The 133591-nt window shown below is 61.5% G+C and overlaps 9 protein-coding genes across 76 annotated transcripts in view; 5 read left to right on the top strand and 4 right to left on the bottom strand.

The window, feature by feature from the left end:
• The window catches only part of LOC102939981 (von Willebrand factor A domain-containing protein 5A), a 19380-nt gene extending 14920 nt beyond the window's left edge, over positions 1-4460 (top strand). Inside the window, exons 10-13 of one of the 4 annotated variants that reach the window (XM_037915459.2) lie at positions 42-121; positions 730-844; positions 925-1137; positions 3954-4460. In XM_037915459.2, coding sequence (XP_037771387.1) covers positions 42-121; positions 730-844; positions 925-1137; positions 3954-3980 — 435 coding nt within the window. In that variant the 3' untranslated portion in view covers positions 3981-4460. Of the gene's footprint in view, positions 1-41; positions 126-729; positions 845-924; positions 1138-3953 lie in introns of those variants that run through there. The other 3 variants (XR_006285339.1, XR_006285340.1, XM_037915460.2) reach the window with 3 other exon arrangements.
• The window catches only part of LOC122462647 (von Willebrand factor A domain-containing protein 5A-like), a 59982-nt gene extending 50962 nt beyond the window's left edge, over positions 1-9020 (top strand). Inside the window, 6 exon segments of the mRNA XM_043526755.1 lie at positions 4471-4574; positions 4883-5091; positions 5994-6128; positions 7416-7552; positions 8133-8259; positions 8654-9020. Coding sequence (XP_043382690.1) covers positions 4471-4574; positions 4883-5091; positions 5994-6128; positions 7416-7552; positions 8133-8259; positions 8654-8733 — 792 coding nt within the window. The 3' untranslated portion in view covers positions 8734-9020.
• A 5542-nt stretch (positions 9021-14562) lies between these two features.
• On the top strand, positions 14563-32818 carry LOC102933306 (von Willebrand factor A domain-containing protein 5A-like). 11 transcript variants are annotated; one of them, XM_043526749.1, is made up of 19 exons: positions 14578-14849; positions 14941-14999; positions 15489-15549; positions 15736-15938; positions 16214-16436; positions 22337-22509; positions 23205-23319; positions 23719-23891; positions 25227-25315; positions 25676-25820; positions 26912-26991; positions 27258-27375; positions 27569-27730; positions 28057-28160; positions 29074-29282; positions 29838-30170; positions 30603-30739; positions 31433-31559; positions 31996-32743. In XM_043526749.1, the coding sequence occupies exons 1-19, from the start codon at positions 14834-14836 to the stop codon at positions 32073-32075; spliced, it is 2607 nt and encodes an 868-aa protein (XP_043382684.1). In that variant the 5' UTR covers positions 14578-14833; the 3' UTR covers positions 32076-32743. The 11 variants fall into 11 exon arrangements, 8 of the variants coding, with proteins under 8 accessions (XP_037771392.1, XP_043382688.1, XP_043382686.1 ...); XM_043526748.1 differs by having other exon boundaries at positions 14579-14849; positions 27258-27372; positions 27566-27730; XR_006285336.1 differs by lacking the exons at positions 31433-31559; positions 31996-32743 and having other exon boundaries at positions 14573-14849; positions 27258-27372; positions 27566-27730; positions 29905-30008; positions 30603-30712.
• A 5247-nt stretch (positions 32819-38065) lies between these two features.
• NDRG2 (NDRG family member 2) lies at positions 38066-53193 on the top strand. 4 transcript variants are annotated; one of them, XM_037915829.2, is made up of 16 exons: positions 38105-38248; positions 42196-42281; positions 43099-43204; positions 43449-43569; positions 43721-43783; positions 45956-46016; positions 46342-46428; positions 46724-46780; positions 47434-47537; positions 47859-47903; positions 48294-48345; positions 50024-50071; positions 50262-50297; positions 50634-50685; positions 50861-50894; positions 51246-53193. In XM_037915829.2, exons 2-16 carry the CDS (start codon positions 42204-42206, stop codon positions 51469-51471), a joined length of 1170 nt encoding a protein of 389 aa, XP_037771757.1. In that variant the 5' UTR covers positions 38105-38248; positions 42196-42203; the 3' UTR covers positions 51472-53193. The 4 variants fall into 4 exon arrangements, with proteins under 4 accessions (XP_037771756.1, XP_037771757.1, XP_043382716.1 ...); XM_037915828.2 differs by lacking the exon at positions 50861-50894 and having other exon boundaries at positions 38066-38248; XM_043526781.1 differs by lacking the exon at positions 42196-42281 and having other exon boundaries at positions 38154-38248.
• A 5792-nt stretch (positions 53194-58985) lies between these two features.
• On the bottom strand, positions 58986-63649 carry LOC119567931 (zinc finger protein 497). The gene is made up of 4 exons (XM_043527026.1): positions 63376-63649; positions 62911-63012; positions 62594-62695; positions 58986-61374 (listed from the first exon to the last, which is right to left on the bottom strand). Exons 3-4 carry the CDS (start codon positions 62643-62645, stop codon positions 59198-59200), a joined length of 2229 nt encoding a protein of 742 aa, XP_043382961.1. The 5' UTR covers positions 62646-62695; positions 62911-63012; positions 63376-63649; the 3' UTR covers positions 58986-59197.
• Positions 63650-65510: 1861 nt separating this feature from the next.
• LOC114022679 (zinc finger protein 239) lies at positions 65511-70865 on the top strand. Of its 12 annotated transcripts, none has more exons than XM_037915776.2 (5): positions 65511-65529; positions 67157-67322; positions 68796-68852; positions 69102-69198; positions 69513-70865. In XM_037915776.2, the coding sequence occupies exons 3-5, from the start codon at positions 68850-68852 to the stop codon at positions 70529-70531; spliced, it is 1119 nt and encodes a 372-aa protein (XP_037771704.1). In that variant the 5' UTR covers positions 65511-65529; positions 67157-67322; positions 68796-68849; the 3' UTR covers positions 70532-70865. The 12 variants fall into 12 exon arrangements, with proteins under 12 accessions (XP_037771704.1, XP_037771703.1, XP_037771706.1 ...); XM_037915775.2 differs by lacking the exon at positions 65511-65529 and adding an exon at positions 65545-65776; XM_037915778.2 differs by lacking the exons at positions 65511-65529; positions 69102-69198 and adding an exon at positions 65545-65776 and having other exon boundaries at positions 69467-70865.
• A 2668-nt stretch (positions 70866-73533) lies between these two features.
• LOC102932855 (hornerin) lies at positions 73534-86230 on the bottom strand. Of its 36 annotated transcripts, XM_043527075.1 has the most exons (9): positions 85991-86211; positions 85460-85558; positions 84545-84630; positions 83505-83623; positions 82400-82640; positions 80000-80160; positions 78565-78640; positions 78173-78265; positions 73534-77479 (listed from the first exon to the last, which is right to left on the bottom strand). In XM_043527075.1, the coding sequence occupies exons 6-9, from the start codon at positions 80021-80023 to the stop codon at positions 73836-73838; spliced, it is 3837 nt and encodes a 1278-aa protein (XP_043383010.1). In that variant the 5' UTR covers positions 80024-80160; positions 82400-82640; positions 83505-83623; positions 84545-84630; positions 85460-85558; positions 85991-86211; the 3' UTR covers positions 73534-73835. The 36 variants fall into 36 exon arrangements, 33 of the variants coding, with proteins under 33 accessions (XP_043383010.1, XP_043383014.1, XP_043383000.1 ...); XM_043527079.1 differs by lacking the exon at positions 83505-83623 and having other exon boundaries at positions 84545-84937; XM_043527065.1 differs by having other exon boundaries at positions 83379-84630.
• Positions 86231-89058: 2828 nt separating this feature from the next.
• Positions 89059-104474, bottom strand: ZNF219 (zinc finger protein 219). 2 transcript variants are annotated; one of them, XM_043527363.1, is made up of 5 exons: positions 104292-104474; positions 95626-95726; positions 92904-94398; positions 91947-92078; positions 89059-90705 (listed from the first exon to the last, which is right to left on the bottom strand). In XM_043527363.1, the coding sequence occupies exons 2-5, from the start codon at positions 95629-95631 to the stop codon at positions 90011-90013; spliced, it is 2328 nt and encodes a 775-aa protein (XP_043383298.1). In that variant the 5' UTR covers positions 95632-95726; positions 104292-104474; the 3' UTR covers positions 89059-90010. The 2 variants fall into 2 exon arrangements, with proteins under 2 accessions (XP_043383298.1, XP_043383300.1); XM_043527365.1 differs by lacking the exon at positions 104292-104474 and adding an exon at positions 104047-104111.
• A 2570-nt stretch (positions 104475-107044) lies between these two features.
• ARHGEF40 (Rho guanine nucleotide exchange factor 40) lies at positions 107045-133012 on the bottom strand. Of its 5 annotated transcripts, XM_043527166.1 has the most exons (23): positions 132892-132968; positions 129666-129863; positions 126497-128885; positions 125290-125407; positions 124717-124822; positions 124133-124210; positions 123585-123701; positions 123258-123356; positions 122635-122762; positions 122018-122144; positions 121481-121609; positions 119372-119524; positions 118100-118869; positions 117465-117705; positions 117102-117188; positions 113755-113988; positions 113300-113470; positions 111727-111904; positions 110904-111008; positions 110393-110623; positions 109911-110014; positions 108643-108697; positions 107045-108364 (listed from the first exon to the last, which is right to left on the bottom strand). In XM_043527166.1, the coding sequence occupies exons 1-22, from the start codon at positions 132910-132912 to the stop codon at positions 108656-108658; spliced, it is 5826 nt and encodes a 1941-aa protein (XP_043383101.1). In that variant the 5' UTR covers positions 132913-132968; the 3' UTR covers positions 107045-108364; positions 108643-108655. The 5 variants fall into 5 exon arrangements, with proteins under 5 accessions (XP_043383101.1, XP_043383100.1, XP_037771954.1 ...); XM_043527165.1 differs by lacking the exon at positions 108643-108697 and having other exon boundaries at positions 132892-133012; XM_037916026.2 differs by lacking the exons at positions 108643-108697; positions 132892-132968 and adding an exon at positions 132365-132769.
• Positions 133013-133591: the final 579 nt, after the last annotated feature.

Below are 133591 nucleotides of genomic sequence, written 5' to 3'. Positions count from 1 at the left end.
ATTTTGGGTCCCCGGCTCTGACAGCGTCTCTCCCCCTCCAGCTGTTCGTGTTCACGGACGGGGAGGTAGTGAACACCCAGGAGGTTATCACCGAGGTGCAGCATCACCGGGGGACGCACAGGTAATGGGGGCACCTGCCCTCCAGCATCCCTCCCACCGTGCTCCCCAGCCTTGCCTCCCAGCACCTCCCCACCCTGCCCCCTAGATTCCCCCCAACCTTGTCAGGTGTGCGGAGTGGCTCCCAGCTAAGAGTGCCAACCTCAGGTCAGACTGTCAGAAGCCAGGGCAGATGCCCCAAACCCTAACCTAACCCTTACCCCGCACCCCCCAATCCTGCCCCCCAGCCCTGCCGGCATGGACACCCTCAGCAGCCCCAAACTCTCTCCCCCGAGCCTGGGAACCTCCAGCACCCCCCAGCCCTGCCCTCCATTATCTCCTCAAAGCTGCCTGCTGACCTGGAGACCCCCCAGCAACCTCAGACTCTCTCCCTCCGGCCCTGCCAGCATAGAGAACCTTTGACCCATCGTCTCCCCAATCCTGCCCCCCAGCCCTACCAGCCAAAAAAACCCCAACACCAGCATCTGCCCATCTGTTCATCTCACCCTGCCCCCAGCCCTACTGGCCTCTCTCCCAACTGCCCCTCAGCACTGAATCGGCCCCCCCAGCTCTGCCCCTCCCCCTCCTGTCTCTGACACACACCTCTCCCCCCCGGACACTGCCCCCCTGCAGGTGCTTCTCCTTCGGCATTGGGGAAGGGGCCTCCACGGCTCTGGTCAAAGGCATCGCCCGGGCAGCAGGGGGCAGCGCCGAGTTCATCACGGGCCAGGACCGTATGCAGCCCAAGGTGAGAACCCAGGAGTCCGGGCTCCCAGCCACCCTGCTCAAACCCACCAGTCCCCACGCCCACCTCCAGGCCGGGGATAGGACCCTGGTGTCCTGGCCCCACCCTGGGTGTGCTGGTCTCTCCCCCAGGCGCTGCAGTCTCTGAAGCAGGCCCTGCAGCCGGCCGTGACCCAGATCTCGCTGAGCTGGGATCTGCCCCCTGGGATGGAGGCGGAGCTGCTGGGCCGGGGCCCTGAGGTGATCTTCCCTGGGCAGCGGTGCCTCATCTACGCCCGGCTCCGCGGACAGCCCCAGGTGAGAGAGCGAGCCTCCCCCCGGGACGCCCCCAGGGCTCAGGATCAGTGACTGAGCCAGGAACCTCCCACCCCCTCCTGGGTGGTAACTCTAAAAGAAGGAGTGAGAGATAAAGAGGCATCCTTTAAAAAGTGGAAGTTAAATCCTAGTGAGGAGAACAGAAAGGAGCATAAAGTCCTGCAAGTGAAGTGTAAAAATATCATTAAGAAAGCCAGAAAAGAATTTGAAGACCAGCTAGCCAAAGACTCCAAAAGTAACAGCAAAAAAAATTTTTAAGAACATCAAAAGCAGGAAGCCTGCTAAACAGCCAGTGGGGCAACCGGACGACCGAAGTGCTCAAGGAGCACTCAAGGACGATAAGGCCATTGCGGAAAAACTAAATGAATTTTTTGCGTCGGTCTTCACGGTGGAGGATGTGAGGGAAATTCCCAAACCTGAGCCATTCTTTTTAGATGACAAATCTGAGGAACTGTCCCAGCTTGAGGTGTCATTAGAGGAGGTTTTGGAACAGACTGATAAACTAAACATGACTGGAGAAGAGCTAACGTGACACCAATTTTTAAAAAGGGCTCCAGAGGTGATCCCGGCAATTACAGGCCAATAAGGCTGACTTCAGCATCGGGCAAACTGGTTGAAATTAGAGTAAAGAACAAAATTGTCAGACACATAGATGAACAGAATTTGTTGGGGAAGAGTCCACATGGTTTTTGTGACAGGAAATCATGCCTCACCAATCTACTCCAATTCTTTGAGGGGGTCAACAAGCATGTGGACAAAGGGGATCCAGTGAATATAGTGCACTTGGACTTTCAGAAAGCCTTTGACAAGGTCCCTCACCAAAGACTCTGAAGCAAAGTAAGCTGTCACGGGATAAGAGGGAAGGTCCTCTCATGGATCAGTAACTTGTTAAAAGACAGGAAACAAAGGGTAGGAATAAATGGTGAGCTTTCAGAATGGAGAGAGGTAGATAGGGGTGTGTACTGGGACCAGTCCTATTTGACATATTCATGAATGATCTGGGAAAAGGGGTAAACAGTGAGGTGACAAAATTTGCAGATGATACAAAAGTACTCAAGACAGTCAAGTCCTAGGCAGACTGCGAAGAGCTACAGAAGGATCTCATAACATAGGCAGCGAGTTATATGGGCCTGTGGTGCCCGTGGTCCACCCATATTCAGGAACATGGACGCGGCTCCACCAATGTTTGGGCTTATATTTAATCCATAGGACGGACCGGGGCAACCACCCCGGGCCCCGCGCTTTGTGGGGCCCACGCTTCAGGGGGACGCGAGGTCCAGGGCAGCCTGTGGGGTCAGCAGGGTTCCTGGCTCCAGCAGCAGCAAGTGACCCAGCCCCACCCCCACTCCACCCCTTTCCCAAAGCACACGCCCCTGCCCTGCCTCCCCCGAGCGACGCCGGGAGCCGGCTGGACAGAGCGCTGGAGAGTGGGCCGGGGCCGGGTCGCTTGCTGCTGCCAGAGCCAGGCCCCCTGCTAATCCCCCAGGCCACCCTGGACCCCACGTCCCCCTGAAGCACGGGGACCCACGGGGAAGTTGCCCCGGTCCATCCTATGGACTGGACAGCTCTGCTTGGACCCGTTCTGGGCACCACCAAAAATGATACAAACCTGACTGAGCAAAAAAATGGCTGATGAAATTCCATGTTGATAAATGCAAAGTAATGCACGTTGGAAAACATCATCCCAACTCTACATCTAAAATGGTGAGGTCTAAATTAGCTGTTACCACTCGAGAAAGAGATCTTGGAGACATTTTTCAGAGTAACAGCCGTGTTAGTCTGTATTCGCAAAAAGGGAAGGAGTACTTGTGGCACCTTAGAGACTAACACATTTATTAGAGCATAAGCTCTAATGCATCGGATGCATCCGATGAAGTGAGCTGTAGCTCACGAAAGCTTATGCTCAAATAAATTGGTTAGTCTCTAAGGTGCCACAAGTCCTCCTTTTCGTGGAGACATTGTGGATAATTCTCTGAAAACATCCACTCAATGTGCAGCGGCAGCAAAAAAGCAAACACAGTGTTGGGTATCATTAGGAAAGGGCTAGATAATAAGACAGAAAATATCACATTGCCTCTGTATAAATCCCTGATACGCCCACATCTTGAATACTGCGTGCAGAGCTAGTCGCCCCAACTCAAACAAGATATATTGGAATTGGAAAAGTTTCAGAAAAGGGCAACAAAAATGATTAAGGGTATGGAGCGGCTTCTGTATGAGGAGAGATTAATAAGACTGGGACCTTTCAGCTTGGCAAAGAGATGACTAAGGGGGGGATATGACAGAGGTCTATAAAATCATGACTGGTGTGGAGAAAGTAAATAAGGAAGTGTTACTCCTCATAACACACGAACTAGGGGGTCACCAAATGAAATTAATAGGCAGCAGGTTTAAACGGTTGGAAGAAGGATACTGAGCTAGATGGACCTTTGGTCTGACCCCGTGTGGATGCTCTTACGTTCTCAATGATGGCCATTGGGCTGGTGGTCTCTGTACTACTCCAGCCCCATCGATCTCAGTGGAGATTGTTAACTCTGGTCCCTAATGATGGCCATTGGGCTTCAGGTCTCTTTGCTACCCCAACCTCATTGATCTCAGTGGGGATTGTTGGCTCTGAACCCGAATGATGGCCATTTTTCTGGGGGTCTCTGTGCCACCCCAGCCCCATTGATTTCAGTGAGGGTTGTTAACTCTGATCCCTAATTATGGCAGTTGGGCTGGGGCGCGTCTCTGTGCTATCCCAGGCCCATCAATCTCAGTGGGGATTGTTAACTCTAACAATAGCCATTGGGCTGCAGGTCTCTGCACTAGCCTGGCTGCATTGATCTCAGGGCAGGTCTACACTACAAATTTACACTGGCGGAGCTGCGACACTGTAGCATGTCTGGTGAAGATGCTCTAAGCCAACGGGAGAAGCTCTCCCACCAACACGGCGCTGTCTACACGGGGGGCTACGGTCAGTGTAACTACGTCGCTCAGGGCGCTGGAGCTCAGGGGTGTGGATTTTTCACACCTCTGAGTGACATAGGTATACTGCAGTATGTAGCGTAGACACGACCTCCGTGGGGATCGATAACTGTGTCCCCTACCAGTGACCACTGGGCTGGAGGTTTCTGTGCTACCCCAGCCCCACTGATCTCAAAGGGGGTCGCTAACTCCTGATCCTAATGATGGCTGTTGGCTGACTAGGCAACCCCCAACTGCTGTGAATCAAGCGTATTTTCCCCCTTTGTTCTGTAACCTGGGTCTGGGAGGGTCCCCAGGCCTCTTCTCCCCCCTCGCACTCCACCTCTGACCCCTTTTCTCTGCCCGCAGCCCCCAGACACTGCCGTGGGGGGCGTCACCCTGCAGTACCGCGTCCAGGACCAGACCTACAAGGAGATGCTGCAATTCCCCCTGCAGCCACAAGATGGAGACAGGTGACAGCAACACTCCCATGGTCCACATCCTCACCAAGCCACCAGGTCCTGCCCCCCACATCCCAACCACCAACAGAATAGAGAAGGGATGGGACCTGTCCCAGGTCACAGAAGGAAGCAGAAGTCCTGGCTCCCAGCCTCCCTGCTGTGACCACTAGACCCCACTCCCTCCTATAGCCAGAGATCGAACCCAGGAGTCCTGGCTCCCCCCCACAATACACTATCCCACTAGCCCCTACTCCCCTCCCCACGGTGGCAGGAACCCAGGTGTCCAGGGCTCACCCCGCGACTCTCTGTCCCCGGCACAGGCTGCCCGTTCACCGGCTGGCAGCCAAATGGCTGCTGCTGGAGCTGGAGGGGGCCATGGACACCGGCTCGGAGGGGGACCAGCACCGGGCGCTGGCGACCAGCCTGGCCTCAGGGGTCATCTGCTCCCTCACGGCCTACGTGGGGGTGGACACGGAGCGGGGGCAGCCGGTGCAGGGGCCGCTGGTGAGACGGGACATCCCACTGGCAGGTAACCCCGGACGGGTCGGGGATCCCAGCACTGAGGAGGGATCAGCATGTGGGGGGGGCGGGCTCGGGTGGGAGGAGGAACCAACCTGGCACTGTTGGGGGAACCTGGCACCAGGGCGAGGGAAGGGGGAGGGAATTATGGGAAGGATCCCAGAACAGGGGGATCCCAGTGTGAGAGGAGGGACCCTGAAGCTTGGGGAGGGGGGCATCACAGTTATGGGCTAATGTCCCTTTGCTCTTGTCCCTGCCCCAGCTCCCGTGGGGCTGTGCTGCCCCCCAGGGTGACCCCAGTGCCCCCGTTCCCAGGGCAGGAGGGAGCGGCAGGCGCTGGCTGGGTGGGACGGGGACAGCCCGTGGGGCCTGACCCATCCAGCCGGGAGAGTGGGGCCTGTGGGACGGACAGACAGACAGATGGACCCAGAACCAGAGACCCAAACAGACTGGGGCAGAGACCGAGAATCAGACAGTCGGACCCAGACAGAGACACAGAGGCAGGGACCAGAGGGGCGGGCACATTGCTGTCATGAGCCGGATTGGCTAGCGGGGGCCTCTCGCCGCCCCCCCCCCAGCATCCTGCCCTCATTCATGGGGTGCAGCACCCACCCCCGCGTCCTCTGGGGCTGGATGAGGGGTCCCAGCTGGGGGGAAGCTGCAGGGGAGGGGCTGGATTCAGGGGGTCCCAGCCTGTGGGGAAGGGGCTAGGGGGGATCCTGACTCTGAGGGAGCTGGGGGGAGAGGAGGATGGGGCTCGGTGTAGGGGGTCCCAGCTGGGGGGCATGGGGGAGGGGTCCCAGTGCTGCGTTCGCTCTGGGTGCCGTGGGTGGGGGGATTTCTCTTCTTTCTCTTAGCTTGTCTCTGTCTGCATGTCTGTCTGTCCCACTCTGTCCGTCCGTCCCCCCCCAGGCTTTGGGGCTGCAACCCCCCTGCAGAAGATGTGTTATTCTGCCCCTGGGCCCATGGCCTGGGCCCAAGGGCCCTCCGATGTGTCCATGGACTGTGCCATGGTCTGCGACTTTGAGGAAAGCTTAGATGTGCCAGGTGAGAGCCGCTGCCCCCCCCCCATCCCCTCCGGAGCACTCTCCCCCAGAGTTCCCCAGGGCCAGTACTGGCTGTCTCCTCCCCCAGCACCGTGCCTCCTGACTCCCTCCCCATCCCAAAGCTCAGCCGGGGGAGCCCCCGATGCGAGGGCAGGAAGTCCTGCATACACGACACCCTGCCGGAGACTGCCTCCCAGAAAGGTGAGGGGGGCAGGGGCTGGGAGTCAGGACTCGAGGCGGGCGGCAAACGCCAGGGTGACACTTCCTTGGGTCCGAGACAGACGTGCCCTGATGGTCCCGGAGCTGGGCAAGTGTTTAACAGCGACATCCGATCTGAAGGAACTTCCTGGGCAAAACACCGGTGTGACGCTGCGGGAGGGGGAGTCCGCAGCTGGGTTTTTTAAGTGTCGTGACGCAAATTATCTTGCAACAAAATGAAAAAAAAAAATAAGGAAACTTCCAGGCAAAAAACTCTGTGAAACTGGAATTTGGGGTGTGAGTTTGTATCAATGAGCTGGGAGCGGGGGGGCAACTGGGCAGCGAAGGGGGTAATCAGTTGCTTTTTAGGCACAGAAATGTCGCTGAGCAGTTTTCTCTGAAATGGATACGCAGCTAAATTCCCAGACAAAAATACCTTGTGACGCTGGGCCCAGGCTTGAATGTTTGTACAGGTGAGTTCAGGGGCACAGATCGTGGTTGGCACGGTCTGGTTTCTAAACGAAGAAGCCCACGAAAGGCAGAATTTTAAAGTTAAGGCTACCCTTAAAACCGGAATTGGAAGAGTCTGGAAATACAAAGTTGCAGTAGCCGAGGTAACCTTAACTGTGTCCCATAACCCTGGCCCAGGTATGGCTATAAGATCGTATAGACTCTGTAACATCCCATCTCTCCTATACCCTTAGACGCTTCTGTGTCTCCCCGAACATAGGTCTGTATTGCAGGCTATAGTGTGGGATGGTCCCGGGGTCAGATTGTGTTTGAGAAATACCCTGGGGTTGTGAGATTAATGACTGGGGCGGAGACATTCATGGGGACCAAGGAAGTTTGGTTCCTAACTCCAACTGCAAATTAATTGTCATCCCATGGGTGCAGGAAGGGGCAGAGTTAAGGGTGCCGAGGAGCAGATAAAGGATTGGGCAGAGTTAAGGATGTCCATGGAGGGGCAGAGTTAAGGATGCACAGAGGGTCACAGTTAAGCTTGTTGGCTGTCCCTCAGCCTGGACAGGCCACATTGCTGTTCTGTATCCATAACCCTGTGCAAGAGCCATCTCCCCATGTCTCTCCCTAGAGTGGGCACCAGAGGAGTCTCCCCTGCTGAGGCTGGTGTCTCTGCAGAATGCCGACGGATCATGGGACCTGGACCCCCAGCTGGCCGCTGCGCTGGGGGTGAGCGAGACCGATGCCAGGGGGAGGATGCCCAGTCAGGTGAGTGTGGGGGGCGGAGGAGAGGGGAGAGATGGAGGGGCAGGTGCCATGAGTTGGGCCTGTTCTCTGCTCCTAGATGAGACTGTGTGTGACCCAGACTGAGGGTGGGGTCTAAGAGCGACTGGATCCAATGACCCCTGAACCTGGAGCCCAGTGGGGAAGACAGGCCCACAGAGGGGAGTTAGAAACCCCCTTACAGGGGATCGGCGCATTGGATCGAGGGAGCCCAGGGCTGCGGGGGGGACATGGGGAGGCCGAGGCTGGGTCCTTTCTGAGGCTGTCTCCCTACCCCCGGGAATGCCACTGGGCATCTGAGTAGGGGGTCCACGGTGCTAGAGCCGGGGGGCTGGGAATCCTCTGAGCCTGGGGAAGGGGCGGGCGTGCTGGATTGGGGGGTCCCCAGGGCAGGGGATGGGGGGAGCACTGGGGAAGTGCAGGGGGGTACCCGGGGGGATGGGTCCCTAGAGTGGGGGGATGGGGCAGCGTTAGGGAGCGGGAGGATGGGGGCAGAGCTCGGAGGGACAGGGGGGTCCCCAGACTGGGCGCTGTCTCAGGCTGTATCTCTTCCCCCCCCCACCAGGACGTGCCCCCCGGCGTCTGGGCCACGGTGCTGGCCGTGGTCTGGCTGCACGGCCAGGCTGCGGGGCAGTGCGACGAGTGGGAGCTGCTGGAGGCCAAGGCTGTGGGCTGGGTGCGGGGCCAAGCAGGTGAGAGGGGAGTGGGCGTTTGGGAGCAGGGCCCAGGGCCTCAACCAGAGAGCCCCTGCCCCACAGCCCAGCCCAGCCCGAGACCCCCATGTCCCACAGCCCAGCGCCCCACACGAGATCCTCCAGGCCCCAAGCCCACAGCACCAATGCTACTCCATGGGACCCCACAGTCCTGCCAACCACAGCCCTGAGATCCTGCACCCCATTGGTCCCAGGGTCCCCTGCCCCCTGGCATCCTAACAGCCTCTGGCTCCCCAGCCAGACCCCCAGAAGCCTCCATTCCCAGGATAGACAGGCTCCCAGCCCCCTGCTCCCCGTCCCATTCCCCCCGGGCTGTGAGCTCTCTGCTCTTTGTCCCCCAGACTGTCTCCCCCTGACCCTCTTCTCATTGCAGGGACCCGGCTGAGCGAATGCCTGGAAGCCGCCAACACCCTGCTGGGCTGCAGCGTTGGGCCTGCCGTCTTCGGCCTCTGAGCCCCCACCCCTCCTCCTGCCCTCCGCACCCTTCCCCCCAGCTACCCTGGGCCTCCAGCCCAGCTGAGCCCCCACCCCCATACCCCTGCCCCAAGCTACCCTGGGCCTCCAGCCATGCAGAGCCCCCCCAGGGATCCTAAATTAAGAGCAGCCAATTGGTTTGCATAAGTTTAACGAAAACTGTTTACACTGACCCTGTAACTTACACCAGACCGACAGGCCCTTAGTGCTGCGGGCGGAGCCTGTCTCTGCCAGCCCCTCGCTGGAATAAAGCAGTTCCCCGGGTTTGTCTGTCTGCCTGGCTTTGCCTGGGGTCCCGGGGCTCTGCACTCCCCACGGCTGCCCAGGGCACTGGGTTCCCAGGAGGGTCAGGGACGGCCTGCCCTAGCGGGTGGATTAGCGCTCCCAGCGCCGGCTTTCTGATGGGGCAGAGCAGCTGGACCCAGACACCGGGGCGGCTGGCTAGGGCCGGGAGGAGCCCTGGAGAGCGGGGAGCACGTGGGGTGCAGGTGACAGATGCAGGGCATGGGCCAGGGGCAGGGTTTAGCAGGTTGTTTTAGCTGTGGGTCTGTGTGGATCCCTGACGCCCCCAACTGGTCTCTGCTCCTGCAGGAGAAGGAGCAGCCAGGCCTGGAAAATCAGCCCCTGCTCGGCCACCGCTGGGCGCGTGATTCCCATTCAGATACCTGGGAACTGGGCATCCAACGCCCCTGCAGCTCGGGAACCTCCGGCCCTGCCTGGAGCGAGGCCACAGCGGTGTTGTAATGGGACAGGGAAGCAGCAAACGCTCTCCCCACTGCTCACATGCCCCCCCCCGCCCCCTCCCGCTGCTGACGCCGACAGCAACGTGGGCTCCGGCAGCCAAGTCTCCTGCGCTGAGCCCCAGCGGCCGTGGGGCCAGGCCCTGATGCTGCCAGCCCAGGGCATTGAAATTGGAAGGAACAATTCTAGAGCAAAAAGACGGGGGGAGATTTTCCAGGCCCAGATGGCAGCTGGGTGCCCAGCTCCCCCGGGCAGTCTAGAGGGATGGGGGTTGTCATCCTGATGTGTAACAGCTATAAACCCAGGGGAGCTGGCACCCAGCTGGGGCCTAGGGGTGGGCCAAACCCCCCCCCGAGCCCAGGAGCTGGGTGGGAGCAGGTGGAATCCAGGCTCGTTGTAGGTGACCAGGCAGAAAGCTCCATTAAGGTGAAGTTCAAGGTGAGGGGCAGTTCCCGTCCCTGTGGGGTAAAAAATATCCCATGGCTGGTGCCGGGATCCCCACAGCATGTGTTGCAAACCCCAGAGACTCTCCGTCTCCATGACACTGAAAAGAAATACAAACCCATTCAGCCAGGAAACGCAGAGCATGGCCCCCAAATGCCCTTAACTCTGCCCAGGGCCAGCACAGGATCTTACGATTCAGACAGAGGTGCCCAACTCCCACTTCCGGCTCTGATGTCCGACGTTCGGGCTTCCACGGCATTTCCCAACCCTGCTCAGCTGCTGTTGAGTCCTGCGAGCTCCTGCTGCACCTGCATGTTCAGTGTCAGGGTCCCTACAGCCCTGCCCATGACCCCCGGCCCTGCGCCTCTGGCGGGAGGCTCCAAGCAGCTGTCGCAAGGCCAGATCCAGTGGCTGTGCTCTTAGCTCCAGCTGCTCCTTACGGCTTTTACCCCAGGGCTTTGAGCAGTCGCCCTGGTTCAGTTCCCCACCCTGCCGGATGGGGAGAGAGGCCGGGAGCATGTTTCTCTCACCAGGCTGCAGCACCCGAACCCAGAGCTAACCCAGGGGAGGCTCCAGCCAGAGCTGCTGTTCTCTAGATCAATAACTCACTAGACAGGGGAGCTGGGGGTCCTGCTCTTTGCCCCGTGGGGAGATCTGCAGGCACCAGACGCCAGAGTCACTCGCTCGTCACTCAACAGCTCCCCTTGCCTGTTCCTCACGGCAGCTCCGGGGTGACACCCGCAGTGCGGTCAGTGCACTCTCTTGCAGGGGGGAGCCCAGGTTCAAATCCCGTCTCCCTGGTAGGTGGAAGGGGATCGACCCGGGTCTCCCACAGCCAGGTGGGCGAGGAGTCATGCGGATCTACCCCCTCCTCCCCTGGCTTTCCTGGCATGGTGCCTAACTCCAGCATGGCATTCTGGCTGCGGTGCCTGAGCAGAGAGGTGCCTAAATCCCAGAGGAGGTAGGGCTTAGCACAGATCCCATCTGCCAGTTTTGATGGGGGATGTGGGACCTGGCTTTGTCTGCCAGCCATCTCTGCTCTCCCCCACAGTGGGGCACCGTCCCAGGCAGAGCCTCTCCCCAGCCCCCTGGCACGCACCCTCCCCTCCCCAGTCCCACTAACAAGGTGTTTTGGCCAAACGCCAGCAAATCAAACCTCCAGAACCAGCCTTTAGCTCGCCCCTGGGCCGCGGGTTTCAGGGCAACCTCCCGGGGGCCCCTGGTGACTTTGCTTCTGGCAGCCTCCCAGACCCAGCCAGCTCTGCTCCCCTCCGATGCGCTGGCCCCAGGGCGACCTCCAGGACCCACCCCCCTCCTCCGTGGAGTCCCTGCCCATCCACAGGTGTAGACCACACCTGCTGATTAGCTCGTTTGGGCTCACGTGGGGCACTGGGCCTCCTCTGCTCATGGGCCCAGCTCCCCCAGGGCAGATCCGAGGAGCTCTCTGCTCTGTGCCCAGCATTGGGGCATTTCCTCTCCCTAGTCTGGCAACCCCACCGGGGCTCCGGGAGAGACAGGGCGGGAAGGAGGGTGCGACCACCTCTGGGGGCCAGGACAGGGCCTGTCCCATGTCCCAGATTCATGGCTCCATAGGCTCTAGGGCCAGGAGGAGTGTCCATCCCGTCCAGCCTCCCGCAGGACACAGGATTGTGCATCGAGTCCACCACAGACTGGCACCCTGCATTGCTTATGGGGGCCACGCTGTACAGCCACATCACCACCTGCCGCTAGGGCGCCTCCTCCTGGCCGCAATAGGCATTGTTCCTTCCAGGTGCTGCACCCTCTTCTGGGGTCTCACTTCCCACTGTCCCCGCTCACTCCGCAGCCCCTCTCCCCAGGAGCTGCAGCTGCCTCGGGGTGACTCGGCCCTCCAGCCAGGTCCTAGTGTCCTTCTCTTCCGGGGTATCAAAGGCTTTCGGGGCAAAATGTCCCAGGCAATCCGCTCCCTGGTCTGGGCCCCTGCCCCAGGGAATGGCAGGGGAACTGGGCCGCCCTCTGCTCCGGGTCCCAGCTCAGACCCTCCGCTCAGCAGCCCAGCTCTGTGCTGTCCTGTAGCTTGCTGCTTTCCCCTGAGCCTTTCCGGCTCCCCCATCTGGGTTTGCCAGCCCAGACTCCCTCCTCCCAGGCAGTAACCGCAGACTCCACTCCATAGCCCCAAACATGTCTCCCTTGGCCCCGGGACTAGGGACTGCAGAGCATGTCCCTGCAGCCTGTCCGCTCGCAGCTCCTGGGCTTTCCACAGGCCCCTGCTGTTCCAGCCAGCTGAGCCGTGAGAGCCGGGAATTGCCCAGAGTATGACTAACAAGGCCAGAGTCTGCAGAGAGCCTGAGCCCATCGCTCCGAGAGGCGGGAGCTGCTTCCTGAGTCCCAGTGGGGTGATGAGTCTCACTGAGGGGACGGGGACGGGGACAGGGAGCGTGTCCCAATGATTCTGAAATGAAAAGTATCAGGAATAGCAAATAAAATAAAAACCTCTTGTACCCCCTGGGTTTTGGTTCAATATCTGTCTGACAAGTGACAGCCGGGGGGCAATGAGGCCAGGGCAGCCCGGAGACTGACTCTGATTTTTAGTATAATCAGAGTTTGGGGGGATGCTCCAGCTGTGTTTGGTGCCCACCCAGGGCTGGGTTTAGGGGTCCCCTGGGGTGTGTGTCTGGCAGGTCAGACTCTCCTTGGGGAAGGCAGCACAGCTGGAGCCGACAGCGGGCCTGCCAGTGAAATGGCCCTGGAGGGCAGCAAAGGGGCAGGCAGGAGACAGCCCCAATTCAAGAGGGGGGGGCAGTTTGCAGAGGCGCCCTAGCACAATTGCAGGCTGTGTGGAGGGAAGGGGTTGCAGACGGTCCCTGGCTCCCAGTGGGGAGGGACGGGGACTTTGCAGACAGTTCCTGATTTAGAGTAGCTGGGAGTGAGGAGTTTGCAGACTCTCCTTCGCTGGGTGGGGCAGAGTTAAAGTGGGGAAAAGTTACTTTCGATTTTCCAGCCTCTATATTCCTCCCTTGAGGTGAGGTCCATCATGGCCCCCCTAGTTCTGCCCCTGGGTCTAGGGTCCCTCAGTCCTCTCTGGGTCCTGCCCCCGTCCCCCGTGTCCAGGGGTCCCCCGCTCACCCCCAGGTCTGGACCTATCCCCCTGACTCAGGGCTTTGCCCCTGCAGAGTCTCCCCTCCCTGGATGTGGGGGCCCTGCATGCCAGGGCAGGGTTGGGGGGGTTGGAGGGAAGTGACCCCTAAACCTTTGTGGCTCTGCCCTGTCCAACCCCTGGTTCCCCCACCCCTTTCTGTTCCTTTTTGTACTTCTCCCTGCATGGATCTCCCAGTGCTTATACCCATGGCACCTGGCCGGGTCTGTCCTGCTCCCCACTGGCTCTTGGGGGCCACTGGGGGCCTGTTCCCTGCTCAGACCTCACCCGCTGGCAAGTGACTCAGCCTCGGGCGCTCTGCCAGAAGCAGCTGCAGCAGCAAGAGCCGCAGCCAGTGAATTGCTGTAGCTTTCACGCCAACTCCCTTTCTCCAGCCAGGGAACTAGGTGTCAGAGTTAAATCCCAGCAACAAACAAGCAGCTTCCCTTCCCCGCCAGAGCCTTTCCCAGGGCCTCCGCCATTTCCCAGCCTATGGTGCTTACCCCAGAGCAGGAGACGAGGAGCCTGGACCCCGGCTGTGAATACCTGCCCCAGGGGGGAGCAGCAGCATCGCAGGCCCTGCTCTGGCTCCGGCCCGGGACTGAGGGTAGCAGGCAGATGAGGTCGCACTGAAAGGAAGGTGCATGTTTCTGGGCGCGGGTAACTAGCCATTGGCACAGCTCACCCAAGGGCAGGGTTGATCCTCCATGGCAGCCAGCGTTTGAAGCAGGATGGGGGTTTGTGCCTCAGTTTCCCCAGAAGTTCATTCCAGGCCTTGCCAGGTGTGCGGGTTACCCGGGTGATCCCAACATTCCCGTCCAGCCTCGGAGCTGGGAATTCTTCACCTGGCTGAGCGGCAGCGAGATGAAACGTGGCCCCGAGAGCGGGGTCTGAAGCCTCTCTTGGTTATGCAGCTCTGGAGTTCCTCATGCCCCCCCCCGTCCCGCACCCTCAGATCCCCGCTCCTCCACAGAGACTCCCCGTGCATTCAGAGCCAGGTTCCTGCTGCTGGAAAACCCAGCCCACTGCCGGCCTTTCACCCCCGCCAGGCCCAGGCTGGCTGGCTCCGGGACCGGGAACAGGAGCCCCCAGCTGTGCCCCCAGTGAAAATAAATAGCAGCACACACACACCCCCACTGCTTGGAATGGCTGCTCTGCAAACCTCCTCTGTTCTCTGCAGGGTGACACCCCAGTTGGGTGAACCCCCCAGTGGCCCACCCAGGTTCCCAACAGCCTGGCACTGCTTCAGGGCTTCCCCAGGGGCTGGGGATAGAAGCCAGGAGTCCTGGCTCCCTGACCCCTTCCCCCGACTAACCCCCCAGCGTGGCACTGGGAGCGGGGCCCAGAATGGGGGAGGGGTGGGAGTTTGGATCGGAACCAGAGCAGGAAATTCAGCACATTGTTGGGTCAGAGCTGCCTCCAGATCCCACCAGCCCATCCCCCCACACCATGCCTGTCCAACCCCCCCCCCCCCCCCCCCGCCAGTCCGTCTGTCCATCCTCACCCCCTGCTCTGACTCCCCTTCCTTCCATCCATCTGTCCTCACCCCCACGCCTGTCCGACACCCCTTTCTGTCCATCCTTAGCCCCCCCGTCCAACCCCACACACCTTTCCTTCTGTCCGTCCATGCTCACTCCCCACATGCACTGTTCTTCCCACACACCCTTCTTCCTTCCGTCTGTCCGTCCATCCAGCACCATACACTCCCTTGGGAGGGGGTGTGTCCACCCGCACTGGGCAAGCGGGGGTTAACCACAGAGGCCCTGCCCCTGCCTCGGCATGCTAGAGGTGGCAGGTGTGGATAAAAGGGAGCGGGTGGTGGAGGACAGGGTGTGCACTCTTCGGTCCTGGAGAGGTGACCTCCAGCCGTGTGTCTCCCCAACTAGGCTCCAGGGCACCGCCCAGCTCCGCAGACGCCAAGCCGCTGACTGGGGAGGACGCAGGGGTAGGAAGTGATCCAGGGACTAGACTGGGAGCCGAGACCTGAATCCTGACCCGGGAGATTGCCAGCTCCATGGGGCGGGGACCCAGTGGGAGCAGGGTGGGCCCAGGTTCTCGTGCCCCGTGCTGGCATGTGGTCATTGCTGCCAGAGACCCTGATTGTGTTTGTCTGGCCCAGCTGAGAGCCCTGATGATGGGGTGTATGCACCACCACACTCTCCCACATTTTGCCGTCCATCCCCCGGCTCCCAGCTGTACCCCGATCCCGACCTGTCCCTCCCTGCCTTGCCTGGCACCGTGTGCAGGGAAGGGGGTCCTGAGAGAAGCCGTCACTCTGATCTCTGAGCTAGGCTACTGAGAGCCTGTGGGACTCCCTGCCACAGGACATGGCTAAGCAGGGGCTGGGGTCTCGGAACTGTCGCTGGCGGGGGGCCCCCTCTGCCTGTCAGTTTCCACGGGAACCCCGTATCTCACCCACCCTTTCCCCGCACAGATCCCCGATCCCGGAGCCGAGATGACGAGCTGCGGCCTCCTGACCCGCTTCAACAAGCCGGGTGAGTCAGGGCTGTGGGGATGGTGCCGGAAGGGGGAGGGTGGCCCCATGGAGGTTTGTGGGGGGTCCGTGGCTGAGGTGGCCCCACCCCGTGTGAGCGTGGGGAATCACAGGGCCTGTGGCTGACATCCCCCTCCCCTGGTGCCCATGGTGGGGATCCCCTGGCTGACATCCCCCTCCCTCCCAGTGCCCCTGCGCAGCAGCTCGGTGACGGTGCTGATCCGAGGCTTCGTGGCTGACGTGGGCTGTGAGCTACTCTACAGGAACGAGGAGCCAGGGCCCGTGGAGGCCGTGTTCATATTCCCCGTGGACACTGAGGCGGCCGTCTATGCCTTCCAGGCCCGCCTGGGGGGCACCTGCATCCAGGCCAAGCTCCAAGAGAAGAAACAGGTACCAGGGGGCAAGGGACCCTGTGGGGGAGAGATGGTACCAGGGGGGCAAGGCTGGGGGGAGCTCGGGGTGACCCCGTCTCTCCCGGCAGGCATGGGAGCTGTACGGGGCCGTGCTGGCCGTGGGGGCAGGGGTGGGATGTCGAGGGTCTCGGGGGATCTCAGGGTGACCCTGTCTCTCCGGCAGGCATGGGAGCAGTATGGGGACGTGCTGGCTGGGGGGCAGGGGGCTGTTGGGGGCAGCAGGATCTCGGGATGACCCTGTCTGTCTGACAGGCTCAGGAGCTGTACGGGGATGCGCTGGCCGGGGGGCAGAGCTCATTCCTGCTGCAGCAGGAGGGGGCCGGGGGCGACGTGTTCAGCTGCTCCCTGGGGAACCTGCCCCCCGGGGAGGAGGCGGCGCTGACCCTGCGCTACATCTGCGAGCTGTCGCTGGAGCCCGATGGGGCCACCCGCTACGTGCTGCCGGCCGTGCTGCGTCCCCGCTACACGCCCCACAGTGAGTCACACAGATTCCCCTGCGCCCCCCATGCACCCCACAATTAGACCCATGGCCACTTCACAGATCCTGCTGCACCCCCAGGGTACAATCTGGATTGCTGAATCGCCGTTCCCCCTTAATCCTCCAGCCCAGGGAGTCTTTTACACGGCTTTGCTGTGTGAACGCCCGGCCCCTCCAGGCTCTGCTCACACACAGCCACCAGTGTGCAAACACACACCCAGCTGAGTTGCATGAAGCTCTCCCTGCCATCCCAGAACCACACCCAGGGCAACACCTGCAAATTCTCCAGCCCCAGCCTCGCACCCCAGAGACGTGCGTCTTGTGCTGTCCAGTCCGGTCACTGCGCAGCACGAGTTCATCGATTAGTTTGTCAGGCCGTCCCGGGGTAACGATCCTTCACCAGCCCTGCTGGGCTCAGTGACATTCCCCAGACACTCCAGTCCAACGCCCTGGTTTAGATCAAACACTAACGCGAGTTTAATAGCTAGAGAAGGAAGGGTTGTAAGTGATCCCAAGTTATGAGGCATGAAGGTCGGAACTGGTTACATAAGAAATAAAAGTTAAATGTGCATTCTCCGTCCTGAACCCTTACCAGGCTAAGGGAAGGTTTGAAGCAGCTGCCAGTTCTGAGTGCACAGGCTGGACTCCCTTCCCAGCCTGGCACCGAGCTCCCCAGGTCGGTCTGTCAAGCTTTCAGGAAAGAAGAAAGGCGGAGGAGAGGTGCCCAAGGCCCAGTTTTCCCCCTTTTTATATCTTGACACTTCTTACTGGAAAAGTCCTGGCTGGGCTACATGGCTAGGCAGCTCCAGGGCATAGGTGAGCGAGCAATTGTCCTTCAGGTGGGTCGTAAATCTCTCGTTTACAGCTCCCCACTGGCAAATAGCCGGGGATGGTTGCATAGCACCTGGCTGGGTGTTGGTCACCCAGCCTCTGAGGTGCTTGTCTGTGGACATTTCTCAGTTTTACAGTGTGGTGCAGTTACAAACATAGACCAGAATCTCATAAGGCCGTGTGCACACCTTTTAACAGGACCGTACTATTCAGCAGACTTGTTCCAGATTTGTCGTCCTCTTGTACAAGTGGTGACCGTGCTAGTGCAGACGGTCATGGCTTCCCACTTCAAAAACCGTCGGCGTGTCAGTCACCCCAAGGCAGGGTGCGTTAAGGCCCGTTTGAGTTTAGACAGCATAATTCCCAAGTGTGTTTCTGATGTTCCACAACTTTGCACAAGCATATGTGGTTATCTCCTTTAACGCTTTAGGGACCAGTCTAGCAATCTCATGAGGTAGCGTATGTCTTTCCTGGCTGGCTGGAAAACACCATTTTCTGTTCTTGCATCACTGATATCACTTCTGTCGCTTCAACTGGTGTTATCTCCAGGTGGATATTACTTACATTCTGGAAAGTATTACCTTGGCATTTGGCCATCCAATCAATGAGGTGGTGTGCCTCAGTTTCCCTTTCTACACAGCAGATCATGTTTGCCATGGCTTCTCCGCCGTGATGGGTTTTAAGTCTGCTTGCATGCATTATCTGTGAAACAGCATTACCGTGAGGCTTCTTGAAATAAGCTGTGTTCTTGTTTGCCACGTCCATCATTTCCAAGCACTGTGCCTATTGGAGCTTTTAACGGGGTTAAACATTAACACCAAGTTTCTCCTTGTAAAAGGGCGTTTGCACATATCGCTGTCACATCACGCCTTTTGTTTATGTAGTCTGTCCCTGAGGTGGGTTTGCGTCATACTCATTGTGTCATTTAACTCTTTAACCAAACCTTTGCCTTCAATGAGTTACTGGCTCTTTCTTCACCTTAGGGTTCCCTTCGGTATCCGTTCTTAATCCAGCCCTGTCTGTGGGCCTGGGGTGTCTCAGGGGCTGGTGAGGCAGCGATGCAGGGGGCTCCCCCACATGGGCAGGCCCCCACTGGAGCTGTGTCCCAAACCCATGGCGATGCATCTGTAAGAAGGCCACCCTCCCCCTTGGGGTTACCGTGTTCCCCTCGCCTTCAGAGCCATCCTTCCCCAGCCCCCTTTTCTGTAACTAGTACTATTCTCTCAGCTGCTTCCTTGGTGCTGTCCCTCGGGAGGGAAACCACCCCCACCCTGTCAGCCAGGTTGTTGCGTCTTCACTGACCCCTTTTCCCCAAGCCGAGTTTACATCCTGTCTTAAAGAGAGACCATCACTTTCCAGAAGTACTTCCAGACTGGTCGCCTGGAGAATACAACCGGCCATCTACTCTAGGGTCTGGAGTGGGAGCCTGTCTGTCACCACCACACCCCACATCCCCAAGGAGCTGGCTGTGAGACCGCTTTCCTCAGCTGCACGGGCCACCCTCTGACTCTGTTGCTGGAGTGGACAGGGGCTGAGTCTGCATTTCCCCCACAAGCAACCAGTGTGAGGACAGTCATGTGCTAACAACGCTACTTCCCCACGAGGCTGGCCAGGAGCAGCCAGCTGCTTACAGGGGCTGTCCATTTTCTACAAAAATCCTCTCTCCATTTTCCTTTCCTGGGACCCCCTCTAAGATCCCTTCCCTGGTGCCCTCTAGAGCTAGATTTATGGTTTGCTCAGCTACAAAACTCTGCCAGTCGCCACCTGGAACAGTGTCCTCTGTTATAGGCATTCCCTCCTGCTCCCTGGGATCAGAGGACATGTTGCCTTCTGCTGTGGTACAGAAGCTGGTCTCAACCCCTCCCATGTCTGGAAGCATGCTGCTCCCCTCTGCTGCAGAGCAGAGAGCCTTCCTCTGTTTCCGTTAGCAGTCTCTGGGGCTTTCCCATTTCCCTCTGGGGTTCCAGCGCAGTATTCCTTCCTGTGGCGGCAGCTTGCCACACTAACAACCTCAGCTGTGCAGAAAACATCATTCCCCACAAGCAGGTCGACAGGGATATCGTCCACTGTTCCCACCTTCAATTCACTTTCGGAGCCACCAGATTCTGTGTGCACCTTGGCTAAAGGCCCAGGAGTCCTGACTCCTCCAACTGGTAAAATCTCTTCCATTTGACCTGGCCACATGTCACCTTCTTGCATGACAATCTGTTTAGCCACAGTCATCTGTGCACCTGTATCTTCCTATCCCAGGTGTTCCCTGTTACTAATTCCAAGTCTCAGTATGTCCTGTCTGGCTCTGCAGAGCCAAATCCCACAAAACCAATGTGGTACGCTTCAGGCTCCTCAGAGGTTTCTGTGCTGAGCACAGCGGTACTAACACGGGCAGCCCGGGGGGCTGTCTGTCCCTCCGCGCAGAGCAATGGGTTCTCCGGGTGCAGTGGAATTACCATGGCAGGTGCTCCTCTGTTTTTACAGGAGGTTTGGGGAGGAGATTAGAAGAATGTATTTGGGGGAGGTGGGTGCCCAGCCTCCCAGTCCCCCTCCTTTTTCCCAGAGATAAAATGGGATCCCCCCTTCGCCCCAGCTTTAAACCTCTTTTTCTGTGACTTGGTAGACATCTGAGCATGCTCAAAGATGTCATCCAAAGTGACCATTTCTGTCACAGACGCCTGTCACAGATGCTGCTTCGCATCGTTAGCCCAGAGACTCCGAAAACATCCTTGGCCAATGAGATCTAGCAGTTGTCCAAAATCTGCCCCACCTTCACCCTGTAAACGTACTCCCAATTACTCACACCAGCATTCCTTTGAAGACCTCTACATTTTGTCCTACACATCTCAGGAGTAAATTGAAACTCTTTCAAAACAGTGTCCATAAACGTAGACTATGCCAAAGCATCCAGAAATGGCATTGCATTGGGTACAGCCCAGGCTTTACCAGGCAGTTCTGCATGCAGTGTGAGGATTCCCTTGCCCTCTGGAATCCCATGGGCATCACCCAGCTTTTCAGCAGTGGTGAAATTTCCTCCATACAGTCTGTTTCTATGTATACAGGCCCACAGCTGGTCCCAGTCCGAAACATTTGGAGTTAAAGGAAGCTGCTGGTGACACTGGGATTTCCTTCTGTTGGTCTAATGTTTCCAGCTGGGGTTTTCCCTCTTTGCCTGGCAGCTCCAAGCTCTCTGATGTGCTGCTATGTCCGGGGCCGCAGTTATTTCTTTCTCCTTCGACACGGGCTGGTGAGCCTCAACCTTCAGCTTCAAGGTTCACTGGTATTCTTTCTCCTTTCCTGCTACCCGCAGTTTGCACAGCGCTAACTTTGCAACTGGATCACGCTGGCTCATTTGTCTACCTTTCTGTGTCTATTTCCCTTTCCCGAAGTAAGCGAAGAGAAAATAAAAAAACTTGGACCTGTTCACACTTGAGCCCACTTAAAATCATCTCATGTGTGCTCCAAGTGCAGACTTCACTCAGCAACAAGCTGTGCATATAACCCTGCTCGCACTGTGCCACTGTGGCATTCCTGGATTGCTGAATCGCTGTTCCCCCTTAATCCTCCAGCCCAGGGAGTCTTTTACACGGCTTTGCTGTGTGAACGCCCGGCCCCTCCAGGCTCTGCTCACACACAGCCACCAGTGTGCAAACACACACCCAGCTGAGTCGCATGAAGCTCTCCCTGCCACGCCGGAACCACACCCAGGGCAACATCTGCAAATTCTCCAGCCCCAGCCTCGCACCCCAGAGACGTGCGTCTTGTGCTGTCCAGTCCGGTCACTGCGCAGCACAAGTTCATCGATTAGTTTGTCAGGCCGTCCCGGGGTAACGATCCTTCACCAGCCCTGCTGGGCTCAGTGACATTCCCCAGACACTCCAGTCCAACGCCCTGGTTTAGATCAAACACTAACGCGAGTTTAATAGCTAGAGAAGGAAGGGTTGTAAGTGATCCCAAGTTATGGGGCACGAAGGTCGGAACTGGTTACATGAGAAATAAAAGTTAAATGTGCATTCTCCGTCCTGAACCCTTACCATGTTAAGAAAGGTTTGAAGCAGGCAGTTTTTCTCACCCTACAGCAGTGGTTCTCAAACGTTTGTACTGGTGACCCCTTTCAAATAGCAAGCCTCTGAGTGCGGCCCCCCCTTATAAATTAAAAACACCTTTTTATATATTTAACACCATTATAAATGCTGGATGTAAAGCGGGGTTTGGGGTGGAGGCTGACAGCTCTCAAGCCTCTATGTAATCACCTCACGACCCCCTGAGGGGTCCCGACCCCCAGTTTGAGAACCCCTGCCCTACAGGATGCTGCAGGCAGCTGCCAGTTCTGAGTGCACAGGCTGGACTCCCTTCCCAGCCTGGCACCGAGCTCCCCAGTTCAAAGTCTGCTGAGTGTTCGCATTGCCGTCAGGAACGAAGTGGGAGGAGAGGTGCCTGGGGGCCGGTTTCCCCCCTTTTTATATCCTGGCGCTTCTTACTGGAAAAGTCCTGGCCGGGCTACATGGCTAGGCAGCTCCAGGGCATACGTGAGCTGCCAACTGTCCTTCGGGTGAGTTGTAAATCTCTTGTTTACAGCTTCCCCCGCTGGCTAATGTAGCGCCCTGTACATCTAGCCCCCCATAACCCTGCTATGCACCCCACAGTGAAACACATAGCCCTGCATAACTCCTTGCCTCCCATAGTCCCCCACACCCCCAGCTACATGCCCCACGGTGAGACCCATAGCCTCCCCATCCCTGCTTTACCCTACATGGTGACACCCATGACCCCCTGAACCCCCACTATGCACCCCATGGTGAGTGACCCCACAGCCTGTAATCCAATGAGACGCCATAGCCCCTGCTACATACCCTCCAGGGAAAGACCCACATGGATCCTCATAACCCCTTAACACTCCATAGGTCACTGCTATGTCCCCCACGGTAAGTGCCCCGCAATCCTTATCCCAGAGTATGTGACTCCCCTGGGCCCTCCCCCAATATCCCACATCTCCCCATGCCCACGAATATCCCATGACCCCCATCCTCCCCCACTCTCCCAGCCCCCGGCTCTCACCCCGTGTCTCTCTGCAGGGTGGGACAGGGCGGATGTCACCCAGGCGGTCCCGCGGGTGCCCCAGGGGGAACTGCCCTACACCCTGAGTCTGAGCGCCACACTGCAGTCGCCCCACGGCATCGACCGTGTGCTCTCCAACTGCTCCCTCACCCCCCTGAGCTACACGGCTGGGAACCGGACCAGCGCCCAGGTAAGGGCTTGCCCAGATGCATGGGTCCTGACCAGCCCTGCTGGGAGGGTCAGTGGGGGGCAGCTCTGAGTGAGGGGGTGATGGGGGGCTCTCAGCTGAGGGATGGATGGCAGGGGACAGGGCTGGGGGGGATTTGGGGTGAGGCTGGGTGGGGCAGGTCCCAGGGGACCATCTGGGCATGGGTCCTGTGGGGACATATACAGCTGTGGGAGCTCTGGGGTGGGGCAGGGGGTGGGTCCCAGAAGATGTGGGGGAGGGATGAGCTACACAAACGGATCCGGGGAATTCCCCGAGTTCTCTGGGGAAAATCTTGAGGGGCTGAGACCAGCCCATGGGGTGAAATCCTGGGCATTCGATGTGCCCTGGTCCCCTTCACTTTCTGGGAGTTTTCCTCTCCTTCATTTTCAGTGGAATAAAATGGGGGGGGGGAAATGTCACCCTCAAATTGGAAAGATTTAGCACCCCCCAAAATTCAGAGTTTTGTAGTGTTTTCCCCAGGTGTTTTTCCCTCTCTCCCTCCCACCTAACCCAGGGGGCCCAGCCCAAGTTCCCGGGGGGGGGTGTGCAGCCCACGTTCCCGGGTCACCCCCTCCCCACTGGCTCCATGGAGGGGCACTGAGCCAGGAGCGAGAGCCAGCGGGACCCTCCCCCCCAGGAACTGAAGGGAGGGGACTGTGTGTCTGTCACCCCCCCAGGTGTCACTGGCCCAGGCCCCACCATGGGACCGGGACGTGGAGCTGCTGGTGTATTATGCGGAGCCGCACAAACCCAGCGCGGTGCTGGAGGCCGGGTTGCCTGAAGCAGAGCCAGGTGGGGGGTGGGGGTCCCACACCCTGCTTCCCCTGGGTGCGGAGGGACTGTGGGGTGGAGATTAGGGGTGGGCGTTGAAGGAGCTCAGGATAGAGTGTGTGAAGGGGATTGGGGACAGGATCAGGGGGTGGGCACTGGGGTGTGGGGGTCCAGAACAGAGGCTCTTGGAAGGGCTGGGGGTAGGAGGGTGGGGTGCTTTGGAGGAGTCAGGCAGTGGGGTGCCCGGCAGATCTGGGGGGCATGAGGAAGAACGTGGGATGGAAGGGCAGGCACTGGGAGCTGGAGATTGGGGGTGGGGGGGATCTAGGGGAAAGAGCTGTGGGGGGAGAGACAGAGGAGTGTCTCACAGGGCTCGACCCCATGTCTGCCCCATTTGGGGCTGGCCCCATCTCCCTGCAGGCTCCCTGATGGGCAACCCGGCCGTGATGGTGACCCTGCTGCCCAGCCTGCCCGAGGCGGTGCCAGGCCAGAGCCCAGCCGGAGAGTTCATCTTCCTGCTGGACCGCTCCGGCAGCATGCGGTGCCCCATGGATGGCCAAGACCGCTCCCCAAAGCGCATCGACAGCGCCAAGGTACGGCCAGTACTCCTCAGGGAATTCCGTGCCAAAAAATTAAAAATTCTGCACACAGTGTTTTAAAATTCTGCAACAATCTGCATTTTTGCCAAAATAACAGCATATAAATATGCCAGTTTCAATTATTTTGGTAATTTATTTCAAAATATCTGTCAGAAAGTATGTCTGTAACAATACAGACAACAAAAAGATTTTGGTAAAAAAAATTTTTGACAAATATATTCCTTACTGGGCATATTAACACAGAACTTTGAGTAATTCATTTAAACTACAATACAGAACCGTATTTCCTGCCACCCTCAGAAGCAGTGCAAAGGCTTGGGGGAGTCAGGGGTAACAGAGGATCTGAGGGAGAGGGAAGGAGCCTGGAGTGAATCGGGAGGGTTGTTGGGTGTGGATGGGAGGAAGTATGGAACAGGTTTTTTGTGGGGAGTGGCAGATTTTTAGGGAGTTGGGGAACCTCCCCCATGTAGATCCTGGCTGATCCCAAGCCTCTCCCATTCAGTCAGCCACATCTGCCTCTGTTCCCCCACACACACACCCATCCCCATGTGTTCCTGCATCTCCTCTACCCTCGTTCCCATGTAGCCTTGCACCCGCACTCCCATTCAGCTCCTGGCTCAATGGTGTCACCCCACTAGATCCTGAGCCTGTGCCCCAGTCTGTCCCACCCAGCAGCCCCATGTGCCCCACTCTGTCTGTCGTAACCTGGCTCTGCTAGCAGGTTGCTGTGATGAACTTCTTCTCCTGCGGGAATTCTGAAGCACCAGGCACGCACCGAAATTTTTTTCCCCACAGAAAATACATTCTGCCCCAGAAGTGCTGCAGTTACGCTGTTTGCCCACAACAGCCGACTGCGTTCATGCTGCTGGCTGTTCTGGCACCACTGTGGCCTTTGGTGGGTGAAAGGCGGAACTGCAGAACTTCTCAGGCAGAAATGTATTTTCTGCAGGAAATAAATTCTGCAGGACACATGAGTTCTGCGCTTGCGCACTGGTGCAGAATTCCATCAGGAGTAAGCCTGGCAGGAGGCCATGCTAGAAGGGTCCCATGGGGCAGAGCGCAGGGGAGCAGCCCAGGCTGGCTGGGCCGAGAGGGCCTGAGCTGGGAGAAGAGCAGCCTAGGCTGGCTGGGCCCATGAGGCAGAGCCGTGCAGGGGAGCAGACTAGGCTGGCTGGACCCGTGGGGCAGAACAGGGGGAGAGCAGGGGGCAGAGCCGGGGGGGAGAAGCCCAGGCTGGCTGGGCCCAGGGGGCAGAGCTGGGGGAGGGAGGGGGCAGCTCAGGCTGGCTGGACATGGGTGGTGACTCTGTCCATCTCTCTCCATCCCCAGGAGACCCTGGTCCTGCTGTTGAAGAGTTTGCCCCTGGGCTGTTATTTCAACATCTATGGCTTTGGATCTTGTTTTGAGTCCTTCTACCCGTGAGTCAAAGGGGCAGGGCAGGGCAGGAAAGGGGCTGGTTGGGTTAGGGGGCAGGGCTGGCTGGGGACAGGGCTGGCTAGGGTCAGAGTCAGGGTGTCTGTGGGCTGGGGGCAGGGCTGGCAGGGACAGGTCTGGTGGGAGACAGGGCTGGCTGGGATTGGGGTGTCCCTGGGCTGCGGGCAGGGCAGGCTGGGGTTGGGGTGTCTGTGGGCTGGGGCCAGGGCTGGTCAGGACAGGTCTGGTGGGGGGCAGGCCTGGCTGGGGTTGGGGTGTCCCTGGGTTGGGAGCAGGGCAGGCTGGGGTAGGGGTGTCTCTGGCTCCAGCTGTCCCGGCCCCTGACCGCTCAGCGCCCCCCACAGGCAGAGTGTGGGATACACCCAACAGACCATGGCCGAGTCCCTGCAGCGCGTCCAGCAGCTCCAGGCCGACCTGGGGGGCACCAAGATCTTGGAGCCTCTACAAGCCATTTACCGCAGCCCCTGCCAGGATGGGCACCCACGCCAGGTACTGGGGGCAGTAGCAAGGTGTCCCGGGGGCTCAGAGAGGGGCTGGGGGAGCCGAGGGGGATTCTGGGGGCCTCTCAGAAGGGAATGGGGCTGGGGAGGATAAACTCAGAGACTTTCATACCAGAAAGAACCATCCTGATCATCTCATCTGGCCCCTGGCCCCCCACAAGACAGCCCTTGACCCCCCAGAAGAAAGCCACAACCCCTGGGGCTGAGTGACCAACACCCCCAAACCCTGAGTTACAAAAGTCAGGTCCCAGAGCCCCCCTAGTTATTCCAGTTCAAACCAGCAAGTGCCCCGGCTTCCGAGGGAGGTGAACCCCCCAGAATCTCTGCCAATCTGACACTGGGGAAAATCTCTTCCCCACCCCACACATGGGGGTCAGTGAGCTCTGAGGATGGGGGCAAGACCCCCCAGCCAGCCCTGGGAAGGATTCTCTGCCCCTCAGCTCGCTTGAGGAGGCTGTTCCTGAATTTCCCAGTGGGGAGACCCTCAAGAGGGGCAAGGTGCTCTGGAGGCAGCTGACAGGGAGCAATGGGGGGTGCTTGGAGAGGGGCTGGGAGCTTGGGGGCAGCTGATGGGGGCTTTGGGGGTGGCTCAGAGTAGGACTGGGGCCAACCAGGGGCCGGTGTCCCTGGGGTGTGAGCAGGGCATGGCAGGCAAAAGCCGGTCAGGGTACCTCTGTGTAGAGCGGGGGGGCAGCCCTGGGTGCTGTGCTCAGCTCTGGGGGGCGTCCTGCAGCCAGGGAGCAGGGAGGGCACGTGGTGGGGGTCAGAAGTATCCAAGAAAGGTGCCCACAGCAGTCAGGCAGGTTAGTGTCTCCAGGGGCTGATGAAAAGGTGACAGGTGGGGGGTTGGGGATCACAGTTAGAGACAGGGTAGAAGGTCAGGGTCCCTGTCTGTCAGGCCCCCCAGGGGAGATGTCTGGGAGGAGAGGAAGGGGGGCTGAAGGGGTCTTATGGGGCTGGGGGTCTCTGGGAGGGGGGGGTCAGTGGGGATTCTCTGGGAGCTGCCCCCATTCCCAGGGGGAGAGGGGTCTCCGGGGAAATTTGGGGTCCCCGGCTCTGACAGCGTCTCTCCCCTGCCAGCTCTTTGTGTTCACGGACGGGGAGGTGACGAACACCCGGGACATCATTGCCGAGGTGCAGCGTCACCAGGGGGGACACAGGTAACGGGAGCACCTGCCCCCCCAGTGCCCTCCCAACCCTGCCCCCCCAGTCCTGACCCCCAACCCTGATCCCCAGCCTCCTTCCATGGGGACCCCTGCCCCTATCATCTCCCCAACTCTGCTTTCCTGCCCTGCTAGTATGGGGAGATCCCCCAGCCCATTCCCTTCAGCCCTACTGGCCCCTCTCCAACTGCACTGCCCCCACCCCAGCACTGGCTGGGCCCCCCAGCTCTGCCGCTCTCTCTCCTATCTCTGCCCCCCTGCAGATGCTTCTCCTTCGGTATCGGGGCCGGGGCCTCCACAGCTCTGGTCAAAGGCATTGCCCGGGCAGCAGGGGGCAGCGCCGAGTTCATCACCGGGCAAGACCGGATGCAGCCCAAGGTGAGAACCCAGAAGTCCAGGCTCCCCCGGCTTTAACACAGCAGACCCCACCCACTCCCAGAGCTGGGAGAGAACCCAGGAGTCCGGACTCCGAGCCCCCGTGCTCTAACTCACTAGCCCCAACTCCCCTTCCAGACCGGGGATAGGACCCAGGCGTCCTGGCCCCACCCTGGTGTATGGGTCTCTCCCTCAGGCACTGCAGTCTCTGAAGCGGGCCCTGCAGCCGGCCGTGACCGGGATCTCGCTGAGCTGGGATCTGCCCCCCAGGATGGAGGCGGAGTTGCTAGGCCGGGGCCCTGAGGTGATCTTCCCTGGGCAGAGGTGCCTCATCTATGCCCAGCTCCGTGGGCAGCCCCAGGTGAGAGAGCAAGGCCCCTGCCCGGGGCGCCCCCATGGCTTGGGATCAGTGACTGATTCAGGAACACCCCCCAACCCCTGGGCGATAACTCTAACCCCTGACAATGGCCACTGAGCTGGAGGTCTCTATGCTACCCCACCCCATTGATCTCAAACAGGGATGTTAACCCTGGCCCCTAATGGTGGTCATTTGGCTGACTAGGCAGCCCAACATCTGATGTTCATCAGGTGTATTTACCCCCTTTGTTCTGTAACCGGAGTCTGGGGGTCCCTGGGCATCTTCTCCCCCCTCACACTGCCCCTTTGACCCCCTTTCTTTGCCTGCAGCCCCCAGACACTGCCGTGGGGTGCGTTACCCTGCAGTACCACATTCAGGACCAGACCTACAAGGAGATGCTGCAGTTCCCCCTGCAGCCACAAGATGGAGACAGGTGACAGCAACACTCCCCCCGGCCCCCATCCCCCACTAGGCAGCTGGCTCCTGCCCCCCGCCGCCACCCCATGTTCCCACCCCCAACAGGACAGAGATGGGATGGGACCTGCCCCAGGCCACAGAGGCACGTAGGAGTCCTGGCTCCCAGTCCCCTTCATAGAATTATAGGCTGCTTAGAATCATAGAATATCAGGGTTGGAAGGGACCTCAGGAGGTCATCTAGTCCAACCCCCTGCTCGAAGCAGGACCAATTCCCAATTAAATCATCCCAGCCAGGGCTTTGTCAAGCCTGACCTTAAAAACTTCTAAGGAAGGAGATTCCACCACCTCCCTAGGTAACGCGTTCCAGTGTTTCACCACCCTCCTAGTGAAAAAGTTTTTCCTAATATCCAAACTAAACCTCCCCCACTGCAACTTGAGACCATTACTCCTTGTTCTGTCATCAGCTACCACTGAGAACAGTCTAGAGCCATCCTCTTTGGAACCCCCTTTCAGGTAGTTGAAAGCAGCTATCGAATCCCACCTCATTCTTCTCTTCCGCAAACTAAACAATCCCAGTTCCCTCAGCTTCTCCTCATAAGTCATGTGTTCCAGACCCCTAATCATTTTTGTTACCCTCTGCTGGACGCTTTTCAATTTTTCCACATCCTTGTAGTGTGGGGCCCAAAACTGGACACAGTACTCCAGATGAGGCCTCACCAATGCCGAATAGAGGGGAACGATCACGTCCCTCGATCTGCTGGCAATGCAGATCACTAGGTCCCACTCCCCTCCTATAGCCAGAGATAGAACCCAGGAGTCCTGGCTCCCAACCCCCACACACACACCATCCCACTAGCCCCTGCTCCCCACCGTGCGGCTGGAACGCAGGCGTCCAGGGCTCACCCCGCGACTCTCTGTCCCCGGCACAGGCTGCCCGTTCACCGGCTGGCAGCCAAGTCACTGCTGCTGGAGCTGGAGGAGGCCGTGGGGGCCGGGTCAGAGGAGGACCGGCGCCGGGCGCTGGAGACCAGCCTGAGCTCGGGGGTCGTCTGCTCCCTCACGGCCTACGTGGGGGTGGACACAGAGTGGAGGCAGCCAGTGCAGAGGCCGCTGGTGAGACGGGACATCCCGCTGGCAGGTAACCCCGGAGGGGTCGGGGATCCCAGCACCGGGTGCGGGGCGGGGTGGGGGGGAGGCTCAGGTGGGTGGGGGAACCTGGCACCGGGGGGGACAGGGAATTCCAGCACAGGGGGATCCCAGTGCAAGAGGGGGATCTGGAAGCATGGAGGGGCATCATGTTTCTGGGCGAATGTCCCTTTGCCCCTCTCCCTGCCCCAGCTCCCATGGGGCTGTGCCGCCCCCTCCCTGCCCCACAGAGTCCTGCCCTCATCCATGGGGTGCAGCACCCACCCCTGCATCCCCTGGGGCTGGAGGAAGGTTCCTTCCTGGGGGGAAGCTGTGGGGGATAGGCTGGATCTGTGGGGTCACAGTCCGGCGGGGGAGGGACTCAGAGGTAGCTGGGGGGAGAGGAGGATGGGGCTGGGTGCGGGGAGGGGGTCCCAGCTGGGGGGCAGGGAGGAGGGGTCCCAGCGGTGCATTGGCTCTGGGTGCCGGGGGGCGGGCGGGTTCTTCCCTCCCTGAGCTTCTCTCTGTCTGTCTCCGTGTCCGTCTGTCCATCTGTCTGCCCCCCCAGCCTTCAAGGCTGCGGCCAGGATGCCGTACACGCAGTGTCTCTCGCTGATGGCATGTGGATCCCACAGGCCCGTGCCCAGATGCGCCTCCCATGAGTTCAGCGCCCTGATGTCTGCGTCCCCCCTCGAGGCCAGAGAGGACCACCCCTCCATGGAGCTGTTCGAGGACAAATGTATGGCATGCACCGTCAGGAGCGGCCCCCGCACACTTGCTCCCCGAGCCCAGAACTGTCCGCCTCCTCCCCCACCCATAGCTGAGCCAGGAAAGCCCCCAGTGAAAGGGCAACTGCGGAAAGTCCTGGGAACACGCCTCGCCCGGTGCCGCGGCAAGCCAGGTGAGGGGGGCAGGGGCTGGGAGTCAGGACGCTGGGAGGGCGGCAAACGCCAGGATGACGCTTCCTCGCGGCCGAGAAAGACGTGCCCTGACGGTCCCGGAGCTGGGCAAGTGTTTAACAGCGACATCCGAGCCCAGGGAACTTCCTGGGCAAAACACCGGTGTGACGCTGCGGGAGGGGGAGTCCACAGCTGGGTTTTTTAAGTGTCGTGATGCAAATTATCTTGCAACAAAATGAAAAAAGATAAGGAAACTCCCAGGCACAAAACTCTGTGAAGCTGGAAGTTGGGGTGTGAGTTTGTATCAATGAGCTAAAGTTCTTTGGGGGGGGCAAACCGGATGGGCGGCATGAGTGGGGGAGAATCAACCTGGACAGGCCATGTCACTCTTCTGTAACCATGTCCCAGCCCCATCTCCCCACGTCTCTCCCTAGAGCGGGCACCAGAGGAGTCTCCCCTGCTGAGGCTGGTGTCTCTGCAGAATGCTGACGGCTCGTGGGACCTGGACCCCCGGCTGGCCGCCGCGCTGGGGGTGAGCGAGACCGATGCCAGGGGGAGGATGCCCAGTCAGGTGAGTGTGGGAGGCGAGGGACAGGGGAGAGATGGGGGGCAGGTGCCATGAGTTGAGCCTGTTCTCTGCTCCTAGATGAGACAGGGTGACCCAGACTGAGGGGGTGGGTCTGAGGGCAACTGGATCAAATGACTTGAACCTGGAGCCCAGTCGGCGAGACGGACCCAGAGTGGGGGTCTGGGACCCCACTTACAGGGGGTCGGAGCATTGGATCAAGAGGCCCCAGGGCTGGGGGAGGCATGGGGGGCCCCAGGCCAGGCCCACTCTGAGGCTGTCTCCCTACCCCCGGGCATGGCACTGGGCATCTGGGTAGGGGGTCCTCGGTGCTACAGCAGGGGGGCTGGGAACCCTCTGATTCTGGGGAGCGGGCGGGAGCACTGGATTGGGGGGTCCCCAGGGTGAGGGCATGGGGGGCAGCGCTGGGAGGCAGGGGGTCCCCACGGTGGGGGAATGGGGCGGCGCTGGGAGGGCATGGGGATCCCCAGGGCAGGGGGATGGGGGAGCTCTGGGCGGGGCAGGGGAGGCCCCAGGGTGGGCAGCTGGGGGGAGCGCTGGGGGGGCAGGGGACTCCCCAGGACAGGAGGATGGGAGGAGCACTGGGGGAGCAGGGGAGTCCCCAGGGAGGGGGGAGGGGGGCAGCGTTTCCCCAGGCTGGGTGCTGTCTCAGGCTGTCTCTTCCCCCTCTCCCCCAAGGACGTGCCTCCCAGCATCTGGGCCACGGTGCTGGCCGTGGTCTGGCTGCACGGCCGGGCCATGGGGCAACGCGACGAGTGGGAGCTGCTGGAGGCCAAGGCTGTGGGTTGGGTGCGGGGCCAAGCAGGTGAGAGGGGAGTGGGGGATCAGGAGCAGGGCCCAGGGTCTCGACTGGAAAGACTCTGCCTCATGGGAACCCCACAGCCCAGCCCTCCCCCAAGATCCCCTGCCACAAGGGCTCACAGCCCTAACCCTGCCTCACAGGGCCCCCATCCCTGAGAGCCCTGCCCCCCAGGTTCTACAGCCCAGCCCCCAAAAGCCCAGCCCCAACCTCTGCCTCTGGGCCCCCCAGTCTGGCCCCCCCCAGAGCCCTCCAGTCCCATGACAGTCTCCCAGCTTCCTGCTCGCTGTCACAGTCCTGGCTCCCTCCCTGGGCCCCCATGCACCCCTCTAGGTCCCTGACCCTCATGCCAGTCCCCCATTCTGTGAAGTCTCTGCCCTTTGCCCAGACCCTCCCTGTTGCCCAGGCTGGTGTCTCCCCCTTGACCCCTCTCTCGTTTCAGGGCCCTGGCTGAGTGAGTGCCTGGAAGCTGCCAACGCCCTGCTGGGCTTAAACATTGGCCCTGCCGTCTTCAAGCTCTGAGCTCCCCCTGCCCCGGGATCCCTGTACCCGCCCCCCAAGCTACCCTGGGCCTCCGACCTGGAGCTTAGAGGCCAGCAGGGGCCACTGGGTGCAGCCCCACCTGGCCAGCCTGTGCCTAGCCCAGAGCTAACCCCCAACTGGGAAGCCACCGCTACCACCAATTCGGATGCATCTGCCTCCTGCTAGCTGAAGAGGAGAACTAAGCTCCACCCCACTCTGGCTGGAGCCTTTATTTTTATTTAGCATCGAGTTAGTGATGTTCTCTTACACCACCGTGGGTTCGTCGCTGGTGGCCAGTTACAAGCCCAATGGAGGGAAAGTCCCCTCTGCTACTTGGTTCAGATTTAGAGCCTCTACGTACATCGCGGTCGCTTTTTCGCAGCATCACCCGTCGGCACGTCTTTCTCCTGATCTTGTGACATAAGAGTCGCTCTTTGGTCATTTACTTATGTCAAGCATTTCTTACGCCTAGGGCGTCATCTGGCGAAGCTGGGACATCACATCTCACTGCTGTGGACAGTGGGTTTCAGCCCTGCTTTTACTTAGATACCTCATGTCCACTTATCCCTTCTAAATCCCAATCGGTCCCCTGCGTCTCCAACCGTACAGCCTGTCACAAAGTGTGGGGGAGTCCGGGCCCTGCACCCCTCTTCCTGGGATTCACTGGGACTCTCAGCCAGCCAGTAAAACAGAAGGTTTATTGGACAATAGGAACATAGTCTAAAACAGAGCTGATGGGCACAACCAGGACCCCTCAGTCAAGTCCTTCTGGGGGCAGGGAGCTTAGACCCCAGCCCTGGGGTTCCCTGCATTCCACCACCCAGCACAAAACTGAAACTCTCTCCAGCCCCTCCTCTTCTGGGCTTTGTCCCTTTCCCCGGCCAGGAGGTCTCCTGATTCCTTTGTTCTCCAACCCTTTAGCTCTCACCTTGCAGCGGGGAAGGGCCCAGGCCATCAGTGGCCAGGAAACAGGGTGACGGCCATTCTCGGTGTCCAAACCCCTGCACACACCTGCCCTCTAGGACTCTGCAATGATCATACACCCTTATCCCACTACCTAGATACTTAAGAACTGCATAGGGGAAACTGAGGCACCCCCACAATATTCAGAGAAAACATTAAGAACAGTCCCGCTTCATCACACAGCCTACCTCTGATCATGATACAGATCTGAGTTCATCATAACATCACCCGCTGCAGCACTGATCCCACGGCTCCGTATCCCCCACGCCGCTCCCAGCCACTGTGGGGGCAACACCACCACCGTTTGTTTTTTCCAAATGACCGAGGGGTCCCTGTATAGCCCCACTGAGGCGGTCGCGTCTTGGTGCCAGGCGAGGGATCCCTGTATAACCAGCCCCCCCATCCCCCCTCCCCTCCGAGGCAGCCGCTTCTCAGAGCTGGGCAAACAGTTCCTATGTAACCAGCCCTCTTGCCCCACCCCAGAGGTGGCCTCATCTCAGAACTGGGTGAGGCGTCCCTGTATAACCTGCAACACCCGCCCCAGGCAGCCGAGTCTCCCCTCGCGGCCTCACTGACCCTGCCCTGGGTTTCAGTTTTCTGATGCTAAATGGGGAGGAATTTCTCTGCCAGTCTCTGGCCGCCAGCTGGCCCCATTGAATCAATTTTCAGGTCCGTTCTGTGCCAGAACTAGGCTCTGATCCAGCCCCAGGGCGGGGCCTGGCAGACTGGGGGGAGGATGCGGCACAGGGCCTGTGCCCTCTAGGGGGTGCCAGCTCCCATCCAGCCCCAGGGCGGGGCCCGGCTGGCTCAGGGGAGTCCAGGTCCCCTCCGCCAGCCTTGCTTGGCCTCACCCCTCCCCAATAGGTTAATCCAGCCACTGTTGTCCCCCCCGCAAGTGCCAGGGGGGCACTGGGGCAGGGAGGGGCCCATGGGGCAGAGGGACCTGCCTCCCCTCCCCGCACATTGGCAGCCCAGGCACGCAGCGAGCCACATAAAGGAGCATTGATGCTCCCCCCCCACCTTGGCACCGCCAGCCCCATTCACATTGTTCCCATCCCTCGAGCGGCCCCGCGCAGGGAGAGAGACGCCGCTGGGGGCTGCGGGCCAAGGGCTGGACCTCAGCGTCCCTTGGGTGTAGCGACAAAGCTCACCCACCCAGCAGGGTGTCAGACACACCCAGATGGCCCTGAGCTTCCCCGCTCCCCACTAGTGCCCCTCACTCCCAACCCACAGCCCCCTGCTAGCCCAGCCCTGCCCCCCCACTCCCAACCCGCCCCCCCCAACTCCCAACCCTGCTAGCCCAGCCCTGCCCCTCCACTCCCAGCCCTGCTAGCCCAGCCCTGCCCCCCCCCCCCACTCCCAACCCGCAGCCCCCTGTTAGCCCAATCCGGGGCTCCCTCCTCCCTCCAGCTCTACCAGTGCCCCTCAGTCCTGACCAGCAGCCCCCAGCTAGCCTACCCTGGGCTACCCCCCCGACACACACACTCACGTATCCTGCGTGGGAATATTTCATTTCCCCAGCAGGGGTCAGTGTTCATTCCAGCCCCACACCGCCGTCCCGACCACTCCCACTAGGGGCGCTGTTCTACTGGCCGTGCAACAGCAGCTAATCTCCCCTGGGTTGGTGTCTTCCGGGCCAGCTCATAATTCATTTAATTAAATAGAATAAATCAGCAGCAAAGCAGCCGCAAGTGTTGACTCGAGTCCCAGGCTATTCAGGGAGGGGCCGAGACAGTGAACTGGGGATAGAACCCAGGTGTCCTGGCTCCTTCCCCACAACCCATTCGAGCTCACTGCCCTCCCAGTCCTGGCTCCTGGCCCCCCTGTTCTAACCAGTGGACTCCACTCCTTTGGGGGGGCAGCTAGGATACAGGAGGGGAAGGGAGTTCTGGACCCGAAAGGGTTAATTGTGCCTCCTGGGGGGTCCTCCCACGCGCCCCTCTCCCCCCAGCTCCGGCCCCTTTAAATCGCTGTGGCCTGGCTCACATGCTCAGCCAAGTGCCCTATTTTTAGAGCCGGTTCTTGTCTCCAATCCGACCCCCCTCGGCTTGTTTTGCAGCTTCCCCTGCCAGCAACTCGGAGCCCTGGCCAAGGAATCCAGGCGCCTCCTGCCTCCTCCCCGCTGCCCCACGTACAGGGCTCTGCCGGTGCCCCTCACTCCCGACCCACAGCCCTCCCACGCCAGTGCCCCTCAGACTCTGCTAGCCCAGCCCTGGGCTTCCCCAGCTCTGCCGGTGCCCCTCACTCCTGACTCGTAGCCCTCTCACACTGGTGCCCCTCACTCCTTCCCCTCCACCCCCCAGCTCCGCTGGTGCCCCTCACTCCCGACTCGCAGCCCTCTCACACTGGTGCCCCTCACTCCTTCCCCTCCACCCCCCAGCTCTGCCGGTGCCCCTCCCTCCTGACTTGCAGCCCTCTCACTTTGGTGCCCCTCCCTCCTGACCCGCAGCCCCCCTCCGCTAGCCCAGCCCTGGGCTCTACACACACACACAGGAATGCAAAGGCCTAGATTGCACAGCGGCCACTGGGACAGAGTTTGTATTTTTGTAGGTCCTACTCAAACTGTGTCTTCAGTGTCTCTCTCCACAGGGCAAAGGGTTAATAATCCAGGCGCCCCATCCAGGCTGAGCTGCAATTTGGGGGGCGGGGGTGCAAGGGGGGCTGGTGTTTTTAAAGTGGCTCCGGGCCCATGACTCTGTGTTCACAAAGGGAACACAATGTTCAGGCCCATAGTCTGGGGCGGGGGAAGGGAGCACTGAAGGCTGGAACTAAGCGGAAGGGGGAGGGGAAGGGACAAGAGGGGGTTGGGGGGTGGGCGCTGAGGGGCTGGGTCAGAAAGAGGCTCTCAGTGCTGGGATGGGGGGTGACACTTTTCTCTCCTGGTGGGGCAGCCGTCCCATCCTTCCCCACTGTCCCCGCATTGGCCTCTGGCCTTTCCCCACCCCCCACCCCCGGCACTAGGGGGGCTAGGACGTGATCAGGGCTGGACCTCCCCAGTTCAATCCCCCCCAGTGCAGTTTCCCTTCCCGTCCCCCAACAACTCCCGCTGCACCCCCCCTTCCCATCCACCCTGGGACCCCTTCAGCCATCCGCGTGGAAGGTTCAATCCAGCCACAGTTCAGACGGGAAACCCACTCTCCCCCCTGCCCCCCTCCCGCAATGAGCCTGGAGGTGGCCGGGGACTCGCCCTCAGCAGTGCGGGACCCAGGACCCTGAGCCATGCGGGCTGGTGGCGGGGAGGTTCTGGTGGCCGGTCGGGGCGAAAGATCCGGCAATTCCCCATGCAAGCTTTGGGTGCCTGCCCTGTTGGGGGGGAGGGGGGGGCAGGGACCATCCCTCCATGGGGGGGGCAGATGCTGAGAGCAGGAGGGGTGATTAGGCAGCCTGTAACATCGCCAGGGAGTCGTGTCCCCCCCTCGCCCCCCACCGGGGTTCCAAGATACTGGGTCAAACTGGGCTGGCCAGAGCCGAGCAGCCAACGGGGAAGGGCCCAGCCTTCCCGGGGGGGTTGGACGGGGACTGGCCTCCGGAGGCCCCAGACACCCGCTGGGGAGTGTTTCGCATGTAGGAACTGGGGTGTCCTGTGGCCCCATCGGAATAACTGCACCTGGTGCCGGCTCAAAAACCACCCTGTGATGACGGACGCCTGCTCCATGGGTGACGCTGGGCCCCAGCCTCGAAGCAAAACCCTGCTCAGTCCACCTGGCTCGCCGGGAGGGGTGGCGCAGCCAGGAAAAGCCCCACTGGAGGCTGCGAGACGAGGGGCCCTGCCCAGAGCGGGACCCCAGGAGCTGGGGGGGGGGAGGCCCTGACTCCCCTGAGCGGCCCCTGGCAGGGGAACAGGCTCAGCTGCCCTGAGCTGAGACAGGAGGGGCGGATAAATGGAGGGGGGCTGGCTGGGTGCAGGAATGTGGGTGCAGCAGGGGAGGGTGGAGAGCTGGCCATGGGGGTGTGGGGGGTGGCCCGGGGGGACAGCTGGCTGAGTGGAGGCTGTGGGGGGATGGGGGTGGGCATGGGGATAGGAGGGTGGATGAGTGGGGGAAGGGGGTGAGTGGATGGATGGAGAAGGATGGATGGATGGATGGATGTGGGGGAGGGAGATGGATGGATGGATGGATGGATGGATGCAGGGGAAGGGTGGACGGATAGATGGATGCGGGGAGATGGATGGACGGATGGATGGACAGATGGGTGGTGGCGAAGGGCACATCTGACCGGCTGCCAGGAGGGGCTGCCCACGGTGGGTCCCTCAGACAGTGCCCCACACACCGGTCCCACAGGGACCCTGGTCCAGGACTGAGTGGGTGATGGGAGCCAGCCGCACTCACGACAGCCCCGCTGCACACCCCAGGGGCCTGTCCCTCCCCTCACATGCCGCCCAGCCTGGTTCCGCTCCCCCGCAATCTGGCCCATCTGCTCCAGCAGAACAGCTAGTGGGTTTGGGGGGGCTGGGAGCCAGGACACCTGGGTTCTAACCCCAGGTTGGGGTGGGGGCAGAACTCCTGGGTTCTATCCACTGTTTTTTGGCGGGGGGAGGGGAGCAGCAGGGGGCTGGGAGCTACAGCCTGGTTTGTGGTGGTTGGGGGGCACACAGAGCTGGTGAGGGGCACACGCCCTGGCCCGTGGCTGAGGAGCTGGGAGGAGCCGGCTGTGCTGGTTGGTGCAGGGCAGGGCTAGGCTCAGACCGGTCCAACCGGATGGACGGGGGACCCAGGAATATGGCACGGAATAGGCGGGAGAGCGGCTGCCATGGGGTCCTTCCCCCACAGGGGGCCCAGCCCCAATCTGGCCGGGTGGGGTGGGACTCCCGAGGATGGGAGCCCATCCCCCTCCCCCCACTCTGCCCCCTTCCCCATCCCCTCCCAGTCCCCTCACTCTGCCCACTCCCTCCCCCCCATACCCTCCCCCCATACTGACCCCTCCCCCTCCTCCCACTCTCCCCCATCCCCTCCCCCTCCCCCACTCTCTGCCCTCTCCCTGTCTCCTCCCCCACTCTGACCCCTCCCCACTTCCCCTCCCCCTATGCCAGCGCTGTAGCAGGGAAGTCCCCCCCGCCCCCGCCCCGGGCCTGGGATTGGCAGCCCCGAGCTGGGGGGCGGGGCCTGTGGAGGGGGGGGTGTTGTTTGTATCCAGAGTCAGTCAAAGGCAAGTGAAGGTGGACAGACGGTCGGACGGAGGCGCAGGCGGAGCCGGACACACGGACAGAGCAGGTACGGGGGGTGGAAAGGGTCTGATGGGGGGTTCTGGGGTGGGGGATCCGGGGGGGGAGCAGATAGGCCTGGAGGGGGGCTGATGTTCGGGCGGGGGCCAGTCTGGGTTGGGGGGGGGTCTCAGTCAGGGGAGGGGTCCCCAGGGAGCAGTGGGGTGTCGTGGGGCCGTGGCTGAGATGGGGGGATCGGGGCAGTGGGAGGGGCTGAGAATGGGGGCGGGGGTTGGTAGGACTTGGCGAGGTGGGGGGAGCTGAGGGGGGTGATCACTAAGGAGGGGGGCCGGGGCGCAGCTCCGTGTGTCCGGCTACCCGGCCCGATTCCCAGCTCTTCCTCCGAGCGGCGACACGCGAAATGTCAAGCGGAAAAACCCGCCATGGCGAAGGGGCCGGACGCCTGGGTTCTCTCCCTCGCTCTGGGAGGCGGCGCTGGTGGGTTAGAGCAGTGGGGGCTGGGAGGAGCCAGGACTCCTGGGTTCTCTCCCCGGCTCTGAGCAGGATAGGGGCGAGGTTTCTGTGGGGGGTTCTGGGGGACGGGGTCATGGGCCCATCCCAGCGTCCTTAGGGCAGGGCTGTTTCCTCGGGGGTCCTGACAAGGCTGAGCCACTCACGGGGGGCCACTAGTCTCAGGCCCTGGCTGGCCCCTCTTGAGCCCAGCCCTGTGCCCCCCTCGCCTCATCTCCCCTGGGGCTGGAATAGAGTCATGGGTCACCGTCACCCAGCCCCATGGTGCCAGACACACACACACACACACCCGTGGGGCCGCCTGGCTGCCTCTGAGAACAGGGGCTGGGAGCCAGGACTCCTGGGTTCTATCCCTGGCTCCGGGAGGGGAGTGGGGTGTAGTAGTTAGAGCAGGGGAGGTGGGGCTGGGAACCAGGACTGCTGGGCTCTGGGAGGGGAGTGGGGTGTAGTGGGTAGAGCTTCCCACCCCCACCCATCAGTCTGTCCAGCCAGCTCCCCAGCCATTCAGAGCCAGCCATCCTTCCCCTGAACTGTCCATCCGTCTGTCCACCTCTGTCCCTCCCCTGCCAAGATCTGTCCACAAGGGATGCAGGTTTGGCTCCCCCCAGCCAGTAGCTGGTCTCTCCCCTCCTCCTGAAGATGACCCCAGAGCCAGCCCAACCCAGCTACCCCAAGCCCCCCAGAAGCATGGAGGAAGACCTGCCCCAGGACCAGGAGAGCTAGGCTTAGGGGATTATGGGATGGGACCCTCCCAGCCCATAGGGCAGCCCACAGACAGACTGTGCTGGTCTGTCTGTTTCCCTTGCTCCCCACCCAGGGCCCCACATGTCCTGGGGCTGGCAACACCCCACACCCTGCGGTCCTGGTCCAGGAGGGGAGGGGGCCGGGGTCCAGGGAATGGACCAGGCACTGAGGGGCTAAGGGGGCATTGGCTGCTGGCACCTTGGTAGGGACCCAGCCTGGACAATCACTGACCCGCCCCTTCCTGGCCCCCCGTCCTTCTGCCTAACCCCCCAGTTCCCCTACACCCTGCTCCCTGTGACATCCTGCCTGGCACCCACCCTGGCTCCCCATGACTCTTCCAACTCCCCTACGTCTATGACCCCCCAACCTGTCCCTGTTGCCCCATAACTCCCCTCCCAACTCCCCCGCCCCACCTGGCAACCACCCTCATAACCTCCCCCCTGACCCCCATAACCTGTCCCCAACCTTGTGTCCCAGATCCCCAGGATCGGTGCTGTGCCTCCAGCTTTAGAGCAGCCCCTTGCGGGACCCCCAAGAGGTCCCATTTTCCCTTCAGGGGAGGCCACACAACCTCCCCAGCCCGCTGGGGCTCCAACCCCCCCTGCCGCACCCGGTGAGCAGAGCCAGACTCCTGGGAGAGCCACGCAGGATTGGGTTGGTTAGTCACCGGGACGCGGCCCAAGAAGCCCTGAGGGCGGCAGGGAGACGCGGCGTCAGGTCGGCCTGCGGCCAAGGCACCCCGTGTTCCAGCTGCATCTGAGTGTCTGACCCCCTCGACCCTTCCCGGGTGGGCAGCCCCCACTCGCCCCCCAGCTCCCACTTTTCCAGCCCTTTCTGCTTCAGCTGGGGGGTCTTTGCTCAGCTCCCCTGCTGAGATGGGGGAGGGGGAATCTAGGCTCACTGGAGCTGGCATCCGGGCGCCTTGTTCACTTGGGTCAGTTCCAGCTGGTTCCTTAACGATGCCTCCTTCCCCCCAGGCAGGGAGGTGTCCCCCACGCCGGTGCCTTTTAGCCTTTCCTGAAAGCACCCACAGCCCTTCCCCCGTGCTGGGCAAGAGGGTGACCAGACTCCTGATAAAATCAGGACTGTCCCGATATTTAATTTTTTGTCCCACATCCCGACCGATGTACGATCAGGATGCCCATTTGTCCCGATATTGTAGGGCTGGCAGGCTCCCTACCCGGCTCCTCCCTGGAAGTGGCGACATCTCCCTCTGTGCACTGCCCCTGCTCTGGCTCCACAGCTCCCATTGGCCGGGAACCGTGGCCAATAGGAGCTGCGGGGGCAGCGCCTGGAGGCACGGCAGGGTGCAGAGCTGCCTCCCGGTGCCTCCGTCTAGGACCCAGAGGGAGATGTTGCCACTTCCAGGGAGCCACCTGAGGTAAACCCTGCCCGGAGCCCGCACCCTGAATCCCCTCCCGTACCCCAACCCCTTGCCTCAGCCCGGAGCCCTCTCCCACACCCAAACTCCCTCCTGGAGTCAGCACCCTGACCCCCCTCCCACACCCAGCCATGAGCCCCCTCCCGCACCCAAATTCGCTCCCAGAGTCAACACCCTGACCCCCCTCCTGTGCCCCAACCCCCTGCCCCAGCGCTGAGACCCGCCTTTGCAGTGGGAGCCAGGGCCCTGCACCCCTGGCTTGCGGCAGGGGCTGGAGCTGGGACCATGCACCCTCCTTGCAGTTTCCTAGGGCTGTGCACCCCCCTTCCCTATTGCTCCAGTGAAAGCTGTGAGCCTGTGCCTCCCCCCGTGTCTCCCAATATTTTACTCTTGCAATCTGGTCACCTTACTGGGCAACCATGCTGCATATTGGGAAACTGAGGCACACAATGGGGGTCATCAAAATATCAGCAAAAATCCCACCTTCGTCACAGCTCTTTCCCCCTTGGAGAATGAACGGCGCTTGTCGGGACCAGTGGCCTGGGGGGGGGCATTCACACCCACCCATGCCATTTAGAGAGGCTGCAGCCTGGGCCCCAGCTCCACCCACGCCATCCCACTGGACACCTCCTCGTGGCGGGTTTGAATCCCTCGGCCGCACGGCACCCCAGCTCAGAGCCCGTTCATGTTCTCCCTTAGGTCGGCTCCAGTTGATCATACCTTGCTTCCCCTGACCTCCCCCCATCCCCTGGCCTGGTACCCGGCCCTGCCCACAAGAGCGCCCCACCTCTCTCCCCTCACTGGGCTGCAGGGACTAACCCCTTCCCGCCTGGGGCACTGGGGGGCTGGATCCCCGCTCCCACGGGGGCTGGAGAGGGTGGAGGTGACAGAATCAGGGCTACTTTCCCAGCAAGAGGCACTGTGGGGTGCAGGGCAGGATGGGTGGGAGAGGGACAGGTCCCACATTGCTCATTCAGCCAGGGCCTCCTGATGGGTGGGGGGGCAGAATTTGCCCCCCAATGGAGCCTGATGCCCAAACTCCCTGGGACACCAATGCGGGGAGGGTCTTCCTGAGCCTGATTCCCAGCCCCCGATCCTGGGAAAATACCGCCCCCCACCCCACAGCCCTGAGGCCCTGCCCAGAGCAGGGTAGTGGGCTGGGCTGGGCAGGGGGCTCCTAGGATTGGGGGGAGGTCTCTGAGCACCTCAGGCCACAGGCATCTGCTGGGTATTTTTTGGGGGGGAGGGTCTGTGTGTTGGGGGGGCGGCTCTGGGGGGTCTGTGTGTCGGGGTGGAGGAGGGGTAGCGCTGGCAGGTGTCTCTGTGTCCCGCTCTGACCCCCCCCCTTCCCTCTCCACCAGGCGCAGCCATGACCGAGCTCCACGAGGTGCAGATCACGGAGGAGAAGCCCCTGCTGCTGCCCCCCTCGCAGCCCGTCCCGGGCAAGGTCAGAGGGCAACGGGCACGCTGGGGGGAGGGGTGCTCACTGCTGCGTTGCCCTCCCAACACCCCCTCCTGCCCCCCATCCCCCATACGCTTCTGGCCTTGTCCCCCATCCACCCTCTTCCTGCCTGCCCCCCCACCCCCCGGACAGACCCCCCTCTCCCCCCGTTGTAGGACACTGAGGTATTAGCAGCTGGACTCCTCCCAGGGCACCACCAGGTCCTCCCTCCCCACCCCTCCCTGAACTCCACAGACTGTGCTGGGGAGAGAACCCAGGAGTCCTGGCTCGCAGCCCCCCCACTCTAACCACTAGACCCTACTCCCTCCTGGAGCTAGGGAGAGAACCCAGGAGTCCTGGCTCCCAGCCCACCCCTGCATCCCACCCCTGCTCTGACCACGAGACCCCACTCCCCTCTCGGAGCCAGGGAGAGAACCCAGGAGTCCTGGCTCCTGTTGTCTGAGCTGCACTGACCCCTCCCTGGCTTGAACCCCGTCTCGCAGTGTCCTGGGTGTGGGGGAGCAGGACATTAGCAGTGGACCCCCAGGCATCCCAGCCTTGCCTCCCCCACCCTCTGCTGGAGAGTCAGGATTCGAACCCGCAGGGGCCCAGCTCTGTGGGGATCCCACGGCAGCGTATGGGCCATGGAACGGGGGGTGGGGGCTGTTTGGGGACCGATATCTCAGGCGTCCCCTGGGCATTGTTGGAAAGTGGGGAGCCCACTCTCCGCGACGGCATCAGCTGCTTCCACCTGGGACCCGCGCCAGCCATGGGGCAGCCCCCTACACACCTCACAGCCCCCATCTCTCTCTCTCTTTGGCAGAAGCACTCAGTGGAGACGCCCTATGGACTCGTGGCCTTCACCGTCCATGGCACCCCGAAGCCCAAGCGCCCGGCCATCCTGACCTACCACGACGTGGGGCTCAACCGTAAGTGGGGCTGGGGGTGCGAGGAATGGGACCCCTGCAGGGATCTCCCCCCACAGCCAGTGCCCCAAGCCCACTCCCCCGACAGCCAGTACCCCCCGCTGGGAGCTCCCCACCTCCCCACCCTGCCCCCCAGCAAACCCCTACTGGGAGCTCCCCTCCCACTCCCCCCAGGGCCCCCTGCTGGGCGCTCCCCCCACCGCGCCCCCTGCTGCTGTGACACTTGGGTCTATTCTGCCCGCTCCAGACCAGTCCTGCTTCGAGCCGCTCTTCCGTTTTGAGGACATGCAGGAGATCATCAAGAACTTTGTGGTGGTTCACGTGGACGCCCCCGGCATGGAGGAAGGAGCCCCGCTGTTCCCCTTGGGGTGAGACACCCTGCCCCCCATCCTTCTGTCCCCACCCCCACTCTACCCCTCTCTGCTCCCCTTCCCCCTCGCTGTTTCCCATGCGGTGAGCCCCCCCCGGTGCAGCCTTCTCCCCAGCCCCCACCCCAGCTGACGTGCCCTCTTCTTGCAGGTACCAGTACCCGTCGCTGGACCAGCTGGCTGACATGATCCCCTGCATCTTGCAGTACCTGAAGTGAGTATGGGGCAGGAACAGACAAACACAGCATGCACCCCTTCCCCGCCTCCCCCTCCTGGCACTGTGGGGCTGTCTGGGGCGGAATTGGCTCCCAGAGCTCAGGTGCGGAAGGGGGTAATGGGACCCTGTCTCGGGGGAGCTGGGGTCTGTACCATGCCTGGCCGGACCCCAGTCTCAGCTCTGCTGAGTTAATTGAGGTGGAACAGAGAGCCAAAGGTGCGAATAGCCCCTGGGACTGCCCGGCCTCGCGCCATGTGAACCAGGCTCCATGGGTTCTGCTCGGGCGGGGCCCAGCCGGAGGCACCCCACGTTCCGGCTGCGTCTGGGTGTCTGCCCGTTCCCGGCCCCCAGCTCCCACCTCCCCAGTCCTTCCTTCTCCAGCCAGCGTCTTTGCTGAGAGGCAGAGGACCCATCTCCCCCGGGGTGGCCGTGTCCTGGAAACTGGGTTTGCCATTGTCTTTGCGACTTTTCCATTGATACGGGGTCAGCCTGTCCCGTTCAGTCTGCTCAGACAGCAGGCGACACGCCCCCACCTGGGTCTCTGCGGCCACGTCTGCATTACAGCCAGTGTCGGCAAAGCGTGTGTCGCTCCGGGGCACGACTGTTCCAACGGGAGCGTCCGTGTGCACAGCGCTTTTGCCGCTCACAGGGCTGGGTATTCACACCGACGGGAGAGAGCGTGCTCGCCAGGCATGCTGCAAGTATAGACGTGGCCTTAGCCTGCCCTGAGAGCAAACACAACTCCTCTTTGCCCCACTGGGTAGCCGGGTGTCACGGACTCACAGGCCTGGTGCTCCCGGCTCTGTACGGCCCCTGGGAGGAACCCCCCTTCGGTGTGACAGACCCCGGAAAGGTCACTCTCCCGCTGGGGATAGGGGCTTTCTGGCCCTGCTGCCTCCCGAGCCCGCACCTCTGAGCCTCCAGCACACCTGGCTCTGCCGTGGGCCCCTCAGGGAGTCCCCTCATTCTTGCCCCCCGGGGAGCAAAGTCCCCCGATCTCTAGCCTGCAGTGACTCTCAGCCAGCTTATTGAGCCAGCATAGGAGGTTCTCCGGCCCTCTCAACCCTCAGCACAGCACATCTAGGTCTGTCCTGCATCCAGGTGGGCTCTGGCTGCCCTCTCTCCCCACTCCAGCCACCCCCTTCTTTCAGCCAATCACCCTATATCATCTCCCCCACAGCTCCTCCCCTGTCCTTTGTCTTCAGTCCCAGGTAAATAGGTCACTGGGGCCCTCTCTCTTCTGTCCTTTGTTCCCACCCACTGGAACTGGCTGGTCAGGTCACCAGGCCCTTCTCTCCTCAGCCCTTTGTCCTCCCACTGGCCAGAACCGGCTGCCTTCCCAGCTGGGCTGGGCCTCTCGGTCACTAGGATCCCCCATCTCCAGGCCATTGTCAGGGTCCCGCTAGGCGTCACACCTGATCCTCTGTAACAACAAACCCCCTCCCCCTCACTTGTTACACATGCAGCACACCGGGAAACTGAGGCACACACCCCGCTCATGCAAAACACCAAGACAATCCTCTGCTTCGTTACACCATGCAACGTGTCGGGGAAACTGAGGCACGCACAGGCCTCATAAAAATACTACAAAAAATTCCCACTTCATCACAGACTCATTTGCAGCCTCGCTGCTGGCAAAACCCAGGCCCAGCCCATGGCCTGATCGGCCGTGCCGAGACCTGGCAAACTCAGAGCCGCATCAGGCTGTTCAGGGCATTGCATTCAGCAGCCTGTCTGGCCCCAGGTTCTTAGCTGTGCTGCGGGAGAGCCGGCCTGGTGGGGCTGCGCCAGACACTCCTTAGACCCACGGGAGACTGAGAGCGAGAGGAAAGAGACGGAATCTGGCCCCACGTCCCCCAGTTCGCCCACGTCCGACCTCCCGGCTTTGGGGTATTGGTTTCCAGCCCTGCACTGGCCTCAGGCACCAGGCCTGATCTAAACACCGTCCCTGGGTAACATCATGCAGCCAAAGCCTGCATCCGTCTGTTGCCTTTCCAGGTCACCGTGACACCCACCAACTGACGCTCCCTGTTACCATGGGGGGCGGGGGTGAATTCGTAGGGCCGGTGACCAGACAGGTCCCAGATTTCATGGTCCATGGGAGCTAGGAACAACGCCCTCCCCCCATGGTTTATTAACCACCACCACCCCCCTCGCTTCCTCCTGCAGCTTCACCAGCATCATCGGCATCGGGGTGGGAGCCGGCGCCTACATCCTCGCCCGCTACAGTGTGAGTGACGCAGGCCCAGGGGAGCTGTGGGTCAAGAATGAGGGGCACCGGCAGAGCTGTGGGGGGCAGGGCTGGGCTAGCAGGGGGCTGTGGGTTGGGAGTGAGGGGCACCGGCAGAGCTGTGGGGGGCAGGGCTGGGCTAGCAGGGGGCTGTGGGTTGGGAGTGAGGGGCCCTGGCAGAGCTGGGGGGGAGCCCAGGGCTGTGGGTCAGGAGTGAGGGGCACTGGCAGAGCTGAGGGGGGCAGAGCTGGGCTAGCAGGGGGTAGTGGGGGCTGGGACTGGGGGCTGGTTTCACCCTTATTTCTCTTCCCACCCTCCCCCCCAGCTCTCTCACCCTGACACCGTGGAGGGCTTGGTTCTGATCAACATCGACCCCAATGCCAAGGGCTGGATGGACTGGGCAGCTCACAAGGTACGGGGATCCCTTCCCCAGTCCCTGCGGCCCCTGGAGCCCTCCCCTGGCTTTCCTGTACGGGGGGGGCTGTGCCGGGATGTGGGGGCGTACAGGCCTGGGGGAGCAAGCGGAGACTGTGGACAGCTGGAGAGATCAGACGGAATTTTCTTCTGGCCTAGGGTCAGCTCCTGGTGTTTCCCCCCTCCCCCCCCCCCCCACCAGGTCATGTCTCTCTCACCCCCCTGGGTGTTGCTCTCCCAACCCCTTCCCGCATCCCTGGTGCCCCCTCTCACCCTCTGCCTTCCTCCCCCAGCTGACCGGCCTGACCTCGTCCATCCCCGAGATGATCCTGGCCCATCTCTTCAGCCAGGTGAGGGGGGGAAATCTATGTGTTGCCCCCGGGGGCTGCGGATGGGCCCCACTCCCGTGCTCCCAAGGGCTAGATCCAGGGGTCTTCCCAGGGTGGAGGGAGGTATCCTGGGGAGGGGGGCAGTGGAGAGGTTAGATGGGCAGTGCTGTGGGGGGAAGGGCAGGGAAAGCAGGACCAGCAAGGGGGTCGTATCTGGTCAGTAACACCCTGCCCCCCCAAGAGGAGCTGTCCGGCTGCAGGGAACTGGGGGGGCAGGGCTGTGGGGGACGGGCGGGGGGAGCAGGACCGACGGGGGCTGTAACTGGTCCCTAATGCCCTGCCCCCCCAGGAGGAGCTGTCCGGCTGCACGGAGCTGGGGGGCAGGGCTGTGGGGGACAGGTGGGGGGAGCAGGACCAACGGGGCCTGTAACTGGTCACTAGTGCCCTGCCCCCCCAGGAGGAGCTGTCTGGCTGCACGGAGCTGGGGGGCAGGGCTGTGGGGGACGGGTGGGGGGAGCAGGACCGACAGGGGCTGTAACTGGTCCCTAATGCCCTGCCCCCCCAGGAGGAGCTGTCCGGCTGCACGGAGCTGGGGGGTAGGGCTGTGGGGGACAGGTGGGGGGAGCAGGACCAACGGGGCCTGTAACTGGTCACTAGTGCCCTGCCCCCCCCAGGAGGAGCTATCTGGCTGCACGGAGCTGGTCCAGCAGTGCAGGGAGTCGCTGGTCGGAGCCCCGAACCTCAGCAACATTCAGCTCTATTGGAGCAGCTACAACACGTGTGTGGGGGGCTTATCTGGGGGGGCTGGAGGCGGGTCAGGTATGGGGGGCTTGGCCGGGGGAGGGGGGGCTGGAGGTCGCTGGGGGGAGCAAGGGGGCTCTGCCATGGGGCTGGCATGACTGAGGCTGGAGTTACTGGAAAGGGTCATGGGACAGAGGTGACCTGGGGGCCCCGGGCGGGGAAGTTTGCTGCAGATTCCGGCCCCCTGTGCTGAGACCGGGGGGAAATCGGGGGGGGGGGGTGTTCAGGGGGCTGGGTTGGAAGACGCGGGGGGTGCAGGGCAGTTCTCAGCCTCCCATTTCCTCCCGCCCACCCCCAGCCGCCGGGACCTGAACTTCGAACGCGGCGGAGACGTCACCCTGAAGTAAGTGAGCCCGGCCTGCCCAGGTATCCCCCGAACACCCCACAGCCGCCCTAGGACACCCTTGCTCATGGCCTTCCATGAATGCCCTAACACCTCTCAGCCCCCCATAAGCACACAGGGACCCCCTTCTCCCCACTGTCCTCTGGATACTCCACAAACACCCCAGAGCAGCCCTGTACCCCTGCCCCCCAAGTATCCCTCAGCCCCCCGGTTAGGGGCAGGGCCTGTCTCCAGAACCCCCCAGGGACTGGGGGGGACACCTAGCAGACCCATTACCCCCTCCACCCCTTTCCTCTGCTCTGCCCAGCTTCCCTGCCCACCGCCAGAGCAGCTGCCAGGGGGGAGAGGGGGCGCTCTGACCATCCCTTTTCCATCCGTCTGTCCCCACAGGTGCCCCGTGATGCTGGTGGTGGGAGATCAGGCCCCCCACGAAGATGCTGTGGTGAGTAACAGAACAAACCACACGATGCACAACTACACAACATAGCATACAGCCCTGCAGGTACACAACCCCCTGCAGGTACACAACATAGCGCACAGCCCCACGTCACACTCTGCTACACAACCCCCCACCACTATGCAAGCCCCCCACAGCTGCACAACATAGACAGCGCCCAGACCTGCAGCTACACAACTACACAGCATAGACAGCACACAGCCCCACAGCGCACCCTGCTACACAACCCCAGCACACCACACGGTGGGACACACACCCAGAGCCAGGCTCATTCCCACCAGCAGGGTGCAGCGGGGACAGGGCCAGACAGACAGTGCAGGATTCATTCCCCCTTGCTGGGGACGAACAGACGGACGGACGCACACTCCTGAGCCGGGCTCATCACACCCAGCTGGGGGCAGCAGGGACACAGACATTCATTCCCTCCAGCAGGGATAGATGGACAGACAGACGGATGCACACGCACTTTCTCTCTCTGCCTGTCCTCTCTTTAGGACAGGCAGACGCTCCGCGGCTCCGGTCCCCGGCTGGTTTGGGGGGGACGTCACCTGCCCCCTGGGCTGCCCTGGCAGGAACTGGCCTGATTTCCTGCTCTGGGCACTGACCAGCATCATGAAACTGACCAGGGTCATGTTGGTTTCCCTCAGGACCTGCCGGGCTCGCAGGGTCTGTGGCTCTGGGGCAGCGCCCCAGACTCCCAGGCCCCGTGCGAGGAACCCTGGTGGGTGCATCAGTCCCCTGCAAGGGTCAAACTCGCTCTCCAGGGTCTGGGGCTCTGGCCCCTTCGCCTCCCAGGACCGCGCCTCTGAGCCTCCAGCACGCCTGGCTCTGCCGGGGGCCCCCGGGGAGCCCACCCCGGTCTCTAGCCTGCAGTGACTCTCAGCCCGTGTGAAACAGGTTTATTGAACGTCTGAACCCAGCCCAGGAAGTTCTCAGGGCCCTCAGGTCTGGCGAGTCTGAGCTCCGACCAGCTGGGTCTGTCCCCGTCCCCATGGGCTCCGGCTACTCCTTGTCCCCCGTCCAGCCGCCCCCTCCTTCCAGCTGAGCCCCCTATATCCCCTCCCCCAACAGCCCCTCCTCCGCTCTTTGGTCCCGGGCAAACAGCTCACACAACCGGATGGTTCCAGGTTCAGATGGGCCCTCTGGTCAGCTGTTGCTAGGTTAAAAAGGGTCCCGGCCCTGGGCTGGAGTCCAGGCTGCTAGGCAGGGTAATACCTGGGCCTCTGCAACAATAAACATGCTCTCCCACCCCCTGTGCTGAGACATGTGGCACACAGGGGAAACTGAGGCACACATAGGCATCATACAAAGTGTCACTGGCCAGGGGCTCCAGGCCCCTCTCTCTCTCTCTCTCTCTCTCTCTCTCTCTCTCTCTCTCTCTCACACACACACACACACACACACACACACACACACACACACACACACACACACACACACACACACACACACACACACACACACACACACACACACACACAGAGAGCAAAGCATGGGGGTAACGTCTCACTCCCTGGCCAACCCTCTGGGGGCACAACGAGCTCTGGGCCTTGGGATGTCATTAGGCTAGGCTGGGCTGGGGGGGGGGGGTTCAGGGTCCAGGTGTCTCTGTGCTCTGCCCGCCCCTCACACTGTTCTCTGTCCCCCCCCCTCCTAAAACCAGGTGGAGTGTAATTCCAAACTGGATCCCACCCAGACCTCCTTCCTCAAGGTGAGTGACGTCCCCTGCCTCCGCCCCTTCCCAACTCATAGCCCCAGCTAGCCCAGCCCTGGGCTCCCCAACTTCCTCCCCCCCCCACCCCGCCCCCAGCTCTGCCAGTGCTCCTCACTCCCAACCCACAGCCCCTTGCTAGCCCAGCCCTGGGCCCCTCCAATAGTTGAGTGTTGGGTTTGTTTTCCAGATGGCAGATTCCGGGGGGCAGCCCCAGCTGACACAGGTGAGAGCTCCCTTCCCAATGGGGATGGAGGGCGCAGGGCAGTGTGAAGGGGAGGGTGTCTCTGGGGCAGTAGTTGGGGGGGTGCAGGGCAGCATGGGGGGAGGGGTCTGGGGGAGGCACTGGAAGGACATAATGGGGGGTGGGCTGGGGGGTACAGCCAGGATCTATAGGGGGAGGGTTGTGGGGCACAGTCTGGGGATGTAAGGGATGGAGGGAGGGTTGTGAGGTGTGGTGCACAGCTAGGGTATATAGGGGAGGGGGGCAACAGGGGAGGGTCTGGGGGTAGCCCAGCTGTGGGGCACAGGGTCTAATCTCCATCTTGTCCCCATCTCTCAGCCTGGGAAGCTGACTGAGGCATTCAAGTACTTCGTCCAGGGCATGGGATACAGTGAGTAGCCACGGGGGGGGCGGCGGGGAGGGGAATGTCCCGATCTCCCAGACCTGCCCCCTGGCCCAGCCCCCTCCCCCTCCCCCGTGGGTTGGGTCCTTGGCCCTTCTCCAGCCCTGAGCCGCTGCCCCACAGCCAGGCCAGTTCCTGAAGTGTCTGTCTCTGTCTTTCTCAGTCCCCTACGTCCTGGACAGGAAACTGAGTATGGGGTCAGGTACCTTCTCTGCTATCCCCCCCCTGCACTGGCTCCCTGTCCCCCACACCCCAGTGTCCTGCACTGCCTCCCATGCACCCCACACGCCCCACATTAGCTCCCCCCCTCCTGCACACACACACACCCCCATCCACTCCCTGTTCAGGCATGGGGGGCATTGTGCAGTTTGTGTGGGGAGCTCCCTGTCCCCCTGCATGGCCTGGCCGTGCCCCGCCCCCACCCCTCACTCCACAGCCTCTTGTGGGGCACACCAGTACAAATGGGGGCCTATTGCTGGGATCTGGTGGGCGGGGCAGAACAGAGGGGCGGGGCCCATCTGACTCCTCCCCTCTCTGTCTCCCTATAGTGGCCTCCTCCTGCATGACGCGCCTGTCGCGCTCCCGCACCGCCTCGCTGTCCAGCGCAGCCTCAGGGGACGGGAGCCAGTCCCGCTCCCGCACCCTGTCCCAGAACAGCGAGTCGGGGAGCCCCCAGCCGCCGCCGCCGCCCGCCCCGGGGAGCGGAGCCCACACCATGGAGGTCTCCTGCTGAGCAGAGGAGGGGGAGGGGATGGAGACACCTCCCGCCTCTGACCAGGACTTCCTGCTATCCCACAATGCACTCCGGCCCAAGGGGCCACGCGACGCTCACCCCCTAACGGTACTAAACCGGGGAGGCCCCAATCCCAGAAACAACAGCACAAGCAGCGTTAACCCTTTAAAAACAAAATAATCACAAAATAATCAACGCCCTCTGGGCCCTGCCCCTTTCCCCTTGGCTCCTCCCCCTCCTTAGCCCCACCCCTTCCCTCCCCCATCACCTTGGCTCCTTCCCCCTCCTTGGCCTTTCTGGATCTTGGGGGGTGTTTTGCAAGTGGAGGGGAAGAAGTTCGGGGCGGGGGGGCGCTGTGTGTTCCCCACACCCCCTTTGCCTGTCATAGCCCTGACTTCTGTCCGTTTGTCCCAGGACAGTCCTGTTCCTGCCCCTTTGGTGTCCATCTGTCTGTCATGAACATCCCCTTCCTGTGAGCCCTCCCCATTCCGTCCATCTGTCTGTCCAAAGACAGCCGTGCCATCCAGCCATCCCAAGGGTCACCCACCACCCCCCTATATACGTGTCTGTCCTGGAAGCCCCTCTTCTGGGAGTGTCTCTCCCTGCCTCCCCCCCCCCCCATCCCAGTCTCTATCTGTCCTGAGTGCCCCTTGCCCACATCTGTCCTGATGTGACATCTAAATCCCCACACACACGTCTCCATCCTTTCCCAGGATGCATTGCAAAGCCATTCGCCATTCCCCAGCCTGGGTTCTTGTATGGGGAGGTTGGGAGGCCCCTGTGTCTACATTTGGCTCCCTTCCCAGTTAATCCCCACAGACGTTGGGTGTTCAGGGCGTCTCCCCCAGGGGGCGCAGGTGCGAGGGGGCGGGGCACTGTGCACTAACCTGCGTAGATATTTAGCGGCGTGTGACGTGCATGCAGGAGCCATGCTGGCTGGAGCGTGGCTGAGGCAGAGAACTGCTCAGCTGGGGATGTTGGCGAGCTGGTGGGGTGGTACAAGAAGGGGGCCTGCAGGAATGTGATATTCAGCTGGCTTCCAACTGTGCCGACTGTTGCAGGCCCCAACTCGAGCAGGTTCTGACTGTTGGGTTCCGGCTGTAAAAGGGCCTGGTTATACCAGCCTCTGACTGTAACAGCTTTAGCCTGGGGTAGGTTCCAACAATTGCACCAGGCTCTTGACTGCTGGTCCTAGTAATGGACTCTGACTGTAGCAGCTGTCTGTGTAACCAGCTCTGGCTGGACTGGGTTTGTAATGGGCACTGTAAGTAGAGGGCTCCAGGTGTAATGGACTCATGCCGGTGTAGAGTTACAGCTGTAAAGGCTCTGCCTGTATTGGGCACTATAAGGCTAGGCTCCGCCTGTGACAGACTGAGTGTAGCGGACACGCCTGTGCTGGCTGCGTAACAGGTCCTGTTTGAACTGGGTTCCAGCTGTAACAAGCTGTGAATGTAACTGGGTCGGACTGGAGCAGCTCTGTGCGGACTGGGCTCCAACTGTACTGCCCATGTGCCAGTCTGGCTCCGACTGTACCGGTGACGTACCCGGCTCCAACGGTAACAACACTGCGTGCTGCGCTCTGGCTCCGCCGGGCTCCAGCTGTACTGCTAATGACCCAGGCTCTTGTGTCCGACTGTACTGCTGATGTATTGGGCTCTGTCTGGCTGTAGCAGCTGTATATCCACGGGGCTGGGGCTGTTCCAGAGCAACTGACAGCCAGTCCCAGCCTTAACAATAAAATCTGTAGAGGAATCTGCCCCGCACCCCTCTGTGACTGGCCGTGTGTGATGTAAGGAGACGGAGGGGGTGGGGCTCCATGGGGCATAACTGGATGAAGGAGCAGGTCAGGATGTGTGTTGCCCAGAGCAGGCTCAGGTGAGAATAAGAGGGAGCAAAAAACCCTGTGGGGCCCCAGGACCCCATAGGGGGCTGATCCTAAATATTGCAGGTGGGGAAAGAAAATCATGTGTACCCACAGCACAGACCCCCCCCTCACTGAGCCCCTCAGTCTGTCCCCCACACAACGCTGCCCCCCAAGCCTCTCGCTCTGTCCCCCGCAGCACAGCGCCCCCTAGCCCCATTTTGGGGCAGCACTGGCTGGCAGGGGAGAGCACCCCCTGCTGGTTTCCCTCTGACCTACTCCCTTCAGCACAGTGCCCATTAGTGCCAAACTGGGGCAGCAGTGCCTGCCAGGAGAGAGCACCCCCACCATCCCCCCCACCCCACTCCCTGAACCACACGGGGCATTGGGGCCAGCACTGACTACCAGAGGAAAGAACCTCCCCCCCCCCCGCCATGTAGCTGGAGCCCTAGAAGGCGGGCGAGGACAGTCATGGTGCTACACACGCCTGGCTCGCCCCGTACTCCCCTCCAAGTGTCGGTGACCCTGGTGCAAGGGGCCCGGCAGTGTGTGAAACGTGAGGCAGCTGGAGTACGGCCACCATGCTTTGAGTTACAAGCTCCTCGCGCTACTCGGGGTAGGATGCCAAGCAGACCCAACCTTGCCGGAGATCCGTTTCAGTGCACTTGTGCCTCTGTTTCCCCACGTGACCTGACGAGGAACAGCACCACGGGCTGGCGGCCATGGAGGCTGGGATTTTCAGGGGCTGTTGGGCTTTAGGTGATTGACACCATCAGCTCCTTGGCACGTGGCTGCAGGTGGCCTTGGGGCGTACCCTGCTAATGCGCAGTGTCCTCTCTTCTTGCCTAGCTTTTCCCCCCCACCCCCCCGGGGATTGGGGTACTTTGGGCTCAGTGTCACCCCCCCCGTGGGTGGATGGGGAATTACAGCTCTGACAGCCCATGAAAGAGCTTCCATTCTAACCCACCGGCATACACCAGAGCCCCTCCACGCCCACCCCAGCCTCCCAGCCTGGGCCGTGCTCCTCTCCACCAAGGCCTCCAGACCCCTGCCCCTGGCATTCCTGCTGCCTGGGACCGTTTGACCTTTCCCAGCTTTGTCTGACCTGCATGGTGCCTGCCCTGGCCTGCCACTCCGTCACTGCGTGGCTGGCGGTGAACGCGCTCTCCTGCAGCTCCAGCTCGGGTGCGCCTGCTCCCGGGGTGTCTGTTCCCTGCACTGGTGTGTGACACACACAGCCCTGCTCCTTAGTCACCACCAAGGGAGGGCGATGGCCAGGCAGGCAAGTGGGACCCTCGGCCCTCTGGGGCCAACTGGCAGGGGTCACGGGGGCATAGGGGGGGCACAGGGCTCCCTAGGGTCTGGCAACTACAATGCACTTCGCCAATGAAGTCACAGGGGATAGTTCTCTGAAAACACCCACTCAATGTGCAGCGGCCCTCAAATAAGTGAACAGAATTAGAGAATGATTGAGAAAGGGCTAGATAAGAAGACAGAAAATATGCCACTGTGTAAATCACTGGTACGCCCACATCTTGAATACTGCATGCAGAGCTAGTCGCCCCAAATCAAAAAAGATACATTGGAATTGGAAAAGGTTCAGAAAAGGGCAACAAAAATGATTAGGGGTATGGAGCAGCTTCCGTATGAAGAGAGATTAATGAGACTGGGACTTCTCAGCTTGGAAAAGAGACGACTAAGGGGGATGTGATTGAGGTCTATAAAGTTATGGCTGGTGTGGAGAAAGTGAATAAGGACGTGTTATTTACTCTTCATAACACAAGAACTAGGGGTCACCCAATGAAATTAGTAGGCAATAGGTCTAAAACAAACGAAAGGAAGTATTTCTTCACACAATGCCCTCAACCTGTGGAACTCTTTGCCAGAGGATGTTGTGACAGCCAAGACTATAACAGGGTCCAAAAAAGAACTAGATACATTCATGGAGGATAGGTCCATCAATGAGTGTTAGGTGGGATGGTGTCCCCAGCCTCTGTTTGCCAGAAGCTGGGAATGGGCAACAGGATGGATCACTTGATGGTTCTGTTCATTCCCTCTGGGGCACCTGGCATTGGCCACTGCCGGAAGACAGGATACTGGCTCGATGGACCTTTGCTCTGACCCAGTAGGGCCGTTCTTAACAGGTGTCATGGGAGGGCTCCAGTGGCCCGCTGGGTGTCACCACCATTGTGTGCTGTATGTATGGCTCCCATGTGAGCAGACTGCCCAGCTCAGCCCGGCCGGCCGACCCGCCCGGTAAAGGTGGGTTCCTCCAGCCAGGAGCAGGGAGATGCTCATTCCCTCACTGCCCTTGTGCGGCTTACACTGGGTGCTGATTTGCATACTTAGACCAATGCTAATGAGGTGCTGGTGGGAATTGAACAAGAAGTGGCCCCCAGGGGGTGGTGGCTGCGGGGAGATGCTGGTCACAGGGGCAGGACAAAGGCCAGGTCTGGTCTGAGAGCTCACCAGCACATTTGCTCCCACCGGGGGCTGGAGCAGATACAGACCTGTGGGCTCTCAGAGATCTGGGGGTGTGCAGCGGCCACATGGAAAACCAGTAACAAAACCGAGCACCTCGAACGGAAGAGCTGGCTGCTCTACATAGCCCCCCCCCCCCCCCCCCCCCCCGCCGGCCATGCAGCACTCGGGTCTCTTCTGGGGCCAGGCCGCAGGCATTCTGAGGGGTGACTTCTGTCCCCCTCAAAGCGTAGCCTACAGTCTGTGAGCCCCTCAGTGTAGCAGAAGTCCGGCGCATGCTGCTGCCAGCCAAGCTCTCGCTGGCCGTAGACTGGGCACTGAGCACGTGTCTGGCCATTGGGGTGGGGAGGTGGGGGGGGGCTATTACTGCCCCACAGATTTCGCTGCTGCTACCGTCTCGGGCTGGCTACAAGGTGCCAAAGGCCAAGTGCGCGGGGAGAACTCCCAGCTGGCATGTTATCGGTAGGCTCTTATCTCCGAGGCTTTCTATAGCAGAGCTGGCGTCCGCCCAGCCCCGGGTCAGTACTGCTTGGCTGGCACGCTGACACTGGGCCGGCTTGTGCTCCCAAGTGCGCAGCGTGAAGCTGGCACCAGCAACGCCATCTCAGTTCCGCTGGGCAGCGAGCCAGACGGGGCGACGTTGGGGAGGGCGCGCGCCCACCGAGTCCCGGCTCTGCAAGCAACTCTGCCCTGGGCTCAGGGAAGGGCGGTGTCTCCTGGCTAGTCAGTGCCCAGCTGGCAGCGGTCGCCTGCCAGACAGTGGGTGCAGGGGGTGGGTGCCGGCACCCAGGCAAGGTTCCTTCAAGGGACCATCCCCCCGAGCGCAGCCCTGCAGCTCGGGGGCGTCCTGTATCCTGTACCCCAGCCAGGCTAAGCCCAGCTTGCTCTTTAAGGCTTGAGTCTTCCCAGTGCCCTAAACGCTGCACCGTTACTCAGATTTGGGGTGTCTCATGGGGGTGCAGGACTGGGTTAGGGACCCCAATTTAGGGTCACTTGACCAAGGGATCCCCAAGCTATAAAGGCCCCAGCTTTTCCCCAAGTTTAGGGATTTTACCAAGGGCTTTTGCCCAGACCTGGGGAGCAAACCACGGCGCTGAGCCTGGCACAGGGGTCTCCATTGCTGGACATGGCACCCGATGGCCCTTTGGGGGAGAGCAGTGAAAACGAGTGGCAAGAGAGTTAAGCTATCATGGTGGGCACATGCCCTAATGCTCACATCTTTACCAAGCAGGGCCGAGAGCATTATCCCCCTTTTACAGGTTGGGAAACTGAGGCAGGAAGCAGGGCCGTGATTTGCCCAAAGTGAGGGAGGGGGAGGATCTCCCAGGGACCACAGCAGCACATCACCCAGAGACACTCACCGTGCATTCAGTCCAGCAGGGTGCTGTTTCTTTTTATATCCATGTAACTTATCCCATGTGCCTCCCACGCAGTCTAGAGACATGGCAACCAGTAGGCCTGATTCCCAGTCCCCCAGCCCTAACCATCAGACCCTACTCCCCTCCTAGATCAGAACCAAGGAGTCCTGGCTCCCAAACTGCCCCTGCTCGAACCCACTAGCCCCCATCCCCCTCCCTGAGCCAGGGAGAGAACCCAGGAATCCTGAGCCCAACAATCACTCAGAGACAAGGTTCGTGACATAGACCTGCTTCATTCAGTGTCTCCAACAGCCTCTGTATCACAAGACATGAGCCTCTGGAAGGTACAGTTCCCCAAGGACCCCACTCAGATGGAGCTGCCCGTCCACCCCTTAGGTCCAAAAAGGCTGGAGCCCCACAGCACTGCAGGGAGAGATGTGCCCCCTCAGCCAGGCTCCAAGGTGATTAGAGCAGGGAGCTGGGAGGCAGGACTCCTGGGTTCTACCCCTGGCTCTGGGAGAGGTGTGGGGTCTAGTGGGTTAGAGTGGGGGGGTTGGGAGCCAGGACCCCTCAGTTCTATCCCTGGCTCTGGGGAAGGAGTGGGGCCTAGTGCAGGGGTGGGCAAACTTTTTGGCAGGGCCACATCTGGGTATGGAAATTGTATGGCGGGCCATGAATGCTCACGAAACTGAGGGTTGGGGTGCAGGAGGGGGTGAGGGCTCCGGCTGGGGGGTGTGGGCTCTGGGGAGAGGCCAGAAATGAGTTCAGGGTGTGGGACGGGGCTCCAGCCTGGGGCAGGTGGTTGAGGGGTGTGGGGGGGTGGTGTGGGCTCTGGCTGGGGGTGCAGGCTCTGGGGTGGGACTGGGTATGAGGGATTCAGGGCGCAGGAGCATGCTGGGACCGAGGGGCTGGGACATGGGAGGGGGTCAGGGATGCAGGCTCCAGGCAGCGCTTACCTCAAGCAGCTCCTGGAAGCAGCTGCATGTCCCCCCTCCAGCTCCTACATGTAGGGGTAGCCAGGCGGCTCTGCACGCCGCCCCATCCACAGGCGCCATCCCTGCAGCTCCCATGGGCCTGTTCCCAGCCAATGGGAGCTGCGGGGGTGGCGCTTGGGGCAGGGGCAGAGCCCCCTGGCTGCCCCTACGTGTAGGAGCCAGAGAGGGGACATATCAGCTGCTTCCAGGAGCCACATGGAGCCACGGCACATGCAGAGCGGGGCAAGCCCCTGACCCCATTCCCTGGCTGGAGCTCAAGGGCTGGATTAAAACATCTGAAGGGCCGGATGCAGCCCCCGGGCCGTAGTTTGCCCACCCATGGTTTAGTGCAGAGGTGGGCAAACTACGGCCAACAGGACCCTCCTGCCCAGCCCCTGAGCTCCTGGCCCAGGAGGCTAGCCCCCGGCCCCTCCCCTGCTGTTCCCCCCACCCCCACACCCCGCAGCCTCGGCGCGCCATGCTGCCGGTGTAGTGTATTAAACTGCTCCGCGTAGGAATGAGCTCCTGGTAGCAGTTACAGGGAGCAATTTACTACGCTACACCGGTGCGATGCTCTAGGCGGTAAGGGGGCAGGGAGCAGCGGCGGCTGGATAGAGGACAGGGGAGTTCGCAGTGGTGGTCAGGGGGCGGGGCTGTGGATGGGATTGGGGAGGTCAGAGGGTGGGGAATGGGGGGAGGGGGGTTTGAATGGGGGCAGGGGTCCAGGGGCGGCAGTCAGGAAGGAGGGGGGATTGGATGGGGCGGGGGGGGGGGGGGGCAGTCAGGGGCAGGGGTTCCGGGGGCGGTCAGGGGACAGGGAGTGGATGGGGCAGGGGTCCTGGGGGAGGGGCCCATCAGGGGGCAAGAAGCAAGGGGGGGTGAACGGGGGTGGGGTCACAGCCTCCCCTAACCGGCCCTCCATACAATTTCCAAAACCCAAGGTGGCCCTCAGACCAAAAATTTTGCCCGCCCCTGGTCTAGTGGGTCAGAGCAGAGCTCCTGGGTTCTATCCCTGGCTCTAGGAGGGCCATGGGGTCTAATGGGTTGCTGGGGGGGTGCTGGGAGTCAGGACTCCAGGGCTCTGTCCTGGCTCCTATCCGGTGTGGAGTCTCTGGTGGGACACAGCTGGGGACTTGGGCAGGACGCTGTCCCCATGCTTGGCAAGGGGGGACTGGTGGGAATGGGTAGTGTGGCTCTGGCCGCGGCTTGGCGCGGCATGGATGGCCTGGTGTGAGATCAGTGTGTGGCTCTGGGCAAAGCGCTCCCCACATCGGGCACACTCGTAGGGGGTCTCGCTGTGCACCCGCAGGTGCTGCGCCAGCTCGGCGCTCTCCCCAAATCTGTGGCCACAGCGGGCACATTCATGGGGCCTTTCAGCATGGATGCGCCGGTGCCGAGCCAGCGTGGAGCTGCGGCCAAAGCGCTTGCCGCAGCCGGTGCAGGTGAAGGGCTTGCCGGCCCCATGCCGGGTGCTGCGGTGGGCGGCCAGGGCTGCGGCCTCACTGAAGGCCTTGCTGCAGTCAGTGCAGACGTGGGGGCGCCGGGCGTGGAGCCGCCGGTGCTGGAGGAGGTTGGCGCGGAGGCTGAAGCCACGGCCACAGTCCATGCAGCAGTAGGGGCGCTCGTTGGAGTGCACGGCCCGGTGCCGGAGCAGCACCGCGCTCTCCGCAAAGCACCGGCCACAGTCCCCGCAGGCGAAGGGGCGCTCGCCCGTGTGGGTGCGCCGGTGCCGGGCCAGCACCGAGCTCTGCCTGAAGCGCTTGCCGCACTCCAGGCAGGGGAAGGGGCGCTCTCCGGTGTGCACCCGCTGGTGAACCAGCAGATGGGAGCGCTGGGCAAAGCCCTTCCCACAGTCCGGGCAGCCGTGGCGCTTCCCGAGGGGAGCCACCAGGGAGCCTGGGCTCCACCCCTTCAGCCCTTGGGACTCCTCCCCCTCTGCAGGGATCACAGCCTCTGAGCTCCGCCCCTCCCACCTTTGGGACTCCTCCCCCTCGGCAGGGATTCCCTGCTGTGTCACAGCCTCCGAGCTCCGCCCCTTCAGCCCTCGGGACTCCTCCCCCTCCGCAGGGATTCCCTGCTGAGTCACAGGCTCCGAGCTCCGCCCCTTCAGCCCTCGGGACTCCTCCCCCTCCGCAGGGATTCCCTGCTGAGTCACAGGCTCCGAGCTCCGCCCCTTCAGCCCTCGGGACTCCTCCCCCTCCACAGGGATTCCCTGCCGCCTGAGGGTCTCTGCACTGGGCTCTCCCCCTGGGGTGGGGTCCCTCCGCAGCGTGCTGTGGATGGCCAGGTGGCGGCCCAGGTTGGACCTGCGGCTGAACCGGCGGCCGCACTGGGCACACTGGTAGGGGCGCTCCCCGGTGTGGGTGCGCTGGTGGAGCAGGAGGCCGGGCCCGCGGCTGAACCGGCGCCCGCACTGGCCGCACTGGTAGGGGCGCTCCCCGGTGTGGGTGCGCCGGTGCAGCGCCAGGTCGGGGCCACGGATGAAGCGCCGGCCGCAGTCGGGGCAGGGGAAGGGGCGCTCGCCCGTGTGGATGCGCCGGTGCAGGGCCAGGTCCGGGGCCCGCAGGAAGCGCTTGCCGCAGTCGGGGCAGGGGAAGGGGCGCTCGCCCGTGTGGATGCGCTGGTGCTGCACCAGGGAGGAGCCCGCACTGAAGCGCTTGCCGCAGTCGGGGCAGGCGAAGGGGCGCTGCCCGGCGTGGGCCCGCTGGAACCGCAGGAACTCGGGGCTGCGGCTGTAGCTGCGTTCCGCCGGCGGGGTGGGGAGCCCCGCGGCGCCATGCAGGCGCTGGTGCTTGGCCAGGTGGGCGCTCTGGCTGAAGCGCCGGCCGCAGTCAGCACAGGCGAAGGGGCGCTCGCCCGTGTGCACCCGCTGGTGGCGCAGCAGGTTGGAGCTGCGGCTGAACCGCCGCCCACAACCGGAGCAGCCAAACGGCTTCACCGCCGCGCCTCTGCAGGGCGTCCCCCGGTGGGCCAGCAGGGCCACGTCATCCCCAAAGCTCTCCCCGCACTCGGCACAGATTGTCGGTCCCACCTCGAAGCGGCCGGTACCCCGCTGCCCCTCCATCTGCTGCTGGCTCCACCAAGCGTCCCCCGGCAGCTCCTCTGTCCCAGCCCCCTCCGCGCTCTCCGGCCCGATCCTGTCCAGGCGGGGAGCCCCCTCCTCGCTCTCACTCATGGCTCCATCTGTCCGGGGAGCCCCCTCCTCGCTCTCACTCATGGCTCCATCTGTCTGGGGAGCCCCCTCCTCGCTCTCACTCATGGCTCTGTTGCCTGCTGGGACACAGAGTAAATCCAGAGATTAATCCATCCCTGTGCCAGGGAGAACGGGAACCTCAGGGGGTGGAAAAGGGCAGCGTCAGAGCAGCCTAAGGGATTGGGACACTCGCTCTGGGAGTCACAGCCACCAGTAACTCTCAGAATGTCGGCACTGTGAGATTTGCAAAGGGCTGCAAGTCCTGATTCACTGTGGCTCATGGGGTTTAGACACCCAGGTCCAGACTGACAGCTGTTTGGACACCTAAAAAGCTAACAGGGGACTAGTGGGTGCTTTTATCCGCTTCTCAGGTGCCCAGATCTCTTTAGAATCCGGCCCTCAGTTCTTATTATTTTACCAACTGGGAGGTGGGCACATCCCAGCCCCTTCGGCAGCTCTGCGATTCCTCCTCATGTCTGCAATGCCAGCACCAGGGACCCAGCCGAGCAGATCTCAGAGAACAGCAGCCAATGGAGAAACCCTCATGCAAGGAGGGATGGTTCCAGTGGGGGCCTGCGGGGATCTGTTCCTGGCACAATGCTGCTCAGGACCTTTACCAAGGGTCTGGAAGGAAATCTCAACTCCCAGCTGGTAAAGCGAGTGGCTGGCACCCAAACCACCAGGGAGGAAGAAGAGCTCCTGATGCTAAGGGACAGCGTTGGCACACAAACGAATGGGGATAAACGGGCAGGAGTAAATGCAGGCTGGAAGGAGAAGGTGGTTTCTAACCACCGGGGGGTGGGAGGCTGGAGCAGCGGGGCAAACATCTTACCTAGTTTCCCGATGCAGCTTGAGAACTGTCTGACCAGGACGGTTCGCTGGAGCTACAGAGCACTGTGCTGGGCAGCCGAGCATTGCCACGGGGAGATTTCTGGGAGCTCTTTGCTCTAGCAGGAAAGGGCTGAAGGAGGTGCAAAGACTCCCCCACGAGCCAGTCACGTCCCTCTCTGGAGGAGACAGAAAGCTCTGCAAGGGTGATCCAGCCAGAACTGCAGCATACAGTGGTGCCAGGGCCGGTGCATTCGGAATGCGGCGCAGCCCTAGGTGCATGTTTTGACCATGTCAGTGTCTCAGAATCTCCTTCCACCGGGAACGAGGGGCAACGGGACAGTCTCTCTCGAGCATTCAGGGGCCCAGCGGGGCTGGTCTCCAGCCGCCTCTGGCTCTGACACCGCTCCCTGCCCTCCAGAACCCGCAAAGCTCCTGCTAACGGAGAGGAATGGGCTTCTCACTCACAGCAGCTGTGAACTTGGGCTCCTGCATGTCTTCCTGCATTGGGTCGCTGCATTGGGCTCTGCCTGGCAGGTGCCCCTGGCCACCGCCCTGCGCGTCCAGGCTCTGAAACAACAAGATTCCCACACTCAGTCCTGGCTGCTCTCCCCCCCTCTGCTCCCCACTCCCTCCAGCCCCCCACATCTCCTCCACTCCTGTCCCCCCCCCCCCCCGGAGCGATGGGTACTTCTGCATATTCACTGCCCCCGCCCATGAGGACAGATCCCCACAACCATGGAAAGCCCCCCCCCCCCCCCAGCCAGGTACACACATGGGTTCACCTGTGGGATGCACAAGCTGCTGCTCAGGACCTGCCAGGCCCAGTAAGAGCAGGGGCCCATCTAGCCTGGTATCGGGGCTGCGACGCTGGACAGCGCCTGCTACTTCAAAGGAAAGAACAAGAGCAGAGGCCAGTGAAGGAGGGTAAAACGGGGCCCAGCCGGGGCCACCACTCCCCGCAGCACCCCCCACCCCACAACTGTGCAGGGGAGACCCCCCCTCACACCCCACTTGGGGACATCAACACATCATTGCACCGGCGGGCACATGCACGTCCCCTCTGGCTGGGCCGGGATTTCTCACACCCACACCCCTCACCCCATGCACCATCGCTCCCTAGGCAGCCCCGAGCCCCGGCCGCCCCGCGGGCAGATGGGCCCCCACGGCTCCCCGCGCACAGGGGCCCCGGCCCCGATCCCCTGCTCGATCCCGGGCGCCGCCCCCCGCGGCTCCCCCAGTTACCGGACCCCGGACTGCCGCCGCGTCCCCTGCGCTCGCCCCGCGGGGCCCCGGGCGCAGCCGGCTCGGTGCGCGCTGGGCGGAGCGGGACGTGGGGCAGCGAGCGCCGCCGCCTGCGCTCCGGAGCCAGCCCCCTCTGGCGGCGCCTGCTCCCGGCCGGGCTGCGAGCTCAGCCAGCGCCTGGCGCCGGGCCCCTGGAGCCGAGCAGCGGTGCGGGCGGCGGCGGATTCGTCCCACCCGCCCTGCCCTTGGGGGCTCCTGACCCACACTGGGGGACCCGGTGCCTTATTTCTGCTTTGGCTCGGTCTGGCTTCCGCTGCCAGCCACCGCCTCTTCTGCCCTTCTCCGGCCTGGGGGATTCTGCCCTGGGCTGGGCCTTGGACACTGTGATCAGGTCTCCGCTCTGTCTGCTTTGGGATGGGCCTCTCCCTGGCAGGCCTGTCTCCAGGCCCCTCCAGTTATTGTGTGGCTCTGCTCTGCACCCTCCACATCCGTGTCCAATGTGGCCACCAGAGCAGGGCTGGAGGCCCGGTGCTCCAGTATCCATCTCAACCCAGTGACCTACACAGAGGTACCGTCACCACCCTCTTCCCGCTCACCACCCTGTTTATACATCCGCGCCTCCCCTTAGCTCTTGTGCCACAGCATCGCTCTGGGAGCTCATGGCGAGTGTCTTGCTTTTTGTGCCCCCTCAGTCCTTTCCAGGGCGGCTGCTGTCCAGGACTCATTCCCCCAGTTGGTAGGGGTTTCCTTTGGCCTTGATGTGTCACTTTGCACTGGGCTGGATTAAAATGCATTTTGTTTGAATTAGGTCATTTTCCCGAGCAGTCCAGATGGCTCTGTATACCCTGTCCTCCACCCTGCCGATACTTGGGTTCTCCACTAATTTTCTCAGTGGTGAGCTTACACTGATTTCTGCGTCAATGGAGATCATGGTGAATTGCACCAGGGCTGGCACGATCCCCACAGAACCTCACTAGAGACCACCGCATTTTATGGAGCTTGTCCACTGCTGCTCAGAGTTTGGTCTGTGAGCCCATCCTGCATCCACTGGGCGTGTGCTCAGCTGATTCATAGATAGATTCATAGATACTAAGGTCAGAAGGGACCATTATGATGATCTAGTCTGACCTCCTGCACAACGCAGGCCACAGAATCTCACCCACCCACTCCTGCGAAAAACTCTCACCTATGTCTGAGCTATTGAAGTCCTCAAATTGTGATTTAAAGACCTCAAGGAGCAGAGAATCCTCCAGCAAGTGACCCGTGCCCCATGCTACAGAGGAAGGCAAAAAACCTCCACGGCCTCTTCCAATCTGCCCTGGAGGAAAATTCCTTCCCGACCCCAGATATGGCGATCAGCTAAACCCTGAGCATATGGGCAAGATTCACCAGGCAGATACTACAGAAAATTCTTTCTTGGGTAACTGATACCCTCCAATGCTAGCTTTCCATGCCAAACCGCTCAGAAAGAGCCCAGAGCCCAGATTTGGGGTGTGCATTATTGCTAGTGTATTTCGGTGTCCCCCGCACGCCCAGGTCAGGGTATCACAGCCCTGTCTAGCCCCAGGGCTTGGGGGGGAGGGGGCAGAGGGCAGGAGCCATGCTGGGGACCTCCCTGCCCTGAGCAAGGGTGGGAGGGCTGCTGCACAGTTATCCCACAACAGGGGCCCCTGAACAGATACTGCTTCTCTGCACCTGGTTCAAACTCTGCCTGTGTAGGCGCTGAGCACCTCAGGACTACATCTCCCAGCATGCACCGCGCCCAAGAGGACTCTCCCGGCATGCATCACTCCCGCTGGAGACGCATCTCCCGGCATGCCCGGCCTCAAGTGGGCGGTGCATCTCCGAGCACGCCTTGTGCCCCAGCGGAATCTCCCAGCATGCATCATGCTCAGTAAGAGCTGCATCTCCCAGCATTCCCTGCGCCCAAGGGAATCCCCCATCGTGCCCTGTCACAGGTTCTGGATGCATGTCCCAGCAGGCTGCTCGGCTGCTGTCCTGGCCATGCTGCGCAGAACTACATCTCCCAGCATGCCCTGCTCCCAGGGCGGCGGGGCTGCAGCCCTTGCCAGGGGAGAGGGCGGGTGGCCGCCTTGCAGCGAGGCGGGGCACAGGGAGAGGCAGCCTGGCCAAGCCCCAGCCCCAGCCCCAAACGCCAGGTCACTGTAAGGTCACGTGGGGGGGGGGGTTTGCTGTCAGGGGCTGAGCCGGCCGGCTGTGCCTGTCTGCGGCGGGTTGTCAGGCGTCCCCCACAGCCCTGATCTGTGCTTGTGCCGAGAGGCGGGATCGCAGGACTCTGGGAGCTGGGGCTGGCAGTGAAACTCTGCCGGAGTGGGCAGTGCGAGGGCGGGGCTCCAGCCCCATTGGATTTCACAGGAGACCAGGCCTCTGACCCCCCAGAACCCTGTGAGTGCCCTAGGGCTGACATTGCACTGAGACCAGCCACCACTGCAAACCCCTTTGACCCTATCCATCCCCATACATCCTCCCTCTGCCGATAAATCCACCGCCCTACACCCCTTGTGCTGCCTAACCCCATATGCTGCTCTAGCTATATACTGTTAGTAAATATTCACCCTTTTAGGCCTTTTCTTTATGTATATTTGATTCATTTATATATTAACTATTCTTTAGAATCTCTGGGATATTAACAAAGAGTATGTGTGAATTGTGAGGCCCAGAACACTGGTTCTTGACCGATAAGTAACCTTGATCAATAAGAACATAAGAATGGCCATCCTCGGTCAGACCAAAGGTCCATCTAACACAGTATCCTGTCTTCTGACAGTAGCCAGGGCCAGGTGCTTCAGAGGGAATGTGGAGCACAAGATCTGGTCCAAGATGCAAACCATCCCTGCCTATCCTGGCTAATAGCCATTGATGGACCTATCCTCCCTGAATGTATCTAGTTCTTTTTTGAACCCTGTTACAGTCTTGGCCTTCACAACATTCTCTGACAAAGAGTTCCACAGGTTGACTGTGTGTTGTATGAAGAAATACTTCCTTGTGTTTGTTTTAAACCTGATGCCTATTAATTTCATTGGGTGACCCCTAGTTCGTGTGTTATGAGAAGGAGTAAATAACACTTCCTTACTCACTTTCTCCACACCAGTCATGATTTTATAGACCTCTATCCTATTCCCCGCTTAGTTGTTTCTTTTTGAAGCTGAAAAGTCCCAGTCTTCTTAATCTCCCCTCATACGGAAGCCGTTCCATACCCCTAATAATTTTTGTTGCCCTTGTCTGAACCTTTTCCAATTCCAATATATCTTTTTTTGAGATGGGGTGACCACATCTGCACACGGTATTCAAGATTTGGGAGTACCATGGATTTATATAGAGGCAATATGATATTTTCTGTCTTGTTATCAATCCCTTTCCTAATGCTTCCCAACACTCTGTTAACTTTGCCTGCCGCTGCACATTGAGTAGGTTCCCATTCGGGAATTCTGTGTGTTAGACTATAGCTAACAATCTGTGGCTTCCCTGTGTCTATAAAACTCCAGTTACTTTGAGGAACCATCCCCTTCACATAGATATCGATCCTGCTTACATAAGCATATATAAACCTGGGAAATTGATAAGGGAGGATTGTTCCAGCAGATGTTTTCTATTAGGGAATCAACAGGGAAGACTGATTAGGGGGGAAGAGCGAGCCAGTGAACGTTATTATCTTGAAGAATTATTAGTCCTCTCGACTGTAAATAATCCTGCCTTCACCCATAAACCAGGTAAACTGAGCATGTATAGCTGCTATGACATCAGAATATATGTTTCTTTTGGCAGAGGGTCTTTTTGACACTGGTCTTGGAACTGAGCTGGGGAATGAAACCAGGCATCCCTCCAAGTGCAGCAAAGGAGTCCGAGCCCCAGCCGCTCTGGATCTGCCGTCACAGGGTGCTGAGCTAGCCCGTGGCTCTGCGCAGTCCTGTACTAATCTCTGGTGGAACCTGTGAGTAAATAATTCCAACTCCTCACTGTCATTCGACAAGCGGGAGTCGGCATTAACTCGGACACGGAGCACTCCGGGTCTGGAAACCTGGCCCCAAACCCTGCTCATAACCAGCTGGGGAGTCTGATCATAAGAGGGGGTGGGGGGCTGCAAAGCCTGACAAAACTGCTTTCGTTCAGCACCAGCAATTACTGAGCTGGATCATCTGTCCCTCCCGGAGCTGTGGGGGGGAGGGGCTCTGCAGCACCTGGTGTCATGGGGGGCCCGGATCTCGGTCAGTGTCTGCAGCAACCAGCAGAATGGGGGCGAGATGTCAGCCGCGGGGTTCAGACAGCAGCCCCCCACACGCCCCAGCCCCCCAGGGATAGGGCCCCCAAATAGAGCCAGATTGCGACACAGCCGAGGCAGACCCCTCTCTGGGGGGCTGGTCAGGGGGCCGGTAACATCCCCAGGCCCCCTCACTCTTCGGGGCTGGTCTGGGCAGGGCCCGGCCGGGAGCAGGCGCCGCCAGAGGGGGCTGGCTCCGGAGCGCAGGCGGCGGCGCTCGCTGCCCCACGTCCCGCTCCGCCCAGCGCGCACCGAGCCGGCTGCGCCCGGGGCCCCGCGGGGCGAGCGCAGGGGACGCGGCGCCAGCCCGGGGGCCCCGGTAACTGGGGGAGTCGCGGGGGGCGGCGCCCGGGATCGAGCAGGGGATCGGGGCCGGGCTTCCTGCACTAGGCGGGGGGGGCGGCTGCAGCCTCTGCGGGAGATTCTCCCTGCTGTCACAGAGGGGCTGGGCACTGCCCTCTGTCCCCCGCCCCCCAGCAGAGGGGCCTCCCCGGATCCCCGCCCGGGCACAGCCTCCCTGCCCCCGAGAGGGTCTGGCTCTCCCCCAGGACAGGGATGGTGCCATGGGAGACGCCTGTCTCCTTCCCCCCCAGCGGGACCCCGCCCCCCAGGCTGCCCTGACTTCCTGGGTGGAAGAGCCCCGGGTCGGGTCGTGGCTCCCCAGGGCTGAGAGGTTGGGCAGATGCCTCTGGGTTAACTGGCAACAGTGTAGTGTCCAAGTGCCATGAGATGATAAACCCCTGAACGGACGGCCAGGGGTAGCGGTGGGCTTGGAGTCTCCAAATGCAGCCTGGCTGCCTTCCTGGAGGCTCCGTGCAGGTGTGTGGGATGTACCCCTCATGCACTGCCCGGGGGCTCCGACCCCGTTCCAGAAGCTGAAGGAAAAAGTGAGATTGTTATGAAATACTCTCGAATGAAACCAAAGCAACCTCTGGTTGAGTGTGAGGCCGGACGGGGCCATGGGACCAGCTCGTCTAGCCTGGCATGTGGAGCGGAAAGTGGGGAGGTTTGAACTGGCCTTAACTCCCTGGGTTTTGTTTCCCGGCCTGGGGCAGTTCCCGAGGGCTCGGCTGCCAGTGTCCCTGCGGCCCTGGATGCTGCTCCCCTGGAGATTCCCCAGGCTCTGACGCTGTTATTTCTCGACAGGCCTCTCCCAGCCTCGGTAGCGTGACCTGCCTTCGTGACACGTCGGGGAGCAGCATGGTGAGTCCCTTCTCTTGGTGAAGGCGTGACTGGGGAGAGGGCCCTGTCTCAGGTGGTCAACGGCTACCCCAGGGGCTCCCTCACTGGGAAGAGCTGGGGGCTGCAGTGCAATATGGTGACTGAGCCTTTTGCCAGACACGCAGAATCTAGAACCGTTGTGTCCAGGGAGAACGGGGCTTGGAGATGGGGCCGGGGCCGTGAGAATCCAGCTTAAACCCTGACCTCTCCCATCTCCTTCCCCTGTCCCAGGCTGCCCTCAACTCCCAGATGGAGTGCAGGGAGGAGCTGCAGGTCCCGGATCCCCAGGGCTGTGAGGAAGGGGAGATGCCACGTGGTGCCAGCCCAGGTGAGGAAGGGCTTAACCCAGCTCTGGCGCGGAATGGCCCCAAAGCTGCTGCAAAGCTCCCAGCATGACCCATCTGTATTCACCTGGCCTGTGATACGGCCCCACTAGCGCTGGGGGAACCCCCCACCCCGTGTTGTCTCTAGGGCTCAGCCAGGATATGCAGCAGAACTGGACACTCTGCCCTCCCCATGGGTGGGTTTGGGGGTCAGACCCTGGTTCCCAGCCCGACAAACAGAGGTTTATTAGTGACACGCACTCCCACCCGCAGGGTCCCTTTGCCCCGGTGCAGGGAGCTACTCACATCTGTGTCTCAGCAGATGACCGGGCGAGCGAGGAGGGGGCTGCCCAGCTGGATGGGGCACCCAGAGGAGCCCAGCTGGACGTTTGCCAGCGCTCAGAGCGGGTCAGGAGCCTGCGCCGGTCGGGAAGGAGAAGCGGCTCTAGGCAGCAGCCAGAGACCCCCGCTGAGCCAGTCCCCCAGCCCCGAGGAGCTCAGCAGCGCTACGTGTGCGCCGAATGTGGCCGCGGCTTCGCTGTGAGCGCCCGCCTGGTGAAGCACGAGCGGACCCACACCGGGGAGCGCCCCTTTGCCTGCGCTGAGTGTGGCAAGCGCTTCACCCAGAATGCCAACCTGGTGCAGCACCGTCGCACCCACACCGGGGAGCGCCCCTTCCACTGCGGCGACTGTGACCGGCGCTTCGGCACCAAAGCCGACCTGGCCCGGCACCGCCAGTCCCACACCGGGGAGCGCCCCTTCCGCTGCGCCGAGTGCGGCCGGGGCTTCAGCCAGAGCTCCAACCTGCTGCGCCACCAGCGCTCCCACACCGGCGAGCGCCCCTTCGCCTGCCAGGACTGCGGGGCCGCCTTCGCCCGCAGCGCCCACCTGGCGGCCCACTGCCGCACCCACACCGGCGAGCGCCCCTTCCGCTGCGGGCAGTGTCGGGAGCGCTTCGCCCAGGCCACCGCGCTGATCCAGCACCGCCGGCTGCACACGGGCGAGCGCCCCTTCGAGTGCTCCGACTGCGGCAAGGGCTTCACCCGGGCCGCCACCCTGCAGCACCACCAGCGCCTGCACGCCGGCCAGCGCCCCTTCCCCTGCCGGGACTGCGGGGCCGCCTTCGCTGCCCGGGCCACCCTCCGCCAGCACCGCCGCAGGCACTCCGGGGAGGCGCCCTTCCGCTGCGCCGAGTGCGGGCGCCGCTTCGCTGTCAGCTCCGCGCTGCTCCGGCACCAGCACGTCCACACCGGGGAGCGGCCCTTCACCTGCCACGAGTGCGGCACCGGCTTCAGCCAGAGCTCGGCACTCATCCGCCACCAGAGACTCCATGACTAGGGCCTGGCAGTCCCAGGCCCGGCAGCGACAAGCCAGGGCGCGACCCCTGGTGGGAGGGGGAGGCTCCAGGCCCTGGTGGGGGAAGGGTGCCACGGGGGGCCCTGTGCGAGTGGGTGAGGGGAAGGTGCTCTGCGGAGGTGGGTTAATTCAGCTGGAATAAACGAGCCCACAGGGTCTGTGCCGTTAACGGGACCCCATCGCTGCCCAGTGCTAAGCAGTTCCACTCGGTTCAGGGTTCCAGTCCAGAGACCCCGCCTTGCTGAGCCCATATGGGGCTGATGTCCCAGCAAACATCTCCTTAGCCTTCGATTAAAGCTACCGAAAAGAGCGCTAACCAGTTGTAGCCTTTGAAACGTAAAGTATTCAGTCTGGCTTTTAGTTCACCAGCAGCCCGTGCTCCTCTTCGCACTGGCAGGGGGGTTCTCCTAAAACTCTCTCCCATCTGGCAGTCTCTTAGCGAGCAACAGAGCTGGTGATCAGTGGCTTTCTGTGGGGCAAAGAGAATGGGCTGGAGCTGCCATTAGTTTGGCCCTTCCTCCTTGAGGACAGAGCATGGCAGACACACACAAGGAAAGACCAGCCCGGAGAGAAAACGCCGGTGAGTCTCGCTTGCAGCCTGTCTGCTGGAGCAAGCCAGGCCCAGCCCTGGCAAACCTGTCCCAGCATTGGGCTGGCGAGGGCGTTGCTATCCACGGCCACTCCGGTCACAGGCTCAGCTGCGAGAGAGCCAGGCACTGAACAGAAGGCAAGAGAGAGAGCAAAGCGCTAAGGTGGGGAAGGATAAGGCTGCCCAAAGGAATGGTGTGACAGTGGGAGCCCACGGAAATGGGATGATAGGAGGTGCCCAAGGGAATGGGGTGACAGCGGGAGCCCACGGAAATGGGGTGACAGGAGGCGTCCGAGGGAATGGGGTGACAGCAGGAACCCAGGATTCGCATCCCGGGTGGTGGTTGGGCTTGAGCCAGCACCAGCGGGGGCAGCCGTGTCCTCTGGCCTGGGCATGTCTCAGGAGCAGGGCAATGAAGGCCCAATGGGCTCAAGATGGGTCCTGGGGTCACAGGAGGCTGGGGGGCAGTTCTGATGCGGAAGCTCGCTCCTTTCACTCCACCAGTTCCCGGCCCTTTGGATCCCGCAGCCTTCTCTGTACGGCCCTGAGAGTGGCACAGCCCCCTCCTCTCGTTATCAGACCTAATTGCCAACCCCCCAGTTCTGGTCCATCGATTCCCGGCTCCAGTTCTAGGTCATGAGACGTGGGCTCCTGGCTTGGAGCTGGAGCCCTGTTTGTTTGGCCCAGTGCAGGCTGGCTGGCTCCCTTTTCGTAATGTCGGTTGTTACAGGGGATTAGTGACTATTTCCGAACCTTTACCCACATTTCCACAATTGTGCTCACAATTCAGGTGGGCCTGCGAGACCCCAGCTCCTCCCACAGGCTCTGCATGGGGTGAAGGCGGACCGGCGGGGGGGGTATGTGGATCTGCTGTTGGGAGGGTCAGGCGGAGCATGTGGGGGGAACGGGGGGGGCCTGCATGCTGGGGGCATGAGACTCAGGGGCTGGGGCTGAGCAAGCTGCTTTTGGGTTGTTGAAGTGCAGCTGAATGCTTAAATTTGCCCCAAACCTACCTCAGCCTTGTTAAAGGGATCAGGACCAACAGAAGGCAAAAAGCAATTGCATTGTCATGGAGTGGGGGGTCAGGTCCGATGCTATTCAGTATCTTCATCGTGCTCAGCTAAGAGGTGCCCCAGGCCCCCACGTAGGCTTCAGGGGATTGTACATGCATGCCCATCGCCCCAGCCCCCACCTTCCTCTCTGCTTGGGGAGGTCCCCTCCCTGCCTCCCAGAGGTGGCACTCACTCTGCCTCGTCCTAACCCTAGGGTCTATTTCCCCATTGGCTCCGTGCTCCCAGCTCTGGGGCCCCCAAAGAGACCCCAGAGAAATGGCCCTTTCCCAGATGGGCCCCCCCCCCCCCCCGATGGATTCAAGGCCACTGCCTCTCTGGGTAAGTTTTAACCAGTAACACCCCAGCCACGTTTGTTCTAATAACAGCAGGACGTGACCGGCACACCCAGTCCAGGGCCAGAGAGAATTTGGGAACGAGGAATTGTCTCACAGGCAGAGGTGCTGCTACCCAGCGGGGGACTGGGTGCAGGGTCCGGGCACACACCCGGGAGGGAGCCCCCACAGCGAGCGGGCCCCGGGGCCCCAACAGCCAAGGCCATTATGCTGTAGCAGGCGCTCTCCAATGGGCCCCGGAGCCCAGCATAAGCCAGAGGGCTAGAGAGGCTGCCGGGCGCTAGCTCAGCGTGTCTGATGCCCCCAGCTCCCAAATTCCACCCTACAGCTGCAAGGGCAGCGGGCCCAGATCCAGCTGTGGAGGCAGCTGGCAGCAGGGATAGCTCAGTGGTTTGAGCATGGGCCTGCTAAACCCAGGGTTGTGAGTTCAATCCTTCAGGGGGCCATTTAGGGATCTGGGGCAAAAATTGGGGCTTGGTCCTGCTTTGAGCAGGGGGTTGGACTAGATGACCTCCTGAGGTCCCTTCCAACCCTGGGATTCTGTGATTCTATTTAACTGAGCACCTGGATGGGGCAGCAACAGCATCATGCCATTCCTGTGGGGAACCCAACCCTGGGCCTGGCCCCTGGGCCTCCCACGGGAGGAAAGACACTCACCACTCCATGCACTGCCCCTCCCATGTGCTGCCCCAGCCTGGGTGTAGCCCCCGGACCAGAGTGGCAGGGCCTGCTGGAAGCTGGGGCTCCCAAAGGGGGACCTGATGCCCCATGGGAATCCCAGCCTTGGGTGAGCTGCTGCATTCCAGCAGGGGTGATGGGCTGCCCCGTGACAGCATTGTCCCCCCCGCGGGAATGGCTGCGTGGGCACACTGGCCTCCCCGCTGGAGAGGCTCACGCAGGATATGTGGGTCAGGCTGTCCTGCTCTCACCCCAGGGCCACAGCCCTTGCCCTGCGTCTGCCCCCAAACAGCTGCAGAGAGGAGACACGCGTTTACAAGGGAGCATTTCCCCTTCTTCAAAACCATTTATTGACCAAAAACGTTACAGAACATGGCACAGAAAGTTCTCCCCTATGTTCCCACCAACCACTCCCATAAGGACCCAGCCTCACCCAGCGCTCCCTCTCGCACCGCGTGCCTGCCAGCTCAGCCGGTAGTGCTCCCATGCCGTGGGCTCTGACGGCACGCTCCATGGGCTGCTTGTACCATGGCTCCGGGGCAGCGTCCCCTTGGCTCCAGGGCCGTGCAGGGCCCGTGCAGGGCTGCTGTGGCTCCCAGGCCCGGGGACCGGGTCTATCTCGTGTGGATGCGGCGATGTTTGCAGAGGTAGGACCGAAGGCTGAAGCGCTTGCCGCACAGCGCACACTCGTGGGGTTTGCCGGCTGCGGCGGCATGGATGCGGCGGTGCTTGCAGAGGTATGAGCGCTGGCTGAAGCACTTGCCACACTGGGGGCACTGGTGGGGCTTCCCCGCCCCGTGGATCCGGCGGTGCTTCACCAGGTACGAGCTGCGGCCGAAGCACTTTCGGCATTCGGGACATTGGAAGGGATTATCCTGCACCAAGGCTGCGGGGGATGGGGGGGTCTCGGCCAGGCCTCCCCCTCGCTCAGCAATGACACATTGAGCCTCTCCAGCCTGGAGACACTGCAGTGCAGCCAGTGCCAGGCTCTGGGCCACGGGACTCTCTGCTCCGTGGCAGGGCTCCCCATGGACCATCTGCACTGCACTCAGTGCCGGGCTCTGCTCAGTGCCGTGGCAGGGCTGCCCGTGGACTGTCTGCACTGCACTCAGTGCCGGCCTCTGCTCGGTCCCATGGCAGGGCTGCCCGTGGACTGTCTGCACTGCACTCAGTGCCGGGCTCTGCTCGGTGCCGTGGCAGGGCTGCCCGTGGACTGTCTGCACTGCACTCAGTGCCGGGCTCTGCTCAGTGCCGTGGCAGGGCTGCCCGTGGAGTGTCTGCACTGCATTCAGTGCCGGGCTCTGCTCGGTCCCGTGGCAGGGCTGCCCGTGGAGTGTCTGCACTGCATTCAGTGCCGGGCTCTGCTCGGTCCCGTGGCAGGGCTGCCCGTGGACTGTCTGCACTGCACTCAGTGCCGGGCTCTGCTCGGTGCCGTGGCAGGGCTCCCCATGGACTCCCTGCCGGGCAATCAGGCCTGAACTCCCCTCTGCTCCATGGCAGGACTCCCCGTGGACTCTCTGCAGCACAATCAGCTCCAGCCTCTGGGCCGTGGGTCCCTCAGTGCTGTAGCAGGGCTCTGCCTGAATTCTCTGCAGTGCAAACAAGGTTGGGCATTGTGCCACATTACCCTCTGCGCTGTCCCAGGGCTCCGCATGGACCCTCTGCAAGGCAATCAGCGGCGGGTTCCCTTCTGGGCTGTGGCTGGGCTCCCCGTGGATGCCCTGCAATGCACTCAGGGCTGGGCTCCATTCTTGTCCATGGCAGGGCTCTCCGTGGACACCCGGCAGCGTAGTGAGCACAGGGCTCCAGCCTGCTCTGTGGCCTGGCTCTGCATGGACGCCCTGCAGTGTAGTGAGCATCGGGCTCCACCCTGCTCCGTGGCCTGGCTCTGCATGGACACCCTGCAGTGTAGTGAGCATCGGGCTCCACCCCGGTCCATGGCCTGGCTCTGCGTGGACGCCCTGCAGCGTAGTGAGCACCGGGCTCCACCCTGCTCCGTGGCAGGGTTCCACGTGGACTCCCTGCAATGTAGTTAGCACTGGGCTCCACCTCGCTCCATGGCCGGGCTCTGCGTGGACGCCCTGCAGTGTAGTGAGCACCGGGCTCCACCCCGCTCCGGGGCAGGGCTCTCCATGGACTCCCTGCAGTGCAAACAAGGTTGGGCTCTGTGCCACATTGCCCTCCCCTCCATGGGCAGGCTCCACATGGCTTCTTTGCAGTGTAGTCATCATTGGGCTCCACCCCGCCCCGTGGCAGGGCTCTGTATGGACTCCCTGCAGCGTAGTCAGAGCCCAGGTCCTCTCTGCTCCATTGCCGGGCTCCATGTGGACTCCCAGCCCCTCACTCAGCCCCGGGCTCCGCCCCACTCCATGGCCAGGCTCTGTGTGGACTCCCAGGCCTTCACTCAGCCCCAGGTTCCGCCCCACTCCATGACCAGGCTCTGTGTGGACTCCCAGCCCCTCACTCAGCCCCGGGCTCCGCCCCACTCTGTGGCCAGGCTCCACGTGGCTGCCCTGCAGTGTAGTGAGCACCGGGCTCCACCCTGCTCCATGGCAGGGTTCTCCATGGACTCCCTGCAGTGCAAACAAGGTTGGGCTCTGTGCCACATTGCCCTCCCCTCCATGGGCAGGCTCCACATGGCTTCTCTGCAGCGTAGTCAGAGCCCAGGTCCTCTCTGCTCCATGGCCAGGCTCCGCATGGACTCCCAGCCCCTCACTCAGCCCCAGGCTCCGTACCACTCCATGGCTGGGCTCCACATGAACTCCCCGGCCCTCGCTCAGCCCTGCGCTCCGCCCCATGCTGTGGTCAGGCTCCGTGTGGACTCCCAGCCCTTCACTCAGCCCCGGGCTCTGCCCCACTCCGTGGCCAGGCTCCCCGTGGACTTCCCGGCCCTCACTCAGCCCCGGGCTCCGCCCCACTCCGTGGCCAGGCTCCGTGTGGACTCCCAGCCCCTCACTCAACCCTGGGCTCCGCCCCACTCCGTGGCCAGGCTCCGTGTGGACTCCCAGCCCCTCACTCAACCCCGGGCTCCGCCCCACTCCGTGGCCAGGCTCCGTGTGGACTCCCAGCCCCTCACTCAACCCCGGGCTCCGCCCCACTCCGTGGCCAGGCTCCGTGTGGACTCCCAGCCCCTCACTCAGCCCCGGGCTCTGCCCCACTCCGTGGCCAGGCTCCCCGTGGACTCCCTGCAGCGCACTCGGCACCGGGCTGCCCTCCATTCCATGGCTGGCTTCCGTGTGGACTCTCTGATGCTGCAGGAGCCGTGAGGCCCGGCTGAAGCCGCGGCCACACTGGGGGCAGTGGTGGGGACGCTCCCCCGTGTGCATGAGCTGGTGCCGGAGCAGGTCCGAGCGCCACAGGAAGCCCTTCCCACAGTCCCCACAGCTGTGGGGTTTGTCTCCAGTGTGGTTCCTCTGGTGGGAGCTCAGCTTGGAGCGGCGGCTGAAACTCTTTCCGCAGGTGGCACACGTGTGGGGTGGCCCCCCTGCAGCTGCGCTCTGGGGCACAGTGATGTCCCGCAGGGGGCTGCCCCCTTGCCTCCCCGGCGGGGGGTCATAGCGGCTGTTCTTACCCTGCCTCCTCCGTGGAGGGTTCCTCCTCACTGCCCGGTGCTGGCTTCCGCCAGCTCTGCCCTGCTCCGGGATCCAGGGAATGTTCTCTCCAGCACTTCTCTGGAACGGCCCCTCTGGCTCCAGCATCCCTGCTATGCCTGGCTCCAGCATCTCCTGCTTTACAGCCCTCACAGCACTTCTCAAGAAGGGCCTCTCCAACTCCGACATCCCTGCTATGCCTGGCTCCAGCATCTCTTGCTTTACAGCCTTCACAGCACTTCTCAAGAAGGGCCTCTCCGACTCCGACATCCCTGTTATGCCTGGCTCCGGCATCTCCTGCTTTGTAGCCCTCACAGCGCTTCTCAGGAATGGCCCCTCTGGCTCCAATGTCTCCTGCTTTACAGCCCTCACTGTGCTTCTCAAGAATGGCCCCTCTGGCTCCAGCACCCCTGCTACGCCTGGCTCCTGCACCTCCTGCTTTACAGTCCTCACTGTGCTTCTCAGGAAGCGCCCCTCCGGCTCCAGCATCCCTCCTACGCCTGGCTTCAGCATGTCCTGCTTTCCAGCCCTCACAGCGCTTCTCAGGAATGGTCCCTCCGGCTCCAGCATCCCTGCTATGCCTGGCTTCGGCATCTCCTGCTTTCCAGCCCTCACAGCGCTTCTCAGGAAAGGCCCCTGCGGCTCCAGCTTTACCGCTTCATCACCTGCTGGGAAACAGAGCGCAACCAGAGGTGAGTTCCAGCCTCAGCCGGGCGACCACCTGGGTGCAGCCAGGAGGGCCCACGCGATCATGTAATCTGACCTCCTGCGTAGCCCAGGCCCGAGACCTGCCCGGAATCAATCCCGATTTGAACCAGAGCAGCCCTTTAAGAGAACCATCCCATCTTGCCTGGAAAATTGTCAGTGATGGAGAATCCACCACCACTCCTGGTAAATGCTTTCAATGGTTAATTACTCACTGTCAAAAGGCACACCTTCTTTCCAGTCTGGACATGCCTAGCTTCAGCGTCCAGCCACTGGCTTGCGTTAGACCTTCGACTGCTAGAATCCCAAGGGATTCCCCCTCCTCTGATCCATCCCATGTGGCTCACACCCCACTAGGCAGGGCTCCCGCACCATCACCCCCTCCCCTGGGCACAGAGCCCATTATCAAATATTTGTTCCCCCTGTGTAGGTGCGTATAGACTATGGTCAAGTCATCCCTGAATCTTCTCTTTGTTAAGCTACAGAGATCGAGCTCCAGGGATCTATCGCTGTAAGGCAGATTTTCTATCCTTTCCTCAGTCTCGTGGCTCTTCTCCGACCCCTCTCCAACTCATCAACCTCCTTCCTCAACTGTGGGCCCCAGAACTGGACCCAGCAGCAGTTACCCCAGTGCCAAGTACAGAGGGCTCACTCACCACTGGGATCGCTGTAGGGCTGCAGCTCCAGCACCCACACATTCTCCCCTTCCACCCAGGACGCCGGGTCCGGCAGGGGGACAGAGCATCCTTCTGGAGGAAGCAAAGAGATGAGGTCAGGGAGACCTCCTGGAGAGCCCTGGAAACGGGAGGGTGGCACCACCCTGTGTCTGGGAGAGTCCCAGGGTGACTGTCATTGCCTGGAGGCTCCCGCTGCACCACGGGAAGCCCTCGGGAGGCCAATTCCAATAGCCCCTCATTGAGGGGGCTGCGCTGGGTGCCCCCTACTGAGCATCCCAAGGGATTCCCCCTCCCCTGATCCATCCCATGCGGCTCACACCCCACTAGGCAGGACTCCTGTACCATCACCCCCTCCCCTGGGGCAGACTCACCTGCAGCTTGCTGAGAGTCCCTTCCCCGAGCGGGCTCTGCCGCAGCCATGAGTGAACCGGGACGTGGCTCTGCAGCCTGCCAGGGTGAGAAAGGCAGTCAGTGGGGGAGTGCGGGCGGGGGCGTGCTTCTCCCCATTCCCTGCCCCTGGATCTGGTATCTGTGTCACTGGGGAAACATTTGGTCACTCTCCAGCCAACAGACACGGCAGGGGAAAGAACTGGAGCAGCCAGCGCCCCCAGCGACGGAGCCCGAGGTGCCCCCCAACGGGGCCCTGAGAAACCCACCAGCCAGGCCCCAGCCCTGGAAACACAGCCGCCCACCTCCAGCCAGCCCCCCCCAACATTCTGATATTCCAGCACCCACCCAACCCTAACACCACCCCACACACTCAGCAACCCCCCACCCCTCACCCAGACTGCCCAGCCCCTCTGCCCCAAAAACCCAGCCCCCTCCCAGGCTGTGCCCAGCCTCGCACCTGCCCCAAACATCCAGCTATCCACACCCTGCACCCAGCCCCCCTACTGAACCCAGCCCCCCCATGCTGCACCCGGCCTGCCGAGCCCCCCCACTACACCTAGCCCCTAGTCCCCCCACACTGCACCCAGCCTGCCCTGCCCAGGCCCCCCACTACACCTAGCCTCCAGATACCGAGACCCCCCCACGCTGCACCCAGCCTGCCCATCCCCCCATTCTGCACCCAGTCCCCCCCACCGCTGCACCCAATCTACCGTGCTCAGCCCCCCCAACATTGTACCCAGCCCCCCCCACTGCACCCAGCCTCCCCCCCACGCTTTACCCAGCCTGCGCAGCCCCCCGAATGGCTCCCAGGTCCCCGGCCCAGCCCCCCACGCTGCGCCCAGCCCCCGCTGCTCCGCCGCCGGGTGCAATTACCGGGTGAGCGGGAGGCTCCGCGGCGGGCCCGGGCTCAGCGACCCCCGGGCAGCCCCAGCGCCGTCCGGGGCGGGGTCCACCTGGAGCTTCACCCCCCGGCCCCACGGGACCCTCCCGCCGCCAGCCCCGGGGACTCCGCCCTGTGCCCCATAGCCGGCCCCACGGGACCCTCCCCCGGGGCGGGCCCAGAGCTGGTCCGGCCCCGGGGCCTGCAGGGGAGCCCGGCCCCTGCCCGTAAATGCAGCCCCCGCCCTGCTATGCCCATTTCCCCACAGCCCCCCCACCCCCAGCATCCCATTCACCTCGGCCCTCCTGCACCCCCACGGACCCCTCCCCCTGCCCCCCGTTCGCCCCGGCCCTCCTGCACCCCCACGTCCCCCCCGCACCCCTCCACCTGACCCCCATTCGCCCCGGCCCTCCTGCACCCCCACGTCCCCCCCGCACCCCTCCACCTGCCCCCCATTCGCCCTGACCCTCCTGCACCCCCAGCTCCCTCCATTCCCCACAGCGCCAAGGAGCAGCCCTGACCTGTCCAACACTCACCCTGGCAGACCAGCGGCCGCCCATGCCAGGCACTGCACAGACACAGACCAGATGGTCCCTGCTGCCCCAGGAGCCACTCTGGATTCACTCCTAAAGCTCTGGAGTCTCCCCCAACAGCCTATTATTACTCAGATCCCCCGGGGATTCGCAGAGGCCCTGCACTGAAAAGGAAGGAAATCATGCTCCTAGGACACCGAATGGAAGGCAGCTAGGTGAGGCGCATGCCCCGGAGTGAAACAGGAGCAGAGAGCTGGACATGGAATTCACAGGCCCGCGCCCTGTTGGGAACAGAATCCAGACCCCTGCCTTGCACATATGGGAACGCTGCAGCCCATGTAGGAGGAGACTAAGGGCCCCCTCCCCCCCGTGCTAGGCACTGTACAAGCGCAGGACAAAACACCCATCCCTGGTGGATCCAGCCAGGCTGACGGGGGGGAGCACAAGGAGACGATGTGACGATGGGCAGCCACCTCGGCGCACCAGCTGCCGAACCCTTGTTGAGTTTATTGTAGGCTATTTCGGCCAGTTTCCTAGAACTAGTGGACTAAAGATCCCCACAGGCTGCATGTATGAAAGGCAGGTGATCAATCCAAACCCCTCTAGGTCTCTTCCCCACCCTTTTCCCATTTGACTTTGAGTTCCTCTTTTTTCTATACTTGAATACAGGGCTGGGAATATTGTCATGGGAATCCAAGTATAGTGTCAATAGCTAGAGGTCAGATTCGTAAAGGTATTTAGGCACCGAAGGCACCTGGGGATTTTTAAATCCCTTTACAGATTTGTTCTGGGGTCTCTCCTTTTTTCTGGCATAGAGTTTTTTTTGTCCTTGGCTTGTTCTATGTGTTGACACCTGGAATGGGTTTGGTTTGGTACAAGAAAAAGACGGGAAAAGTTTAACAGATGATAAAAATGTTTATTGAAAGCCCCACAGCAAAGGAGAGCTTGAAGGAGAGGTTTGAAGGCAAATCCACAGGACACAAGATTGGCAGGGACCTCTGGGGCATGAAGTCCAGGCCCTGCTGTCGCAGAAACCACATCCCCTACTCCCCGTCAGAAACCCCGTGTGGATGATCCAATTTCACATGATGAAAGTGCAGCTTCAATCTGTTCCTTCTTGAGGTGGGGCAGGGCTACGCCTCACAGCTACCCCAACAGCAACGGCTGTTTGGGGGTGATGTTGTGTGACATTTCTGTACTAGCAAAGCGGTTCAGGTGGCAAAAGCACTCTTTGCTGGTATCGCTCATTTCACACCCTGAGCCAATATAAGTTATACCAGCAAAAACATTTTCACACCGGAATAGCTGGGGTTTTTTGTTCGTCTAGCCACGGTTAGGGGGTGACTTGATCCCGGTCTATAAATACCTACAGAGGAACCAGGAATGTGCCAGCAGACGGCTCTTCAGTCTAGCAGACAAACATCTAACAAGAGCCAGTGGCTGGAAGTTGAGGCCAGACGAACGCAGAGTGCTGCATGTCTTTAATGGAGAGGGTAATTAACCATTGTAACAACCTCCCAGGGCTTGGGGCGGATTCTCCATCCCTGGCCATTTTAAAATCAAGACAGGATGTTTTTCTAAAAGAGCTGCTCGAGTTCAAATAGGAATTGATTCAGGGATGTTCTCTGGCCTGGGTTCTACAGGAGGTCAGACAAGATGATCACAGGGCCTTAAAATCTACGAATGAATTAACACTCCCAAGTGTAGACCTGGTTTTAAGCAAAACCAAAATGACGCGGATTTGAACCCAAGTCAGAGCATCCACACCACCCACTGCACCGTGAAACCCCAGCGGTAGTGATGCTGGCAGGACAGTCTGTGACGGTTGCGTGGCCGGAAGTGAAGCGAGCCAGACGAGATCCTTCAGGAATGGAAATCCAGGAAAAGAGCGTCTGCCACTCCCACAAGTGACAAGGAATCGGAAGGGCTGGAGGGACTTTGAAGAGCAAACAGGCAAGGCTAGCAAACCAAACAAGAGATTCTCTCAGGAGCAGGAAGCCTGCAAGGAACTTGGCAGGGCTTGAGGGAAGATAAAGACATGGCAGAGAAGGTATGGGCACGTCTACACTACGGAAACTAAACAGCGCAGCCCCGTAGGGTAGACGCAGCCTTCACCTACAGGAGTTTTTCTGCAGTGTAAGAACATTCCCTCCCTGAACACCACTAGCCACCTTCCACTGGCATAGCTGTGTCTGCACTGGGGGGCTGTCAGCAAAGGGAAGTTGGGGTGTTTTTTCACACCCCTGACCGACCAAGCTATGCCAGTGTATCCTTTCAGTTAGAGCAGACCTAACTAACAAGACCCAGCCCTTACCATCCATCAATCCCAAAGAACGGTGCAGCATTATCCCCATTTTACAGATAGGGAAACTCAGGCCCAGAGAAGAATGTGATGGGACTTACCCACAGCTGGGAATAGAGCCTAAGGGCCAGCCTTTGCGCTGGCCACCAGGCCACACCAATTTCTCTGCATCACCCTGTGCCCCAGAGGATGTCGGGAAGATACAGCTGAGGTGCTGTCAGGTTCGCAGGGCATCAGAAGAGCAGCAGGGGTGCAACCACAAGTCCTGCAGGAACTGGAGCCTTCAGCAGCCTCGTTAGCTACCTTCACATCCCTCCACAGAACTCTCCTCGGCTGTGAGCCCTACAAAAAACCAGACAGGCCCCTGGTGAGCTGAGCCTAGTGCACATCCTGCTGACCTCCTTGTCCTCCCACATCGCTCAGTATCCATCTCTTGGCCTGTGCCTTGCACTTGGACTGTGAGCTTCTGGGGGCAGGGGCAGTGCTGTCGTTCTCTGTGCAGCACCTACCACGACTGGGGTCCTTCCACGCTACAGTAATACACAGAAGGGGCTGAGCTACTGGGAACTGGCTGTCGTGTGGCCCCCCCCGACCACCAGAACATATTGCCCCCGTCCCAGGTACACGAAGGAGAAGAGTCATCCCATTAGCATTATGTAGTGCCACAAGTAAATTGTGTCAGTAGCTTAAATGACATCCCGCCCCCGGCACACAGCCTAGCGAAGGGACCCAGGAAGGCAGATGTTGCTGCATTTCGCAGAGACACAAACCCCAACTTCTGCCCTTCCCAGCATTGGCATGGCTCATGGTAGGGCAGCAGCAAGTTGTGCCAGCAAATGGTGTCAGCAGCGGAAACGGAGAACGGCTGCTGAATGTCTGACTTTAGAGAAAAACTGAATCATCCACAACAGAGGAGGAGGGCTTTGAATATTCTGGGCCATTGGGAGCTGACGGGAGCCCTGCACTTTAATCCCTGGTACTATTCATCAGTAGATCTCAAAGCACTTCAGAGCATGATTCCCATTTAATGAATGGGGAAACTGAGGCACAAAAAGGGGAAAATTAGTTGCCCAGGCAAACCCAAGCAGGAGGGGCAGAGCCAGGAAGACAACCCAGGTCTCAACAGTCCCAGTCCATTGCTCTGTCCACTCAGCCACACTGCTCTGAAGAGAATCCCCCCGAGATAAATGCACTCCTAGAGTTCACCCATCCATGGAACTCCTCCTCCAGCTGCAGCAATCTGAACGTCAGCGGCTGTGAGGATGTGCTTGACAGCAGATTGGACAAAGATTCTTTGAAGTCTACCGTCTCGACCAGTTAGTATGCTACAGAAGATAGAGACCAGCATAAGAGAGTTCTCTGTATCTATCCCAATGCAGCCATCGTTACGATGTTCTAACTAAAAAGCGTGAAAAAGGAAGGAAACGATACTTTTGTTTAGCAGCAGAAATAAACACTAGGTAAGAAAAGCAATGGGGTTTTTGCAAAGCTTTTTATTCCTTAGAAACATTTACTAAATGGTGTCATAACTAAGCAGCGAAAACCATATATACAAATCCTCATAAAAAACTTGGGCATTGACCTACTGCTTTATGTTGGGATTTCAGTGTCCTGGCAGGAATAAAATTGTTCTCCGTAGATTCAGCACATGACAAAAAAACATATAAGGTGAGTAAGTGGTTTATTTTGTCACCTTTGTAAAAGTTTCTTTTTTGAACCATTATAACATAATAATTCTATGGCCTGCGCTCTACGTTTTTATAAAGTACTTTATTAACACAGAGGTGGTACCTAGCCCATCCTAAGACTAATTCACACAGAACAAAATGTCACTTAATGTCAGCTAAAGGTCTCTGTTCCCATTTTATACAATCACTAAGAAACTGGAAAACTACAAAGTAAGTGAAGGACATCTTCAACCTCCCATTTCTTACTCCCAAAAGAGGATGACACTGGATTTTCCACAATAGTCTAACGACCCTTCCATTTTAAACGGTCTAAGATCTTTAAAAACAAGGTATTTTCCACCAAACACCCCATTTCCCATGTTGTCTTAGCCCAACAGATATTAAGGCCAAAGGGCCATTCTGACCCTGCACAGCACAGGCCGGAGAATCACCCACTGATTCCTTCACCATGTCCAGACTAGAGCAGATCCCTTAGAAAGGCAGCCATCTTGATGCAAACGCTTCATGTGCTGGAGAATGCACCGCAGCCCTTGGTAAATTGTTGCAATGGTTACTCACCCTCAGTGAAAAATTTCCACCTTCTCTCTCATCTGAATTTTTCCAGCTTCAGCATCTGGCCACTGGATCCTCTCTGACTTCCCCTGCTGGGTTGAAAAGCCCTCTACTCAGGCTTTCGACCCCAGGTTGGTACTTAGAGATCATGATCGCACACCCACTTCACTTTCTCATGGACAAATGAAAGCGATGAGGCTCTCACGTTTTCAACCTCTATCTGGTGTTTTCCTCGAATTCCCAGTTCCTGGAGTCATGTGATTATTGGCTAAGACACTGAGTCTGCTTTTTGGTAAACCAGATGGATCTAGCTCTTTATGCTGGTCACTCAAGGGCATTTTCTCCAGCCCTCAAACTCTGCAGGTCTCTTCCCTGCATCCTCTCCAATGTATCATCCCCCTGTTAGAATGTGTACACCAGAACTAGGCACAGGTTTCCAGTGTCAGCCTCCCAGTGCCACCCCCGGAGGTGAAATCCCCTCCCAGCTCACTACAGCCGTGTATGTTCCACATCCAAGGATTGCATGACCCCTCATGCCATGGCACTGCACTGGTAGCTTGTGTCCAGCTGCTTGTCCGCTGTGCCCCCTAGATCCTTTCCCATCACTGCTGCCCAGTAGACAGCCCCCAGAGCCACCCCGGCACTGAGGCAAAGGGACCCTCCGGGATGGTGTGCAGGGGTCACTTAGCAATCACTCTTTATGGGGCTGGGAACCAGGGGCTGACCCCCCCCCAAACTTTTCCCAAGGGGAGAGCAGCTGTGACCACCTCCTACCTGGCCCCAGAGAGGACCAGGCATGGGGGGCTCCACAGGGTGCCACTTCACAGGCCCCGTACTGCTCATGGCAGCACCAGGGCCATTCCACATAGCGGCACCCCTGCGCCAATCAACCGCGCCAGGGCAGGTTAACCCCTTCCTCACCTGGACAGTCGCCACATGGCATCTCCCCTTCCTCACAGCTCTGTGACCACCTCCCCGCGCTCTCTCCGGAAAGTCAGGGCCACCTGGGACGGGGGGAGCCTGTTTGAGGGAAGGAGATAGGCCAGGTCACGCCTAAGACCCTTCCATGCCCGTACCAGGGCCTCGGGGAAAGCCAGACCTTGCAGGGGGTGGGGGGCTGTGCGCTATGTCTGGGATTTGGGGCATCCCGGCGCTTGGGGGGGCAGGGCAGAGGGCAGTGCTCAGATCACTATCCCAGCCAGAACAGCCCATGGGGCAGAGGCTGCTCGGGGTGCAGGGGCCAGGAGCATTCTGGGAGGGGGACCCCATGGAAAGCCCTGGGGCCAAGAGGGGGCTGTTACCAGCCACATCTCTGAGCCCCTCCCCAGTGGCAGAGGGGGAGTGGGTGGCTCTAGCAGGGGGCTGAGCCCTGCCAGGGGTTGGGCTGTCAGGGGGGTCTGGTCCGGGCAGCCCCCCACTGCTGGGGCTGTGTCGTGCAGCGCCGGGACCCACCCTCGTCCCTGCCCTTCCCCAGGCACAGGGACCCGGACCCGGCCCCGGCCCCGATCCCCTGCCCGATCCCGGGTGCCGCCCCCCGCGGCTCTCCCAGTTACCGGGGCCCCTGGGCTGGCGCCGCATTCCCGGCGCTCGCCCCGCGGGGCCCCGGGCGCAGCCGGCTCGGTGCGCGCTGGGCGGAGCGGGACGTGGGGCAGCGAGCGCCGCCGCCTGCGCTCCGCAGCCAGCCCCCTCTGGCGGCGCCTGCTCCTGGCTGGGCCCTGCCCAGGGCTGCCCCGCAGGGGCCCCCGAAGAGTGAGGCTGCTGGGGGCTGTTACTGCCCCCTGCCCCAAAGACCTGTTGGGATTGGCCCTGCTTTGAGCAGGGGGTTGGACTAGATGACCTCCTGAGGTCCCTTCCAACCCTGAGATTCTATGATTTTATTACACTGGTGTCAATCGGGAGCAATCCCATTGGATCCATCTGCCAGAGCTGTGAATTGCTCTGCTGGCTGGAAGAACAGCTTATTATAGCCATTTCACACATGGAGAAACTGAGGCACTGGGCGACCTGAAGTGACTCCCCCAAGGTCATACAGGATGTCTGTGGCAGGGACAGGATGTTATACCCCAGAGTCCTGAGTGTCCCCCCTCCATCCTAGCTCTGACCAGCAGCAAGCCAGCTCCTGCTCTAGCCACTAGCCCTCACTCCCCTCCAGAGCCAGGGACAGAAGCCAGGGGTCCTGATGGGTGGCCAGCAGTCTTGGCTGGACTGGGCGAGGCTCTCCCCACACTCTCCAAAGCAACCAGGAATGGGCCCTTTGCAGCATCCCAGCTCAGGGCTGTGTCACTTCCCTGCAGCCTGCCGCAGGGTGCTGGGGAGCTTGCCCCATCCCAGGAGCCACACATGGAGCCTGTAGTGTGGGGCCATGCCTCGATGGCAGGGGACTCCCCCCTGAGCCTCGGGTAGCAGCTGTGCAGCCAGAGAGCAGCTGGGGCAGGGGCCGCGGAGCCACAGTGCAGGGGAGGACGGGACAGCCCATGATGGGGCATCACGGGGGCGGTGGGGCAGGCTGGGTGCTGGTGGGATGGGCTTGATTTCCCAAGAGACATCTGGGAAGCATCAACTCCTGCTCCAGCTCCGAGGGGTTGGGGCTGGAGGCAGCAGAGTTTCCCAAGGGGGCGACTGCTCTTACCCAGAGACGCTGGGGTAGGAATCCAGTGTAGCGGCTGGGTGGCTGCAGCGCTGTCTGCGAATCCATAGGAGGAGGATGGGTCCTACCAGAGAAGAGCTGCGCCCCCCCCAGGCCCGTCCAGCCCAGTATCCCTCCCTTGCCCCCCCCGATCAAATCCACAGGTGCATCCAGTCCAGGTCCCCCCTTCTGCCCCACAGATCAGAAGCAGTGCTGTGCCAGAGCACCATGTGCTGGGGACTGGAGGAGACTTACCCGCCCTCTCTCCAGCCCCAGGGGATTTGCCCAATACACCCCCTCCATTTTACCCCATGCTCTGCCCTGCAGCTGGCCTTATTCCCAGAATGCACTGGGGCAGGGCAGAGCTGGGGTCCCTGAGGCGAGGTTGGCTCTTGGGGAGCTGCCCAGGTGGCCAGGGCATTGGCTCCCAGGGCCAGGCTCCCAGGCAGGGTCAGCAGCTGCTAGGGAGTTCAATGAAGGGCTGGAGGGGTATGCGGGGTGATGTGTCTGGGACTGTGGGGCGAAGCACCTGAGGTCTTGGGGGGGCTGTCTTGTCATGTGGGGGGAGGTGACACCCCTGGGATGTGGCTGGGGAGTTTTGGTGGGGGTAATGTGACTGGGGGGTGTAATGTGGCTAAGGGATCTTGGGAGTGATGTGGCTGGAGCGGTGATGTGGCTGGCAGTGTGTTGGGGGGGTGATGCTGCTGGGTGACATGGCTAGGGGTGTGGTGGGGTGACACCCCGGGAGTGTGTGGACAACTGACGTGGCTGGGAGGGTGATGTGGTTGGGAGGTGACGGGGCTGGGGGCTGGAAGTGGAGTGATGTTGCTGGGGTGGTGGAGGACTGACACAGCTGGGAGGGTGACGTGGCTGGAGTGTGTATGGATGACTGACATGGTTGGGAGGTGACAGGGGTGATGTGGCTGGGGGTGTGTGTGGGTATGATGTGACTGGCAGTGTGTTGGGGGTGACGTGGCTGGGGGCTGGGAGTGGGGAGAGGAGTGATATGACTGGTGTGGTGGACAACTGACGTGGCTGGAAGGGTGGTATGGCTGGGGTGTCTGTGGATGACTGACATTGCTGGGAGGTGGCATGGATGTAGGTGTGTGGATGACTGAGGTGGCTGGGGGTGACACGGCTGGGGGGTGTGGGGGAATGTGTGGCTGTGATGTGGCTGGCAGTGTGCTGGGGGATGACATGGCTGGGGGCTGGGAGTGGGGAGGGGAGTGATGTGGCTGGGAGGGTGATATGGCTGGGGTGTGGAGATGACTCATGTGGCTGGGGAGTGTGTGGATGACTGACGTGGTTGGGAGGTGACGTGGCTGGGGGCGTGTGTGGGTGTGATGTGGCTGGCAGTGTGATGGGAGGTGATGTGGCTGGGAGCTGGGTGTAGAGAGGGGAGTGATGTGGCTGGGGTTGTGGATGGCTGATGGGGCTGGGAGGGTGACATGGTTGGGGAGTGTGTGAATGACTGACATGGCTGGGAGGTGATGTGGCTGTGTGTGTGTGGACGACTGACATGGTTGGCAGGTGACGTGGCTGGGGGTGATGTGGCTGGGGGAATGTGTGGGTGATGTAGATGGGGGTGTGCGGAGGGGGACACCCCTGGGAGGTGGGAACAGTCTCAGGATGGGTGGGGTGGTTGAAGCTTAGGGCTGATGGGCTGTGGGTGTGTGGGGAGCCAGCCCTCCAGCCTGGCTGCCAGGGTTCAGCTGACTAGCCTACATCCCCAGGGTCGGGAGAGCCTGTGGGAGAAACTGACCCCAGGGAGCTAGAGGGGGAACTGGTCCCAGGTTGGGGGGCTGTTCTGCACCAGGCTGGGGCCCGTGGGGAAGTTTCCTGTCAAATACACACACCAGCCTCCCGGGGTGGGGGGGGGCAGGGAGCAAGTCCATTTGTTCATTTTTCTTTTTATTTCCAGTTTCAAATTTTCTACAAGAAAAGAATAAAAAAAATAGAGAACTCTACGGATCGTCCAGCTGCCACGGCAACCATCGTCACGGGGCCGAGGCCATGGCACCGATCACCATGGAGACGAGGCCACAGCACCGAGCACCGGCGGCCACAGGAGGGAGGCCACACAACGATCAACACGGAGACCACGCTGCAGCATGAGTCCCCATGGAGACAAGGCCAGGGTGTGGACACTCACCCACCCAGGGACCCTTCCATGGACACGGCCCTCCCCAGGACACGGCCGCCCCTGCTCGGCCCGCTTCGTGGGCAGCTCTCCGTGTCCCAGAGCCGCATAGACCCACAGCCTCCGCCGGGGCCTCTGTTAGCACGACAACACTGGAACCGACAACGGAGACGTCTACAGACACTAGGAAACTACCACCACAACCCCAGGGGAGAGCACCCCGCTAGCCAGAGTGCCCCACCACAGCCCCCTGCCAGCCACCGGCCTCTGCCAGCCAGGGCACCCTGACTCAGTCCCCGGCCAGCCAGAGCACCCCACTACACCCGGAGTGCCCCACCACAGCCCCTGGCCAGCCATAGCCCCCTGCCAGCCAGTGGGGTTGCAGAGGGCGCAGGGCAGCAGGGGCTGTCCACTCCCCACGGCTCTCTGCCCCTCACCAGGCATATCCCCCATCAGTGGCTCTCTGTCCCCCAACTCTCTGCCCCCTCGTGGCTTCCCTCCCCTGCTGGCTCACTGTCCCTATGAGTCTACTTTCTAGCAAGTTCTCCCGCCCAGTGTTAGTGTTTCATGTCTACACTACAGGCCCCTGCATCCGCCTTGCCCCACTAGTGGGAGGACTGGGGGGTCATGTCCCTGCCCCGCCCAGGCACTGGGATCTCCAGGCCCCGTGTGGAGAGCGGGGCCCCCGGCTGGCCACTCTGCTGCCTCAAGCCAGCACCAGCTCCAGCTCCCCTTGCCTCTCACTGGGCTCCGTGTCCATAGGGGCTCCGGGGGGCTGTTGGGACATGTGGGGCACGGCGGTGGGGGGCTCCTCCCCAACTACAGGCCCCTCGTCCTGGGGGTGCAGTGGGGGCTGCTCCCCATCCTGCCCCAGGCAGGCGTGGGGCCGTGTGGGGGGGGCCGTGACAGGGCGGCGCCCCCGGGCCTTGCGGCTGTGGTGGACCTGCAGATGCAGGGCCATGAGCTCAGGTGCGGAGGTGGCAAAGGGGCAGAAGAGGCATCGGTGCAGGGTGAGCTCACCAGGCGGCACCCCCTCTAGCGCCGGCCGCAGCGACAGGTCCAGTGGCTCGAAGTCAGCTCGGCCATTGCGCAGGGCTCGGCCAGTGCAGGCCGGCTTGCGGCGGGACGGTCGGGGCAGGGGCTCGTGGCTGGCCGTGCCCCAGGCCTGCGGCAGGAAGACCCCGCGGTACTTCTCGGCTGCCTGCAGGAGCAGCTCCGGCGGGAAGGTGGGCGGCTTGGCGGGAGCACTCGGGGTGGTGCGGCCCCTTGGCTCCAAGCCCCCGGCCGCCCCTGCGCCAGTGCTGTTCTTCTGCTCGCGGTGGTGACGCTGCAGGTGGTACTTGAGAGAGCCAGACTGGGTGCCAGCGTAGTCGCAGTGTGGGCACTTGTACGGGCGCTCGCCTGCCGGAGGAGAGGGGAGACATCAGACCCATGCTGGGGAGCCCAGACAGAGACAGACGCAGAGGAAGGGACACAGACAAACACAGAGACACAGACAGACACAAAGACAGGCCAAGTACCGGGCTAGTTTATTCCACACACCCACGCACACTTAACACCCACACCCACACGCATGGACACTATGCACACATGCACACTACACCCCCCCCACACACATGCACACTTACACACACCCACACACACTTCACACACGCATACTACACGCACACTACACACACACACACACATGCACACACAAACCAAGCGCTACTGGTAAGACGATAGCTTTGCTGGTGTAACTCCATGTACCCTCTGGGCTCATGCTGGCAGAGATCACACCGTTTCACTCCCCTGTGCCAGCAGGACAGACGGATGCAGAGACTCACCACAGACACTGATGTACAGACACAGATGCAGACAGACAGACAGACACACCCAGGCATGTCAGCCTAGCTCCCTTGGGGGATTCCAAGCAGAACCGATTTCGGACTCCAGCATGGCACTTTTTACCAAACAGCTGCGATCCTCCATCCCCCCTTTTTCCGGTTTTGTCCCTAATAATTTGGGGAGTAAGTGAGGAACACTGGAAACCCACCATTTTTTGGTTTTAAACAAACCTGGAAAATTCTAAAAAAAGTCCATGTTGGGGTGAAATTTTTGTTTTCACACAAAAAACACTTTCTTTGATGCAACTAAAATATCAGTCGAGACCTTGCATCCAGATCATGCCAGGCACCCTGGCCAGGCAAGCCCATCAGGACCAGCCAGCCCAGCCGACTGCATGGGCCAGGATGCAGACACCCACCCAGGGACACCCTTCTGCTCTGGGCACCAGCTGCCCTACCCAGCCCGCTGCCCTACCCAGCCCACTGCCCCACCCTAAGTCCACTCCATGTGACGCCAGCTTTGTGATCTGGAGACCTGCTCAGATGCAACCACCTCTAAGGTGGAACCCACTCCCAGGAAGTCTCAGGAAACCCTTTGGCACAGGGAAGGTAATAGCCTACTGCTGCTGCCAGCACAGGCAGTCCCACCAGCAGCATGGCTGGCGGAGGCTGGAGTTGTGGGGCTGCCAGTCCAAGTGCAGTTCCTGAGGTGCCCTGCACTGCATGGGCTCCCCTCTGTCTCTCCCCTCCAGATGGAGGGGCTATAGAGAGCCTGGGTAGGGCTCTGTCCTGCAGGCCCCCCAGGGCCCAGCTTACCTGTGTGGACGCGCAGATGAACCTTGAGATGGTGGGAGGAGCGGAAGGTTTTCCCACAGTATGGACAGTCTTTGCCTGACGTGCCACGGCCCCCATCCGGACGCAGGGCCCCCCCGCGCAGCCCCTTCTCCTCTGCACAGACAGGAGGGACAGCGTGAGCCCAGGAGATGGGGGCTCAGGGGAGGGGCAGGGAGTGCAGGCCTGTGGGGCTGGGGGGACATGGGGAGGTGGGAGGCACCTCAGGGTGCATGCGGGTGGGAGGGATGCAGAAGATGGGTGGGACCTGAGGGGACCGTACTCACCCTGTATCCCCGGGCTGGGCAAGGCCGTGGGGCCGGGGGGGATGCAGGTGGGGTAAGAAGGGGGGTGGGGGTGGGGGGCCATACTCACCCTGTACCCCTGGGCTGGGCAGGGCCGTGGTGCTGGGGGTATGTAGGCGGTGTAAGGGGGTGCTGTGGGTGGGGGGCGCTGTGGGGGCCATACTCACCCTGTACCCCTGGGCTGGGCAGGGCCGTGGTGCTGGGGGTATGTAGGTGGTGTAAGGGGGTGCTGTGGCGCTGTGGGGGCCGTACTCACCCTGCATCCCCGGGCTGGGCAGGGCTGTGGTGCTGGGGGTATGTAGGCGGTGTAAGGGGGTGCTGTGGGTGGAGGGTGCTGTGGGGGCCGCACTCACCCTGTACCCCCGGGCTGGGCAGGGCTGTGGTGCTGGGGGTATGTAGGCGGTGTAAGGGGGTGCTGTGGGTGGGGGGTGCTGTGGGGGCCGTACTCACCCTGTACCCCCGGGCTGGGCAGGGCCGTGGTGCTGGGGGTATGTAGGCGGTGTAAGGGGGTGCTGTGGGTGGGGTGCACTGTGGGGGCTGTACTCACCCTGTATCCCCGGGCTGGGCAGAGCCGTGGTGCTGGGGGTATGTAGGTGGTGTAAGGGGGTGCTGTGGTGCTGTGGGGGGCCGTACTCACCCTGTATCCCCGGGCTGGGCAGGGCCGCACCCCAGCCACTGCCTGCGTTGGAGCCGCCCCCGCCGTCCGTGGGCAGCCCGTGTCCCGCTGCCGCATGGAGCGAGGCCAGCGCCCCCAGGGCCCGGCCCCTGGCCCAGTCGCCATCCTGGGGCCGGTGGCTGCGGCTGTGTAGGGCCATCTGCTGGTAGGTGGCGAAGGCCCGGGCGCAGTCGGGGCAGCGGTGCTGTCCCACGCCGGCGCCACCCTCCTCCCTGGCCGTCTCGCCCCCGCTGTGCCGCCGGCGCTCCCCCCACAGCTGGGCCGCCACCTCCTGCCCGCTCTCCACTGCGCGGGCCGTGGCCTGGAGCCGCTCGGCGCAGCTGGCGTCGCCCGGCGGGCGCAGCTCCAGGTAGCCCAGGAAGGAGCCCTGCTCGGCCTTGTCCGGGGGCGGCAGGAAGGCGGGATACAGCGCCTCGTAGCCCAGCAGCAGCCCCCGAGGCGCCTTGGGCTTCCCGCCGGCTGCTGGCAGGGCCGCACCCCGCTCCCCCTTCAGCCCCAGCTTGCTGAGATGCACCTTCATGTGGTTCTTGAGGAACCAGGGCTCCTTGAAGCAGCGCCCGCAGACCTGGCACTTGTGGTCGAAGGAGTCCTTGTGCTTGCGCATGTGCCCCTTGAGGAACCAGGACTGGGTGAAGGCCTGGCCGCACACCTGGCAGCGGAACTCGGCGGGGGGCGGCGCGGCGGGGGCCGGAGGCGCCGGGGGGGCGTGGGCCTCCCGGCTGTGCCGCTGCAGCTCCCCCTCCTGGGCGGCGGCAAAGGGGCACTGCCCACACTTGTAGGGCTGGTGCAGGATTCGCAGGTGTCGCTCCCGCTCGCCCACCGTCCGGAACTTGCCTTTGCAGAAGGGGCAGCGGAAGCTGGGGGGAGGCAGTGGCGGTGGGGGTGACGGGGGGGCAGGGGGTGGGGCTGGCGGGGGGATAGGCAGTGGGGGGGGTTCCTCCTCCTCCTCTTCCTCCTCTTCTTCCTCCCCCTCGCTGGCAGCTGGCGGGCCCCGTCGAAGCAGCGCCCGCTCCTCCAGCTCCAGCAGCAGGCGGCTCTGGTGGCTGAGGCGGGCGCAGGCCTCGGGGCGGTGGGAGCGGAGGTGGAGCCGCAGGAGGCCGCGCTGGGCAGCGCGGTGCCCGCAGTAGGGGCAGGTGAAGGGGGTCTCGCTGGCGTGGATCCGCGTGTGCAGCGCTAGGATGCTGTTGAAGCGGAAGCGCTTGCCGCAGACGGCGCAGGGGTAGGGCCGGGCTTTGCGCCCCCCGCCCGCCCCCAGCGCGGGCCCCGGCCCGTTGAAGTAGCGCTGCAGGTCCAGCTCTCCGTTGAAGGCCGGGTTGTCGCCCTCGCCAGGGGACAGCCCCTCGGGCAGGGGGGACGGCGGCAGCTCCTGCTGGGGTGGGGGAGACGGCAGGGCCGCACAGCTGGCAGGGCTGGAGTCCACCGCCTTGTGTGGGGACGGCGACCGGGAGTCCACCTCCTGCAGGGGACAAGAGGGAAGGGGAGCACTGGAGCTGGAAGACAAGCGAGGAATAAAGGGAGCCCAGGAAGGGCCCCCTCCTGACTCCTAATAGTTGGAGATTGGGTGAGAGATGGGCTGGAAACGGATTTCCCAAGCCAGGAAAAAAGTTGTGATTTTGGACCTGAGGTGACCGATGCCTGAGTCTGCAGAGAGCCTGAGCCCATCGCTGTGAGAGGGGGAAGCTGCTCCAAGTGAGACTGTCACAGCTACACTGTCTGGAGGGGCCCCCAGAACGACACTGCTCTGGCGGCATTTCCAGCGCCACCCTGGTAGCGTCTCCACGCAACAACGACTGATGCAAAGCAATGCCCTAATCTTCCTGAATGGGTCCTTTAACCCAGGGGTCCAATATGACGAAGTGGGAATTTTCTGTAATATTTTCATGAAGCCTATGTGTGCCTCAGTTTCCCTCTATAGTTTGCATTGCTGCTCAGCGGAGGGGAAAGGGGACAGCACAGGACACAGGATGTGGGTGACTCCTTGCTGTCTGGACTGCAGTGAATGGGGTTGCTAAGGAACTGGTTGAAACCAACCCAGCTCAGCAGAGGGTCCACAGAAACAAAGGAAGCCCCAAGGACCGAACAATCGACACTCAACAGCGCAGGCAGGTGGGGCTGTGAACTCAGCCTGGCCCTGCCTGGAGACAAAGGAGGAGAGGTGACCAGCAGGGGACAAAGTATGGGCCTCGCCTGGTGGACTGTGTCTTAACCTCTGTCTCTGTGCTAACCTGAGCTCTCGAGTGCTGTGTGCCAGGCGACAATAAACTGCTGCCTGGTTTGAAAACGCGGCCTGATGCCACTGTAAATACTTGCTGAGCGCGCTCAACAAGCCTCAATGGGACTCGCTGGCACAGCTCAGGGCATGACGCAGGACGGCTGGAGCCCCGAGGCTCAGGCACTGAGGCCGCGTGGCCTCCCCTGAAGGAAGCGTTGGACCCCTTAGCGTTCTGGCCCACTGAGAGTGTTAAAAGCTGGGACCTAGCACAGATCCTATGGCTCCATGAAACTCAGCAATTCCGATCCGCTGCCTGGCTGGGGTGAGGGCATCCCGCTGTCTGTGTTTACACCCTCATCAGTTCTCCTTTCCAGGGGGCCTCCCTCTCCCCCAGCCACTGCCTCCAGGCCCAAGGCTAGGAAATGGGATCCAGTCCCAGGAAGCGTCCCAGTGGGATGGAAGAGCACTTACCTCCATGGTGCCAGCGATCACATGCTTCAGTCCTGCTCTTTCAGGGCAGCCGAGGGGATGGGGCCGGGCGCATCTTCAAACCCAACAGACAGTGGCATGGGCTGCAAGAGAAAAACCAGAAGAGCTCAGAATTCATCACCCAGGGATTCACGCCGGACACCCACAATGCGGGATTCACCCCCAACGCCAGCATCGCACAGGGACTCCGGAGCAGTGGCATGGCAGCCGGAGCTGAAAACAGGGGAGTTTGAATGGAGGTGTGTGGGAGAAGGGAGGCAAGCCCCTGTTCCTTCGGGGCAGTGACGGGAGCTTAGGTGGGAAGGCTCTGACTCCTCCAGAGGCAGCAATGGAAGTGACCCAAGGAACGGCAGAGACGATGAAGGTGACTGGATGTGGAAGCTGCAGGATGTATGTTATTCTGGAGAGGGAACCATAAAGGTGATGCCTTTGGATGAAGCGCTGCCTGATAGAGCGGATGGAAGAGACGACCCAAGGTCTGGAGACACAGCTAGAAAGTCTGGCTGTGTTTCAAAGGGGATTTGAGCGGCTGATGGAGGGAAGGAGGGAGGTGGCTGAAGGGAAACCTCCAGCCTTGCAGATGCAGGCTGGACCGGAGAGCTGCAAGGTTAGCCTGCCAGGTGGGGTAAGTGCACAGTGGAAGCATGAGATCCAGGTAGAAGAAAAGACCCAGCTAGTGAAGAGTAGAGCTGAGGAAGAAGTTTGCTGGGCTGGAAAATGAAGGGGTGCAGCAGGCAGTGACAGAAGGTGGGAGGGCGAGGAAGAAGAGGAGAGCGGCTAGTTCTACAAGAAGAGGGAAGAGACAACGGAGCTCCAGAGTTCGGAGCCCCAGGAGGACAGGAGACGGTGACATGCTGAGGACTGCAAGTGAGAGCAGAAGACAAGAAGACACAGCCAGAAAGAACAGAAGGAGGGAGGGTGGAGAATTGCACCATCCCCAAGAAAAGGCAGGTCTCCATGACTGGGGATTCGCTACTTCGAAGAACAGACGGGCCTGTCACCAGAGCTGATCCAGAGAACAGCAGGGGGTGCTGTCTGCTGGGAGCTAAGGTACGGGATGGGGACCTGAGGCTGAAGAGGATCCTGATCGGAGCAGGAAAGAACCCACTGACTGTCCTTCCCGTGGGAACAAATGATACAGCTAGATTCAAGGGAGAGTATACCAGGCTGGGGAAGACACTTAAAGAAATGGAGGCTCAGGGGATCTTCCCTGGGATTCCGCCTGTCCCTAGAGAAGGAGAGCCAAGGCGAGACAAGATTATGATGGCTCAGCAGATCAGCAGAGGGCTCTGGCAGTGGTGCTATGAGGAGGGCTTTGGGATGTTCAACCACAGGGACGCAATTCATGGACAGAGGCCTGTTCTCACGGGATGGACTCCATCTGAGTAGAGACTGAAATAGACCTCTGGGCTGGAGGTTGGCACAACTCATTAAAAGAGCTTTAAACTAGGAATTCGGGAGAGACGGTTGGGCGATGCTCATGTAATCTCCATGCCTGATTCTAACACTGAGCGGGTGGAAAATCAAGTACAAGAAGATAGAGCAATGGAGACAGGAACAGCAGAGGGTAGGATAATGGACAACAAGAGGAAAGACAGAGCCAGTACCAATAACACTAACAGTCTTAGGTGATGCTGGTAGTAAAATGCCTGTACCTAATGGGTGAGGAATCTGTGCCAAGCCAAGCAGAAACAGCTGAGATGTCTGTACACCAATGCAAGGAGCCTGGGTAATAAAATGGAGGAGATAGAACAGCTGGTGCAGGAAGTGAAACTAGCTATGACAAGGGTAACAGAAACATGGTGGAAGAGCGGTTATGGCAGGAGCCCGGGTATTGAAGGCTTTTCAGGAAAGACAGAAATAAAGGCAAAGGCGGTGGAGCAGCATTGTGTGTTAACGATGAGGTAGACTGTAAAGAAATTAGAGGTGATGGAATGGATAAAAGGGAATCTGTTTGGGTCAAAATCACTTTGGGGAAGAAAGGTAACAGAGACTCCCTTGGGGCAGTGCTCGGGGTGTGCTACAGACCCCCGGGATCTGATTTGGATGGAGATAGAGACTTCTTTAAGGTTTTTAATGAAAGAAATACCACTGGGAATTATGTGATTATGGGAGACTTTAACTTCCGAGATATAGGAGGGAGGACAAGTGCTACTAATAACAGTAGGGCCCAGATGTCCCTGGATGTGATAGCTGACAGATTTCTTCACCAAATAAAACAGGAGGACTTGTGGCATCTTAGAAACTAACCAATTTATTAGAGCATAAGCTTTCGTGGGCTACAGCTCACTTCATCGGATGCATAGAATGGAACGTATAGTAAGAAGATATATATATATACATACAGAAAAGGTGGAAGTTTCCATACAAACTGTAAGAGGCTAATTAATTAAGATGAGCTATTATTGTCGCTGAACCAACAAGAAGTGATGCCATTTTAGATGTACTGCCGGTCAGAAGCAAGGACCACATGGAAGAACTGGTTGTAGAGGACAACCTTCGTACGAGTGATCATGAGTTGATTCAGTTTAAACTAAACGGAAGGATAAGCAAAAATAGGTCTGCAACTGGGGTCCTTGATTTCCAAAGGGCAAACTTTACAAAATGAAGGGACTTATTATGGAAGTGGACTGGCCTGAGGAACTCAAGGATCTGAATGTGGAGGAGGCTTGGAATTACTTTAAGTAAAAGCTATGTGAAGTCGACATCCCAAGCAAGGGAAAAATTTGTAGGGAGGGTTGCAGGCCAAGCTGGATGAACAAGCATCTCAAACAGGCTATTGAGAGAAAGCAGAAAGCCTGCAAGATATGGATCAGTAAAGAAAGCCACCTCTTTGCAGGGGTGCTGGAAAAACTTTTACAGTGGGGGTGCTGAAGGCAGAAACCATGTATTTCAGTTGTTATTACTACCAGCTCTCCTGACCATCAACAAGGTTAGCCTTGAAATTAGGCAAAGGTTTCTAACCATCAGAGGAGTGAAGTTCTGGAACAGCCTCCCAAGGGGAGCAGTGTGGGGTAAAAAAATTAACTTGTTTTAAGACTGAGCTTGGTAAGTGTCTGGAGGGGATGTTATGATGGGACTGCCTGCAATCGCATATGGCTCAGTGCCCCCAGCAGCCGGTGACTGGGCATTAGGTGGGGAGGGCCCTGACTTACGACAGAGAATTATTTCCCAGGGGTCTGGCTGGTGGGTCTCACCCACATGCTCAGGGTCTAACCGATTGCCATATCTGACACCGGGAAGGAATTTTCCCCAAGGTCAGATTAGCAGAAACTCTGGGGCGTTTTCCCCTTTCTCTGCAGCATGGGGCACAGGTCACTTGCTCCTTTGAACTAGAGCAAAGGGTGGATTCTCTGTAACTGGAAGTCTTTAAACCAACATTTGAGGATGTCAGTATCTCAGCCGGAGGTCGGGGGTCTGTTACTGGAGTGGGTGGGTGAGGTTCTGTGGCCTGCAACCTGCAGGAGGTCAGAACTAGATCAACATGATGGTTCATTCAGCCCTTAGAGTCTATACGATGTCAGTATCACACCCACACACACACACCAGCCTCGCACCAGAATTCACACCTCCCGCAAAACCAGCATCACATTGGATTCTTCCCCTCCCTCCAAGTAGGGTTGCCAACTTTCTAATCGCACAAAATAGAACACCCCTTCCTCACCCCCCTCCCCAAGGCCCCACCCCTTCTCCGAGGCCCCGACCCTGCTCGTCCATCCCCTCCTCCCTCCATCACTCACTCTCCCCCACTGTCACTCACTTTTACTGGGCTGGGGCAGGGGGTTGGGGTGCGAGAGGGGGTGAGGGCTCTGGCTGGGGGTGCAGGCTCTGGGGGGGGGGCGGGGATGAGGGTTTTGAGGTACGGGAAGGGCTGCGGGCTGGGGCAGGGGGTTGGGGTGCAGGAGGGGGTTCGGGGTCCCGGTGGTGCTTACTGTGGTTCCCAGGAAGTGGCCGCCAGGTCCCTGCAGCCACCAGGTCCCTGCAGTCCCTAGGTGACGAGAGAGGCTCCGCACACTGCCCTCCTGCCTGCAGGCGCCGCCCCCACAGCTCCCATTGGTTCCCAGCCAATGGGAGCTTTGGAGCTGCCACTCAGGAGCGCGGAGCCTCCCTGGCCACCCATGTGCCTAGGGGCTGCAAGGATCTAGCGGCCGCTTCCAGGAGCCGCGCAGAGCCAGGGCAGGCAGGGCCTTAGCCCCGGGCCCCTGCTGCCGACTGGAGCCGCCAAGTTCCCTCTTCGACCGAGCGTTTCAGTCAAAAACCGGATGCCTGGCAACCCTGCCTCTAAGACCATGCTCACCCTCACAGCCAGCTTGGCCTGGCCCAGGTCCCCCTGTCCGGCCCCCTTGGCCTGGCCCAGAGTGCTCTGCATAGCCACCGCCGCCCGGCCATAGCCCCCTGCCCAGCTGGCCCAGCCCAGAACCCTTGCACAGCCAGCCTGGCGCAACCCAGCCTAGGGCCCCCTGCACAGCCCAAAGCCAGAGCCCCCTGCACAGCCAGCCCAGCCCCAGAGCCAGACCCCCCTGCCCAGCCAGATCTGCCCAGTCTCCGTGTGGTACCAGGGGCTGGTGCAGCCATGGGCTGGGTGAACGGCTGCGTGCTCGGGTCGCTGACAGGTTTGGGCAGAACCGAATCCGAACATTTTGAAAATTTTCTGCAACGCAAAACAATCCATTTCTGCTCAAGCCAAACTCGTGACCCAGACTGGATTGGTTCAGGCCTTTAGCCCAGCGGTCACAGCACTTCCCTGGGACTGGGCAGTCCCTGGTTCAATTCCCCCCTGCTGCTGGGAAGGAGGGATTTGACCTGGAGGGGGCCCTGGCAGCTGTTGGAGCTGTTCCACTGCATATAGGTGAGTGCTCCAAGCCCCAGGCTAGACTCAGGCTCATGCTCTCCCTGGCCCAGTGATTATCCATTGTCACGAGGAACGATGCTGGATGGCCATTGGGCCTTGTCCAGCATAGCTGGGCCTCACATGGGGAGAAGGCGGGGGGAATGAGTGCATCCTGAAGGGATCGAACCTGAAAGGAAGTTTCTCAGCCTTGTCTCTGACTCCTTGGGCCTGCGGGGACCACGGCTGAAAAGGGCCACAGACCAGGGGACCAGGGAATCAGTGCCACGCCTCTCAGAACACTTGCAGCTCTGCACTGGGGTAATGACTATAATCCAGTGTCATGCTTCAGGGCCGCAGCTCCTGCAGGGTCAGGAAGAATGGTTTTCCCCCATGCACAGCTGGCCAGGGGGATTGAGGTGGGGTGGTGGGCGAAGGTGGGGTCACCTTCCTCTGAAGCATCAGGGATCATCCACAGCTGGAAGGAAATATTGGACGTGGCTGCTGTGAGCTGATCCAGAGAATTCTGCCTCAGATACTTGGCTGGTGGGTCTTGCTCAGGGTCAAACCAACTGTCAGATTTGGGATGGAGGAGGAATTTTCCCCTCAGATTGGCAGGGACCTGGGTGGGGGTGGGGTGTGTCTCGCCTTCCTCTGCAGCATGGGGCATGGGTCACCGGCTGGGAGCATCTGGGCATGTCCCACCTACTTAATTCCCTGCCATTACAGGGGCCAAGCATTGGTGTGCCGCAGTCTCCCATTCTCTGCCTCTGGCACACAACCGTTTAGTCTCTAAGGACTGACATGCTTTGGTCTAAGTCAGGTAATTGAGTAAGTCCTGCATTATGTCTGGCTGAGTGAGAGTGGAGTTGCTAGAAGGAGATGCCCAATCTTTGATTAGTGACGGTGAATCCACCCTGTGAGTTGCTTTAACATCAATCCCCCTCCTTATTAAGCGTTTGCATGTTATTCCCAGTTGGAATTTACAGCCATTGGCCCGGTCTCGCCCTTGCACACAAAGCAAACAGAGCTCTCAGACATGAAGTGTGCCCCCAGATGCTGTGGTGGCTGCCTGTTTTTGCAGAGAGCCTGAAGCCATTCTTCCCAGGGGAGAACTCCTCTGACCCCACTGGGCTCATTGCGGACTCAGTGCCATGCCCAGTGGTGGCTAATGCAGTGGCTAGTGCTGATCTGGAATGGGGGAAATGGTGGGCAGGCAGTGGGAAGGCACAGCCAGGACACAAGGAGAGGAGGAGGAGGGGATCGAAAAGATGGCCTGAAAGGCTAGTGGGGATTCCCACTGAATGCAACAATAAAGCACTGAGCAAACAGCACCCACACGTTTCACTTCGAGCTGGTCAGAAAATGGGGAGATGTTTCCCTGGGAAATTCTGACTTTGTTGAAAAAATACAAATGTATTTTGCCACTAAAAAGAAAATAATCAGTTTTCTGTGGGGGCGAGGGGTGTTCTAGTGACGTGGAGCGGCCTATAGCCCTTCCCACCCACTCAGCCTGTGCCGGGGGGGAGAGGGGGCGACTCCCACTGGAGATGGGCAGTGGTACGAAGCCCCCAGCCTGTGTGCGTCGGGGGGTGGAATTCCCAGTGGAGATGGGCAGGGATTGTTTAGTGACTGTCTGGACTCGGTGCTCTCCCTCATTGCTCTGCCCGGCCAGGGGCTCCCATGCACACAGCCTGAAGGGCAAACCCCACTTTGCATGGACAGCGCCCCAGCTAGTGCTCTGGTCCATGCTGGCCCTTACATGCCCAGACCCCACGGGGATCCCAGTGACCTATTGATCTTGGCTGTAAGCCCCTGGGAACACAGGCATTGCCAACTGGGGCAGCGCTGCGTCCTGTCTAGCCCAGACGTTCTTTCCCACAGTGACCAGCATCAGATGCTGCAGAGGCAGGGGTAGGACCCGTGTGGTAGCAGTGTGGGGTAAACCTGCCCCCGACAGGAGATCTCATCCTGCTCGCTAATGCCTTAAGCCCCAAAGCAGGAATAATCTGCCTGTTGGCATGAACTGTTATAACCCTGGACATGCCTGTACCCCAGAGAAAATGCCTGTGCACCTTTACAAGCGGGCGCAGCTCTCGGCCTCAGCGACACCCTGTGGCAGAGAGTTCCACCGGCTCGTCACTCCTTGCGCATGGAAAAGCCTTTCTTTCGATCAGTTTTCAATTCCCCCTTTCAATCTCATTGACCAGCCCTTGTCCTTATGCTGTCAGAATGGACGCCCCCCCCCTTCTCCAGACCGGTCGGTATTTTATAGACCCAGGTCCTGCCGCCTCTTAGCAATCCACCTTGTTTCCATCTCTCTCCAGAGAAAAGTTTTTCCAGCCCCTCATCATTCTCGCTGTAGCCTTTGGGACGAGGTGCCCAGCACTGCACAGTGCCCAGAGGGGGCCGCCCCATGGATTTATAAAACGGCTTTGCGACATGTGCTGTGATTCCCCATCCCAGATATTAACTATGCTGTGATTTTCTGCACAGAGCCCTGCCAGAAGGAAGTTAGTCAAGGGGCAAAGTCACAGAGAATGGAGGCTCCGCACACCCTGCTCTCTGTGCCTGGCCTGGGGCTCCCCTCACACCCATGCTTCTCCCCGCAGGGACCTCCCCAAGGGAACGTGCAGGGTGTAGACCCCACGCTTAGGTCACTATCCCGTCCCCTGATCCTGGACTGACTCATCTCCATGACGCACGGGAGCCCCTGGGAGGCAGCAGGGTTAACCCTAACCCTGACCTCTTGGGCGTTTGCCTTTGCCCTCACTGACCCCGTGCCTCCTCCCTTCCCCTCCGCAGGCCGCCCTGCGGCAGCGCCTTCCCCCCTTCCCTCTGGGGGAGCCGCCGTCCCGGGGAAGGGGCCCTGCTGCCTGTGACGGGGCCGGCAGAGCCCGGGGAGGGGGAGCTCCCCAGAGTGAGGCCCAGGGAAGAGGGGAGCGCCAGGCCTCAGGGAACCCCGGGTCCCAGCCAGCCCGCAGGGCGTGGGCAGAGGAGAGGAGCAGCTCCCAGCTCGCTCTGCTCGCCAGTGTGCACCTGTCCCGGCGAGGGGCGGGGGAGAGAGCCGGCCCTGCGAAAGGGCTTTATCCCAAGGCATCCCCTCCCCCGCCTGCCCGCCCAGCCGTCTGCACAAACTTCTGGGGCCTCCATGAAAGGAGCCCAAAGAAAAAGGATTAAGGTCCGTCTCCCCCCTGCCGCTGGGAGAGCGGCCGCCCTGCCCCCCAGGCCGCACCGGGGACCGCTTCCCCGCCTTGCCCTGCAGCCAGCGGCTCCCAAAGTTGGGCAAGTGCCCCCCCCCCGCACCCAAGCCGGGGAGCCCAGACAAGTACGGGATTGTCCCCGCGGGCCCCTTCCCCCAGCCGGGGAGAACAAAAGGAGCCGGAGCCGGAGCAGCAGCAGCGCCCGCCTGACTCCTTTGTGCCACTTGTGCTCATGCAAAACAGCACATTCCAGCTCGCCTGGCCCCTGCGCCCCCACCCCGGCCGGGAGCGCCCTGACCCCCCCAGCCGCCCAGCATCTTTTATCCCCCGACCCCCGAGAAACTGACCCCTCCCCGCTAGGCCCCAACTCACGTCTGCAATACAAAGGGCTGCCCCGGGGAGCAGGCCCACTGTGCCACGCAGGCCAGCAGCACCCCCTCTTCCCCGCCACCTCCCCGGCCAGCGGGAGAGCCACGGCAAAAGTTGACTTAGTTTCCCCTGACCGGGCACCCCCTCCCCAACCTGCACGGCACCTGCTCCCAAGTCGGAGCCAGGGCCGGCGCCCAGCCATGGGGCGGCGGGGGCGCTGGCGTGGGCCGCGCGGCACAGCTACTCACGGGCCGGGCGAGGCGACAGCTGGGGAGCCCCCCGCGCCAGCGCTGGGCTGGGGCTGACTGAGCAGAGCAGAGCGGCAAGCGGCCGGCCTCCCCCCTCATTGTATGGAGCAGGCATGCATGCAGCAATTTGCATTTTTTAAGCTTTTCATCACTGCACAGGCAGCGCTGGGAGTTTTCTCCCCCTCTCGCCGCCCAGCTCAAAATGGTGGCAGGGCTGGGGGGCGGGGGTGTCCCACACAGGCCGGGCTGCCAGGCATGGGGGGAGACGAGGGCCTTTCCCAGTCCCCCCTCTTTTCCCTTTGTTTAGATGGTGACATTTGGTAGAGTCCTGGTTATTGATCACAACATTAAAGAGACAGCGACCGGGAGAGAGCAGAGCGGGAGAGAGACTGGGCGCAGGTGGGGGTAGGCGCCAGGCTGCAGGGCAGGGGGTAGGAGCTCAGGGATGGGGCACGGGGGTGGGGGGTAGGAGCTCAGGGATGGGGCAGGAGCCCAAAGATGGGGCATGTGGTGAGGCTATTAGCCCAGGGACGGGATGCAGGGTGGGCGAAGGAACTCAGGAAAGGGTTGTAGGGCAGGGATACCCATCTGTCCCGTGGGACCACAGCACAGCATAGGTGGTCAGAGGGGACTCTAGGCCTGTCTCTCCTGTGAGGTCATGGCCCCAATGCAAGTGGGTTTGGAGGGCTCTGGGCCTGTTTCACTTATGGGGAGCACCACCCCAGCATGGAGGATGGGGATCTCTGGGTCTGTCTCTCCTGTGGGGGGGGGTCACAGCCTCAGGGCTGGGGGGTCTCTGGGCCTGTCTCTCCTGTGGGGGCACAGCCCTAGGGCTGGGGGTCTCTGGGCCTGTCTCTCCTGTGGGGCGTCACAGCCCCAGCATCGGGGGTCTCTGGGCCTGTCTCGCCTGTGGGGGCCCGGAGTCTCTGGGCCTGTCTCCCCTGTGGGGTCACAGCCCTAGCACAGGGGAAGGAACAGTCAGTTGCACACATACAAAATGGGAAGTGACTGCCTAGGAAGGAGTACTGCAGAAAGGGATTTGGGGGTCAGAGTGGATCCCAAGCTAAATATGAGTCAACAGTGTAACACTGTGACAAAAAAAGCAAACCTCATTCTGGGCTGTATTAGCAGGAGTGTCGTAAGCAAGACATGAGAAGTAATTCTTCCGCTCTACTCCGCACTGATTAGGCCTCACCTGGAGTACTGAGTCCTTTTCTGGGTGCCACATTTCAGGAAAGATGGGGACAAATTGGAGAAAGTCCAGAGAACAGCAACAAAAATGATAAAATGTTTAGAAAACATGACCTATGAGGGAAGATTGAAAACACTGGGTTTGTGTAGTCTGGAGAAGAGAAGACTGAGGGGGACATGATAACAGTTTTCAAATACATAAAAGGTTGTTACAGGGAGGAGGGAGAAAAATTGTTCTTCTTAACCTCTGAGGCCAGGACAAGAAGCAATGGGCTTAAATTGCAGCAAGGGTGGTTTGGGTTGGACAGTAGGAAAAACTTCCTGTCAGGGTGGTTAAGCACTGGAATAAATTGCCCAGGGAGGTTGTGGAATCTCCATCACTGGAGATGTTTACGAGCAGGTTGGACAAACACCTGTCAGGGATGGTCTAGATAATACTTAGTCCTGCCAGCAGCACAGGGGACTGGACTAGACGACCTCTCACGGTCCCTTCCAGTCATACGATTTTATGGAGGCTGGGGCGGCTCTGGCACGCCTGGATGCTGGCACACAGCTGGGTCCTGCAGTGGGACTGGCCACAGCACAGGAACAGAGACAGAGACAGCTGCCGGCAAGGCTTTATTAATATGCAGGATATAAATGGCCGGGAGTCTGTACAGCGACCGGCTTCCTGGCTCCAAATGCAGTCACCCCAGCCCCTCCACCCCATAGTTGGGGGAGGCCTCAGTGCCAGGTCCTGAGGGCATGAGGCAGCAGCCTTCCAGTATACCTCTCACTCCTAGGCCAGGCCCCACAGGCTCCTTCTTCCCTGGCAGCTGCAGCCCCCACTCCTGCCGGCCCAGCTCCCTCAGTAAATATATTGTATATTATGTACTCCTTAGTACTTGTATAAAGCTCCTGCCCCAAGAGCTGAATCCCCATGATGCTCCAGTCTGTCAGACAGAGAATTTCCCACAATGCTCTAATCCCTGAGCACAGAATGTCCCATGATGCTCCAGTATCCCCAGGACGGAATGTCCCAGGATGCTCCAGTCAGCCAGGCACTGAATTTCCCATGATGCTCCTGTATCCCCAGCCGGGAACATCCCATGATGCTCCAGTACACCAAGCACAGAATTTCCCATGATCTTCCAGTCGCTCCCAGCACAGTGTCTCACAATGCTCCAGTCCACCAGCCACTGAATTTCCCACAGTTCTCCAATCTCCCCAGCAGGGACTGTTCTATGATGCTCCAGTCTGCCAGGCAAAGACTTCCTGTGATGCTCCTGCCCCCGGCTGATGGGGCTGGGTCACCCCAGGGCCCTTGTGGCTGCCATGCAGTAACCCTGGTGGCTACAGCTGCTTCGGAAGGGGAGTGGTGTGGACCTGGGCACGTGAAGGGGTTGTGGCACATGGAGTCACAACTGGGTGAGACATGGATCAGTGTGTGTGTGGGCATGTGAAGGGGTTGTGGCATGTGGAGTCACGACTGGGTGAGACAGGGATCAGTGTGTGCGTGGGCGTGGGCACGTGAAGGGGTTGTGGCACGTGGAGACATGGCTGCGTGAGACAGGGATCAATGCGGGCGTGGGCACGTGAAGGGGTTGTGGCACGTGGAGTCACGACTGGCTGAGACAGGGATCAGTGTGTGCATGGGTGTGGGCAAGTGAAGGGGTTGTGGCATGTGGACACACAGCTGGGTGAGACAGGAATCAGTGTGTGTGTGGGCGTGGGCATGTGAAGGGGTTGTGGCACGTGGAGTCACGACTGGCTGAGACAGGGATCAGTGTGTGCATGGGTGTGGGCAAGTGAAGGGGTTGTGGCATGTGGAGGCATGGCTGCGTGAGACAGGGATCAGTGTGTGCGTGAGCGTGGGCACGTGAAGGGGTTGTGGCACGTGGAGGCATGGCTGGGTGAGACAGGGATCAATGCAGGCGTGGGCACGTGAAGGGATTGTGGCATGTGGGGACACGGCTGGGTGAGACAGGGATCAGTGTGTGTGTGGGCGTGGGCACGTGAAGGGGTTGTGGCACGTGGAGTCACGACTGGCTGAGACAGGGATCAGTGTGTGTGTGGGTGTGGGCATGTGAAGGGGTTGTGGCACGTGGAGTCACGACTGGCTGAGACAGGGATCAGTGTGTGCATGGGTGTGGGCAAGTGAAGGGGTTGTGGCATGTGGACACACAGCTGGGTGAGACAGGAATCAGTGTGTGTGTGGGCGTGGGCACGTGAAGGGGTTGTGGCACATGGAGGCATGGCTGGGTGAGACAGGGATCAATGCGGGCGTGGGCACGTGAAGGGATTGTGGCACGTGGAGTCACGACTGGGTGAGACAGAGATCAGTATGCACATGAGTGGCAATCCTCATGGGGTCTGTGCACATGCACAGGGAGCTCGGTGAGTGTGCGGGGCCACGGGTGGGCACACTCGGGGTCCATGAGAGCGGGGTCCTCGTGCTAGCCAGGTGCTGGTGCTGGGGCAAGTCCCACGCCGTACTAAGGGTGCAGCTATCACTGCCCTTCTAGCCCCAGGCCAGCCCCGCTGCTCTGACGCCCAGGCCAGACGGGTTTCCTGCCCACATCATCACTGTCTTTCCCCTCCCAGGCCATGGGGCACTGTGCCCTCCACTGATACCCATCCCCCACCCCACATCGTAGCTACAGGGCCCTAGTAGTCCCATGAAGGGTAAGGGGAGGCCCCATGGGGCAGTGGCTGGGGGTCGTCTGGTGGCTCCATGCAGTGGGTGGGGAGGGGAGGATCCGTGGGGTACAGCCTGTGGGGTGCGGTGCCAGGGGTCTGCCAGAGGCTCAGACTGTCCTATTCCTGGCGGCCCCAGGGCTCCGATCCTGCCTCATGCAGCCACGAGAGGCAAACAGCTTCCTGTGCAGGCTCCAGACCCAGCTCTGGGGGAGAGAGAGAGCAGGGTGAGTGCCAGGGAGGGGGTGAAAGACACACAGGGGGGGGGGGACAGACACACGGGGAGGGGCAGACGGTCAGCGACAGTGGGGGGCAGACGGACACGAGGGGGACACGGGAGGGCAGACGGACACAGAGTGGGGGAGGAGGACTAGACAGATGGACAGACGCAGTGGGGAGGGGTGGGTGCCCCACTCGTGTGCTGAAGCGGGGCAGACAGACACACAGACTGACGGGCGCCCAGGGGGCATCCCAGCCGCTGTACCTCGGCACCAGGGTCAGAGCGGGGTCGCCAAGTCGGGGGGGGCGTGGCCGTCTCTCTGGCAAACAAATAAAACACCATTTGTGAGGGTGCCAGGGTCACTGTGGGGAAGGGGAGGGAATGGGGCTGGGAATGTGAAGCGGGGGTCAGGGTTGGAGATGGGGAGGAGAGAGGGTATCCCTGGGCCAGTGTGGAGGGTGGAGCTAGGGGTAAGGGCATGGGCGACGGGGGGGTGGGTGGGAAGGTTGGGGGGTGCCTTGGTCCCATGTAGGGAACACAGATGGTGGCAGAAAAGAGCAGACTGGTTCTGAAATGGCAACCCCCAGAGCAGCCCCCCCAGGAGCCAGCAGGCCTGGGGCCCTGCAGTGCCCAGGCCTGGGGCAGAGCAGGGCAGGGCTGGTGCGGGGGTGGAAATGGTAACCAGCCTGGGGCCCCACAGTGCCTAGGCTTGGGGCAGGGCAAGGCAGGGCTGGGGGTGAAGTGGAAACGTAACCGGCCTGGGGCCCCGCAGTGCCCAGGCTTGGGACAGGGCAGGGCAGGGCTTGGGGTGGGGTGGAAACGTAACCGGCCTGGGGCCCCACAGTGCCCAGGCTTGGGGCAGGGCAGGACTGGGCAGGAGGGGAACAGTAACCGGCCTGGGGCCCCGCAGTGCCCAGGCTTGGGGCAGGGCAGGGCAGGGCTGGGGGTGGGGTGGAAACGGTAACCGGCCTGGAGCCCCGCAGTGCCCAAACTTGGGGCAGGGCAGGCAGGGCTGGTGCGGGGGTGGAAACGGTAACCGGCCTGGGGCCCCGCAGAGCCCTGCCTGCAGTGCTGCCCATCCCCGGCCACTTACCAGGCAAGACAGTAATGCCCCCCGCACTCCTGTGAATTCAAATGCTCCCAGTGCTCCCAGGAAAGATGCCAGCCCCTCCCAGAGAGCACAGCCAGCCAGACCGCCCACCAGCCAGCCATGCACAGACAGACACACAGCCAGCCTGACAGAGACAGCCAGCCCGCCATGCACAGCCAGACATACAGCCAGTCTACCAGCCAGCCCTGCACAGACAGATTGAGCCAGAGAGACACACACACACTGCCAGCAACATCCATGGCCAATGGACGACCGACGGCCGGCTGGACCCTGCTCTGCAGCACAGCCCCCACCCTGGGCAGCTCTGAGTGGGCGAAGTGAGGTGACAGCTGAGCCCCCTGGAGCCCCGAGAGCTGAGATGGGGATAGAGACAAAGACTGACACCTGCCCCACAGCCCCTGCTGTGCCCCCCTGTACTCACTGGCCGGCGCTGCACTGGGGCAGAACCCCCTGGCGACTCTGCCCACCTGGGGGATGGCTCCCCCAGAGCCGGAGCAGCTCCTGAGCCAGCGGCTGTCTCGGACGCTGCAAGAGAACCATCGGGGTGGAGGGTGAGCGCAGGGACCCATGCCTTTGCCTGCCCAGACGCATTGCTGGGCATCGCCACAGTGATTGGGCTACAGACCACAGAGCCATGTGTCAACAACAGGGACCAGCGTTGCCCCAGCAGCCTCGGTGTGGGGGAGAGGCAGAGACCCCCCCACATGTCTCCCACAAAGCCAGCCCACCACGCACTGACTCCACAGAGCCCCAAACCCAGCCATCTATTTGAAGTAGCCACACCTCCCTGAATGCCAGGTGCCAGCCCTGTGTACCCTCCCCATGGAGCCAGCTTTCCCCCCACGGTTCCACCGAGCTCCCCAGAGACACCACCCCTGCAATCCTCCCGTCTTGTGGGCTCACCACGGGGAATGCGCTTGACGTCCAGCTCCCACTCCTCCTCCTCCAGGTGCCCTGGCAGCGAGCAGGCCCCAGGGGAGCGCCCTGACGCAGGGGACACAGCGCTGGCATCGCAGATCAGGCCCAGGGGGGCAGGGCTGGGGCGGGGGGACGACGTGGCGGCCGGCGGGGAGCATGGGGCCCCGGCCCAGGGGCTGAAGGAAGAGACAGCCACAGAGGCACGGGTGCGGGCGGCTGCAGAGAAAGGGGATGAGAGAGCACCAGGAAAGAGACCCTCCCGAGCCCACAAAGGAGACACCTCTCTGCTCCTAGAGACAGACTGCTCCCCAACCCTGCCCCCAGAGAGACAGCCAAGGACCCCTCCCCTCCCCAGGAGACCCCATCACCCCTGCTGCTCCCAGAACCCCCCCTCTCCGAGAGACTCCCTGCTGTGCCCCCAAGACACCCCCAGAGTGACCCTGCCATGCTGACAGCCCCACACCCCACGGCACCCCCGCAACCCAGCCCCCCTCACCTCTGCCTGTGAGCAGGCTGCTCAGCAGGGCCTGGCTGGGGCTCTGGATGCTGACAAAGGGCTTGTCCCCGATGCCCATGGAGACCATCTCCTGGGTGCGCAGTTCTGGGCAGGACACACAGAGAGAGACTGTCACAACGGGGCTATGTGCCCCCATCCCAACTGGGACCATCCCCCAATCCCATCCCACAGGGGCCACTCCCTGACCCATCCCCCTCCTTCCCCATCACAACGGGGCCCACCCCCCAATTCCATCCTGCTGGGGGTCACTCCCTCCGTCCCATCCCCCTCCTCCTTCTCTACCCCATCTCAGCAGGGCCCACCCCCCAATCCCATCCTACCTGGGCTACTCCCCATCCCATCCCCCTCCTTCCCCACCTCATCATAATGGGCCCACCCCCAAATCCCATCCCACCGGGACCATTCCCCATCCTGTCCCCCTCCTTCTCCACCCCATCACAATGCGCCCACCACCCCCCAGTTCCACCCTGCAGGGGCCACTCCCTCCATCCCCATCTCAGCAGGGCCCATGCCACCCATCCTCTCCCCTGCCTTGTCACAAGGCCCACATGTGTCCCCATGCATTACACCAAGGGCCATGTCCCCCCACCAATCCCACCCTCTCATTTTGCCATGCTGGTGCCCGTGTCCTCTTGCTTCCCCCAACCCATCACAATGAGAGCTACTCCTTCCCCCAATCCTGACACGCCAGAGCCTATGTACTCACCCCACAACCTCATCCCTCACACCTCATCTCATTGCAGCCCCGGATCTCGTCCTACCTGTTCTCCCCATTCCTGCCCCCCATACCACCTCCGCCTACCCTTGCTGAGCGTGGCCTGCCTCCACAGCAGCTGAGCCACGGCACTGGTCCACTTGTGCTTCACCTCGGGTGAGGAGGCCTGCAGCGTGTAGGCCTCACGCAGCTTGCGACGCCGGAACCAGAGCTCGAATCGCAGCCCACTCTCCCCGATGTTCTCCGTCAGCCCCATATCCGCCGTCTGGGGGGCGGACAGCATGGCCAGGAGGTGAGACACACCTTGAAGGCCTGTTTGCAGTGCAGAGGCGGACCCATAGGGGAGGTAGTGCTGGGGGAGGAATCCTATGGGGCAGGGCAAGTGGTCCCCTGGGGCAGAGTGGGATGAGCCAGCACACCTCGAAGGCCTGTTTGTAGTGGGGGCAGATCCCCTGGAGTGGAACAGGATGGGGTGGGGCAGGGATCCCATGGGGTGGGGCAGGGCATCTTGAAGACCTGTTTGCAATATTGTGGTAGGGGTCCCATGGAGTTGGGCAGGGCAGTGCACCTTGAAGGCCTGCTTGAAGTCCTGGGAGAGAGGGCCCCATGGGGTGGGGCAGGGCTGGGGGAACGGGTCCCATGGAGTGGAGCAAAATCCTATGGGGTGGGGCAGGGAAGGAAGCCTATGAGACAGGGTAGTGCGGGGCAGGGGGAGATCCTACTGAGTGGGGCAGGATCCCATTGGGCAGGAAAGAGCAGGATGGAACAAGGCAGGGGCAAGAGATCCCACGGGGCAGGGCGGAGTCGGGGGAACAAAGCAGGGGCAGGTGATCCCATGAGGTGGGATGGGATCCCATTGGGCAGGGCAAGGCAAAGGGATGGGATCCCATGGGGCAGGGCGGCACGGGGGGAACAAGGCAGGGAGAGTGGATCCCATGGGGCAGGGCAAGGCAAGGGGATGGGATCCCATGGGGCAGGGCGGCACGGGGGGAACAAGGCAGGGAGAGAGGATCCCATGGGGCAGGGCAAGGCAAGGGGAGGGGATCCCATGGGGGAGGGCGGAGCGGGGGGAACAGGGCAGGGGCAGGAGATCCCATGGGGCAGGGCAGAGCAGGGGGAACAGGGCAGGGGCAGGAGATCCCATGGGGCAGGGCAGAGCGGGGGGAACAGGGCAGGGGCAGGAGATCCCATGGGGCAGGGCAGAGCGGGGGGAACAGGGCAGGGGCAGGAGATCCCATGGGGCAGGGCAGAGCGGGGGGAACAGGGCAGGGGCAGGAGATCCCATGGGGCAGGGCAGAGCGGGGGGAACAGGGCAGGGGCAGGAGATCCCATGGGGCAGGGCAGAGCGGGGGGAACAGGGCAGGGGCAGGAGATCCCATGGGGCAGGGCAGAGCGGGGGGAACAGGGCAGGGGCAAGAGATCCCATGGGGGAGGGCGGAGCAGGGGGAACAGGGCAGGGGCAGGAGATCCCATGGGGCGGGGCAGAGCGGGGGGAACAGGGCGGGGCAGGAGATCCCATGGGGCAGGGCAGAGCGGGGGGAACAGGACGGGGCAGGAGATCCCATGGGGCGGGGCAGAGCGGAGGGAACAGGGCGGGGCAGGAGATCCCATGGGGCGGGGCAGGGCAAGGCAGGGGGATCCCATGGGCAGGGTGGCGCACCTTGTAGGCCTGCTTGTAGACGTAGACGTCCAAGCCGCCCTCAGTGCCCTTGCGCTTGCTGAAGAGCAGCAGCTGCTCGAAGAGGAAGACGTGCCGATGGCACTTGCGGCGCCCGCGCAGCACGGTGAACTCGTCCCGGTGCAGCAGCTGCCCCTGTGCCTTCAGCTCCAGCTGTGGGGAGAGGAGACGCCGCGGGCAATGGGCAACCTCCCCGGGCCAGGCTCGCCACCCCCCGGGACGGAGCAGTGCACGCTGGGAGAGCCCCTGGCCGCCCCCTCGGGTAGGGACGGAGCAGTGCACGCTGGGAGAGCCCCCGGCCGCCCCCTCGGGTAGGGACGGAGCAGGGCATGCTAGGAGAGCCCCTGGGGTCCCATCCCCCCAGGACAGAGCAGTGCATTTTGGGATGGCCTCTGGGCAGAGCAGTGCATGCTGGGATGGCCCTTGGCTACACTCACCTCACAGCCCCGGATCTGCTCCATCGCCAGCAGGTTCCTGCCGTGCTGCACCTGGGACTCCAGCAGCTGCTGCGCTGCCCGCAAGGCCTCGCGCTCTGTTGCCTGCTCCGGGTCCGTCTCCTGCAGCAGCTCCTCCAGAAAGTGCCCATAGTGCTCCAGCTGCTCCAGGGGCCTCTGCAGGGCACTTGCCAGCGCCGTGTCCTCCCAGGGACCTTCTAGGCTGCTGTGTGCCATCTGGGGGGAGGAGAGGAGCTGAGCACAGAGCCCACAAGCCGGGCTACTGCACCATCACTGGGGCTTCCAGATCCCAACAGCCGCCCAGACCAAGGAACGGAACCCACAGATCCTAGCTCCCAGACCCCAGCTCTAACCACTAGACCCCACTCCCTTCCTAGCACCAGGGCTAGAACCCAGGAGTGCTGGCTCACAGACCCCCTCGTTCTAACCACTAGACCCCACTCCCTTCACAGAGTTGGGGATAAGGACATAAGAACACTGGGTCAGACCAATGGTCCATCTAGCCTGGTATCCTGTCTTCTGACAGTCGCCAGTGTCAGGTGCTTCAGAAGGAATGAACAGTACAGGGCAGTTATTGAGTGAACCATCGCCTGTCACCCAAACCCAGCTACTGGCAGTCAGAGGTTTAGGGACACCGAGAGCATGGGGTTGCGTCCCTGACCACCTTGGCTAATAGTCATTGATAGACAAGTTCATGGAGGATAGGTCCTATTCTTTTTTTAACCCAGATATATTTAGGCCTTCACAACATGCCCTGGCAATGAGTTCCACAGGTTGACTATGTGGAATGGGAATAATTACTCTCTTGTTTGTTTGTCTGAAACCTGCTGCCTATTAATTTCATCGGGTGACCCCTAGTTCTTGTGTTATGTAAATAACACTTCCTTATTTACTTTCTTCACACCAGTCATGATTTTATAGACCTCTATCATATCCCCTCTTAGTCGTCTCTTTTCTAAACTGAACAGTCCCCGTCTTTCTAATCTCTCCCCATATGGAAGTTGTTCATTACCTCTAGTCATTTTTGTTGCCCTTCTCTGTATCTTTTCCAATTCCAATATATCTTTTTTGACATGGGGCAACCAGAACTGCACGCAGTATTCAAGGTATGGGTGTACCATGGATTTATATAGTGGCATTATGATATTTTCTATCCCTTTCCTACTGGTTCCTAAAATTCTGTTCGCTTTTCTGATTGCCACTGCTCATTGAGCGGAAAGTTTCAGAGAGCTATCCACGTTGACTACAAGATTTTTCTTGAATGCTAACAGCTAATTTAGATCCCAACATTTTGTATGTAGAGTTGGGATTATGCTTTCCAAAGTGCATTACTTTGCATTTATCAACATTGAATTTCATCTGCCATTTTGTTGCCCAGTCATCCCATTTTGTGAGATCCCTTTGTAACTCTTCACAGTCAGTGTTAGACTTAGCTATCTTGTGTAGTTTTGTATCGTCTGCAAATTTTCACACCTCACTGTTTACGCTTTTTTACAGATCAGTTATGAATATGTTGAACAGCCCTGGCCCCAGTATGGATCCTTGGGGAACCTGCTATTTACCTCTCTCCACTGTGAAAACTGACCATTTATTCCTATCCTTTGTTTCCTGTCTTTTAACCAGTTATTGATCCATGAGAGGACGTTCCCTCTGATCCCGTGACAGTTTACTTTGCTTAAGAGCCTTTGGTGAGAGACCTTGCCAAAGGCTTTCTGAAAGGCCAAGTACAATATATCTGCTGGATTCACCCTTTTTCCACATGGCTGTGGCCCTTCTCAGAGAATTCTAGTAGATTGGTGAGGCATGATTTCTCTTTACAAAAACCATGCTGACTCTTCCCCAGCAGATCATGTTCGTCCCGGTGTCTGATCATTCTGTTCTTTACCTACAGTTTCAACCAGTTTGCTCAGTACTGAGGTCAGGCTTATCGGCCTGTCATTGCCAGAATCACCTCTGCAGCCTTTTTTAAAAAATTGGTGAGACATTAGCTACTCTGCAGCCATCTGGTACGGAAGCTGATTGAAATGACGGGTTGCAAACCCCAGTTCGTAGTTCTGGGAATCTCACATTTGAGTTCCTTCAGAACTCTTGGGTGAATCCCAGCTGGTCCTGGTGACTTATTGCTCTTTAATTTATCAATTTGTTCCAAAACTGCACTGCTACAGGCTGGGGACCGACTGGCTTAGTGGCAGTTCTGCAGAAAGGCACCTGGGGATTACAGTGGACAAAAAGCTGGAGATAAGTCAAGAGCGTGCCCTTGTTGCCAAGAAGGCTAACAGCACATTGGGCTACTTTACTAGGAGCGTTGCCAGCAGATCGAGGGAAGTGATTATTCCCCTCTATTCAGCACTGGTGAGGCTACATCTGGAGTATGGTGTCCAGTTTTGGGCCCCCTGCTACAGAAAGGATGTGGACAAATTGGAGGGAGTCCAGCGGAGGACAACGAAAATGATTAGGGGTCTGGGGCACATGACTTATGAGGAGAGGCTGAGAGAACTGGGCTTATTTAGTCTGCAGAAGAGAAAAGTGAGGGGGGATTTGATAGCAGCTTTCAACTACCTGAAGAGGGTAACAAAGAGGATGGAGCTTGGCTGTTCTCAGTGGTGGCAGATGACAGAACAAGGAGTAATGGTCTCAAGTTGCAGTGCGGGAGGTCTAGGTTGGATATTAGGAAAAACTATTTCAGTAGGAGGGTGGTGAAGCCCTGGAATGGGTTACCTAGGGAGGTGGTGGAATCTTCATCCTTAGAGGTTTTTATGGCCCTGTGATGACAGGCCCAGCTTGACAAAGCCCTGGCTCGGATGATTTATTTGGAGTTGGTCCTGCTTTGAGCAGGGGGTTGGACCAGATGACCTCCTGAGGTCTCTTCCAACCCTAGTCTTCTGTGATTCTATGAAAACCTCCTTTACTCACACCTCAACCTGGGACAGTTCCTCAGATTGGTCACCTACAAAGAACGGCTCAGGTGTGCGAATCTCCCTCACATGCTTTGCAGTGAAGACCAATGCAAAGGATTTGTTTAGCTTTTCTGAAACCTCATCTGCCTTGAGTGCTCCTTTAGCACCTCAGATGTCTAGTGGCCCCATTGATTGTTTGGCAGGCTTCCTGCTTCTGATGTACTTAAAAAAGATTTGCTGTTCGTTTGTGTCTCTTTTGCTAGTTGCTCTTCAAATTCCCTTTTTGGCCTGTTCAGTTATACTTTTGCATTTGATGTGATAGAACCCAAGAGTCCTGAACTCCCAGCCCTGCCTGGCCTAACCACTAAACCCCACTCCCCTCCCAGAGCTCTGAGCTTCTCCATGGGAAGATGCAGGCAACACAGATAGTACCTTGTTGGCAGCTTGCTGAGAGGCCAGTGCCGCTTGGAGCTTCTGCCAGTTCTTCACGTAGAGAGCATAGAGACTGAACTGGTCCGCCTGGCGCAGAGAGTGATGGGGGAATTAGAGTCAACTTCAGCTTCACCACCTCCCCACAGCACAGGGGACACGGGGAGACACAGAAGGGCTGGGCCAATGCAATTAGAGCAGGAACCCAGGGCAGATGGGCTGTGGCTCCTGCAGGGGTCTACTGGCATCTCCTAGGGAAGACGATGGGGCAGCACTCATGCCTTGGGTGCGGGGAGGTGCCTGGGAGAGGGGAGCTCCGGAGGGAGGGTGGGGGTCCCCAGATGGGTCACAGGGCTGGACACTCACATATCGCAGGAAGCAGCCCCCTGCACGGAGTGGGTGGCTGGCGCAGCCCTGCAGCTCCTTCAGGAAGTAGGCGCGGTGGAAGCCCAGCAGCCGGTCGCGGGTGCCCTCCAAGGCACTGCACTCGCGTCTCAGCTCAGGGGGAACCTCCTGGCATCCCGACTCCAGGGGCAGCGACTCAGCCAGGCAGCCCAGATACTCCTGCTCCGAGGCAATCAGCTCTGCCACCAGCCTCTGCTGGGCACTGGGAAGGAGAGGGGATGGGCATCAGAGAGGGGCCCTGTGCCCTACCCTGTGGGTGCTGATGAGCCTCCCACCCTGGGGCACTCCTACGTGCCGCCCATGGGTCACCCAGCCCGGTGCTCCTCTCAATCCCATGGGCGACAGCCGTCCCATGGGTACTGATGGGCCCTACGCCACAGTGCCCCCCACACCCTCACAGGTGCCAATGGGCCCTCCCCCGATGGGCACCAACAGGTTGTGCCAGGGTGCACTTCTCTCAGACGGCGCAATGGGTCCCAGCGTGTGGGGTATTCAGGTCCCAGTGCGTATGTGGGGTGGCAGTTAGGGGTGGGGGCAGTGCCCAGAAGCCCCGGGTCCTGGTGTGGCGCAAATATCCCTCCTCCAGAGCGACTCACCCCAGGCGGCGTTTCCGCTCAGTGCTGGGCGTGCCCCCCCAGGGCGCCTCGGCCCTCTGGGCACTGCTGCGGACCAGCATCACGTGCTCCCGGGGCGAGCAGGTCCGGTCCACCACCTCCTGGCTGCTCACTTCCAGCCCGCGGATGAGGACACTGGGGCGGGGAGGGCTGGGGCCGGGCTCGCTCAGTGCCCTCTGCGTGCTGGGGGGACCCCTGGGGGGAGGCTGGCAAGGGGGCAGTGTGCCCAGAGGCAGCGTGGGTGCCTGGAAGAAGGCAGCGGTGGGGGTGCTGGTGGGAGGGGGGCTCCGCTCTTCATCGCTGTTCTCCATGGGGTCCCTAGGGGACACCAGTGAGTGGCAAGAGGGCACCTCGCACAGGCCAGGGGAGAGGCTGCCAGGCGGGGGCAGCAGGCAGCTCATGCTGCGGGAGGAGCCCAGGCTGGTGTCCAGGCCCCTCGTTGTGCGCTGCGGTGAGCTGGAGATGCTGGTGCTGTCAGCACGGCGCCGGGGCGGGGGCCCAGTCTGCAATGCCACCTCCAGCCGCCGCTGCAGGAGGCGCCCCAGCTCCTGGCAGCGGGCCCGGCAGCGCCCCAGCTCCCGCAGCGCCCAGGGATTCTGCACTGCCAGCCCACGCATCTCCTGGAAGGCGCTGTCCGAGATCTCGCCATGCTGCTGGCAGTACCGGCCCAGCGACCCCAGCACCACCTCCGGCCCTGCACCGTCCTCAATGGCCGACAGGCGCCGGACACCCTCCAGGGCCCAGTCCTGAGCCTACGAGAGAGAGCAGGAGAGACGGGGTGAGAGTGACGCAGGGGACAGGGAGCGAGGTCAGGGGGACGCAGGCCAGGGGAGACAGGGAGCGAGGTCGGGGGACGCAGGCCAGGGGAGACAGGGAGCCGGCACCAGGGTCAGAGTGATGCAGGCCATGGGGGATGGGGAGCTAGCGGGGGGAGAGCGGGGAGGAAGAAGGGGGGCGGGAGTGGGAGCCAGGGACAGGGGAGATGGGAAGCCCTGCAATGGAAATGGGCAGGAATGACAAATGGACCCAGGAAAATCAGCCCGCCCAATGTGTGATGCTGCCCTGGGGGTGTCCACACCCGCCTCTGGCATGGATAGCGGGGCTGGGCTGCCTCTGAGGTGGGGTCGGCTCCCCTGCCAGGAACACACCCCTGGGCTGAACTAAGCTGGATGCTAAAGGGGAAAGGAGGGATGGGGCAGGCACAGACAGACAGACAGACAGACAGACAGAGGGAGCACGCCTAGCGGCTGGCACCTGCTGCAGGAAGCGGTGCAGCCGCAGGGCATTGTGCATGGTGTGCGCACAGCTCTCCAGCCTGCGCGCGAAGCTCTCCAGCTGCTGCCCCTCAGGGGCCAGGACCCCGTCACCAGCCAGACGCAGAGCCTCATGCCCCCGGGCCAGCCATTCCTGGGGGAGAGAGGAGGAGACCCTACGCTCCAGACACCCGCCAGCACGGAGTGCCCCACGGAGCTGACGCCCCTCGGACACAATCCCCGCCCAGTCCCATATGGAGCACCACATAGAGCACGTGCCCCCCCCAGTATAGAGCCCCCCACAGACCCAATGCACACCCCACAGCATAGAGCCAATGCTCCCCCACCCTTAGTATGGGAAGTCCTGAAGAGTCGATGCACCCCCAGCCCCATATGGAGCACCCCACAGAGCCCATGTCCCCCCCAGTATAGAGCCCCCTACAGACCCAACGCACACCCCGCAGCATAGAGCAACTGGACAGCCAATGCCCACCCACTCTCAGCCCAATGCCTGCCTACCCTGCAGAGCCAATGTCCCCCAAATATGATGTGCCCCACAGAGCCGACACCCCCCCATCACAGAACGGCGCGCCCCGCAGAGCCAACGCACCCCCCACCCTCAGTACGGCACGCCCCGCAGAGCCAATGTGCCCCCCCAAAACAGCTCACCCCGCAGAGATGAAGCAACCCGCCCACCCTCAGTATGGCGTGCCCGGCAGAGCTGACACCGCCCACACGTAATACATTGCACCCTGCAGATACAATACACCCCCACTCATTACAGCGTGCCCCGTAGAGCTCAGGCTCCCCCACCCTTGGTATGGCACGCCTTGCAGAGCTGATCTGCTCCCCCTCAATATGGTTCACCCGCAGGGCAACCCCCCTCATTACAGTGCCCCGCAGAGCCTACGCCAGCCCCCCAGAACAGAGAGCCCCGCAGAGCCTACGCCAGCCCTCCAGAACAGAGAGCCCCGCAGAGCCTACGCCACCCCCCCAGTACAGAGAACCCCGCAGAGCCTACGCCAGCTCCCCAGTACAGAGAACCCCGCAGAGCCTACGCCACCCCCCCAGTACAGAGAACCCCGCAGAGCCTACGCCACCCTCCCAGTACAGAGAACCCCACAGAGCCTACGCCAGACCCCCAGTACAGAGAACCCCGCAGAGCCTACGCCACCCCCCAGTACAGAGAGCCCCGCAGAGCCTACGCCACCCTCCCAGTACAGAGAACCCCACAGAGCCTACGCCAGCCCCCCAGTACAGAGAACCCCGCAGAGCCTACGCCACCCCCCAGTACAGAGAGCCCCGCAGAAGCTACGCCAGCCCCCCAGTACAGAGAACCCCGCAGAGCCTACGCCACCCCCCAGTACAGAGCGCCCCGCAGAGCCTACGCCACCCCCCAGTACAGAGAGCCCCGCAGAAGCTACGCCAGCTCCCCAGTACAGAGAACCCCGCAGAGCCTACGCCAGCTCCCCAGTACAGAGAACCCCGCAGAGCCTACGCCAGCTCCCCAGTACAGAGAACCCCGCAGAGCCTATGCCACCTCCCCCAGTACAGAGAACCCCGCAGAGCCTACGCCAGCTCCCCAGTACAGAGAACCCCGCAGAGCCTACGCCACCCCCCAGTACAGAGAACCCCGCAGAGCCTACGCCAGCTCCCCAGTACAGAGAGCCCCGCAGAGCCTACGCCAGCTCCCCAGTACAGAGAGCCCCGCAGAGCCTACGCCAGCCCCCAGTACAGAGCGCCCCGCAGAGCCTACGCCAGCCCCCCAGTACAGAGAACCCCGCAGAGCCTACGCCACACCCCCCAGGACAGAGAGCCCCGCAGAGCCTACGCCACCCCCCAGAACAGAGAACCCCGCAGAGCCTACGCCACCCCCCAGGACAGAGAACCCTGCAGAGCCTATGCCACACCCCCCAGGACAGAGAGCCCCACAGAGCTGGCACCCTCCGGTATGTAGTGTCCCACAGAACCAGGCCTCCCAGTATGCAGCGCCCCACCCACACTCTTCTCCTCAGGGTCCCAGCCCCCGATTCCACCCACATGGGGGTGTGTACCTGCAGATCCCTCTGTGCAGCCCTCACGTGGGGGAGGGGGCGGGGAAGTGTCTCACCTTGGCAAGGGTGTGAAAAGCCTCGAACTTCGCCAGCGTCTCCTCCACGGTCAACAACGAATCCCCCACCCCCATGGGGGTGAATCCTGCCAGCGCCTGCTCCCCATGGTCAGCCAGCCAGCCCACCACCTGCCAGGACAGAGGGTGAGAGCAACAAGAACGGGCAGGGGGGCAGGCACGTGAGGGTCAGCACCCCAGGCATGGCGGGGGAGAGGACATGGGGGCTGCCAGACTGCTGGGCATGGGAGTTGGGAGGGAACCTGGGAGAGGGGGGACAGAAACCCTGGCACAGGGGTAGCAGAGGGCAGGGAAGGTTTCGGTGCCAGATAGGGAGGGGCACATGGGGGAGGTGTCAAAGTGCCAGGCATGGGGTAGATGAGGCATGTGGGAGCAGCATGCAGCAGACATGGGGGCTGTAGGTGGGAGGGGATGTCACTGCTCGGGGCGTGGGGTGGGGAGGAGAGTGAAGCACAGAGCAGCACGGGGGGGGGCAGTGAGGGGGGAAGGTCACTAGGGGAGGTAGCAGAGGGGTACTACCTGTGTCATCTGCCGGCGGCTCCTCTCCTGCTCCAGCTGCCCCAGGCACCGATTGCTGAGCTGCACCAGCCTATGAATGGCGTCGTCCACCTCCTGATACAAGCTGGCAGCCCTCGTGGCTTGGCCACTGGGCACGGGAAAGGATGTCAGTCCCTGCCCCACGCGCCACCCCTCGTGCCATACCACTGCCCCATGCGCCGTCCCCCTGCCCCATGCACTGCCCCCTCACTGCCAGCCCCACGCTTGCCCAGCCACCCCTACGCTGCCAACTCCATCTAGCAACCGCCACACCCTGCCAGCCCCCCACACTGTGGCCTGGGGACAGCAAATAGCATGTCACTCCCTGCTTTTCACATCACCATGCCGCCAACCTCGTCCCCTGCCCCTCCTCCCCGAACCCCGCTCTGCCAGGCCACAGGGTATGGGGCAGCTTCGCAGGCCAGCGTGTGTATAAGGCGGGCAGAGACCACTTCTTCCAACTACAGTGGGAGAACTCCGGCACAGGGGCCATCCCCCAGCATAGGTTGTCGGGACACACCCCGTGTAGGGCCTGATGCCCTCCCATTGTGAGGCCTGGTGTGCCCTCCCATCCCTTTGGGATGTGGGACAGGTGTCACCTGCAGGTCCCTGATGAGGACAGTTGAGCCAGCAGGGACCCCCCACTGCTCTGCAACTCCAGCAACCGTGGGTCTGACAGCAGCTTCTGCATGGCATCCTTGTGTCCGGAGATCCGCACAGACAGCGCCTGCGGGCACATACCAGTGAGCAATACAACACCCCCCTGCACAGCCAGCCTGCCCGGCCCAGAACCTCCAGCCCAGCCCTGCCCAGCACCCCCTGCCCAGTCAGCGCCTGGCCCAGAGCCCCCCCCCCCGAACAGCCAGTCCAGCCCAGAGCCCCCCGATCAGCCGGTCCGGCCCAGAGCCCCCCGATCAGACAGCCTGGCCCAGAGCCCCCCGATCAGCCGGTCCGGCCCAGAGCCCCCCGATCAGCCGGTCCGGCCCAGAGCCCCCTCAGGAAGGGCAAGGGGGCCCTGCAGGGGCTGGAGAGTCACATGGGGAGAGCCAGGGAGGCCTGGAAGACTGTGTGGGAATACAGGGTGGCAGGAGACTTGTAGGGGGAGGGGAGGACAGCTGCAGCAGGGCTGGGGAGCAGGGGAGTCATGGGAAGGCCAAGGGGCACCGAGCTGCAAGGGGACCTGGGGTTGGGGGCAGGTGAGCTGCATGGGGGTGTCATGTACCTCGTCGCTCTCGGCCAATTCTGATGCCTCCAACTTGGCACTGGCCACTTGCACTGACTGGATCACGCCCTGGCAAAGCCCGCAGAGCCGCTCCAGCGCCTGCAGGGAGAGACAGCGGGCAGTGGGGGGGACACAGACCCCTGGAGGAGATGGCAGGAAGAGGGGCTGGGGCTCAGTCAGGGGTACTGAGGTGGGCAATGTGCCACCCCTGGTTAGTGGGAGGTGGGAGGTTGTGCGACATGGGGTGCTGCAGGGGGCAGGGGTTGTGGAGGTGTTGGGGTGCTGCAGGGGTGCTGGAGGGTTATGGGGGTCACTCCTAGCTCTCACCTGGCACGTCTCCACCCACTGGGTCTGCGAGTGCTGCAGGGTCCCACCTAGAGTTGGCTGCAGCTGCTCTGGGTCCACGAACTGGGGCAGGTCGCTTGGGGAGAGCACAAGTGCCTCCTGGGGAAGGGAGCAGGGCGTCACCAAGCAAGGAACTCCCACTGCCCCCCCCCCCCCCAGCCAGGGGAAAACCTGCCACCCCTCTGCTCCCAGGCAGGGAACCCCTTCCTATTATCCGCCCCGCAACAGGGAACCCCCTCCCATTATCCCCCTATGACAGGGAATTCCCCCCACACACCCCCTCCCAGCTGTACCTGCCAGGCAGGAAACCCGCTCCATTATCCCCCTCTGGGCAGGGAACCCCCTCCCATTATTCCCCCCGCCCCCAACAGGGAACTCCCTCCCATTATCCCTCCCCAGGCAGGGAATCCCCCCCACATCCTCCCAACTGCACCTTCCAGGCAGGAAACCCCTCCCATTCAGCACTCTCACTCTGGTCCAGGTGCTGTCAGTCCTTCCTACCCCACCCCTGACCCCCTGGCACCCCCTACCTGAATGAGGGGCAGCTCCTCATGGCCCTCCAGTGGGGCCAGCACCAGCAAGCGACTCACAAGAGCTGGTGACACCTCCTGCAGGGCAAGAAGAAATCAGGCTGCCACCCCAGTGCCCAGGGCAGGGGGATGTGTGTGGGGCAGGTAGGGGTCACAGGTGTTCTTTGGAGTCCTTGCAGGGCTGGCAGCAGGGTGGGGAGGGGCCATGCCAAGGTGCAGGCAGTGGGGGGAGCTTTGCGCTGTCGGGGGGTGGGGAGGAGTCATGGGGGTAAGAAGCAGCATGGGGCCATGTGGGGGGCGGTGCAGGCTGTCGGCAGGGAGCCATGCGTGGTAGGGCAGGGCAGGAGGAGCAGCAGGTACCCTGTGGGAGGCAAGCAAGGGGTGGGGAGGGGTCACGGCAGGGGAAGCTGGGTGGCTGTGCTGGGTCCTCGCAGGACTGGCAGCCGTGCAGGAGGTGGTGAGGCAGGGCTGGGCTCCGCAGGGGGCTGGGGCGCAGTGCTGGGAGAACCAGAGAACCGTTAGAGGGAGTAGGAAGGGGTATGCAGGTGGGGGGCAGTGTTGGGGGGGTCTGTCTGGGGCAGTACCTGCAGCTCCTGCAGGGCTGGCAGCAGTGCAGGGGGGTGGGGGGACAGAGCCCCCCCTTGCCGCAGATCCAGCAGCACCGTCAGCCCCAGCTCCTGCTGCTCCTTCCTACAGGGGAGAGGACAGTGAGGGGTTAATGGGGTGAGAGCTCTCACCCCCCCGTAGGAGATGAGGGAGCAGAAATGGGGCGAGGTGTGTGGCATGGGGCAGTTGTGGGGGTGTATGGAGGACAATGTGGGGTTGGTGTAGGGGATGTGATGGCCTGGGGGTTTATGTAGGGAGCATGGGGGATGGTGTGACAAGTGGGGTGAGGGTGTGGGGGCTGTGTGGAAGGAGCTAGTGTGGGGGAAGATGTGAACAGTGGGGGGACATATGTGGGAGGACTGGGGTCTCCCTGTTGGCATTACCTGAGCAGCGAATGCAGGTATCGCAGGGCTTGCCTCAGCTCCCCATGAGCTGGGAGGAGTTGGCGTAGGGATGGGGAGGGTCAGCAGGGATCCGTGTGTGTGTGTGGGGGGGGGTAGGGATGCAGGGGGATGGATGTGGGAGGACGGGGGTCTCCCCGTTGGTGTTACCTGAGCAGTGAATGCAGGTATCGCAGGGCCTGGCTCAGCTCCCCCTGGGCTGGGGCTGGCTCCCCTGGGGGCTGGGGGGTGACGGTCAGCAAGGCCCTTCCCATCCGGTCTACTCCGCCTGCAGGGGCAAGGCAGGGTGAAGGAGACTGTGTGCCTGGGCAGGGCCTGTGACACCCCTGCCAGGAGCATGGCAGAGGGAGGACAGCTGTGGGGCGGCCCTAGGGCGGTGGGAGCGAGCAGTTCTATTCTGCGCTCCCAGAAGCTAGGCCAAGCAGGAGGAGCGGCTGCTTGGGGTCTTCCCTGCGCTTGATGTGAGCTTGCAGGTGGCAGAAGGGGAGTTTCTGCCCCACAGCCCCTCCACAAAGGGGAACAGAGGATCCCAGAGGAAAACGCTCCTCCATGACCCCTACAGACCCCTCCCCAGTGCACTGCACTCTCCCTGTCCCCAGCAGGAACCCCCATCTCCGCCCCGCCGCCCTTGCTCTGTGCCCTGTGGTGCCAGGCACCTAGCTCTGCCCCTTGGGAGATGCCCAGCTGTAGAAAACCCCTGCCCCAGACAACCAGGCCACGGCACTGAACCCAGCAGCAGCCTTTCCCTCAGACAGCCACTGCCTCCTTCCCGTGCCGTGGCTCCCCACGAGGCCGCCAGCCCAGAGGGGCGTGGACAGCGCAGCGTGGCACAACCAGGGGTTGCATGCTCTGTTCAGTTGCCCCAGTAGCTGGTGGCTGAGCCCTGTCTGTGACCCCTGCCCCATGGGCTGCACGCACATTACCGTATCTGCCTGTAAAGGAGGGGCTGAGGCCAGGCTGCCTGGGAAGGGAATGGAAATAATGAACCCAGCAAGAAGCACAAGGGGGCAACTCAGGGCCCCCAGCCAAGGGGCTCCAGGCCCCGTGGGCACACATTCTGCCCAAGACCAAAGCACCTCTAGACCCCAGGACCTCCTAGCTCCCACCCAGCGCCCTCTCTGCTGGGCCACAGCCCATCTTGGCCTGGCCGGCTCCAGGACGCCAGGTTTGTCCAGTCAGCTCCCTCAGCACACTTAGGGCGACAGGGCACTGGGTCCAAGCCGAGGAGGGGAGTGGACCTGCATCAAGGCGACAGGAGGGATGTGAGGGTGGGGGTGCTGCTACACCAGGCTCTGGGGTGCCAGCCCTCCCCCGTCCAGGTGCCTAGCCACTAACCAGCATAGGTGCGGGCACTCACCTGTCAGCTGGAAGATGCCTGAGCCCAAAAGCTCCCAGTCTACATCTTGCCCCACAGGGGCCGAGGTGGGGGGCAAGGATTCCACGGGGCAGCTGGTTCCTGCACCCCCCGTGAGGGGCAAAGCACTCTTCACAAAGGGGGCTGTGCCAGCACCAATGGCCTCCGTCCTCTCCAGGGATCTGGGGGCAGCCTCTTCCTCTGCGCCTGTGGGGACTGCAGCCTCTGCCAGGGCCGCTGTGAGGGCCCCCTGCCCAGGGCAGTCAGCACAAGTCTCTTCCTCTTGGCTGGGGGGGATGGCCCCCTCTCCTGAGGTGGGGGCAACGGGGAGTCTGGTGACAGAGGGGCTGTCTGGCTCTGTGCTGCTGGGGGGGACGCCTCCTTCTCCTGGGGTGGGGACAACGGGCAGTCCAGTGCCAGAGGGGCTGTCCCGCTCTGTGCTGCTGGGGGGAATGCCCCCTTCTCCTGGGGTGGGAGCAACAGGGGGTCCAGTGCCAGAGGGGCTGTCCCGCTCTGTGCTGCTGGGGGGAATGCCCCCTTCTCCTGGGGTGGGAGCAACAGGGGGTCCAGTGCCAGAGGGACTGTCCCGCTCTGTGCTGCTGGGGGGAATGCCCCCTTCTCCTGGGGTGGGAGCAACAGGGAGTCCAGTGCCAGAGGGGCTGCCTCCTTCTGTGCTGCTGGGGGGAACACCCCCTTCCTTGGTGGTGGGGGGGATGCCCCCCTCTCCTGGGGTGGAGGTAATGGGCAGTCTGGTGCCAGAAGAGCTGCCCTCCTTTTTGGTGTTTGGGGGGATGTCCCCCTCTCCTGGGGTGAGGACAACAGGGAGTCTGGTGCCAGCAGGGATACCCCCCTCTTTGGTGCCAGCCGGGGCATCCCCCACCCCTGTCCCAGGAGACCCAGGCTCCTTCCAATCCACATTGGTGGGGCAGCCTCTCCCTCCCCACTTTCTCCTTCTGCGGTTGCCCTTGGCAGCCCGGTGTGGCAGCCCCGCAGCAGAGTCCCCAATGGCCCCTTGCTGGGGGCTAGTCCTGGCTCCTGGTGGCTCTGCTCTGGCTGACCTCAGGTCAGCACTGGAAGCCTCATGCTGGGGGCTGCTCTGCCTTGAAAGGCCCTGGCTCTGTGCCTGCTGCCCAGGGCTAGGCCATGCAGCTGGCCAGGCCGCCTGCCCCCCTCCCTCACTAAGTCCCTGCACCTCAGCCACAGTGCTGGGCTGGGGAGAGATGGCTGGGGTGCCAGGGTCCCTGCTCTGCTGTTCCTCCCTGAGGCTGCAATCCCCTCCTTTCTGCCTCTCCTCAGGGACCCCATCCTGCTGCTTCTCCTCAGGGTCCCCGCCCCGCTGCTCCACCTTGAAGCTGGGATCCTCCACATGTTGCCCCTCCCCAAGGTCCTCAGCATGCTGCTCCTCCCTGAGGCTGAGATCCCCTTCCCGCTGCCCCTCCGGAGGGTCCCCACCGCACTGCTCGTCCCCCAGACTGGGATCCCCTGCCTTCTCCCCAGTGTCTCCTCCCCACTGCCTCTCCCCAGGCAGACGCCCCCCTTTGCCCCGACTCTGTGCTGCCACTTTGTGTGCAGGGCCTCCCCGATCCTGCCCATCCCCCTGGCTGACCCTCGGACCTCCAGTCTCCCCGTATGGCCTCTGTAGGTCCCAGCCCCGGAGGAGCCCTGCTTGGCCGGGATCTGCCCCCGGCCGCCCCCCTTCCCAGGTCCTGCGGGGCCGGTTCCTGGGCAGAGTCTCCTCCCGGCTGGACTTGTGGTGCAGCCAGGCACGGTGGCGCCGGTTGCGGCCTTTGCCCTGGCCCTTGCGGGCGGGAAGGGTGCGGCTCTGGGAACTGGGGGACACTGGGGTTTGGGGGGCATCATGACGGGGCGGGCTGATTTCCAGGAGCTGCACGTACTCCCCCTCCAGGCCCCCAGCCTCCGCCTCCTGGCTCTCCCCGCCTGAGTGGCGCCCATCCCCAGGGCTGCGAGCCCCCAGCACCTCAGGGCTGGGGCCCGGCAGGCAACGCCGCCCCACCATGAAGCTGCCCTGGTGCACGAACTGTGGGCAGATGAGTTCGGTCCAGGGCAGGCGCAGCACCCGCTCTTCAGCTGCCAGCAGGCAACGCTCCAGCCGCCCGGCCCGCCGGTCTTTGTTGATGCCGTTCAGCCACTCGGCAGTGAAGAGGAAGGGGTAGGCGTCAGGCAGCACCGGCAGCTCCTGCACGCTGTGCCCGTCCGGCGACAGGCACTTGAGCACCAGGCGGGGGGCATGAGACAGGTAGGGGGCCACCTGCAGGTAGAAGTCGCCAGGACACAGCTGCTGCCAGGGCAGGGAGCTGAGCTGCACCACGACCTTCTCGTGCAGACAGAGCGGCCAGCCCTCGTGACAGAACACAAACCCGCTGTACTGGGCCTGAGGGGGGAGAGGGACAGAGTCAGGGGGCAGCCCAACCTGGGGCACCCGGTCCTGTGCCTGCGAGGCCAGATGCGCCCCTCCACGTGCTGGGCCTGGAGCCGCAAACCGCTCCACACACCAGGCCCACAGACAGACAGACACCCCTCCACGTGCTGGGCCCACAGACTGACACGCACCCCTGTATGCACTGGGCCTGTAGCTGCATGCCCTCTTCACGCGCCGGACCCACAGACGCACGCCCCCTCCATGTGCCAGGCCCGTGGACAGACGCACGCCCCCTCCATGCTCCGGGTCCGTGGACAGACGCATGCCCCCTCCATGCTCTGGGTCCGCGGACAGACGCATGCCCCCTCCATGCTCTGGGTCCGCAGACAGACGCACGCCCCCTCCATGCTCCGGGTCCGCAGACAGACGCACGCCCCCTCCATGCGCTGGGCCCACAGACTGACGCACACCCCTGCATGTATTGGGCCTGTAGCCACACATCCTCTCCACGCACCAGCACACAGACAGAAGCCCCTCAATGCACCAGGCCCACAGACAGATGCACGCCGCCTCCATGTGCCAGACCCACAGACAGACGCCCCTCCACCTGCCGGGCCCATGGACAGACAGACGCCCCCTCCGTGAGCTGGTCCTGTAGACAGACACATGCCCCCCATGCATCAGGCCTGCAAACAGACACACAACCCTCCATGCACCGGGCCAAACCCACACCTTTGCACACATTGGGCCAGATACACATGGATGGACAGATGGAGGGACAGACAGACTCACACAGGCCTCCTGTTGAATGCGTGCCAGGATGTGCTTGGCCGGTATGAGGAACTCAATGGTGTAGTGCAGGGCATCCTCCCGGTACGTTCGCTCCACCACCTCGAACACCTGCCCCAGCAGGGTGGGTGCTGTGGCCGCAAAGGGCGGGTACAGGGCCGAGAGTGTGTTCTGCACACAGTCCTCCACTGGCTCGGGCTCCTGCGGGGAAGGGCAACACAGCACTGCCCTAAAGACTAGTCACACTCCTCTCCTAGCTCAGAGAGAGGACCCAGAAGTCTTGGTGCACAGCTCCCAGGCCCCCTGCTCCATCCCACTAGACCCCACCACCTCTCAGCTCAGAGAGAGAACCCAGGAGTCCTGGCTCCCAGATCCCCAGCTCTAACCCGCTCCCCTCCCAGACCTTGCCCAGCTGAGGACCTGAGGTGTGGGAAGACATTGTGCAGCGTGTACTAAACAGCCCAGCTCACGTTATGGGCCAGGGCCCTGCCCACACAAGGGTGCCAAGCCCAGTCCAAGCTAGCCGACAGCGTGAGCACAGCTGGGCTGGGCCAGGGAGCCGAGCACAGGCCCCTGCACCAGCTGCAAGCCATTAACGGCGCTGAGCTCATTCGTTCCGCAGCGCACAAGGCCAGGAAACTGCCATGGGGAGGGGAGAGCTCTGTCTAGACTCCGCTCCTCACACCCCATCAGCTGGCACCGGTGCCAAGTGAGGGTGGGGACCAGCCCTCAGCATCTATCTCCAAGTCCATACCCAACTCAGAGGGGGCCTGCCCCCACACAGACATCACCTCAGCCCTCTGCCCCCCACAGAGCAGGCACTGGTTAGGGTTGGGGAACTGGCCCCTGGCCATCTATCCCCATCGCCATACCCCGCTCAGGGCAGGACAGCCCCACAATACCCCAGTCCCCTGCTACCCACAGCACTGGCCAGGAGTGGGGGAATTGGAGAGGGAAATTGCTACTGTAGACAGACACATGCAACTTCCCAGTGCTGCGAGCTTCCTTGTGACAGTGCCCAGCTGGAAACTCTAGGCAATGCGAGCTACCCCACGCAGTGCCCAAATGGAGACCCTTGTGCTGCAAGCTTCCCTGTGACAGTGCCTAGCCAGGGACCCCTGGCCCCAGGGCGATCCCCACCACCCAGCCCCCACCAGGGTGACTCCCTATGAGACAGACAGACACGCCCCATCCAGTGCCTCCTGTCCAACTCCTGTACAAACACAGCTCACAGGAGTGTCTCCTCCCAGCTCTTGACATTCCCTGTGTACAGGACGGCGCAAGGACAACCAGAGAATCCAGGGAGAGACATGGGGCGGGGGGGGAGACTAGGAGCTGGGGGTGGCAGATGGACCCTAGATAGCCAGAGAGTCCTGGCCAGAAGAGGGGTGGATGGGGGGTACTTACAGAGCCCTGGCCGGGCAGAAGGGGTAGAGGGGGACTGGAGTGCTGGAACAGTTTTTATAGTGGGGATGCTGAGAGCCATTTAACCAAACTGTAAACCCAGTATATAATGGAAACCATTTTGAGCCAGAGGGTGCGGCAGCACCCCCATAACCCCTAGTTCCAGCACCAATGGAAGGAGACACCCGGGAAACCCTGTCCGGCTGAAGAGATGGAGGGGTGGCACCCAAGGAGCCTTGGCCGGGAGGGGACTGGATGGGGGATACCCGGGGAGCCCAGGCCAGTGCTGGGTGGGGGATATCCCAGGGGCCCTGACCCGGTTAAGTTGGATGGGGGGTAACCAGGGGCCCTGGCCAGGCAGGGGCTGGGTGGGGGATACCCGGGGAACCCTGGCCGGGCAGGGACTGGGTGGGAGATACCCGAGGGGCCCTGACCAGGTTAAGTTGGATGCGGGGTATCCTGGGGCCCTGGCTGAGAGAAGGAGGGGTGGGGGTTACCTGGGGGGCCGTGACTGGGAGGAGGCTGGGTGGGGGATATCCGAGGGGCCCTGACCAGGTTAAGCTGGATGTGGGGTATCCAGGGCCCCTGGCCAGAACGAGGGGTGGGGGTTACCCGGGGGGCCCTGGCCGGGAGAAGGAGGGGTGGGGGTTACGGGGAGGGGCATCCAGGGGACCCTGGCCAGGAGAAGGAGGGGTGGGGGTTACCCGGGGAGCCCTGGCCAGGTTAAGTTGGATGGGAGGTATCCGGGGGGGCCTGGCCGGGCGGGGGCTGGGTGGGCGTTACCCGGGGGCCCCGGCCAGGTTAAGTTGGATGGGGGTTACCCCGGGGGGCCCCGGCCAGGTTAAGTTGGATGGGAGGTATCCGGGGGGGCCTGGCCGCGCGGGGGCTGGGTGGGCGTTACCCGGGGGCCCTGGCCAGGTTAAGTTGGATGGGGGTTACCCCGGGGGGCCCCGGCCAGGTTAAGTTGGATGGGGGTTACCCCGGGGGGCCCCGGCCAGGTTAAGTTGGATGGGAGGTATCCGGGGGTGGGCCTGGCCGGGCGGGAGCTGGGTGGGGGTTACCCGGGGGCCCTGGCCAGGTTAAGTTGGATGGGAGGTATCCGGGGGGGCCCCGGCCAGGTTAAGTTGGATGGGAGGTACCCGGGGGGGGGCCTGGCCGGGCGGGAGCTGGGTGGGGGTTACCCGGGGGCCCTGGCCAGGTTAAGTTGGATAGGGGGTACCCGGGGGGGGGCCTGGCCGGGCGGGGGCAGGGGCTGGGTGGGGGTTCCCCGGGGGCCCTGGCCGGGCGGCGATACTGACCATGGCGCACCCCGTGCGCTCCCCGTGCCGGGCGCTGGGGCTCGCCCCGCCATGGGCCGCAGCGGCTCGGTCCCGCTAGACGCCTCCGGCCACCGGGCTGGACTGGAGCCGCTCACGCAGGACGGGGCCCCGCCAAGGGGGACGCCGAGACGCAGGCGGCGGCGGGCGGTGCCGGGCAGCGGACCCGAGCTCCGCGCGACCGAGGCATGCCCAGACCGGGACCCCCACACAGCCCCAGTCTGCCCGGAACACCCCGAACCTGGCCTGGGGCCCCCCGAACCCGGATCGGCTCCCCCGTGCACCCCTACCACTGGAATAACCCTGACTCCGCCTCGCACCCCCAATGCACCCCAAACCAGGACCCTCCAGCCTAACTACCTGGGGGCCCCCAAACCCACTGCGGATAGAGCCCACCAAGGGAGCTCCCAACCCTTACCCCCCTCCGACCCCCTACAGCCTTGCATGGGAGCCCCATAACACCACCCTGGGGAAACCCTCCACAGCAACCTCGCAAGAGGATCCCCTACCTGTGGATAGTTCCTCCTCATCCCTGTCACCCCATAGACCCTGCCGGATCTAGGGATGCCCCTCCCAACACACACCCTGTCCTATCCAGGGACACCCCCCCACACACACCACACCCAGACTCAGGATCTCCCCCCTCCCCAGACTAGGAATTCCCAGCCCCCACCCACATCCCGTTTCAGGCAGCTGTAAAAAAAACCCTTGATCTATTCTCTGGCCCTACCAGAAAATGTTGCCAGGGAATGTTTCCCCAGGGTACTGCCCCGAAGTTGGGGCCTGTCTCCCCTGGGACCTTCACCCCTCAACCAGGAGACCACATAGCTCAGACCTCAGAGGGAAAAGAATCTGGAATAAACTACAGGAGAGGAGAGCAGCGGGAGCATGTCTGAGTGGCAGATGTAAGGAAGTGCCAGCTGAAGTAGTTGTCTGTTCAATGCAGCCTGACACCATGTTCCAGCTTCTTGCTGGTGCGAAATACATCACCTGGGACTTGCTCCCATCCCTGGGTGAGAAGGGCAGAGGCACCCTGCTGAGGGACAGGGGTCCAACTGAAGCCGCTTAGTGCTTTGCCTCTGAGTTTGGCCCGGTCTGTGACTTGAACCGGTAAACAGCTTATGGCGTCTGTGCGGTGGTGGTCGGGGGGTCCATTTAGAGCAGCCCTGTCCCTGGACAACCCAGAGAAAGCCTGGGCCCAAGGCGGCC

The sequence above is a fragment of the Chelonia mydas genome, chromosome 13, assembly GCF_015237465.2.
Source record: "Chelonia mydas isolate rCheMyd1 chromosome 13, rCheMyd1.pri.v2, whole genome shotgun sequence".
Taxonomy (NCBI): Eukaryota; Metazoa; Chordata; order Testudines; family Cheloniidae; genus Chelonia; species Chelonia mydas.
The sequence above is the reverse complement of the archived record's forward strand: the minus strand, read 5'-3'. Positions and strand labels throughout refer to the sequence as shown.

What these genes read in the sequence shown, in the direction of transcription:
- LOC102933306 (XM_043526749.1), top strand. An exon ending in CGTCACCAGGGGGGACACAG is followed by an intron (nt 26,992 to 27,257) that starts GTAACGGGAGCA and finishes GCCCCCCTGCAG; the next exon opens with ATGCTTCTCCTTCGGTATCG. An exon ending in GGGGGAGGATGCCCAGTCAG is followed by an intron (nt 30,740 to 31,432) that starts GTGAGTGTGGGA and finishes CTCTCCCCCAAG; the next exon opens with GACGTGCCTCCCAGCATCTG.
- NDRG2 (XM_037915829.2), top strand. Translation starts at nt 42,204, where the DNA reads ATGACCGAGCTCCACGAGGTGCAGATCACGGAGGAGAAGCCCCTGCTG. An exon ending in CGCAGCCCGTCCCGGGCAAG is followed by an intron (nt 42,282 to 43,098) that starts GTCAGAGGGCAA and finishes TCTCTTTGGCAG; the next exon opens with AAGCACTCAGTGGAGACGCC. An exon ending in CCCCCCACGAAGATGCTGTG is followed by an intron (nt 48,346 to 50,023) that starts GTGAGTAACAGA and finishes TCCTAAAACCAG; the next exon opens with GTGGAGTGTAATTCCAAACT.
- LOC119567931 (XM_043527026.1), bottom strand. Translation starts at nt 62,645, where the DNA reads ATGCAGCGACCCAATGCAGGAAGACATGCAGGAGCCCAAGTTCACAGC. An exon ending in AGCCCAAGTTCACAGCTGCT is followed by an intron (nt 61,375 to 62,593) that starts GTGAGTGAGAAG and finishes GTGTCCCAGCAG; the next exon opens with GCAACAGAGCCATGAGTGAG.
- LOC114022679 (XM_037915777.2), top strand. Translation starts at nt 67,633, where the DNA reads ATGTCAGCCGCGGGGTTCAGACAGCAGCCCCCCACACGCCCCAGCCCC. An exon ending in GCGCCAGCCCGGGGGCCCCG is followed by an intron (nt 67,969 to 68,795) that starts GTAACTGGGGGA and finishes ATTTCTCGACAG; the next exon opens with GCCTCTCCCAGCCTCGGTAG. An exon ending in GCCACGTGGTGCCAGCCCAG is followed by an intron (nt 69,199 to 69,512) that starts GTGAGGAAGGGC and finishes TCTGTGTCTCAG; the next exon opens with CAGATGACCGGGCGAGCGAG.
- LOC102932855 (XM_043527064.1), bottom strand. Translation starts at nt 80,023, where the DNA reads ATGGGCGGCCGCTGGTCTGCCAGG. An exon ending in GCGGCCGCTGGTCTGCCAGG is followed by an intron (nt 78,641 to 79,999) that starts GTGAGTGTTGGA and finishes TCACCCTGGCAG; the next exon opens with GCTGCAGAGCCACGTCCCGG. An exon ending in GGACTCTCAGCAAGCTGCAG is followed by an intron (nt 78,266 to 78,564) that starts GTGAGTCTGCCC and finishes TGCTTCCTCCAG; the next exon opens with AAGGATGCTCTGTCCCCCTG.
- ZNF219 (XM_043527363.1), bottom strand. An exon ending in GCCCAGCCCGGGGATACAGG is followed by an intron (nt 92,079 to 92,903) that starts GTGAGTACGGCC and finishes CTGTCTGTGCAG; the next exon opens with AGGAGAAGGGGCTGCGCGGG. An exon ending in TCATCTGCGCGTCCACACAG is followed by an intron (nt 90,706 to 91,946) that starts GTAAGCTGGGCC and finishes CTCCTCCGGCAG; the next exon opens with GCGAGCGCCCGTACAAGTGC.
- ARHGEF40 (XM_043527165.1), bottom strand. Translation starts at nt 132,912, where the DNA reads ATGAGGAGGAACTATCCACAG. An exon ending in TACCTGCATTCACTGCTCAG is followed by an intron (nt 124,823 to 125,289) that starts GTAACACCAACG and finishes TCTCCCCTGTAG; the next exon opens with GAAGGAGCAGCAGGAGCTGG. An exon ending in TCCTCATCAGGGACCTGCAG is followed by an intron (nt 122,145 to 122,634) that starts GTGACACCTGTC and finishes TCCCGTGCCCAG; the next exon opens with TGGCCAAGCCACGAGGGCTG.